This window comes from Mustela lutreola, chromosome 7 (genome assembly GCF_030435805.1).
Source record: "Mustela lutreola isolate mMusLut2 chromosome 7, mMusLut2.pri, whole genome shotgun sequence".
Taxonomy (NCBI): Eukaryota; Metazoa; Chordata; class Mammalia; order Carnivora; family Mustelidae; genus Mustela; species Mustela lutreola.
The window spans coordinates 71,210,995-71,355,173 of record NC_081296.1 but is presented as its reverse complement, the minus strand read 5'-3'; the positions used below and the strand labels follow the sequence as shown (position 1 = coordinate 71,355,173).

The following is a 144,179-nucleotide window of genomic DNA, read 5'->3' as shown; positions in this document are numbered from 1 at the left end:
TTGGGGGAAATTGGAAGCGGAGGTGAACCATGAGAGACTATGGACTCTGAAAAACAATCTGAGGGTTTTGAAGGGGTGGAGGATGGGAGGTTGGGGTGCCAGGTGGTGGGTATTATAGAGGGCACGGATTGCATGGAGCACTGGGTGTGGTGCAAAAATAATGAATACTGCTATGCTGAAAATAAATAAAAAATAAATTTAAAAGGAAAAGAAACTAGAATTCCCCCTCCCTTAGCATAGGCAATCTTGAAACCCTTTCTATTTCTCTAAATTCTGTACATCCTCTCTTTTCTTGTCACCAAACTCCCAGGTGCATATTTTATGTTTTCTCAGGCAACTGAATATAATTCCACTCAGCACTTGATAATTCAATTTTTCTCTTAATCTTTATAGGTAATACTTAGAATATATTTCCAAGTCTTCCACATTCCTTTTATTTTATAGCAAGGAACGTTCTGACAGTGAATGTATGAGCTGCGTGCATAGCCGAGCCCTGTACAACGTTTTCAATGAGTGTTGGCATCAGTGTGGCTGGACCAATAAGAGCTAGCTAATATTTATTGAGAACTAATTCTGTGCCAGCCACTGTCAGCCAAAGGCTTTTTTGTTGGGCCGGATTATCCAGGATCAATGTATTTACTAGGACATTCTTAAACCATTTAATTGGTATTCAAATTGACGGTCCAGATTTTTTTTCTTCCTCACAAAAACAAGTGCTGGATGGCACACGGATGAAGGGATGTTCCTGTGGAGGGATACTACAGCAAAGCTCTTGCAATCTCACTATTCCCAGCAGTCTCACACATAAAATTTTTGATAGCTGACCATTTAACACATCCAACCAGAAACAAACCATCATCATCAAGCATCACTGATAGGCCATCCACTAAGCAGATGTGTGAGAATTTGTGTTGTAATTACCTACGGAAGAGTTGCCAACAGCTATTGTCCCAGAAAATTTTTTCAAGCACGCAGGACTATTTTATATCTATTGTCTAAAAATGCCAGGAATCGAAGGTACTTTAGCAACAGTCTTAGCAATCCAACTATCTGTTATAAGCTCTTCGGAGCCCTGAGTCTCAAATCAGCACCTTTCCCGATTACTCTTAAGTCTTAAAGTTTCACTGTTCATCCCTGGTTGAAACCATATTCTGATCCATCAAAAGTTGGGAGTGGATACTAAGTAGCCCACCTCCCTGCCTCCACTGGTAGCCCACCCTCCCAAACAGAATCCTCCGTACTGAAACCTTGGAATGGGGTACACTACACTCCTTCATACGAAGGCAGATAAATAAATCCCTCTCAACATTTCCAACATTTCTGTTCCTCCCTGTAACCCTAGCAGGACCTTCCTCTTTTCCCCAGGGACCCACAATCCTATCCTAGGCTCAAATAACTACACATTTTTCTTTCACATTTCTTGGAGCCCCATGCAACTCCAGGCTCCCCCTCCTCAGTGAATCAAGGTTTCACTTCTTTCCCACCATGTTCAAATCAGAAGACAGGTTCTTTGAGTCCGTCTGCCACTCACCCTCTGCATCTTCTCCCTTTCCACTTCATCTCTTTAACTGAAACACACTTTCCTCCTTTGCCATGGTCTCCAAGGAAGACCACTACTTCCCCCACTCACTCTAACTCAAGCCCAGCAGGAAGGATCCACGTACTCCTCCTTCTGTGGTCTACTTCACCAGCTCCATTCCTATCCTCTCAAAACAGCTATTCTACCTTCTTCCTTTCCCTTCCCTGGCCTCAGGGACTTTCCAACCTTGTTTCCATCCTTGTAGCTAATTATCTCCTTCCATCGTCCTCCGAGAAGTGGACGGCATCCATGCTCTTTAAACACCCGGTAGTCTTCCCCACTTCCTTCAAACAAACACCTCCATGCATGACCTGTGAGCATGACCTGTTTTACCTTGACAAATTCAAAGTAAGTGCTGTTGCTCTGAAAGTTTCATCTGACTGCTCCCTCTCCCCTAGGACCCCAGTCCCCTTTCTCACTAAGCCTACTCTTCCCTCATGCAGATCATTTCAATCCCATTATCCACCCAGCCAGCACCCCCTAGTCTAGCTAGTCCCCAAGGTCAAGCGCTTCACTCTGGTTCTACTGATACCCCAGGATTTGACTGCTTTTGGCCTTCTACCCACCTGCCTATTCACACACCTGCAGGACCCATCAGTGTAAAAGAATCAGTATAGAAGTGTGATGTCACCAGGCTGTTAACATGATGCAAAGTCAGGCAGTCAGGCCATACCTGGGCACTGACTAGGGGTGAAGTGTTGAGTTGCTGAGCTAGTCTCCACCCTTCAGCTGCACTCAGTTGTTTTCACCCTACTCATTCTTGGTCCCACCCTCTCATGTTCAGAAGATGATCTCAATTCCTATTTCACTGAATAGAGCTACTCTTTTTTTTTTTTTAAGATTTTTTAATTTATTTATCTGACAGACAGAGATCACAAGTAGGCAGAGAGGCAGGCAGAGAGAGAGGGGGAAGCAGGCTCCCCACTGAGCAGGGAGCCCAATGTGGGGCTCGATCCCAGAACCCCAGGATCATGACCTGAGCTGAAGGCAGAGGCTTAACCCACTGAGCCACCCAGGCACCCCAACAGAGCTACTTAAAAAAAATAATAATAATTGTTTCCAGGAAGTCCTGGGTGGCTCAATCGGTTAAGCATCTGCCTTTGGCTGAGGTCAGGATCCTAGAGTCCTGGGATTGAGCCCTACACTGGGCTCCCTGCTCAGCAGGAAGTCTGTTTCTCTCTCTGTCCCTCACCCTGTTCATGCTCTCTCTCTTTCTCTCAGATAAACAAATAAAATCTTTTTTTTTAAAGGCCTTTTTTAAAAAAATTAAAATAAAAATAAAAAAATTATTTCCCATGAGATGTAATTGACAGTTAACATAGTATTAGTTTTACATGCATGACGTGATGATTTGATATGTACATGTATTACAAAAGGATCACCACAATAAGTTTAGTAAATATACATCAACTCACATAGTTACAAATTTTCTCCTTGTGATTAGAACTTTTAAGATCTATTCTCTTAACAACTTTCAAATGTACAATACAATGTTATTAACTATAATCACCATGTTGTACATGACATCCCCAGAATATATTTACCTCATAACTGGAAGTTTGTACTTTTTGACCACCTTCACTCATTTCACCCACCAATCTGCTCCCTGTTTCTCTGAGTTTCGTATTTTAGATTTGACGTAAAAGTGAGCTCATGCAGTATTTGTCTTTCTCTGTCTGACTTGTTTCACTTAGCCTAATGCCCTCAAGGTCCACCCATGTTCTCCCAAATGGCAAGATTTCATTCTTTTTTATGGTATGAAAGAACTCATATATTTATATATATGTATATATAATGGATATAGATATAGATATATAGATAGATAGATTCTTTATCCATTAATCCATCAATGGAGAGTTAGGTTGTTTCCATATCTTGGGAAATATAAATAATACTATGATAAATATTGGGGTACATATATCCTTTCCAGATAGTAATTTTGCTTCCTTCAGACATATACTCAAAAGTAGAATTGATGTATAATATGGTATATCCATTTTTAATTATTTGAGGATTCTTTTCCTGGCTGCACTAATTCCCACCAAAGTACACAATAGTTCCCTTCTCTACACGTCTTCAACAACACTTGTTGTTTTTTTATCTTTTTAATAATAGCCATTCTAACAGGTGTGAGATGGTATCTCACTGTGGGTTTTTTTCCTCACTGTGGTTTTGATTTGCATTTCCCTGATGATGAGTAATGTTGAGCACCTTTTGATGTACCTGATGGCCATCTGTCTGAGCTAACATAATTCCTCCTCCCACCCACCCTCATCTCTCTCCAACCCCACCCACCTGTGGAATTACTTTCCCATATGGTTTTGGCCCAAGATGTTTGCACAGTTTGGACAGCTACTTGTTCCCAACCACACCCTCGGATGGTTGAGTTACAGAGCACCTGCCCTATCATTACTTCAAAGAAAGTGTTAAAGGCAGAGAGTGCAACCTGCTGGGCAAAGAGTCAAGGGCATCTCATACCTACTTGCCTTTTTCATCTTGCCAAAAACGTCCCTGCTACGACAACAGGAGATAGATACTCCAGCACAGAGACCCAGCCCTACCATGGGAACTTGTAATGGGTAGATACTATTTTTGTGGTGGTTAGATATTTCTCTATCAGGCAAACAATCTGGGTCTATTACAAGGTTTTTTTTTACCTTTTTCTTTGTTATTATTGCTAAGAATTTTGTTGTTGTCCTGATTTGTGCTAATTTAAATTTTCCTTTCCTTTACTCTTTATTATCTATCCATTTTAGGTCAAGCTTCTTTTATTTTTTTTTTAAGATATTTTCTCTTGGGCGCCTGCGTGGCTCAGTCAGTTAAGGGTCTGTCTGTCTGTCTTTGGCTCAGGTCATGATCCCAGGGTCCTGGAATCGAGCCCCACGTCAGGCTCTCTGCTCAGCGGGGAGCCTGCTTCCCCACCCCTCTGTCAAATAAATAAATAAAAATCTTTTTTAAAAAAAATAAGGAGACTTGAGAAACCCTCCCTATAACTCTATCCAAGACTAACATTCTCTGAATGGTGGGGGTTGTGGCCAAGGGCATGATTTTACTCAAGGGCATTGCTTCCTGACATCAAATGCTCCCCTGCATATATATTTTTTTGAATCTGTGTTGAGGCATTTTGAAAGAAAATGCCCCATGAAAACAGACAATGGGGGTTGCTGTGTTGGGGGCCCATGAGAGTATCATTTTCCAAGTATTCATTTTCTTGGCTTCAAGAATAGGAATAGTGACACCAGCCCCCCGCACTCATATGAAATGCTCACCTTTCTCTCATTGTGTTGTCTACTACAAGTCTTAATACCAAATGTGTAGCCTATGCCAGGCAAGTTCCCAGAACCTGAGGGTAGGTCCTGTGCACACTAACCTCCCACCCATTTCATCCTCCCTTTCTCTCAGCTACGATTTTCTAACCTACTTAACTCTATTTTGTGGCATTATATGTATTTGAAAGCATCATACATAAAGCCTTTCTAAAACCAACCCAGTTTGAGTTACTACCTGAGGGACCTGAAGTAAGATGACTGTTCTCCCCGGGCTTCATCTTCCTCCTCTGGGAAATGGAAATAACTCATGGCTGATTGTGAGACTTAAATGGAGATTTTGTATAGGAGTAATTAGCACAGTGTCCAGCATACATTCATGTGGTTAACAAAATTGTAGCTAAAATCAAGAAGGTGGCCTAAGAAAGAACTGGAATAACAAGCTGAATAGAGAGCTGTATGAATGAGTTACAATAGACTGTATCTTCTAAAATTGGCAACATTTTCCATTTTCCATTCCACCTGCTCTTCTGCAGTGTGAACTTGCTACTCCCCCATCATGATGTGGAGCCTCTGTCCCCAGCACCTTGAATCTGGGCTGGCCCTGTGGCCACCAGTAAAAAAGTGCTACTCCCCTGAGATCAACATACTCTGAGAATCCCAAGACATGTGGAGGAGCCCTGTAGGGTGAAGCCACGTGGATAAAGAGAGGCCAAGGAACCCCCAAGACCCCAGATAGGAGCTGAAGAGGCCATCTCAGGAATGGATCCTCCCAGCCCCCAGCCAACCAGCTAACACTCAGCTGAGTCTTTCTGGAATTCCTGACACCAAAAACTGTAAGCAAAATGGAATAATTGCTTTAAGTCACAAAGTTTCCAGGTGATTTGTTATACAGTAATACGTAAGTGAAATGGAAGTGGAAGTTCTTTGTGAAATGTATATAACCTCTTTGGATCATCCAACCAACTCTTTATAGGTGAGCAGAAACAAATTAAGCATATTGTTTTAATCATATGCTAAAAGTCAACTTCCCAGTGGATAAAGGCCATGTCTGACACTTCCATAGAATGCCTCGATAATTCCTAAATTCTGAGATGGGCATTTTGGTATAAAGGCCACATGTCTGGTATGCAGGATATCTATTCATTCATTCAACAGATGCATGTTGAGTACTTACTATGTGTCCAGCACCCATGTTGGAGATATGGCAATGAACATGTCAGATCAAGTCCCTCTTCCCCAAGCTGATTACTCTTCATCCCACCCGCCAGATCTCTCCTCCACTCTCTGTACCCTGGAAGCTGACCTCTATGGTCTGCATCACCTGAGCTCCTTAACCTCTGGCTTTCTCATTAAACTGCGAAGAATTCAGTGAAAGGTCTGTTCAGTAAATAGGGCTCAGACACTAAAAGCACTGAGAGATTAACTGGCAGAAGGAAAGAAGGATCAGGATGTTGCTCCCCCAGTCCCTCTATGCTCCATCTCCCCTAGCTATGTCCCTCAGCCTAAGGCCCAGTTCCTATAGAAGATCCCTCTTCCTGGTCTCCCGTTCTCCCCAGTATCCTCAAACACTGTTCCTCTGTTTGCATTCAAGCCAGAAGATGAGAATTTTCACTTGTACCTGTACCTGGATGCTTCACCATCCCTTTTAGGGTTCCTTGATCCTGCCCTGAACCCTGTCATAGTCCCTTCAGTAAATTCTCTACAGTAAATCACTTTGGGTGTGCTATTTGTTATCAGCCAGAATCCTGACCCATTCTCTTTTCAAATACTCAGATTCAACAGGACCTTTACATAGAACACACTTCGAATTTAAATTTAAATCAGCACGGCCACTGTGGGCTTCCAGATGTACTAACCACCAAGGTACCAACTTTACTACAGCTCTAAATCCCAGCATTCAAAGACACAGATAACGAATCCCAATCATTATTGATTATGCATAAAGATTCTAAAAGAGGTCTCATTGAATGTGCTAACATCAGTTAGCTGGAAGAGGTTGCCCAGAGCACTGTGTTGAGAAGAATGGCAGGACCATATCTGAACTCTGTGGCAATTAGTTCTGTGATCAATTAGCAATATCTGCTGTCAGTGCAGGATGGGGAGTGACAGCATATGAAAGCCAGAGTTCAGGCCTTGGTTCTAGTATCACTACTGAACCACTATATGCCATTGGTGTCTTCCATAAATACTTTTTTAAACATAAAATAATACGAAGACCCACAATAAGTAAATCTTCTACTTTGCACAGATCTATTTCCATGAGTCAGAGATTTTTTTTTTGGTCAAGGAACTGAGCAGAACTGAGCCCCCATGACCTTGAACTCATCCATATAGTGCTCTCCCTGAATTGAATAAAACTTCAACCTGCAAAGACTGTACATACTCACAAAATCTGTATGTATTTGACTGTTTGGAACTACTGCAGTGATTTTCTAAAAACTTTTTTTAGCAATAGAACCCTTCATTTAAATGAAAACACAGAACTCTGAACAGATAAAAGTAGAGCTGCTCTAATTAAAGAGAGAAAAGCCAGAGGATCACCTTGTCTGTGTCACCCACCAGAAGCATCTTAGCAAATCTCTGCGACCTGTGGGGCACAGCTTGAACACTAAGAGGAACCTTCTTAGATCCACTGAGAGCCTGTGTAATTGTTGCAGTAGAATATTTTGATGTATTAACCAATTCTTTTCACCTCCAATTCCCAGTTACTCTGTGAGCCAGCCCTATTCATGCATTCAAACGTGACGCATCCCTTGCCTCAAGGAGGATTCCTCCCATGCAACTGTAGATCTAAAAGGTCATATGCTTAGCTTTTTGTTTTCAAAAGGCAAAGTCCAGGTTGAATCAGTCCACCGGACTCATATCAGGCTATCCTACAGCAAAATCCAAACCAGAAACATCAGCGGCTTTAGCACAAGACAACTTGGTTGAGTTGGGCCTTCCTCCTCACTCTCTAGCAACATCATCTAGAACACACAAAGGTCAGTACAGCAAAAGAAGAGAGAAAATGGGGAGCTCAGTTTAAAATTTAAAATTCAAAATTCAATTTAAAATTCTTCAGCCTGTGTATTAGTCTACTTAGGCTGCCATAACAAAATACTGCAGACTGGGCGGCTAAAACAACAGAAATTTATTTTTCACAGTTCTGATGGCTGGAAGTCCATAGCCAAGTTGTCCACCAGTTTGGCTTCTCCTGAGGCCTCTCTGCTTGGCTTGCAAACAGCCACCTTCTTGTTGCATTCTCCTTGTGGTCTTCCCTCTCTACATGCACTTCCCTGACCTCGTCCTCTTCTTATAGGAAGCAGTCACACTGAATTAGATGATCTCATTTTACCAAAATTACCTTTTTAAAGGCCCCATCTCCAAAAACAGTCACATTCTAAAATCCTGAGTGTTAAGACTTCAACATATGCATGGGGGGGGGGGCAGTGAGTACAGAGTTCGATCCATACTACATGGAACCATTTAAGAATCATTTCCATTCATATTTTTTTGGCTAGAACAAGTCACACGGTCCTACCTGATGATAAGAGACGGGAAAGCTTCGTCTTCGCATGTGCCCAAGAAGGAAAGAGAAGCCAGATGTGAGTGAGCACTAGCAATCTCTACCTCAAAAAGTAAGACACAAAGATTTAGAAAAACATGTGATTGGGCACAAACAACCCTAGGGTGAGTGATGGGGAAGGAGGAGGGAAGGGTGATAAAAGGGGAGAGATGTGAGGAATTGACAGAGGGCCTTCATTTGGACAGATATGTGGACAGAAGGACAGGCAACATCCAGAGATGTGTCCCCACGTTCCCCTGCCTTCAGGCAACAACCGCCAGCACCAGAAAACCAAATGGAAACTGACTTCATGCTCACAATGACCCAGACTCCATTCTATTCAAGAAGGCACTCTATGCCTAAAATCAGAGCAGCCGTGCTAATCAGCCTTTCCTCTGCCATCTGGAGATGATCTGTTATTGACAGTAGCCAGCACACTGTCCCCTGACCATCCAGAAGGACTGCCAGCCACATGGCCCAGACTCAGTATCTGACGGCTTCATCCTCTGACTACTCCATGGGACAACCCCTCTCCACACACACACACACAAACAGAGGCCCTCAAAAAATCCAGATACCAAGGGCAGAGATGCTGATGGGGGCAAGGGGCAAGGAAGCCTTCAACCGCCCTTCTCGTCACCTGTGGGGCTGAATCACACAGCCCAATATTTCCCCACTGGCCAGGGCAGAAGTGAATTAACCTCATATATTTAGCTGCACCAAACAAACGTGTGTCAATCCGAGAACACCACAGAGCCATCTACTGGTCACAAGTAAGAAGAGAGGTCATCAGAAAACAATAAACAGGAAAAAAAAAATCAAATTCAACTTCAATAACTTCATTACAGAAATGTGACGGAAAGTGACATCTCATTCCTTTGATGCAAGAAAATATAAGGGACACTCCAAGTTAGACATGCCTTTAGTCAATGTGTTTAGGGAATCAGAATTGTAATATAATAGAAGGTCGTGTAGCACACTGTTCTAAGGTGCTTTCCAATTCTCTCAGTTCTACATGTTCGTATTCTATAAAAGTAAGACATGGATTCATTTTCTGAAACCTGAAACCTGCAAACTTAATTAAGGAATTTGAGGTCCCGCAGCTTCGCTGACAAATGATCTGCTCGGCACCCTGTTCTTAGTGCTGAGCGGCACACAATCACAGAGCACAAACGAAGTCTGAGACGGGAGTTTCCCGAATATTCGGTCGCGAAGGTTTTTAACAACAACAACAAGCTCCAAGACTTGGGAGCAGGGTAGGAGCAACAAAGGCCTCATTCAAGTAGGTGCCCACTTTCAAGGGCAATATTGGATTCAGAAATTGAGCTCTGCCTCCTCCATCACCAAGCAGCCTTGCTGCTCCAAAAGAAGCTGATGAGTTAGGTCCAACCCAACTCCTCTGTCCTCGTAGGATTAGAATGTGACTCTGCTGTAGTCTCTGCTTCCACGCACAAAGCCCAGAAAAGGCTGCTAGGCAGAGGCTCCGAAGAAACACCTCAGGGTCATTTTCATAGCCTGGGGGCGTAATTCCAAAACCCAGCGCGGGACTTGATCCAGGCTGGGGTGAACGCTGCATTTGAGCACATAACGGCTGACCTTCCGTTTAGGGTCAGAAATCGGCTAATCTGTTTCTCAGACTTGCTCGACAGAAGCTGAGCGGATAGATCAAGTTTAACTAAAAAGATGCCAGACGCCATCTCCAAACGAACCTCTTGGAGACGCGAGGACCACCATGCACTGAGTACACAGCGCCACCTACAGCACTATCCGTGCAATTCATCATAGCCCTCTTGAAAAGCCACGTTGGAAAAGCAGAAACAACCTGGGAAACACTTCAGGGATTCAGAGCAGAAAGTATCTAGCCTAAACTTTAAATTTGGCAGATACTGTTTATTTAAGGGTAAGAAAAAATAGAAAACTCCAATAACGTGGAGGAGTTTGGCCTAATTGATTACAGACTTGTATTTTGCTTACTTGCTTGCTTTAGGCTAACAACAGTTCTGACATTGTGATTTTTTTTTCCTGAGGTCTGTTGCAAGAATTTACTAGGAAGTAAAATCAATCAGAAATAACCACCAAGAGCAGCTGACATTGAAATCTGATGTGAAACATTCAGTCAATCATCTGCCATCTCTGAAATTTAGAAAATAAAACCCTAGTAGAAGAGACTCCGAGTCTTCAAACCAACAAAAGCTAGAACTGGATGTGATCACAGCTCAGCATTCTGGAAAGGGCTGCTACAGTCACCTACCCATTAACTCCTGAAAGTCTCACCATCCTTCCTCTCTTTTAAGTCCATTTTCGCTGATTATTTTATTTATATTTAATTTAAACTGATTAAGCATCTCCTAATGGTACAGAGAGAGAGAGGATAGAAGAGGGAAAAACAAATATACAGACAAGATTAGCTCTTAACCTCAAAAACGTGTGCCATTTATACTGCCGAGCCTAATTTTATCAATTTAATATAACATCCTGTAATATACAGATTCATGTTTTCTACCAAGTTTTATTTGCTCAGAAGAGGAAAGGTCACTGTGTTTGGGAAAACTTCATGCAGACGGGAAAAAGAATCTCACTTCTTCAGATTCAAGCTCAAATGTCAACAGGAGATAGCATGTGAAACAGAAGAAACGACACAAGCAAAGTCAGTACTAGATGAGCTCTACATAAAATTGCACTCAGGCTGCACACACACAGGCAGAGAGAAACACACCTTCCCTCACACAAAATCCACTCTATCTCAGTATCCTGCTTTGTTCTCACAACACTTATTATCACCTGATGTATATGTATTCCCATGATTACTTTCTGTCTCCATGATAAGCTACACAACGACAAGAACTTTGTTTCATTCACTCCATATTCTCAGTACCACACCTGGCACGTTGTAGCTTCTAGATAAATATGGAGGGTAGGAAGGGAGGGGGGAAGGAGTGGGAGAAAGAATAGGAGGAGGGGAGGTGCTTAGGACACCCACTGAGAAGCAAATGAGGAAGATCATGGGAAATTAGATACCAGGGATGATGAGGATGGAGTATGGGGTGTCTTGAATGCCAGGTGGGAAACTTCGATTTTTTTTCTGCTTCTTCAAAGCTGCCAGTTGTTCAAAAGATAATGACAGTAGGCTAAGGTAAGATTTTAGAAGATTGATCTGGTGAAAGTATAGGATGACTCTGAAGGGAGACAGATTAGAGGTGAAAGGAGCAGTTACTATGAAATAAATAATGGGGTAGTGATGGGTTACAACCATTGAATAAAGTAAGAATCTATAAGACCTTAAAGATATCAATAAATAAATGAGTACAAGTCCAAGACGAATCTGGAATATTCTGCTGTGTCAGAAAGTAAGGAAGTGCATGTAGGTTAATGAAGATATGTCAAAAGGACTAAGGAGTCAGCTGGAAGGGGTCCCATTAGCCAAACTTGGATATTTGAAACATCAAAATAAGTGATAGTGATGGTTTACAGCCTACTGAATAAAATGAGAGTTCATGAAAACTTAAAGATAAAAATGGGTAAATAAATAAGTGGGGAAGAAGAAAAAATTATTTCTTACAGTAAAATGCCAACTAATAAGTGGAAATGGAATGATGGAAATGGATAATCACCATTTGGCAACCATGGCGTAAGTTATTAGTAGTTGCTAAGGCGGATGAGTAGAGATTTTTTTTTTTAAGATTTTATTTATTTATTTATTTGACAGACAGAGATCACAAGCAGACAGAGAGGCAGGCAGAGAGAGAGAAGGAAGCAGGCTCCCCGCTGAGCAGAGAGCCCGATGTGGGGCTCAATCCCAGGACCCTGGGATCATGATCTGAGCCAAAGGCAGTGGCTTAACCCACTGAGCCACCCAGGCGCCCCCAGATGAGTAGAGATTTAATGAGTAACAGGATACTGATGTAATTTCAGAATATCTTCCCACAAAATATTTACTAATCACAATGGGGGGGAAACGGTGGCTTTATCGGTGGAGAAATCTGGCAGAAACCAACTTGACAAGGTGGTCGGGATAAATCCCATCAGATATTAACAGGAAGAGTGACCATCAGCTGCTCACTGGGCTGATGCCCCAAGAGCACAGCATCCTGTCCGTGTAATTCCTGCTGAGAACATATGGCACGAGTCTGCTCATGGGAACACAGCAGCCAGACCCACACTGAAGGTCATCCTTTGGAATGGAAAGGTCACTACTCTGTAAATCTTTCTAGGTCATGCAACTCAAGGAAATACTGAGGAACCATTCCAGGCTGAAGGAGACTAAAGAGCCATGACAACTAAATACGTGTGAGCCTGGGCTCGATCCTAGACCAGAAAGGGAAAAAATAACATCGTTGGGACAGCTGGGAAAACTTGGATGGAAATGTATTGGTGTTGACTTTTCTTTTCTTTTTTTTTTTTTCTTTTAAGATTTATTTATTTGACAGAGAGAGAGATCACAAGTAGGCAGAAAGGCAGGCAGAGAGAGAGAGGAAGGGAAGCAGGCTCCCCTTGAACAGAGAGCCCGATGTGGGACTCAATCCCAGGACCCTGAGATCATGACCTGAGCTGAAGGCAGCGGCTTAACCCACTGAGCCACCCAGGCGCCTCTTGACTTTTCTTTTTTTTTTTCACTTGGAGTACTGGACTGTAGGGTAGTTACTAAGGAAATTACTATTTGGGGGAAAGACTCAGTGGAGTATTTAGAGGTGCTGAGGTTTCATATCTGCAGCTTGCTCTTAAATACTTCAGATAAAAAAGAGCAAGAACAATGATTCTATGTAATAACAAAGTTTATTTTTAATTATAGTAAGATGGTATATAGAAAGCACCTGGCCTATGGCAGATTCTCATTACAAGTTAGTTGTGTTCCCCCCCCAAAAAAAAGAGGGGGGAAATGTTAAGTCTGTGTCTACAAACTCTGTCCAAAATAAAAATATCACATAAACTCTCTCTTCAACTTACAAGGGGGTGGCCCACCCAAAGACACATTGCTAATGATAGGTATTGAGCCACACACAGTATAATGATGGTTCTTTTTGGATTACAAAGCATTTTTTAGTTCATGATCTCATTTTATCTTCACAGTACCCCAGGGAGACAGGCAATTATCATTATTGTTGCTGGTTTTTTATACTATTATTATAGTTATTATTAGGAAGAAATAGCAGTTCAGAGACCTCAGAGTTGGGCTAAATAAATAATAATTAAAATGATGGTTTACCTTCCCAGAGAGAAGCAAGATTATACTCATAATTTACATGCTCTTGTATATACAACCACAACCTAATACTCTGCGGACAACAGAGGTGTCTCTTAGGACCCAAAGGAAAATGATGTGACTGTATACTCACTCTGGAACTGGTCCAGCCTGACCTTAACATGCCTGCCCATGGGCTTGACGACCCTCAATATATGCTTTCCACCTCTGCACCGGTTAGAAGATGAGTAAGTTCTGGGAATCTACTGCACAGCGTAGTGATTATAGTTAATAATATTGTTTCATATATTCAAAAGTGGTGAAGAGATTAGGTCATAAATGTTCTCTCCCCAAAATGAAATGGTGATTATAGACATAATGCAGGTATTAGCCAACGCTAGGGTGGTCATCATTTCACAATCTATAGGTGTAACAGATCGGCACTTTGTACCTCTAAGACTTACACCATGTTCCATGCCAATTATATCTCAATAAAACTGGGGGGGAAAGGTCGATGTTATAAAAGACAAACAAAGGCTAGGGACATGTTCCAGGTTAAAGAAAGCTAAGGGGACATGACAACTACATGTAATCCCTGGCATGACACTGGAGCCTATACTAGAGGGGACAGTGCTCTGGAGGACATCATTATATCAACTAATAAAACTGGAATATGAGCAGAAGATTAGGTAAAATACTGTATCAGTGAAACTTTGTGAGGTTGATAACTGTACTGTGAGACAAGAGACTACCCCTATTGCAGTATTTGGTAGATTTAGTATTGTAGTTTAGTATTGAGTATAATGCAGTATTTAGGGCTAAAGGCCATAATGCATGTAACTTCCATAAACTATTCAGAAAAATGCACACATGCATGCATATATGATACCTATACATACACGTATATATGTATGTGCATATGTATATACACGTGTGTATACACATGTATATACATATATAAATGTGTGTACATGTATATAAATGTGTCCATACAAATACTCCACATATTTACAGAGAGAAGAACGATCAAGAACACAAATGACAAACAGGAGCAAAGTGTCCTGAGAGGTGAATCTGAGTAAAGGGGATATGGGTGCTACTTGCACTATTTTATGTTGGCATGTAAGTTTGAAATTATTTCCAAATAAAAAGTAGGGGGAAGAGAAAGAAAGGAAGGGGAGCCCTGGCCCCCACTGCTGGATTCTGGAAGCACTGATAGGGAAAATTCAGGTCTGTCTTTGGCCCTCTTCAGTCCTTCTTCTGTGCACATTAAAAATAGCTGATTTTTTTAAAAGAGCTGATTTTTTTTTATTTAAGAGAGAAAGCACACAGGGAGAGGAAGAAGCAGACTCCCCACTGAGCAGAGAGCCCAACATGGGGCTTGATCCCAAGACCCTGAGGATCATAACCTGAGCCAAAGGCAGACACTTAAGTAACTGAGCCCCCCAGGCACTCCAGTAGCTGATGTTTTCATAGTACTCTGGTGCTTCTCAGACAACGCTTTATGTGCCTTATATATATTAATTCACTTAATAATGGTTCACACACTGCTATCCCATCTGATATCAAAAGCCCAATTTTACAAATGAGAAAAGAGTATATATGAGTAAGCCGGAACCTCTTTATGAAGGGAGGTCACCGTGGGCAAGCAGTAAAGCCAGGACTTACATCAGCCTCTTTCTGCTCCGTGTTTGAGCCTCTCTCCACCTTTACATGGTTCCCAAGCCTGCACGAGTACCCAGCTCACCTCTAGGGGTTTTTAAAGTACAGACTCCCACATCTTCCCTCAGAGGCATTGGTCAGAACCACAGACAGCTGATGTAGAGACCTATCTGTGGGTTTTGTTTGGTTGTCTGCCACCATCTTCTGCAGCTCTTCCCTTGCCCCTGCTCCTAGATAGCTAGTGTCCCACAAACATACCCTCCCAAAACTGTGTTCCTACTCATCTGGCCTCTAGCCTCTATGAAAACATAAGCATCCAGAGTCCCCGGGTGCCTTTGAGGCCCTATCTCAATGTCAGAGTTGACATCTGCGGCCAGCTGATTCCAGCTGAGAGGTAAAAGGCATCAGAGGCCATTCCAACCTTCTGTTTGGCTCCTATGCAATACGGCATATGGTAGGCCCAGGTGATTCTGGCTCAAACGCTGACTATCACACCTCCTTCACTGTAAAAAAAGAGGCCCCTAGTATGAAAAGCTGTTACATGGGATCCCTTGTCAGAAGCAGACATCTGTAAACCTTTGATGAAACCAACAGAGCACAGAAAGGAAAACAGATATCTGAAGGGATCTCTTCCGTAAAGGATGGACCCTGTAGCGTAAAAAAGGCCTGCCTGATAGCCTCAACTTGCCAGCAAATCTAGCCGGATTCCTTAAGAAGTGGTACCATATTAAGAGTTCATTTTTGGGCTCTGCCACCAACACACTGGATATTCAGCAGTGACAGTAACTGGACCAGCTTCAGTCAGAGGCAATCCCTACAGAGCCTCTGTCCCTGCTATTACAGCTCCACCACCCATGGACCCGCTGTGTGAGCACTGGGGTGACCAAGGGCATAAGCTGACAGACATCTACCAGATGAGTCATTTCGTGTACATGGTTGCAGGGTGACTCTTCCACTGGGTACTGACGGTCAACATAAAGATCTACATGTTTTGTGCTCACTCTTGTGGTTCAATAATATGCTTCTCCAGAATCCTGGGTCTTGGAGCTGCCACACCTGTTCCATCCAGTCTCCTAACCAGATTATTCACTGCTGCCTAGGAGTCCACATAAACTACCTCAGGCCACCATACAGAAGGGACAAACAAGGGTACTGCTCACAAATCTGCCCACTGGAAGGATTTCCCTCTAGACCTAGAGGGTATTATGCTAAGTGAAATAACTCCAACAGAGACAAGAAAATACCATATGACTCCACTTACATGTGGATCCTAAAAAACAAAACAAATGAACAAACAAGGCAGAAATAGACCCATAAATTCAGAGAACAAACTGGTGGTTGCCAGAGAAAAGAATGCGGGGGAGGGATAGGCAAAGGGGGGGAAGGGAGGGTGTGAGGTACAGGTTTCCACTTATATAATGACTAAGTCACAGGGATAAAAGGTATCATAAAGAATATAATCAATGGTATTTTGATAATGTCTAATAATTTTAATAATGGTACTTTAATAATGGTAATTTAATGAAACAGATGGTAGCTACACTTGCATAAGTGTACAGAGTTGTCAGATCACTATGTTGAATACCTGACACTAATGTAACATTGTGTGTCAACTATATTTCAATAAAAAAATGAATTAAGAAATATTTTTATGGGCAGGGACACCTGGGTGGCTCAGTTGGTTGAGCGGCTGCCTTCAGCTCAGGTCATGATCCCAGCGTTCCTGGGATCGAGTCCCACATTGGGCTCCTTGCTCAGCAGGGAGCCTGCTTCTCCCTCTGCCTCTCTGTCTGCCTGTGCTTACTCTCTCTCTCTCTCTGACAAAAAAATAAATAAAATCTTTAAAAACAAAAAGAAATATTTTTAAGGGCATATTGTATACATCTATATATTCCTTTGTGTTATCATTGATCAAAGTGGAAGGTGTGCAAAACAGATATTTACATATAAATTTTTTTTTTTAAAGAGCAAGTGCAGGACGCCTGGGTGGCTCAGTTGGTTGGATGACTGCCTTCGGCTCAGGTCATGATCCTGGAGTCCCGGGATCGAGTCCCGCATCGGGCTCCCAGCTCCATGGGGAGTCTGCTTCTCCCTCTGACCTTCTCCTCGCTCATGCTCTCTCTCACTGTCTCTCTCTCAAATAAATAAATAAAATCTTTTTTAAAAAATTAAAAAAAAAATAAAAAGAGTAAGTGCTACTTAGACATGGCGAACCATCAGTCAGACCAAGACTTGAGAGTAAGAGGAAATTGTGGAGTTGGGGGTTGGCGGCAAGGAAGGCTGGTGTCATTAGACTACCTTAGGCAGAGGAAAGCAGCTGCTCCAGACTTTAACCCTGAATGTTACCAACGCAAGAGAACCCAGGACTAACCTGACAGGAAGATCTAGAAAAGTGTGTAAGCTTGCAGGCATGCACACATGATGTGGCTTGGCAGCCAAAACTCACAAAGGCCTCTGGTAGCTTTACAGTATCACCCCATATGGTACTGATGACCAACTTCCCAAATCGTACACAATGCCTAATTCAAAAATTCTGCCTCCTGTCACAACAGATGTAACATAATTTCCAGTTCCAGAAATGTGCTCATAATACCTGCAGCCCGCTTCCTGATGCTTCCCAGTCCCTCCAGTACATACATGCATACATATAAACATATAATAGTGTTATATGATACATATGTACATATAAACACACAACACACACATGCACACATACACATACATCCATGCGTGCACGTGCATGCACACCCAATACACACATACATACACATGCATACACGTGCACACATAAACATGCATGCACACACTCACATACAAATATACATGCACATAAACACACATACACACAAACATGCACACCCATACATATACATGCATGCATGCATGCACACATGCGTGCGTATACATGAATACATACATACAGACAGACAGACAGACGGTGTTTACATGGGTTTCTACAGGAGTCAAAATACAATGTGGGTTCCCCCGGGAAAAGCGAGGCCCCCTAGAACATAGAAAATGAGGAGCGCCCTCTTGTGGCTCTAGCCTGACCCTGTCGCTGCCTAACCACGAGAGCCGCTTGCTTCTCTGTAAGCCTCAGTCGTCGGTAACACACGGCTGAAACGCCCTCCCGAAGGGCGACTGAGAAGATGAAAAGAAATTGGATGCACAGTGCCTAGCCGAGTGTCTACCTCAAAGCACTCAAAACAGCAGCAGTCGATGTGATTTCGATGAGGACTGGGGCGGTGATTGCGGCTGAGCAAACTCACCGGAGCAGGAAACGGTGAGGCGAGGGAGCGCGACGCCGACCCTGAGGCGGGCCGGGGGCTGGCCCGGGGGGCTGGGGAGGCGCGCGGGGCCTTCCCGTGACGCGGGGCTTGGGCTCCTTTACTCAGCGCTCACGGGGCGGCCAGTTAGTCAGGTGCAGGTGGTAAACAGACGCAGCTTGGCCTCGCTTCAAACCAAGCGTTCCCAGGCCCACTTTGTTACGGGATCCGGAAGGAACGACGCGGGCGGAGACCAGCAGGTGTCCGCGGCGCAGGTGCTCCAGGCGTCCTGCAGGGGGCGCCACAGCCGGGTCCCGAGGAGAGAGCGACGCGCGCTCTCCCCTCTGCCACGCGCTTTCCTCTTTCCCGCGCGCTCTCCACCTGCTGTTCCTTCGCGGTTCTCACAGAGCCCACTGAGGAGCCCCACGAAGCTGAAAAGGGCCATGGTCGGCAGGTGCCAGCAGGATCGCCTGGTGTCAGCGGACTTCCTGGAGGAGGTGCAGTTGCCCCTTCCTAGTCTGGAGGGTGTTTTGCAAGTGACCAAGAGAACCCTTGCGGAGAACTCACTCTCCCTTAGAGGCCGAACCCATCTCCCTCACCTGAAGACCCTCGCAGCCGGCCAGGCCTCGTACATCCGTATTTGCAGAATGAATGCATAGATTCATATTGGTGGTGGAGTAGAAAACAGGATGTATCCGCCTTGTTATCCTTGTAATAAAGCTAGGTTTTCACCTCTAGCATCTCACGGGAGAATCACTCCCTTCCCGCACGCATTCTCAGTCCCTGTGGCTCACATAGACCTGACACAATCCTCTTCCCCAAGAGTGGGCACATGATTGGTTCCCAAAAAAGTCACAAGCCCAGCTGGAATCATCAAATCTCTTCTTAGATTTTTCCCATTTCCACAGTCAGAAAAGAGGCACTCCTCCTCCAAAGGGTCCTCCAAAGATGGTGCACTTGAGGAAGAAACCAGCACAAAGAAAAGCACACTGAAAACAAGAGAGGGGGACTTTGAGCCTCTGGATCTGGCCATGCCTGATCTCCTTCTCAGACTTCTAGATATACAAGCCAATAAATTGCTTTTTTTGCTACTTGGAAAATGAGAGGATTTGTACGGAGGCATTTCTTCTTTTTCTTTGAGTCCTGAGCAGAAATATGATAAGGCTGAACCCTAAGAAGCCTTCCAGTGTAATCCTGATATCAATTTTTCCAAGATACCGAAAACAGACTGAGTAGATCCCTGTTCTGCTTCTCATTTGTTACATGATCTTGAAAATCTTTCAGGTCTTTTGACAATGAACACATAGTTCCTAGTCACAGATGACAGCCCATTTCTAGACTTAAAAATTGGATTCAAAGCTTTCATCTTAACCATAACCATTCGAATTACTAGGTTTTTACAATTACTGATGTTTAAGCAGTAAACCTACAGTATTGTATTTGCACATAAAAACCATTAAAAGGCATTCCTCATTTAGAAGACAGCCACTAATTAGTCAAACCTAAGGTGAATTAGTAGGATGTAAGGATGTATTTACAAGCTGGACTGGTACCAATTTGGAGAAAGTAAGCTAATAAAATCAGCTTTGCTGGAGCGAAATGGCACACAATGAGGTCCTTGAGTCTCATTGCTTCCATTTGCTCAGCTAAGGAAGGAAGAGGGTAAGGAGAATTTCTACCACAATCCTGTTAAATTTCAAAGCATGGTCCCCAATCAACAGTAAGGCATTGATTCTGGGAGGAAGGGCCCTAGCTGACCACTGAGATTGTAAACAAGGTGGGTGCAGAGGGGTAAGGCTGGTCAGCATTTGTCCCAACACCTTCTCCACACATCCTCCCATCATCCCATATGGGGATTGATGATCTCGCCCCTGCCTTTTTTTTTTTTTTAAGAGACTTGAGAGAGAAAGAGAACATGAGAGGGGAGAAGGTCAGAGGGAGAAGCAGACGCCCCGAAAAGCTGGGAGCCCTTTGTGGGACTTGATCCCAAGATTCCGGGATCATGACCTGAGCCAGAGGCAGTGGTTTAACCAACTGAGCCACCCAGGCGCCCTGATCTCTCCCCTTTATAATGAGACCTATTCCCAATTGCACCACTCTCTCTCCTCTCCATCCTTGGCCTCACGACTTCTTTATCCAGTCTGTTCTTCTCACTCCTTTGCTTTGCTTCAGGCCTCCCTCTGCCATTCGCTGTATTTTGCAGGCCAACAGGGTCATTGGGCCAAAGAGATTGCCAACATTTTCCAAGTCCTAGAAGGTCCCCATAAATCTACCAAAAGGAAGATTTATAACTGCTTTTGCCTGAAAGCTGGATATTCATCAGCTGTGGGAAGATCCATTAATCCCAGGTTTGCAATATCAATTTTTTTAATATCAAAAGTATTCCAGGAAAATCACTGAGTGAAGCGATCTGAGTAAAATCCCACTAGGGCAGATGGCAGCAACTCCACAGTTGGCAGGGGTTTGGGAATCTATCCTCCTGGCAGTGCCTCCCTTCCCGTCCAGAATCTTCTCTTCAGCTCTTCTCCCTCTCCATGGTGGCAAACCATCCATCACAGTCACCCAAGCCTGGGAGTCATCCCGAGCTCCATATCCCTTGCCCTTTGGTAGTCATCCCAAAGTCCTGGGCTTGTGTGCCCTCTCCCTTTTATATTACCCCTGTATTGAGGAGGAAACCTGGGGAAAGACAACCAGTTTCACTAAGAGTCTGCCAGCAAGAGAGGGCCACTTGCACCAGACTGAAAAGCAGAAGAGAAGAACCCTCCCCGCTCTGACAGTAGTGGCTTGTGTGTTTGTAGATGTGAGGCTTGCATAGATCTGCAGGCAACCACCAACTTCAATGTGTCGGACAACTGAGAGCCATGGAACCAGCATTCGCTGCCATGTCTCAGCCTCCTGGCCTCCTGAAAATGTACAGCAGTTTTCCATGATGTTTGTTTCCCAATGTTCCAGGAGTCAGCAAACTTTCTGTGAAGAGCGAGATAGTAAATATTCTAGGCTTTGAGGGCCACATTCAATCTCTGTCACAACTGCTCCGCTCTTCCATTGTAGGGCAAAAGCAGCCCTAAGCAATACAGAAACAGCGATGCCTATGTTCCAATAAAACTTTATTTATAAAAACAAACAGTGGGCTGGATTTGGCTCACATATCCAAGTTTGCTGACCTCTGTAATCTTCAGTTTCTTTCTGCCTGAACTATTTATACAGTGGTCTCTCTTTGCCTGATACAATTTCCTAAATATCCATGAATTTTCCCCTACCCTCCTTCCTTAGTGCCTTAATTCAAGCCATTATCATCTCTTACTGAAGCTTGCTGGCCCTGGATTTGGTCACTCCATCTCTAGCCTTCTCAATCCATACATCACTCATGCTGCTACAATTCCCAGTCATTTCTGTGTAAACTCCAATGTCTCTGCATCCTTTGTCGGGGGCACACCTAAGTGGCTCAGTCTGTTAAATGTCTGCCTTTGGCTTAGGTCATAATCCTGGGATCCTGGGATCAAGACCCATGTCTGGCTCGCTGCTCATCAGGAGTGTGCTTCTCCCACTCTCTCCACCTTTTCCTTTCTCATGCTCTCTCTCCCCCATCTCTCTCTCAAATAAAATCTTTTTTTAAAAAAAGTTAACTTTGTGTCAGTCAGGGTCCCCATAAGGAGCAGATGACAAGCCAAGTTAGGATCATTCATGATAGGCTTATTTATTTACACAGGGGGCTTGGATTAGGGGAGCCACAGGCACAGTACGGTCATTTGGGGTTTGTATCTTAGAGCTGTTTCCACCATTAGGCCCATAGGGACGGTACAGGAGTAGTCACTGGAACCCAAAAAAGAGTCGTGCAGAAAGACCAGGTTTGGAGTTTTTGTTTTCATGTCATTTGATTTTTTTAAATCTAACTCTTCTCAGACTAGTACTTTCATAAAATACAATCAAAATTTATTAGAAGAAAAAGTGATATTTGAAAACACATAAAATACAAGCTCAATTTTTTATTATTAGATTCAACAGATATAAAATATATCTGCCAAATTGCTATAAAAGTTTATAAACTCTTACTCTCAATTTCTGTTATTACCTCATCATGGGCCCAAGACATCCCACAGAGAAGGGGCCAGCCCCACCTGGAGCTCTCGTCCCTCTCTTTCATCTACCAACAACCTCCACTGTTGTTGCCAACAACCAGACACTAGACAGTAGGAGACAATCTCCACACTGCCCATGCCATCAGTCTCCCAGGGCAGAGGACAGGGCACAGAAGGTAAGGATGGAACTGGAGGAACAGAAAGCAACATAAATCCCAGCCCTTTCACCGAAGTACAACAAGTAATCCTAAAGTTTGTATGTATGAAAACACAAAAAACACCCTGAATAACTAAAGCAATCTTGAGAAGAAAGAACAAAGCTGGGGGCATTGTGGTCACTGATTTCACACAATATTACCAAAAAAGCTAATGTAATCCAAACAAGATGCCATTGGCATAAAAGGAGACACCAGTGGAACAAAATAGCCCAGAAATAAACCCATACATATATGGTTAGTTAAATTACAACAAAGGAGCCAAGAATATACAATGGGGGAAAGGACAGTCTCTTCACTAACTGGTATTGGGAAAACTGTACAGCCATAAGGCAAAAGAATACAAAAATGAACTCAAAAATGGATGAAAGACTTCAGTGTTAGACCTGAAACCATAAAACTAGAAGAAAACACAGGCAGTAAGCTCCTTGACATCAGTGTTGGTGTGATTTTTTTGGATTTGACGTGAAAAGCAAAGGCAACAGAAGCAAAAATAACAAGTGGGACAACAGACTAAAAAGCTTCTGTACAGCAAAGGAAAACATCCACAAAATGAAGAGGCATCCTACTGAATGGGAGAAGATATTTGCAAATCATACATATGATAAGGAGTTATATCCAAGATACATAAAGAACTCACACAACTCAATAGCAATAAAAAGAGAAAAAAAAATTTTAAATGGCAGGGGGAGGGGGACACTGCACGCTGCACCTGGCTGGCTCTGTCGGGGAGGGGGGGGGGCGTGCAGCTCTTGATCTCAGGGTTGTGAGTTTGAGTCCCACATGGGGTGTAGAGATTACTTAAATAAATAAAAGACTTGGGGCGCCTGGGTGGCTCAGTGGGTTAAGCCGCTGCCTTCGGCTCAGGTCATGATCTCAGCGTCCTGGGATCGAGTCCCGCATCGGGCTCTCTGCTCCGCGGAGAGCCTGCTTTCCTCTCTCTCTCTCTGCCTGCCTCTCAGTCTACTTGTGATTTCTCTCTGTCAAATAAATACTTAAAAAAAAAAAAAAAATTAATAAAAAAATAAATAAATAAATAAATAAATAAAAGACTTAAATAAGTAACAAATAAATGTTACAATGTAACAAATGTTACGATTTGTTGCAAAACAAGTAAGTGAAAATGGACAGAGGATCTGAATAAACATTCTTTTAAAGAAGACATACAAATATCCCGCAGACACATGAAAAGATGCTCAACCTGGCTAATCATCATTAGGGAAATGCAGATTAAAACCATGATGCAGTATTATCTCACACTGGCCAGAACGTCTAGTATCAAAAGACAGTAGCAAGTGTCGGTGAGGATGTAGAGCAAAGGGAAGCCTTGTGCATTGTTCGTGGGAATGTAAATTGGTGCAGCCACTGTGGAAAACAGTATGGTGGCTCCTCAAAAAATTGAAAATAGAAATACCACATGATCCAGCAATTCCACTATGGGATTTCTAGCTCCAAGAAAACAAAAACACTAATTCAAAAAATATATATGCACCTTTATGTTTATTGCAACATCATTTACAATCACCAAGCTATGGAAGCCCCCCAATTGTCCATTGATAGATGAATTGATAAAGATCATGCACACACGCACATACACACACACAATGGAATATTATCAAACCACCAAAAAGAATAAAATCTTGCCATTTGTGACAACACAGATAGACCTTGAGGGCATTATGTGAGGTGAGAACAGACAGAGAAAGACAAATACCATATGATTTCACTTATGTGTGGAATCTAAAATGAAAACAAACCAAAAACCAATAAACAAGCTCATAGATACAAAGAAAAGGTGGATGGTCACCAGAGGTTGAGAGTGGGAAGTGGGTGAAATGGGTAGAGGGGGTCCAAAGGTACAAACTTCCAGTTATGAAGTAAATAAATCGTGGGGATATAATGTACAGCATAGTGACTGTAGTTAATACTACCCGATTATATATGTGAAAGTTACTAAGAAAGTAAATCTTTAAAGTTCTCATCACACACACAAAAATTTCTGTAACTATAGATGTTAACTACATTTATTGTGGTGATCATTCTGCAATATATACAAATATCAAATCATTATATTATACACCTGAACTAATATGGTATTATATGTCAATCATACCTCAATTTCAAAAAATAGCCCAAAAAAAGAAAAAGAAAAAAAATCCCAACCCAAGATCCTCTATAAGCCCATTTTCTACACTGTCTTCCTATGGTCCAATGTTCTATCCATACCAAATTATCTATAGTTCCCTCATTTTCCCACCTCCATCCCTTTACACATTTGTTCCCTATGCCTGGGAAGCTTCCACTCTTCTCCTGGGAAAGTCTCGCCCATGTTTCAGGATCATAGAGGTACTAATGGTTTGGGGTGCTCAAAATATTTTTCTACCAATTTCCTGTTGGTAGCAACCCTGCTCCCCTAGACGTGGAGTGCACACATGGCCAAAATATAGCTGGTTAGTTCAGTTACTTAGCAAATATTTACTAAGAACTTACTTTGTTATATATCATACTGTTATATATCATACTGTTGTATGTGCTATTCTAGATCATACTCTTCTATGTACTATTAATACAACACAGAACAAGATAAATCCCCTATCTGAATGATGGAGGAAACACATTTGTTTATTATGTGAAAGTCATAATCCTTCCCCCAAAATGGTTCATGGATATTTAAAAAGCAAAGTTCCTCTTTTCCCTCTAGGAAAGTGAGGCTGGGAGGACATGCATATAGTTCTCATTCCTAGCCGCACTGAGAAAGCTTGTCTGCCACAGAAGATTGACTCGGGGAAAAAGAATTGGGAGATGGAAAGAGAAGTATCTTGACTATATTATTTGACTCCTAGATCTAGCCAAGCCTGAAGTCTACCCTTGGATTTCCTAGTTACATGAGCCATTAAGTTCTCCTTTTTTGCTTAGGCCTATTTGGGTTAGATTTCTGTCACTTGCAAACAGATGAGTCTTAACTATACAGGGACTTTATCTTTTTCTGGACATTTTCCCTGAATGACTAGTATAAGTCAGTGGTATGTTCTGAATTCTATGAGCACATACAAATGGGACATCTATCTTGGCACTTGACCTAAGTAACTAAACAGAGCTCACTTAGGACAAAGACTTTCATCTTTGAATCCCCAGGGTCTTGTATATATTAGACACTTCCAAACTGTTTGTGGGTATGATTAATAATGAATTCTCACAGTTATTAAATCCCTGGAGAGAGAGGTTGATTGAGATCAAGAGAGAATGAATACAAAGGGCCTTCTAAGATCTAAACTAGCTGGACTCAACACAACTTAGGTCAGAGCAGCTGCCCACAGGACCCCTCCTGTAAAGGCACCCATCTGTTTCTATGAGATATCTCATTACAAATCACTAGGAAGCAGCCAGTCCACTTTTTTATTGACTTGAGGCAATTAACAGCTTACACCTAGAGCAGTGCTTACTATTTGCTGAGCACTAAGTAAGAGTCCTCACAGTAACCCAGGAAGGTAAATACTACTACAGTCCCAAACTTTATAGGCAAGAGAACAGGGCCTGGAGAATTTCCCCTAGATCACACAGCTCAGTGAGACTCCAGCTCAAGCCCAATCTGTGCTCTTAGCTACAACTGTGCACTGGCTCATCTGTATCACCAGGAAATTCCCAACTCTGAAAGTCTGTTGAAATGAGGCAGAGAGATATACTATTGAGTCACACAATCCACCTGGCTTCCAGTTAGGACAAAGATGTTGAAGTCCCCTGTCTTATGACCCCCTTTCTCCCAGGCAGGCAAGCATTCCTAGTCTAAGGGGACGTTGTATTTGAGTGCTTTGTTCAGCGACAACAGTTAACATCATAATCTTCAGTGTCTGTGCTGAACTGCTGAAAGCTACACCTTGATTCATTTGCTTACCTCAATTCTGTGAAGTAGGTGTTACCATCCACTCTTCAGGCCCCAAGGTGATGGTTAAAAAGCCTGAGCTGGGGGTGCCTGGGTGGCTCAGTGGGTTAAAGCCTCTGCCTTCGGCTCAGGTCATGATCTCAGGGTCCTGGGATCGAGCCCCGCATGGGGTCTGCTCAGCAGGGAGCCTGCTTCCTCCTCTCTCTCTGCCTATTTCTCTGTCTACTTGTGATTTCTCTGTCAAATAAATAAAATCTTTAAAAAAAAAAAAAAAAAAAAAAAACCTGAGCTGAATGCTGAGATGCTAGTGAATGGGTCAGGACCCATGAGTCAGGACCGGAATCCAGGTCTACAGTTCCAAGTCCTGTGTTCCGTTGGGCTGCCCTTCAAGATCTGAAGCCAGTGGTACCAGCACAGCAACTGCAGGTCCTGCCTGTCTGCAGCTTCTGCCCCCTGTTGGCCTAGACAGGGCCCCAAATTGTACTGAGGGATGCAGTCGCCGTTCTACTACGGGCAAATATGGGAAGCTATCACTTAATTTAGGGTTTTTGACATGTGCTCTACTCCAAGGAAGTTAATTTAAAAATCAATATTGAGGGAGAAAACTATCCAGTATTTCACCATCCATCTTTCTCAACTGTCTCTTCTACCTCTCTGTTGCAAAGTATTAACCTTGACTTTATCCTGCTTATTACTGACAAGCATTCTCCTTAGCTACTCGGCAGTTAACCTAACTAGAGAGATCTGGTTTTCATTAATCCACTCAAAGAGCTTCAGCTTGGGGGACACCTGGGTGACTCAGTCGGTTAAGCATCTGCCTTCAGCTCAGGTCATGATCCCAGGGTCCTGGGATCAAGTCCCACATCGGGCTCTCTGCTCAGTGGGGAGCCTGCTTCCTCGTCTGCTCCTTCACCCCCTGCTCTTGCTCTCTCTCAGATAAGTAAAATCTTTTTTTTTTTTTTTAAGATTTTATTTATTTATTTGACAGAGAACACAAGTAGGCAGAGAGGCAGGCAGAGAGAGAGAAGCAGGCTCTGCACTGAGCAGAGAGCCCGATGCGAGGCTCGATCCCAGGGTCCTGGGATCATGACCTGGGCTGAAGGCAGAGGCTTTAACCCGCTGAGCCACCCAGGCAACCCAGATAAGTAAAATCTTTAATTAAAAAAAAAAGCTTCAGCTTGGGGTGCCTGATAGCTCAGTCCATTTAGCATCTGCCTTCAGCTTCTGTCATGATCTCAGGGTCCTCAGATGGAGTCCTACATCATCTGCTGCTCCCTCTGCCCCTCCACACCCCCACTGCTCACTCTCTCTCCCTGTCTGTCTTTCTCTCTCAAATAAATAAAATCTTTAAATAAATAAATAACAAAAACTTCAGGTTATCCAAAGCATTCCTCTTGTTCCTTCCTTGCCTGAGATGATCACAATGAGTTCATCCTGACTGAAAGCTCCAAGTGGTATCTTAGGGCGTGAACAGGGAACTTTGCTTCAAAATCAGACTGGAGTTATCCAGTGCATTAAAACAATCAGAGAAGCTACTCTTAAATGTTGGATTACAAAAGCTACCTTCCTCAAAAAGAAAAAATTCCACGTCTTTGATAATTTTGTTTGTAGGATTGTTGCAGGATTATGTGAGGAAAGTATCTAGTACTGACTATACCCCAATTCTCTACTAGGTATGAGACATACATGTGTTACATTAATTAATTAGTAATTCTCTTAGCCAACACAAAGGATCTGTGCTCCTCATATAACTAATTACTCGCCAGTCTACTCTCTACAACCAACCTCTGGGTCTTCAACACATAGGAAGTATAAAATACAAATAGTACTTGCAGTGTGATTTGTTTGTTTGTTTGTTTTCAGAAAGTTGACATGTGATAGTTAGGTCAACAGAGAAAAAGACACCAAGACTTATTAGTTGCTATAACTGGGGGATGGATTTGGAGTCATTTTTATTTTTTGTTTATCTCTGTTCTCTACATTTTCTACAAGAGTCAGACATAGAGGGTGCCTGAGTGGCTCAGTCAGTTAAGCCTCTGCCTTCAGCTCAGGTCATGATCTTAGGGTCCTGGGATCGAGCCCCACATTGTCGGGCTCCCTGCTCAGTGGAGAATCTGCTTCTCCCTCTCCCTTTGTGTTCTCTCCCTCAAGCTTGCTCTTACTCTCTCTCAAATAAATAAATCAACCCCTTTTTTTTTAAAGTTTGACATAAGAAAAAAACACTAAAAGTGTTTTTAACAGAAAAAAAATCTACTAAATCTGAAACCATGTCCCCCTTGATGACAAGTGCTACTTCCCTCCCTGGACCCCAGTGGTCCCTTAGCTGCCATCCCAGCTCTGTTATTACACCCATAGCTTGCCCACGGCTAATGCCAAGGCAGGAATTTCAACTCCCGGGAAGAAGCTCCTGGGACAAGGTGTGGGGACCAAGGAAAGATTGTTCAAATCAATAGTTCCAGACTGGTGTCCCTTCGGTATTCTGAAGGTATCAGCCTCTGAGTGAGACAGATCTCCTCACAGGGCAGGACCTGTAACCTCACTCCGACAGGGACCCCACCACTAGAGAAACAACCCACCCTCACCTCGATTGTGGTCTTACGTCCTCTTCCACTACCTGATCCAGTAACTGGAGGCAGTCCCAAGGGAAGGTCTCTCCCTTGGCCAACCCTACATTTGTGGTTAAGGAGATAAGGTTTCAAAGACCAAGCTTTTCTGGAATTCTGGCCAATAGTGGTTACCGCCCCCTCCAGCGTTGGCAATAAATTCTGCCCAGCATGATGCGAATCCAGAAGCAATTCCCTGATGCTTGGAGCTTTATTTAGAATACATGATCGTAAGTGGACCCAGGAGGCTCTCTGGTTCACCCTGCAAAGGGTTTCAAATTGACTTGACCTCAAGCCAATGGCGTCCTCAGCCATTCCAAGAATCCCAGCCCATCCCTAACAATGCAGAAACCGTCTTCACCAGCACTTTTGTCCACATCCAGGGAGAAAGTAACGGCTGGCTCTTTCCAGGCCCTCTTGGATCTTGCAGAGGAAGGTCATGGGAGGTAAACGGCATCCAGCTCTCCCTGATTTCACATGCCTGAGGGAATGAGCAGCCCACCAGGAGCCAGCCTGCAGCCACCTCAGGAAGGAGTCAGAGTAAAGGGCAGAATAATCCTGCCCCCGCCTGCTTCACAGGCACTGGGTGAATGTGCAGGAGGTGATGAGCTCCTTTGCTCTCCCTTTCCAGGCCTGAGGTGGGGTGGGAGGCAGTGAGCGCACCTGTGAGAATGATCAATATATTGTCCAAACAGGACATTTTTGAATAAAAGGGGGCACTGTTAATAGCTCTGCTAGGATAGCAGATGTTAGAGAGGAATACTGCAGACAAGCCAGAGATGCGGCTACCACAGAAAACATCTTCCTTCCACGCCTATAACCGGGGGTCCTCTGCTGGAGTGGTGCCTTGTACCCTCCTGGAACGGGAGCCACTGAAGAAAGTCTGCTTTCCGAACCAACCAAGGTCTCATCCTGCAAACCCTCCCACATTCCAGGAAAAGAGGAGGAAACTATCCCATAAACCTCAGAAGTCTGGGCAGAGCACCCTCTGTTCACTGCTGCGTCTCCCAGGCCAACATCATGCGTGGCAGGTAGAGCTTGCTTTGTAAATATTTGTTGAATGAATGACTGAGTGCCTGAGCAGTTTCTCCAGTCATCAGCAGAACTCCAGGAAATCAGAAAGACTTAGCAGTCCTGGGTAAGTAACATTGTTACCTAAACTAGGTAACCGTTCAGGTTTGAACTCTGAATGGTTGTAACAGGCAGCGGCCACCAGGCCCCTGAAGAGGAAGTCTATGCATCATGTGCTCAGGGCTATCTCACACACACCGTTTGAAATAGTATTTTCCCTGGAGTGACTTTTCTGTGAATCCAAACAGGCTCTGGGGAAATGGCGCCAGCTGTCCGTGGGACACTTATAAGTAGGCAACAGGTAAGCTTCCATCACCAACTCTGACTCCCAACAGCTATAACTTTTCATCCCACCAGTCAAGATAAAACTGTCTCATGGAATCTCAATCAATGGCAAGCTTTTATTTAAAAAATAGAAATCTATCCTCTCATTTGAATATTTCCAAAGAATCAAACTCATCTGGGGCAGACCACATGGTGGCTATCCAGAGGCACTGAAAAGGGAGGCATTTGGTCACCATGATCCAGCAATTAAGTCTTTGCACAGGGTTAGGTTTTAAGTTCTTCTTGCTGCTCTTGGTCAGTCAGCGACTGTGATTTGGGTTCAGAAGCCATCCAAGGAGAGCGAGGGTTGAGCCCTCCTTAACTCATACCCAGATGGAACACCTTCCTCAGAAAAGCTGGTCCTCCCCAGTAGCCCCTGGAAGAAATGACAAAGAAGATTATTTGCATCAGAAAAGATGAGGGAGACTTCAGCAGCAGGAAGTTGAAAGGGAGGCGAGGTTGCTCTGGAAGCACGCTTCTCAGCACGGAAAGCAATGTCTGTCTAGTGAAGTAGAAAGATCCCATGACCACAAGGGGACAACCTACTTTGGATCCTGGCTTTAACACAGACTTGCTGTGTGAGCCTGGACACGCAGACTCAGTTCAACAAATTGTTATGAAGTCTTTGCTGCAGGCGAACTGCAATCCTCTCTACGTTCGTTTGCTCGTATATTAAGTATAGGTCAGGGTTTCTCAACCTTGGCCCTGCTGACATTTTGGACCAGATATTTCTTTGCTATGGGTCTGTCTTGTGCATTTTAGGATGTTTAGCAACATCTCTGGCCTCTGCTCACTAGATGCTCCTAAGCATCTCCTCCATTGTGACAATCAAATATATCTCCCAATATTGCCAAATGCCCCCTCAGGGGCAAAATCACCCCTGGTTGGAAACTACAGGTATACATATCCTGATTTAACCATCTCTTAAGGGTTTGGACAAGTGAAATGAGATTGTCACTTTTGGGACAAAGAAGAACTATTAATTTTTATTCTATTTACTGAATGCCTACTATGTAGCTGTCTCTGCGTCATCTCATTAATCCTCATCCTGTGAGGGAGGCAATGTTCCTTTCATTTTGTAGATAAGAAACTTAAACATAAAAAAGAAAACATAAAGAAACTTAAACAGAGTGTTTAAGCAACTTGCCCTAGGACACTCAGTTAGTGAATGGAAGAAGCAGGACTCAGACACAAGTCTGACTCCAAAGCTATGCTCTTAATCACTAGGTTTTCTTTTTCCTGGCATACAATAAAAACCAAAAGTGGCAGATGAAAAAGTATTTGACACGTGGAAGTGATTTACTACTACTACTACTACTACTACTCTACTACTACTATTATTACTATTACCATTAATCTAGCACCAAGAGAGAGAAAGGGCATGGAAAACAGAAGATTTGATCACTGCCACTAATGAAGAAGGGAAGAGGCTGCCTCCCCCTGTGGCTGGCAGATGTGGAATGATTCCTTTCTTTCACCCAGAGCGGCCTCTTTCCCACCAAGTATGTCTGAGGTGAGAAGACCCTAGGCCGCCATCACTCATCCAGGAGAAAACACAACAAAGCAGATGCCATCTTCCAGTTCTGCTCTGGGTCCTGATGGCTCCTACAGCTTGAAGTCCTCCTTGAAACAACCATCCTGCACAAGTCGGTGAGGTGTGTCTCTACCCTAGACGATGACCTTACCTCAGCATCATATTCCAATACAGGAAAGGCATCAGGTCGGCCTTCATGAGGTACATGGTAAGTCGCTCTCTGCTCTGGTCAAAGGGGAAGGTTTCCAACGGCTGAGCATTGTAGTCGAACTCCGCAAGAATCACACGGTTGTAGCCAGTCACCAGTGGACACGAGGTGTAGCCATCGTACTAAATTTGCATGTGAGACCAAGTGAGAAAGTGACTTTTTTCATGGTATGACAGAAATACTTGAGAATTTATGATTTACTCTAGAGAGTGGCAATTTTCTTCCTTTTTTGTATATTTTCATTTTTTATACAGTGAAAAATGTAAATTATCTAACAAAAATACATACTAAAGAGGCAAAAATTAAAGTGCCCGTATGAAAGAAACCAATTAACAAAGTGGCAGATTGTGGGAAAACACTGCTTTCACACAGAAGAGATGTTAATTGAGCTAGGGCTTCTTATAAGGCATACAAACCTTTTTCATTGGTTTTTGATTCTTCATAATCAGAGAAATTGTTCTGTCAAGTATTCCTGACTGGGCAGCTAGGAGAGAAATGGAAAAGTCAGAAAAATATACGCATCTAGGTTTTCTAAGAAAACTAAGTTGTAGGGCGCCTGGGTGGCTCAGTGGGTTAAGGCCTCTGCCTTCAGCTCAGGACATGATCCCAGGGTCCTGGGATTGAGCCCCACATCAGGCTCTCTGCTCAGCAGGGAGCCTGCTTCCCTTCCTCTCTCTCTGCCTGCCTCTCTGCCTACTTGTGATCTCTGTCTGTCAAATAAATATATAAAAATCTTAAAAAAAAAAAAAAGAAGAAGAAAGAAAACGAAATTGTAGATAAATACCAACAAGTTAAGAAGCCTTTATTCCCTATCCCTCCAGATTTTTACCTGGAACATGGCTCACCTTACCACTCTGGCTACCAGAAGGGGTTCTTTAATTCACCAAAGTCCCACACAGATGCCTCTGTACATTTGAAACTCAAGAGCCAGTCCTATCTGAACAAGAGAACTGTAACAGTGGCCCTACCCCAAACCCAGTTCCCCTTCTCCTAGGGGTCAATGGTTGTCAACTTGGCCTCTGTGTCCAGAATCCCCTAGCCTATTCGGATGTCCCTCTGTCCTTGTTCAGACGGCCTCAGATATATTCAACTGGGCCAAACAGTGAGTTTTTCTTTGTCCTAGAATGCCCTGGCAGAGGCTGGACCAGATGTAGACAGTCAGACAGGTAGACGGATGTTCTTGGTTTTTGACAGCAAGAGTGGAAGGCTGCCTTTTCTATTATGAAAATATTCAAACTCTACCATTCTTGCTCCTTCTATCCTATCAGATGCTACTGGTTTTTTTCTGGAGTATTTTCAGAGCAAACAATCACATCAATTCATCCATAAATATTTCTGTGTATATCTCTGAAAAATGAGGAAATTTTATTATTTTTTTTTAAAAGATTTTATTTATTGGGGCACCTGGGTGGCTCAGTGGGTTAAGCCTCTGCCTTCAGCTCAGGTCATGATCTCAGAGTCCTGGGATGGAGCCCCACATCGGGCTCTCTGCTCAGCAGGGAGCTTGCTTCCCCCCTCCCCTCTCTGCCTGCCTCTCTGCCTACTTGTGATCTCTACCTGTCAAATAAATAAATAAATAAAATCTAAAAAAATAAAAAATAAAAATTTTATTTATTTGACAGTGAGACACGAGGTGTAAAAGTCAGGAGTCAATAAACTTTTTCCATAAAGGAGAATTATATAGGGGTGCCTGTGTGGCTCAGTCAGTTAGTGTCCAACTCTTGATTTTGGCTCAGCTCATGATCTCAGGGTGTGAGATGGAGCCCCCTCATCGGGCTCCATGCTGGGCATGGAGCCTGCTAAGGATTTTCTTGCCCCCAAATCCTTCTCTAAAAAAATACAATAAAGAAAAACTTTACACCTTGTGGGCCCAGAGGACAAGAGGCAAATATCAAAGATATTATATAACAAGAGAGAAAACAAGACAAAAAATTATTTAAAAAATCCAAAATAAAAAAATAATTTTTTGTAATACAGGTCTACTAGAAGAATGGAATTCTTTTTCTGACCCTCAGTGCTCCCTCTCATCAAACTGATTATAAATGTTAAACGAAAGAAATCATTCCTACAAAAACAGGCAGAACATTGCACCTGTCCAGCAGAGTATAATTTCCTGATGCCCAAATCAAAAGAGAAATAAATGTTTTTCCAAAATGTGGAAGTTCAAAAAAATGAGGAGTAAATAATTCTGCTTAAAAATATAAACTGGCTGGGGTGTCTGGGTGGATCAATCGGTTAAGCATCTGAATCTTTTTTTTTTAAGTTTTTATTTATTTATTTGAGAGAGATAGCGAGCATGGTGGGGGGTGGGCAGGCAGAGGAAGAGGGATAAACAGGCTCTCCACGGAGCAGGGAGCCCAATGTGGGGTTTGATCCCAGGACCCTGCGATCATGACCTAAGCCAAAGGCAGATGCTTAGCAACTGAGCCACCCATGTGCCCCAAGCATCTGACTCTTGATTTCAGATTAGGTGATGATCTCAAAGTCGTGAGATGTAGCCCCGTGTCACGCTCTGTGCTCAGTGAGGAGTTTGCTTGATGTTCTGTCTCTCCCTCTGTCCCTCCCCCTGCTTGCGCTCGCTCTCTCTCTAATATATAAACTGGCTGTCCTCATTGTTTTAACATAACTAAAGATCCTATTTCCATTTTGGAAAACTTTGTTCCCTTTTGAAGGCCACAAAGAGTTTGGAATCTTTACTGAAAGACCCAAGGAGGCCTCTGCACCAGGACATCCAGGCCACCAGATGAGGAGAAACAGGGCCCAGCAGGTACCACCTGCAGAGAGGCCGGGACCCAGGAAGCAGTCACACTGTGAAGTGTCGGGTATCCAGGTTTAAGGTGTGTGTGCATGAAAGTGTATCGGAGTTGTAGGTTTTCCCTGTATTATAATCCCCTTCTGTTATTCCCAAACCTTCTCTTAACTTTTGTTAAATATCACATCCCGGTCTTGACTGTGGTGTGGGTAATGAAGGGACAATCTTCAGAGAAAGAGGTCTGAGCGACGGGGAAGCTAGATTCAATGTGGCAACATGGGGTCTCACTCAGAGTAGCACAGTGGTCTGGAATGAGGTTCGACACCTGGCTGGGTGGCAAGTAAGCCAAGGATGGGTTATGGATCAAGTGAAAGCCTTGCTAGGGCTACTCAGGACACCCAGGAAAGGGAATCTACTGAGCAATGTGGATCCACTTAGGGAACACTGGGACTGCAGTCATTTCGTCGCTAAAATGTGAAGTGACATATATATATGCATTTAACATGAATGAATGAAAACATTCACGCTGTTTGAAATGCAAATGGACTGGAAACAACATAAATATAAATTAAAGAGTAGACTCATTAAATGAATTCAGGAGCAACCATACAAAAGCATACAGACTGGAAAAAAAAAACAGATGTAGGGCGCCTGGGTGGCTCAGTGGGTTAAGCCGCTGCCTTCGCTCAGGTCATGATCTCAGGGTCCTGGGATTGAGTCCCGCATCGGGCTCTTTGCTCAGCGGGGAGCCTGCTTCCCTTCCTCTCTCTCTGCCTGCCTCTCTGCCTACTTGTGATCTCTCTCTGTCAAATAAATAAATAAAATCTTAAAAAAAAAAAAAAAAAGATGTAAAAACAATGGGGACACTCTCTAAATGGTTAGGGGGAACACAGAAGCAGCAAATTTTCCACTTAAAACTTTTTGTGTAGGGGCGCCTGGGTGGCTCAGTGGGTTGAAGCCTCTGCTTTTGGCTCAGGTCATGATCCCAGGGTCCTGGGATCGAGCCCTGTGTCTCTCTGCTCAGCAGTGAGATTGCTTCCTCCTCTCTCCTCTCTCTCTGCCTGCCTCTCTGCCTACTTGTAACCTCTGTCTGTCAAATAAATAAATAAAATCTTAAAAAAAAAAGACAACTTTTTGTGTAATCGTACTTAATATTATCTCTTCAGAACAGTGAATGTAATGTGTCTGAAGTAGGCCACACTCTGGGTAATCTGTGCCCCACGTGTACCCACAGGCATTTTCCACACATAAATTCAGCAGGTTACATTAAGAGAAATGTAAATTGAGAGTATCGTCACACAGTCTGCCTGTAAATCACAAAGAGAAAAGATATCTTTATAGTAGAGAGAACTGACAGGCACCCCTTTACCCACTGATAAAATCTAGCTTCACCAAGGATAAGACAAGCTAACATGGTGGGCCCCTAAGGGGAGGCAGCGGGAGGAACACAGTCTCATGTGTGGAGGGTCTTGCCAAAATGAATCACCTGAATCTAATATTAAGACCACCACCAAACAATTCTAAATTATGGGATGTTCTACAAGACAACCAATCTCAACTCTTCAAAAAGCCAGTGTCATAAAAGTGGGAAAAAAAAAAAAAAGGGTCAGAAGGTCTATTCTAGATTAAAGGAAACCAAAAAGACAGCCCTTAACTGGCTTATGGATTTAAGGGGGGTGACGTGGGGGTCATAAAGGCCATTTTTATGAAAACTGGAGAAATCTGAACTGGATATGAGATGATTATATATGAGACAATACAGTGTTCGATTCCTTCGACATGATCATGGTCTTATGGATATAGAAGAGAAAGTCCTTGTTTTGTTTTGTTTTTAAAGCAAAGGTCAAGCAAAGCTTTATTTCGCACCAAGCATCAAGAATCTAACCAAATGTTCGGGATGCACCTCTTATAAGAGAGGGCGACCCTTCTCTGTTTCACAGACTAGCTTTTAAAGGCAAAGGCCATGCGGTCGGGCCTGGCCACGCACAGGTGGCCAACTGAGTTATAATTTACCCTAGTAGACATTTGACCCAGCCTATCACCTTGGTTGGGATTGGCGCCCAAAAGGCTCCCAAAGGGCAGGGTCCATTCTCCTTGGTAACCAGGGAGACAGTATGCATCCCCCCACTGATCAGATGTCTCCACCTGGCCTGACCCACCCTTATATCTGGGCTTTATTACCTGGAGCTGGTTATCCGGACTTGTTTTTAAGTGAATCCCCTGGGGGAACGGGAGCAGGGACAGTTGAACTTTAATGAAAGCCTCTTGCTAAGTAGGTCCTTACATTCCCCCCTTTTCTTTGGAGACTAGTCAAATCTTTGACTTTTTAGCCAGTTCTATACCCCACCCCCTTTTAACGCTGATAGACTGTTTTAATGACTCCAGTGTGATTTACCCAGAAACAGTATTTCTCTCCTAAGGTTATGCAGAGCCCCCCCTTCCTTTTATTAGAAGCAGTAAGTTAAGTACCCCCCTTTTTATTTTGCAATTGCTTATACCTCCCACTGTATCTTAACAACAGGGGCAACAATGAATTTAATGAAATCATTGTTTTTTGAGTCTTAGTTTTAGTCCACGATCGGTGGGGTCCATTGGCAGCAGATGGTCTTATGGATATAGAAGAGAAAGTCCTTGTTCTTAAAGAGATATAGGTTGATGTACTTGAGGGTGAGATATTACTATGTCAAAACCCACTTTCAGATGACTCGCCAAAAAAAATATAGAGAGAGAGTAATCAAGCCAATGTTACAAAAGATGACTGTTGGTTAATATTTAAAGGCTATCAGAATATTCATTGTACTTCCCAATTTTTCACGGTTTGAGATTTTTGAAATCAAGAGTTGGGGGGGGCAATGATTATTAATAATGATAAAGACATTGAGTGGGTTTCCCAGAAAGCCCTTCGTGGGTTGCAGTAGTGAAAGTAACAGCCAACCTGTTCTATGGGTGTGCAATTCACACAAAATACTCTCATCCCAGCCACGGGAATGTCTGTATTTTATAGCACCCGGAGAAGACAGTTCTTGTCTAGAGAGGACAGCATCTAAAAGCCAATTCTCCTCATCACTGCTAGTGCAGAACATGGAGGGAAAGAATTTAGTTTTCCAGGCTGAGGCCTTAATCGTGCACCAATGATGGCACGCTCCACTGTATTTGTCCTACGAGAACAATTTTCTGGTCTGCAAGCTTTCATTGACTTGCATGTGTTTTCTGTGGAAACAAACACTTCCCCAGCTTTACAGTGTTTCAAGCTAAAGAAAAATAGCCAACCTGCCTTGTGTCACAGGCAAAAAAGAGGCCGGGCAGAGGAGTGTGGCAGGATGAGAAGTAATGGAATTTTAGAGATCTGGAAAAATGGTACCCTCTCCCAAATGCCCCCTGCCTGGCAAACCACTTCTCGGACCCAAAGAAAGGCAGATGAGGTCAGGAGGCTCTTTTTTCCTCATAGGATGCTAAAACTTAGTTCACAGACAACCTGCTTCTGTGTCAGGGTGTTGGGGTAGCTGTGTTAGGGTGGCTGAAGTCATTTCTAGGCCACAGAAGGTTTATTATTAATGAAATGCCATTTGTGCCAAGCTTTGGTTTTTGTGATGACAGTGACTTCAGGGTGACATCATTCTGAAAGAGTAAGAAACCTAGCTCATTCTCTTACCCACTGCGGCTGCGGTCTTTGACGTGGGAAGGTTGGTGCAGTCCCCGATGCCGAAGACATTGGGGTATTTCTTGTGTTGAAGAGTTTCTTTATCAACGTCCACCCAGCCAGCAGCATCAGCCACAGGACTTGTCTTGAGGACATCTGGCGAACTCATGGGTGGTGTTACATGAAGCATTTCATACTACAAAGAAGGAAAACATCCACATGGGTGTTTTTTCCAGTTATTTGTCCAGCCTCAAAAGTTGTCCCCCAACCTCCCTTATCCAGACACTGAACCGTGCACTACCTACTTCACGTTTGCACTAATCCACACCTTCTCCAAGGTCTTAAATGCTCCCAGGCAGCGTCCTGATAAAACAACTAACCATTCTCTTGCCTGATGTGGTCTCCCCGTAGACAGCTGACGTGATCCTTCTGGGCAGAAGGGATTAGGAATCAGAAACACCGGAATGAACCTCACTAACCCCAATGTGTCTGTTACTCCTAAAAAAAAGGACGTGGTGGTTCTCAGTTGCTCTCCCTGATCCTTGGCTGTCTACTTGCAAAGTCTGGTACTTCGGTTTTATTTTGCAAAAAAGGTGCTCAGAGTCCCCAAAACCTGTAAAAACTGTGTGCAGAGCTGGTAAGGGAACACCCTTCCCAAATACCGGTGGACTTCCAAAGTCTATGAAGAAAACCAACAGAATGCCAATTTAAGGTGAAATAAAGGGTGGTGAGAATATTCACTAGCATTTTGGAGGAGAGAGGAATCTGATTCAGTGAAGGGTTTACTGAACAGTGTAGGGGACAGGGTGGATTTTTCCCCCCCTAAAAAAAATCCTATGTCAACCACACCCTTGGCAGCACTGCTCTAACCCACCATGATCAATTCGGATGGCTCATTTAATTTTTTAAATTTATGTAATACCTTTTTGTTTATATAACATTTCTGTAGTTTATCCTTTTCAGTCTTTTTATTATTATTATGTATAAACTCTAGCGATTTCAACCTGATTTAAGAGTCCCAAAACATTTCATTAAGGTGCAAACTTTAGCCTCTTAAGACAATCCCAGCTTTGTGACAGTCCATAGGTCCTGGCTTCCGTAAGGAGGTCCATGCCCTCGTTGGTGGGACAATCATGGCAATCATGGACAGCAATCACGGACAGCAGAAGGAGTTAAGGAGGTGGCTTGTCTTTATTCCCACTCTCAGCCGGTTAGAAGTGTAATTAGCCCTAAGGCAGAACAGTGCTGTAAATGGCCAGTACTCCTTTCCAAGGGGATCTTGGGTAGTTCTTTATTGGCACAGGCCCCTGAGCCTGCGTCTCCTAATGACCATGGAAACCGAGCACATGACTGCAGGATAATGTATGAAATGGGCCACAGCCATCATCCACCAAATTACTAAGGCTGGGTCTGTTTTTCTATAGTTAACCAGAACTACTTTTTCTTTCTTTCTTTTTTTTTTTTTTTTAGCTGAGGGAGAAATCTTACCAGAGTCATCTCAATCCACTGGCATCAATGTGCTTAAATTTCACAAGTACACATGAATTCCATACATCTTTGCTAGAAGGAAAGTTAAATGTTTCCATATAATCATCATAAAGGCATGAAGTTTTAATTGAACTAAAATCCTACAAAAGATATACTAAGGTCTGCTTTACAGATGTATTGAAAATTAACATAGGCATTTAGTTGTAGCTTGTCCTTCATACGTTATTTCCACAAACCGTGTATAATGAAGAACTTGGTTCTCCTTCATCACCAGAAAATTATCTATTCCAAATAGCGGTTTTGAAACTTTCATGTTGAGAAGCAGCATTTGGGAGGCTTGTGGGAAATGCAGGTTCCTGGGGCCCACCACCCCCAGAGCCCAGTGCAGCGGGTCTGGGTGAGGCCCAGGACTCCACACTCTAACAAAATCTCAAACAAAAATAGAGATTCTGACACACAAAACCTGTAGGTCTTAGAAGCTCTGGCCTGAAGGAACAGGTTTGTTTACAATGAAAAACAGGGGGCGCCTGGGTGGCTCAGTCCTTAAACGTCTGCCTTCACTCCACAGAGCCCCACGTGGAGCCCTGCACTGGACTCCCTGCTCAGCAGGAAGCCTGCTTCTCCTTTTGCCTGCTTGTGCTCATTCTCTCTCTCTGACAAATAATAAAATCTTAAAAAAAAAAAAATGAAAAACAGAATGTCATTATATGGACAAGCCATTTCACCTTCCATTTGCTTATCTATAAAGAAATACATTATCACTGACCATTGAACAATTTAGGCTATAGGCTTTCTTTTTCTTTTTTTTTCTTTTTTTTTTTTTTTAATTCTTTACAGTGGTGATTCTCAATCCTGCCTGTACACGAGAATTATCAGAGGAAATTTTGAAACTCCCAATCATCATTTCACACCCCCCAAACTAATTAATTAAAATCTGTGGGGGTTAGACTTAGCCATCAGAACATTTTAAAAGCTCCCCAAGTAATTTCCATGTGCAGTCAGGGCTGGGAGCACTACTTCAACACCTTTTAGCAAATTTTTTGAAATCCCTTGGGTTTGGAAAGAAAATCTGACCTGAAATCCTATCACTCAAAGGGGACCAAATATCCTTCTTCTTTATAAACCCTTTAGAAGAATAACCATTTAGGGGTGCCTGGGTGGCTCAGTGGGCTAAAGCCTCTGCCTTCGGCTCAGGTTATGATCCCAGGGTCCTGGGACTAAGCCCAGCATTGGGCTCTCTGCTCAGCACGGAGCCAGCAGAGCCTCTCTCTTCCTGCTGCTCTGCCTACTTGTGATCTCTGTCTGTCAAATAAGTAAATAAAATCTTAAAAAGAAAAAAAAAAAAGAAGAAGAAGAAGAAGAACCATTTATTTATCCAAGTTCTCATCCACAACTTCAACTATCAAGAGCACAGCTGAGAACTGGAGTAAAAACCACCGAATAACAAAATTAAGTTCATGCACTCAAAGGCATACACTTTGCTCATATAACTATGCTGGGGGCCCTGACTTGTAGCCCATTCACTTTACTTTACAAAGAATTGAACAAGTTTGGCTATCTCATTTGCCAGTCAATAAAGAATAAGCAGCAGCAGCTTAGATGAGCTGAAGCTGGAGGGACCTTCTGAAGTCACTTAAAACTGCCTGACAGCCAGGAAAAAAGAAAACTGAAAAGCTAAAAAAAGGACACATACAAAATCAAATAACAGAGTTGTCTGAGACCCTTTTGGAGGTGATAACTAGCCCCAGTAGGCCCTAGGAGCATAACTATATAAAAAGCTATTCAAAGGGGCGCCTGGGTGGCCAAGTTGGTTAAGCGACTGCCTTTGGCTCAGCTCATGATCCTGGAGTCCCGGGATCAGTCCCACATCGGGCTCCCTGCTCAGCAAGGAGTCTGCTTCTCCTGCTGACCTCTCTCTTCTCATGCTCTGTCTCTCTCATTCTCTCTCTCTTCCTCTCAAATAAATAAATAAAATCTTTAAAAAAAAAAAAAAAAAAAAAAGCTACTCAAAATTAGGACCCTGAGCTGTAGCAAGCAGGTATCAGATGAGCCTGGGACATCCTGTGACACCAGAAAGCAAGAAAATGCTCAAAAATATGGCAGCAACAAGTCACAAGGCCATCGCCATCTTGAAAGGGCTCCTACTGACCAAATCTGAACAATGTGAGCACCAAAATAATTATGGACAGTAAGGAATTATAAACCATTGGGGGTTAAAACAAAATTCATGAGTTCATACCAGTAACTAATGAATTAAGAGAGAAGGGAGGGCTTTTGCAGACAGAATGCTAACAGCCTACTGTTAAAGGTAGAGAAAATGCTTAATTGGAAAAAAACACCATTTTCCAACTGCCATAGTAAAGACTGGATTAGGCAAAAATGATCAGTGGATGGTAAATCCAGTGGGAAACTTAATGAGGAGGGAGTACAATGTTTGCTTGACCTTAAGGTGTTTCCTCACAACCTTTTTTTTAAGATTTTATTTATTTTTTTTGACAGAGATCAAAAGCAGGCAGAGAGGCAGGCAGAGAGTGAGGAGGAAGCAGGCTCCCCGCTGAGCAGGGAGCCCGATGCAGGGCTCGATCCCAGGACCCCAAGACCATGACCTGAGCTGAAGGCAGAGGCTTATTAACCCACTGAGCCACCCTCCCCACAAACTTCTTATTAGTAGCAAGAGGGGAAAATGAATAATAGTTAAACAGTAGAGAAATTGGGCCATCTCTTGACTGTTGATCCAAATGAATATCATCAATGAGGGGCATTTGACCACTGTGTGCTCTCAAACGTGATACCCTAAAAAGACAGGACATCACTTATACAGTACACTTCAGTCTAAAATGCACAGCCAGAAACTGATCACAAGAAAACATAAGCAAACCCAAAATGAGGAGCACTCTATTAAAAAATGAAGCAGTGTGAGGTGGTCTGTATTATTCCAAAATATCAACCAAGGAAGGCCATAGAAATGTTCCAGATCAAAGGATGCTCAAGAGACATCCCAATTATAGACAATACCTGCCTGTGGACTGGGTTCTGCCCTGGAGGGAGAAAAACACTATAAATGCTACTAGGCCAATCAACAAAACCGAATATAAACAACAGACTAAAATATTGTGCCCATGCTAAGTTACCTGAATTGGTAACTGTACTGTGGTTATGTAAAAGAATAGGGCTCTCTTAAAAGATTTACAGTAAAGTATTTAGGTAAAGGGCCATGCTATATGAAGTATATAATTCACCTTTAGAGGCTTTGAAAATATATTATATTATATTATATTATATTATATTATATTATATTATATATTATATTATATTAGGAGAGAGAGAGAGGTCAAATGATAAAGCCAATAGGGCAAAACCCAATAATAAATGAATCTAGGTAAAGGCTATGCAGCACACAGTTTTCTTTGTCCTGGTTTTATGTTTGCAGCTTCTCTGAGTTTAAGATTACTTGCAAATAAAAGTTTAAAATTGGGCGCCTGGGTGGCTCAGTGGGTTAAGCCACTGCCTTCGGCTCAGGTCATGATCTCAGGGTCCTGGGATCGAGTCCCGCATCGGGCTCTCTGCTCAGCAGGGAGCCTGTTTCCTCCTCTCTCTCTCTGCCTGCCTCTCTGCCTACTTGTGATCTCTCTCTGTCAAATAAATAAATAAAATCTTTAAAAAAAAAAAAGTTTAAAATTATGACCTTGAGTCATCAGTAACATTTTAAATGAGAGTCAATACACACCACTTAAGAAAGGAAAGATATGTGCAATACATTTTAGAACAAGCCTGCACTAAAAAGCTTAAAATGTGAAGTTTTGATGTTTAGAAGATTCGTCGTTGACTCACTTCAAAATTCCTTTTTTTAATGGAACCCTTCATTCCTCTAAAGCTGCAGAATGAATAAAATGTCACTGTGAGCCGTTTTCTCATTGCTAATGGCTCTTGCCAGCGTGCTGTAAACAAGTGATTCTCCCACGGATGCTTCTCCAGATGCCTTTACATCCTGCTCTTCAGCCTCATACACGTCTGCAGAAGGACCATTCCCTCTACACGGAAGAAGGAACACGCACACGGAATCCAAGCCCATACACAGAGGCTCCATCTTCCCACATCAGGGCATGGCTCTGCAAGATCCTGCAAGGATTCTGAAGCTCCTCCTCTTGTGCACAGGTGAAAGATGTTTAAAGACACCCCCATCCGTCGTGAACAACCCACAGGCAGGGCTGTTTCTCCGTAAAACAAGACAATCACCAAATCCTCCATTGAAGGAAGCCCTTCCTGAACTCTAGGCAAGACCTGAAGTCATCAAATATTTTTGGCTACTTCAAGTGACTCAGGGGAAGAAGAATGGAGATACAAAACAGGATCAAAAGGCACCTGATACCAGTAGGTAAATGCTCCTCAGCTCCCAGGGACACCACCTCTTGCCCCTTTCTCCTTCCGGTCTATTCTGGTCCACCTCCTCCCCTCCCGCTGCCCTGGTGCGCTCATTATAACCAGCCTCCCCCAGCACAAGGATGGCAACTGGGAGGTGGGAGGCATGATGTTGCCAGCATCCAGAGGTGCGTGGGGCTGACAAGCTTCACTCCCCCACTCACTGAGATCACTTGGGTCTCTCCAGGTTTGTCCAGATTCTCAAAAACAGCCTCCTGTCTATCAGCTCGGACTTCGATGAGGTTTTGCTTATAGTTAACGGTGAGGTTCCTCTCCTGGATGATCTCCTGCAGGGCAGCTGCATACTTCTTAACCCCAAAAATGGTTCCAAGAGAAGTGTTGAAAATGATATTGGCCTTGGATCGCTTCCCTGTCTGGAAAAAATGGAAAGAACAGAAACAACCAACATCAAAGCATTACTCCAGCCACCTTTTTTTTTTTTTTTTTTTTTTTTTTAAGCCTAGACAAGAGGGGTGCCTGGGTGGCTCAGTTGGTTAAAGCCTCTGCCTTCAGCTCAGGTCATGATCTCAAGGTCCTGGGATCGAGCCCCGCAATGGGTTCTCTGCTCAGCGGGGAGCTTGCTTCCCCTTCCCTCTCTGCCTACTGGTGATCTCTGTCGAATAAATAAGTAAAAAATCTTAAAAAACAAAACAAACAAAAAAACACCTAGACAAGAATTAAAAGAATTAAAACCCTCAGAAGAGAGCTCACCAGCTTGCTCCATCACTATACACTATACACTATACACCAATTCACTATCTCCTTATTTTCTGTCAGTGACATAGGAACTAAGTGCATATTTGAGTCAAGGGTGCCATCCATGTGAAGGCCAGAGATGAAGTCAAGTCCAGGGAAAGACAAGCTGAATTGTTTATTGATATACTCATTTGTTCATCCACTCAGTCAGTATTTAATGAGGTCCTAGAGGTGGCTGGTACTGTTCTAGGTGCTGCGGGAACAGCAGTGACCAAAGTTCCCATCCCATTGGCTCATATATGCTTGTATTGTTCATATGTTTCAGAGGCTGGTATTTTCCCAAATGCCTAAGATCTCACAGGGCCTGAAAGAGAAACTTCCTCTTGGCCATCTAAGCCTCTATAGAAAAGAGTTTGCAAAGAGAAGTCCAGGTGGGAAGAAGCAGCTAGTCTCTCTTTTTCTTTGTTCAGCTCCTTTTGGGATTTGTTCATCTGGAGCACACTATTTGCTTGTCTGTTCATCTGGAGAGAAAGAAAGAGGTTGGGGAGGCGCAGGGGAGAGAGAGAGAGAGAATCTCAACCAGACTCCACGCCAAACACAGAGTCCGATGTGAAGCTCAACACTGGGCTTGATCTCATGACCCTGAGATTATGACCCTGCAATCATGACCTGAGCCAAAAATCAAGAGTCAGATGCCTAATGGACTAAGCCACCCAGGTGCCCCTGGATCACACTATTGGAAAGAAGTTAGGTGGGTAGAAACCTCAAAAGCCTGTGCCATCCAGTAATTCTCATGACCCAGAATGACATTTCTTAGAAACAGAAACAATGACTCGAACTGTTCCTTAATTCCCCGGGGTGGCTGGCACGGGTTTGCATAACTCAGGTGAAGGCTTCCCAGGGTGGGTTCCAAGCATTGCATTCAGAGGGCTCTTCTGTCCCAGCTACCTCTCCCCTTCTCTCACCTGCCCCTTTACAGAACCACAGGCTGCTCTGAATCCTGCCATTGCCTCAGGTCAAACTACACTGCAATAAACCAAATGTGACAACCCACACCTCGGTAGGAGGCCGAGAGCCGCTTCCTGCTGCTTCGGGCCAGATGGACTCAAGCTGCCGACATGCTGGAGGCATGTGGAGTGTCCCCACCCAAAGAACTCTTTCCACCCAAGTCTGAAGTTCTAGGTCAACATTTTTTTTTTTTTTTGCCTTTAGAATTGGCATTTTGCCTACTGTGTTTTCTAAGATGTTTATCAAGAGCCAAAAAATATTCATAACTTTGAACTTGAGTGAGAGCAATGGAGGATACTTTTTTTTTTTTTTAAGATTTATTTATTTATGGGGCGCCTGGGTGGCTCAGTGGATTAAGCCGCTGCCTTCGGCTCAGGTCATGATCTCAGTGTCCTGGGATCGAGCCCCGCATCGGGCTCTTTGCTCAGCGGGAGCCTGCTTCCTCCTCTCTCTCTGCCTGACTCTCCGCCTACTTGTGATCTTTCTCTCTGTCAAATAAATTAATAAAATCTTTAAAAAAAAAAAAAAATTATTTATTTATTTATTTGACAGAGAGACAGAGAGAGAGCACAAGTAGGCAGAGCAGCGGGCAGAGGGAGAGGGAGAAGCAGGCTCTCCACTAAGCAGGGAGCCCAATGCAGGGCTCGATCCCAGGGTCCTGGGATCATGACCTGAGCCGAAAGGCAGCCACTTAACCAACTGAGCTACCCAGGCGCCCTGAGGATATTGTTATGTGAACAACCAATTATTCAGCTACATGGAAAACTTTAAACAATCTCTAATGTATCTCCCCAGTAGATGTCTATATAGACATTAAAATTATGTTACAAAGATTATTTAATAACAAGTAGCACATCAAAATTTGTATGGCATGATTAAAAGCATGTTAAAAAAAAAAATTGGGGGCACCTGGGTAGCTCAGTCACTTAAGGCTCCAACTCTTGATCTCAGAGTCCTGAGATCAAGCCCTTCATTGGGCTCAACTCTGGGCATGTATCCTGCTTAAGATTCTCTCTCTTTCCCTCTCCATCTTCACCCCCCATGCTTGCGTGCATGCTCTCTCTCTCTCTCTCTCTTAAAAAAGGAATGTATAGGGAAAAAATAGAAGGACATGTCAAATTGATAACAGCAGCTATATTAAAGTAATTGGATTATAGTGACTCCCTTTTTTCTACTTTATAAACTCCCAATTATATAATTTGGTGGATACATAATAAAAATTTATAAATAAAAAAGATATTTTGACATGGATAAAATGGAATTCTGGCATTACTGGATCAGCACCGCCTGCCCTCCCTGTCTCTATCCCTGGGCAGGAAGCGTACCTTCTGGAAATAGGCTTCTGACAAATACATGATCTTCTGGGGCGCTCCAGCACATTTTACAGGGGTATTTGGGAAGGTAAAGATGGCATTGCCTTCCTTGAAGTCCTGCAGAGCTTTCCACGTCTTCTCCACCGTCTTCACTGAATAATTGGACCCTATTTTGGGATGGTCAAAACCTTCAGGTAAGCCTTTGATCTGCAAAATGCACACAAAACAATTATTTCTTAACAAAACTGCAAATTCACAGGTATAAATTTTCTAAGTGCAAAACTCTTTTTTAGTGCCTTCGTTCTCTGCCATTTCAATAACCAATATTTCAGTGCAATTGTGAGGCCCCAGGATTCACACACACTGGAGTAGGCAAGAGGGCAAGGGACCTGCTAAGATCAGGACTGTGGTGCCTGGAGTCAGGAGCCAAACCACAGAATGGACTCGGCCCATGGGAAGGCCTTTGCCTTGCTGGCCTTGGGAGTGTGGTTTGAACGTATCTCTTCCCACCATCAAGGTGAGGACAGGAAGCCAGCCACGCTTCCTTTTTGGAGAATCAGTTGCCTTTCTGGGAAGAAGGACAGGCAGAATCAAGGGCCATATTGTCAATAATCACAAACCTAAACTACCCTTTATCAGTTGTACCAACTCTTGGTAAAGGCAGTAAAGGCTGGCCATTAAAAACATGGACTTGGGAACCACACCGATCTGGCTTGAGTCCCAGCTTTTCCACTTACAAGTGTTATGACCCTGGGTAAATATCAAATATCCCTAAGCCAGTGGGTCTCAAGGGCAGTTCCTGGGAACTTGCTAGGAATGCAAATGATCAGTCCCCACCCAGACCTACTAATTCAGAAACTCAGAGGCAAGCCCAGAACTCTGTCTGGCTCTCTGGTTGGTTCTAATGTACACCGAGTTTATGTTCATCATCTGTAAAATGGGTGTAAAAGTAACTGCTCCAGAGGGCTGTTGGCAGAAGGATATGAGACCACAAACAGAAAGTGCTTAGAAAAATGGCACCCACGCGGTAAGTGCCCCACAAAGTGTCTGTGTTCCTGCCAGTGAGATTAACTGGACACTTGACTTGGCTGCTAGAAGGTTCATAGAGTGCTGTGAAGATGGCTGAATATCGAGCACCAGTACTTCCAGCAAGAGCACAGAGAACCATCAAAAATCAGTGATGAGGATGGGTTGGTCCTTCAGAACCTCCCAGGCTGTTCTCCAGACTGTAGGGCAACCACGCGACACGCACCCCTCAGCTGTCAAGGAAACAGTGCTAGGATCTCCTCCACGAGGCTCAGTGTGAAAAGCGGCTATTCCTCCGATTATTGACCATTATTATCTCCTGCTACAGTTTAAGTAGTTGTAATAGCAGCAGTTTCAATAGCAATAATTCTCACTATTATTATTTTTATAGAATCTCCTCATATTTTAATGCTTCTGAAGTCTCAGCCCATGCTAACAGTGGATAGTTGTTCACTGCAGGCCTCTGGGGCAGATGGGGAAATCATCCTGGATCCTAGACACAGATGAGGGAACTGAAGAAGAGCGAGGTTGAGAGACCCACACAGAACCAGACGCCGAGACTCTGGACCACTGCCTCAGGGTCCCCTCTTGTGCCCTCCATCTCTCCCGGTTCCTAAAGCAAAATGCACTATCCAAGGGATAAACAAACAGCTGATCTCGTATCTCCTTCATTACTTGTCTCTAGTTTGAAGAGGTTGTTGTTAGGAAAAAGGTGCCAGAAAGCGGTAACCAAGTTCGTTTTAGAAGACTGGTCACAAAGGGCACTTTATGACCCCTCATCCAAGTCAAGTTGCTTCCCCAGGAACTCTGGAGCAGAGGAGATAGGGACAGTCAGAGAAAGAGAGGCAATCTGATCCCCCCTTTGGCTGACCAGGCCAGGGAGCAGGACATCATGGTGCAGACACCCCATGGAACTGAAGGGAGAAAGAGGCAACTCAGTTCTACACAGCAAGGGGGTTTTCTTGTGAGTCTGGAAAAGCCTGCTGTTTTACAAGAATTGCCATTAGGGTATGATGCTAAGCTTGGATTAAAGCTTAAGGCTAAAACATATATCATCATGGTTGACATTGTTGACAAAATCTTAAAGATTTTTTTAAAAAACCATAAAAAGACTGCTGCAAAAAGAAAAGCTAAAAGAGGATCCCTTAGCACCCTTTCCTGCCAAAATGAATACAAAGCAACTAAATGCAGCATTTGAACTTGGCATAAGGAGGCCAGTGCAACAGAAGTAGTTTAAAATCGTACCTTCTCATAGTCCAGCTGAATCCCAAGAGCAATAATAAGGTATTTGTAGGAAATCTGCAACACAAAACAATGGCATTTTAGACCAGGATCCCAGAAGTGGCAGCCGGAGGGGTAACTCAGCCCCAGCCCCATGCCTCCATTTTCTACTGAGGACGCCTTGGGGCTGTGGGTGATGGGCAGGGCACAGGCAGGGAGTCACGCTCCTATCTGCCATCATGTCTGCCAGTCTGTTTCTCACACCTCAGTGCTTCTTTCTCACACCTCAGTGCTTCACAAGCATTGAATAGCCTGCCTGGCCCCCAGAGGGCTTGAGACTCCTTGTTTTTACACAGTGAAGAGGGATACAAAGAAGCAGACTGTTTGTGTGGTGCTTCTGTTAACACCTCCTCCCGCTGAGGCTGAGGCGCTGAGGAGTGAGAGAAGCACTTCCTAATCTTAAAAGACAATCAGTTTTAAAATGTGTGGAGTCAACTGTGAATCCCCGGCAAATCTGACCTGCCATATGGATCGGATCGATTTTGTAAGTGAGAAACTGCTATTTTGAGGGTCATGGAAAAGGATGTGATTTAAAATCCCCTCTTTAAATATGGGTATTGTGGGGCATCTGGGTGGCTCAGTCGGTTAAGCACCTGCCTTCAGCTCAGGTCATGATCCTGGGGCCCTGGGATCGAGTCCCACGTTGAGCTCCCTGCTCAGCGGAGAGTCTCCTTCTCCCTCTCCCACTTCCTGCCACCCCCCACCATGCTTGCGCACAAGCTCTCTCCCTGTCAGATAAATAAATAAAATCCTTTAAATAAATAAATAAAACATTTAATTAATTAATTAATATATTGTGATCACCCATGCCAAAGGCAAAAGTTTCCATAAGTATCATGACGGGAGATGTGGGTTTAAGATCAAAGGGAAGAAAGTTGAGGCCAGAAAGTATAAGCAAGAGAGATGTAAAGAAACAGGACTTGCCTAGAAAACTGGAGGTGGAGAAGGATCGTGATGCAAGTCAGGAGCCCAGCAAAGCTGTTGTAATGAATTGGGTTGGTAATGAATTGGTAACGAAATGGGTTGTAATGAATTCCTGTACTCAAAAGGAAAAGCAGAGCAGACCTTCAACTGTAGGTCACAGTTGAAGAGAGAGGACTCTAAGACCTGAGAGTGCTCAGCTCAGGCTGAGAAACCAAGGGCAGCAAGTTTCTGCAGAGGTCCTTCCCTGGGATCCAGGAGGCTCAGCTCCAAGGTCACCTCCACAGTGAGGCCTCCCAACGATTCAATTGCCCTCCCCGCTGGCCCCTTCTGGGAGCTTCCTTAGTGTATATGATGCTTTATAGAACTGGTTGCATTATATAGGAATAATATCTTCCCTCACTACACTGAGTACCCCAGACAATAAAGGTTATGTCTTATTCAATATTCCTGAAATTAAAGTGAGGAACTCAGTCATGTTTCTTGGATGGACGGATGATTTCAGTTGTTTGTGAAATATGTAATTTATCAAAGCACACAATAATATACACATCTTCCTCTGTGTGATGTGCCTATCCATAGAGCGCTGTACCCTGAAAATTCCTTGTTCCATAGCAGTGTACCAGGCCCATTAACTACCTGACTGAGCTATGCTGAGTTTTCAAGGTCAGTGAGGCCAGATGGGACATGGGATCTAGTGGGTGATGATCTATAGGCAAAACATGAACACGGTCAACAAGAAAAACCTTTGGTTTGTATGCGCCCTGATTGTTTAATTACAGTATAATATTGATTATTTTTAAGGACTGGTAACAGACAAGCTTAATATTATGGAAAGAAAATCATTAAGGGAGAATAAACCCTAAGAGAGCAAAGAACAAAAAGAAAGCCTTAAGCCTTCTAAGTTTCCAGGCCAGATGATTTAAATTTTAAGGAACTGCAAAAACTTGTAGACAAGACTTTTGAGCAATTATAGGCAACAGTGCAGACATTGCCAGAAGGCTCAATACGGGCACCTATTCTCATCTTCTACAGGAGGTGGGGGCAGTAAACTCTGATACTAACAATCTCATAAACGGGATTTTCTCCATGGTGAAATTCCAGACTCATCTACCAAATAAATGTCTCCTGGTGATTTGGAAAAAGAACACCAAATAGGTTCACAGACTGCAAACTGCTTTCAGTCAGTCAGGGGTTAAGAACTAGGTCAGCACACAGTGGATACCTAATAAGTATTTCCTTTTTCTTTTTTTTCTCCTGTGTTCTTTAAAAAATAGTAAGAGTAACATCTCTTGAGCATTCACTCTGCAGGAGACTGTTCTGAGTCTTTCGCATGTTTTAATTTGTTTAGTCTTCAAAACAACTCAATGAGGTAGGTGGTATTATAACCATTTTTTTTTTTTTTAGATTTTATTTATTCATTTTAGAGAGAGAGAGCGAGGAGGAGCAGAAGGAGAGGGACAAGCAGGCTCTGCACTTAGCGCAGAGCCCAGTGCAGGGCTCGATCTCACGACCCTGAGATCATGATCTGAGTCGAAATCAAGAGTCAGATGCTTAAGCAACTGAGCCACCCAGGCACTCCTTATTAGTCCCATTTTATACAGGTAAAGAAACTGAGACACAGTTTGCTCACATATATTTACTGAGCATCTCCTATGTGACATACTGTGCTAGGTCCTGGACATACAACATTGAACCAGAAAGATACTGTTCCCACCCCTCCAAGAACTCAGTCTAGTGGGTGAGATAGGGATTATCAGATAATCATAGAAATAACTACTACATCACAGAATGCTGTGATAGCAGGTCAAGGGGGAATCTGACCTAGTCAAGTAGGTCAGGAAAAGCTTTCCTGAAGGGGTATATCTAAGGTAGAGATGAGTAGGAGTTAGCTAGGAAAAGAGATTAAACTCAGCATGTGCAAATGGCCTAGGGAAGAAGGAACCTGAGGCTTCTGAGGAAATGAGAGGGAAATGTGCTGGAGCAGAAACTATGAGAGAGAGAAAGGAACCAGAACCAGGTTAGGTCTGGAGAAGGACAAGGGCCAGTCCACACAGCCTACAGGACACATTCCGGACAAGCAGACCCCTGCATCAGGGAAGAGTCAGAGACATACTGCGTCTGAATGTCAGCAAAGACTTCAACTCAGTCTTGAAGAAATACTAATGTATAAACTAATAATGGAATATTTTGGTAAAATGTTAGCAAAACATATTTATTAAACAATGTTGATTAATTTTTGCAAGCTAGAAAAAGCTCTCTAGGGACATGTTATCAAATTAAAACTTTGAACTTAAAGAGCTTGAGAACCTTGAGAATCAAGAGCCAAGCCATCATGGATAATGGCTAGGAAAAAAAAATACTAACTAGATGACAGAATTGTAAATCCACAAGATCCAGGCAAGTTGGGAAGATCAATAAAACCAACAAGATGACATCCCCCATGAGTTGTTATATGCAGATTTCTGAGATCTGGCAATAGGAGACTTTTGCTTAATAAAACCTTGGAATAAAGTCCTGCCAGTTTACACCAACTTCTTCTCTAACCCTAAAACAAGACATTGCAACTTTCCTAACAGTCTGAGCATAAGTAAAGTCTAAGTAAGGTCAGAAGTGAGAACACCTACCAGTGCCTCTCTTTCTCAAGAGATGATATAATTTTATGATTCTTGAGATGCGCATGAATCCAACCACAGAGGGCTCTAAGCTCTATGTGGAATGTGAAGGGGTCTAATCAAGGAGGCAAGCACTGCTATACCAGGTGATGTACGTGGTCAGAGACAGGTATCCTGGACCCAAAGGAAAGGAGCCCTGAACCTCAGCCTTCTGTTTAATACTGTCTGATCTCCTGGAGATTCTGGAGAAAATAAGTCCATCAACAGGGAGACATCATTTGTAAGTTTTATGTATATATATATATATATATATATATATATATATATTTATATAAAACATTTATATATATCAATCTTATATATATCCTCATCTATTATATAGATTCTAATCCATTACATATATCCATATATTAGATACAGATGGAGAAAGCGTGACCTGACACTGGGTCATGTGGGAAAAAAAAAAACAGAAGTCTGAAGTGACCTTAAGCCAAGCATGAATCAGCACTGTGCTAATGGTTGGTAAAAAGGCAAATGCTAATTTAGGCTATATCCAGTTGTGAGAAAGAAGAGTGTCACTCTGTTCTGGGCTGTTCTGTAAACCTGCCTCCTCTTCTGGGCGACCTCTTTCATGGGGCACTGATATCCACAGATGATGTCCACAGCAGGGCAGAGACAATGGCGAGGGCCGTGGAGACGCGGCTGGAGGACAGGAGAAAGTGCTGAGCAAAGTAGCGTCAGGGCACAAATCTACCTGAAGACTAGATGTACCCAGACAAGAAGAGCCACCCTCAAACAGTTGAAGAATTCCTCCACAGAAACTGAATGATACTCTTGGCCACCCTACATACAGGACAAAGCAAGGAACAAGAAAGGCATTAAGCCCCAAAACGCCCTGGGGGCCCAAGAGAATATGAAAGAGGCTACAGAAAGGGTGGGTTCTGGCTCTGCTGAGGCAGAACTTTCATGTGACCCGTCTGTTAAAAAATGGAGACTGATCGCTTGTTGTCAGAGAACTCCTGGACATGTCAATACCAACCCATTTTAAATCCAATCCCTCCCCACAAATGGCCCACTTCCAAATACTGTGCTCTACTTCTTTTCATTAATACTCATTACCTTCTAACACACTGTATCATTTACTTATTATGTCTACTGGTTATTGTATGCCTTCCCCTGCTTAAAATTAAAACCAGGAAAGTGGGGTGCCTAGGTGACTCAGTGGGTTAAAGCCTCTGCCTTGGGCTCGGGCCCTGATCCCAAGGTCCTGGGATCGAGCCCCGCATCGGGCTCTCTGCTCAGTGGGGAGCCTGTTTCCTCCTCTCTCTCTGCCTGCTTCTCTGCCTACTTGTGATCTCTGTCTGTCAAATAAATAAATAAAATCTTTTAAAAAATAAATAAATAAAACCAGGAAAGTAAGGATGTTTGTTCTTGTTCACTCATGTATGTCTAAAACTGTATTGTTTATAGAAGACACTTAATAGGGCACTGGGCCGGCTCTATCAGACCAGAGCATGCAACTCTTGATTTCTGAGTCATGAGTTTGACCCACACTGGGCATAGAGCTTACTTTAAAAAAAAAAAAAATTTTTTTTTTTTTTTTTTTTTTTTGAGAGAGAGGGAGCATGCATTGTTGGGGGTGGCCAGCAGAGGGAGAGAGAATCTCAAGCAGGCTCCACACTCAGCTCAGAGCCCAACCTGGGGCTTGATCTCACAACCCTAAGATCATAACCTGAGCTGAGATCAAGACTAGGAAGCATCCAGGCACCCCTAGAGCTTACTTTAGAAAAGAAAGAAGGAGGGACACCTGGGTGGCTCAATTGGTTAAAGCCTCTGCCTTTGGCTCAGGTCATGATCTCAGGGTCCTGGGATAGAGCCCTGTATCAGGTTCCCTACTCAGCTGGGAGCTTCTTTCTCTCTCCAGTGTTCCCCTGTTTGTTGTGTGCTCTTTCTGTTTCAAATAAATAAATAAAATCTTTCTTTTAAGATTTTATTTTATTTAAGAGAGAGACAGTGAGAAGAGAGCACGAGCAGGGAGATGAAGGAGAGGTAGGTTCCAGCTGAGCAGGGAGCCTGATGCGGGGTTCAATCCCAGGACCCTGGCATCATGACCTGAGCCAAAGGCAGATGCTTAACTGACTGAGCCACCCAGGTGTCCCAATACATAAAATCTAGAAAAAGACAGAGAGAGAGAGAGAGAGAGAGAGAGAGAAAGACACACAGACAGATGGGCTGGAGGGGATAAGGAAACCCCAACTCTGCGCACTCTCTCTCTCTCTCAAATAAATAAAATATTTTTTTTAAAAAAAGACTCTCTAAACTCAATGAAATTTAATGCAAAATTTAATCATCTCAGGATCCTGAGATGGAGTCCCAAGTGGACTCCACACTCAGTAGGGAGTCTGCTCAGAACTCTGTCCCTCTTCCTCTGCTGCTCCCCCAGTGTGTGTACGCACATGCGCACATTCTTTCTCTCTCTCTCTCTCAATCTTTTTTTTTTTAAACTGGTATGTATATGCACTTTCTAGATAAGGCTTTTTATCGGGTGCTCAGAAAGATCCATGACCCCAGGAAGGGTTACAACTCCCTGCAGCCAATGAGTCCCTGTTTAGAGGAAGGGATTGGACTTGGAAACCTTTCAGATCCCCAACAACTCTCAGATTCTACAGTTCTGTGACAACGCCTACCAGGGTGCTTGGCTCAGGGGCAGACCAGAGGACAGAACCCTGCAGAGGACTTCTGAGTCTGTCACCTCACCATCCTGCTCTCGTCCCTATAGTGGCTTTGATCTCTGGGTTTTAGGAGCAGACTTCTAAGTGGTACTGACACTTCAGAGTCTCAAACTCCAGGAGCAGAAATCTTCCTTAGCCCTTCCTTAGCCCCACACCGTGGGGACTGCCATGGTCCCTTACGACTCCAGCATAGCACCCCTGGCATAACAGGAAAGGTTATTTTCCAAATGTCTTCCTCCTGAGGTCAACTGACAGTGAGAAGCGACTGTTTCAAAAGTAAAAGGAAGGAGGTGCTGCTATTTGAACATATGGTGATAGTATCTGTTGAATAAACACTCAGATGCAAGATACTGTACCAAGCAACCGAGCAACAGTTCCACAAATCCGTGTCTTAGTTGTTCATTTATTCGTCACTCGCTCCTTCCATCTAGCCCACCCTTCACCCACCACACCCCTTCCCACCTCGTGTACTATCAACACACACACACCCATGCACACACATGCATATATGTTGCCCTCCATGTGGCGGTCCTGTTTGCTAATGGCTGTCCATGAACACAAGCCCTGACTAACAAAAGCCAAAGGACCCCAATGCTTACCTCCTTGCCACTGTCTGTGTGGACACAGTTCTTGTCGGGGTTCAGCTCAACCACTCGAGCTTTGATCCATTCTACGCCAGAGGGTATCACACTTGCAGTGGGACGGCCCGATGCGGATAGCTGCTTGGCTCCAGCGCCCACCAGTGTCCAGATTGGCTGGTAGAAATGCCTCTGAGAAAGTATTTGAAGATCAGTTTCGATTTGAGACGAAAAGGGTCATAGAGAAAGGTACATAAGCTAGACTCTCAATTATCCCTCCTACCCCTTGCAGCATCCCATAAAAAAGCCTTAGAAGGTTAGTCTCCCCCGAGCCACCTACTGGCATCTCCCATTATGTTAAACTCTGAAGGGAGTTTAACCTAACACAAGAATTCTGCCAAGATCATCCCAAAAAAGCCATCAACTATCTTTTGTGACCATTTTATTATTTGTTGCTCAAAGCTGATTTGATGCTTAACATATACATGTTATATTATACACATACACACACACACATATACATGTTATATTATACACACACACACATATTATGGATACATTTATATGCACAGACATTAAGAAAAATTAAGCATGGCCGCCTAAATGTGGTTCCTTAGAATCATCTGGAGACATTGGGAAGTCTGGGAAGTTTACAACCACTTTTGAAGAGTCTCAAAACTTCCTGAACTTCCAATGGCGCTTCCCAAGCCCATGGAGGACTGTAGACACTATTGGCCCTAGGATGTCCTCTCCTTTCTCAGGGTTTTTTTTTTTTTTTTTTTTTAAGATTTTATTTATTAAAAAAAAAAGATTTTATTTATTTATTTGACACAGAGAGAGAGATCACAGGTAGGCAGAACAACAGGCAGAGATAGAGGGGGAAGCAGGCTCTCTGCTCAAGCAGAGAGTCCAATGCAGGGCTCAATCCCAGGACCCTGAGATCATGACCTGAGCCAAAGGCAGACGTTTAACCCACTGAGCCATCTGAGACTGGCACCGTCTCAGGAGTTTTATGCCCGAAGATAGTAGGCACCAGATCTTACCCCCGATGCCAAATTTCCACTATTTTTCAAGAGTTATCTAGAGTTATCCACTGTTTTTCTAGATGGTCCTCACTTGAATTAAGCTAGTTTTTTTTGGCTCATGGGCCAAGGGCAGATTGATCTAACCGTTTCTGAGAATCCTGGTGCACTCATGCAGTGGCCGGAGGGATCAGGAACTCTCAACACAGCAAAATGCCTCAAACTGGCTGGACAGAATTGCCAGCCACAGAGATGCTAAAGAGGATACAAAAAATGCCTTTGCAATCTCCATACAGCCAGTAATAGAGGTGCTCAAAGAGAGGAAGGCAGAGGTCTCCAGTAGTGAGAACTCACTAATTTCGTATCCATCTTGAACAGGAAAAGGAATAAAAACACAACCTCAGATTCTGTTTTAGACTACAAACAAGCACTGGCTCCACCAATCGCTAAACCAGACACAGGAGAGAAACTATCAAAGACCCGAACCCCTCATAGCACCCCTGAATGACTTCTATCCTTCACCTCCTCACGGGGGAGGACAGCCATGACTCCGGCCTCCTGAATTGTGCCCAGTGCCTCAGAGAGCCGTTGTTACCAAGACTAGCCCCAGTGGGACACGTGCCCATGGGTGAGCTACAACACACCACAGGCCCGATGGAGCTCTCAGTCCAGTGTAATTTAAAACACTGGGGCACCTTGGTGGCTCAGTGGGTTAAGCAGCTGCCTTTCGCTCAGGTCATAATCCCAGGGTCCTGGGATCGAGCCCCATGTCTGGCTCCTTGCTCAGCGGGGAGCCTGCTTCTCCCTCTCCCTCTATCCTTCCCTACTGCTCATGCTCTCTATTTCCCTCTCTCTGACAAATAAATAAAAACTTTTTAAAAATTTAATTTTGGGCACCTGAGTGGCTCAGTTGGTTAAAATTTTAATTTAAAAAAATTAAAAATTAAAAATATAGGGGTGCCTGGGTGGATCAGTGGGTTAAGCCTCTGCCTTCGGCTCAGGTCATGATCCCAGGGTTCTAGGATCGAGCCCTGCATCTGGTTCTCTACTCAGCGGGGAGCCTGCTCCCTCCTCTTTCTCTGCTTGCCTCTCAGCCTACTTGTGACCTCTGTCAAATTCAAAAAAAAAAACAATTTTAAATAAAATAAAATAAAAATTAAAAAAATAAAATGCTGACCCTGAATTAGTCACTTTAAACAGGAAATGGTTGAGAACACACCCTCTCAGATCACAGCCTATCCATCTGAGACTACAGGCACGCCCCGGGACACCTCACAGTGGCTCTGCAGACTTCTTGAAAAGGAATGAGCTTTTCTTGACCTGCCTTCCCCATCAAACAGGCACTGGATCCATTTTGCTTTCCTCCCAAGGACACTGCTCCCAACTCGTGTACACCCAGCTCCTCACAAAACATTAGTCAAACCACCAAATATCTGGAATATTTTTTATGAAGCTACTGGATCATCTTAAAATGTTTTGCATGAAATAGAGCCTTACACACACTTCCCAGCTTCCTGGCACCTCTACCCTTTTCTGCTTTATAATCTGTTTATAATCCCTGGTTCTTCAATTTCTCAATCCCACTAACATCTTTCCCAGAGGCCTCCCTGACTCTCAACTCATCACCTGTTCTCCATACTAGAACAGAGAAAGAAAGTGTAATGGCCACTGATCTCCCTCTGGATACTAGCTTGGAACTGGGAGACCTTTTTGGGTTGAACTGTCTCTCCCCAAAAGATACCAGTACCTGTGAATATGATCTTATTTGGAAATAGGGTTTTCACCGATGCAATCAAGTTAAGATGAGGTCATGCTGCATTACAGTTGGCCCTAAATCCAAGGACTGGTGTCCTTATAAGAAGGTCACTGAAGACATTAGAGACACACAGAAAGAAGGCCATGTGAAGAGAGAGGCAGAGATTGGAGTGATGCCAGCTATAAGTCAAGGAACACCAAAGACTGTCCACAACCACCAAAGCTAGGAGAAAAGTATGGGACAGATTCCCTCTCCTCTCCACAGCCTTCAGAGGGAGCATGACCTTGCTAATACCTTCGCATTAGACTTCTAGCCTCCAGAACTGTGAAAGAATAAATCTACTGGGGCACCTAGGGGGTTCAGTCGTTAGGCATCTGCCTTCGGCACAGGCCATGATCCCAGGGTCCTGGGATCGAGTCCCACATCGGGCTCCCTGCTTGGCAGGAGGCCTGCTTCTCCCTCTCCCACTTCCCCTGCTTGTGTTCCCTCTCTCACTGTGTTTCTCTCAAATAAATAAATAAAATCTTTAAAAAAAAAAAAAAAGAAAGAATAAATCTACTGTTTTAAGCCACACAGTTTATGATCATTTGTTATGGCAGCCCTAAGAAACTAATACAGAGAACATGAAAGCCTAGAGATCTGTCCTCTCCCATTCTCCCTCTCCCCACCTTCTCCCAATCCTTTGTACACAGAAGGAGAAGCACTAACATGGGAACAGGACAGCAACAGGGCCTACAGCCATCCACACCCTAGCCTCTAACACGCACGCACACCTACACACAGGCACAGGGATTCAAAAAGGGGAGACTTACCTCACTGGGCTCAACAATGGCGACGTTCTCCGCACCCACTCTCCTCTTCATGCGGGCGGCCATACTGATCCCACCGCTGCCCCCACCCAGCACCAGCACTTCATAGTGGTTCTTGGCGGCAAGGCTGGACCTTGTGTGCAGCTGAAGGAGGCTAATCTGCTGAGTGCCCAGCCTGAGGGAGCAGGCAAAGAGCTGGGCTCGAGGGCCAGACGCCATCGCGGCCAGTGGGGTCATCTTCAGGCTGGATCGGGCTAGAAAGGAACAGATAAGGCTAGGAGTAAGGAAGGACCACTATGGGACCAAAGCATTTTCTTTCAGGGAGGAAGGGGAAGCTGGCAACTGACCAGCTCTAGTTGGTTCCCACCATCTGCTCTCAAGACCATTTCCCATCTGGCTGTAGAAAAGTCTCCTGGGAACATCACTGAGGCTAACGTTGGGCTAAGCTTTCCATTTCTCTCATCCTCCTTTCAGGACACCTCGGACTCTGAACTAGGTAGGCCTCACCTTTTAAGTTCTAATAATTTGCCTATACTTATCCTTATCCATCCATAACCCTAGGGCGTCCTGTGGTTTACCTGCCTGCCCCCCCATTTTTCCTCAGATATACTCTATTTATTTAACTTTTTAGTTCCTCAAAGATGTGGGAGTCCACAGAGAGATACCTGTATAATTCCTTACCATAAAGCACACCTAAGACCTTGGGGAATTCCTAAGACACCCACCTTCTGCAACTCAGAGTTCAGACCAAGGTAACTGGGGCATTGGCCGCCCTCAGAAGCCTCCTGGCTCTGCTTCCCCGCAGACATGCAATGTAATCACATCACTGACCACAGGTCAGCAAAAGCCCTCCACACCCTTGGTAACTTCAACCAGAAGATAAAAAAGCCATAAAAGGAGCCCTGCCTGGTATTGTAAAGTTATGTTTTATATACAGAATCTGCACGTGCTGCTGACCAGTCTTTTATTATGTCCAATTCAATAAACAATCTTCCCTTCACGGTTCCTCCCAGAGACCCACTTCACCGGTTTCTGTGCTGAGCAGTTAGTGCTTTGCCAGAGAGGAAGTAAGGGCCTCTCGGGACCTGGGCCTGGCTTCACCCCATCCACGCAACGGGTCTCACACTTTGCACACCCTCCATTTGCGTAACTTGAAGGGCCCAGACTCAAAATATCACCCTCTTTGTGTATTCCACTGCCCCAGATTTTACCATCAAGTTCCGTCCTTCAGGTTCAACAATGCTCCAGGAACCCTTTACTAAAATGAGGGTACCCGGCTGGGGGATAACACTTCTAGTTGCTAAGGTCATGAACGTCATCATGGGAACACTTCAATTCCATGATTTTTTTCCCTCCAACTAAAGAAGAGGAAGGCTACACGAGGGGATCACACAAAGCCAGGATGGGAAAAGGGTGGGAAAGGGATTAAGAAAGGCCCTGAAGGAGGGAGGAATGAACTAGTGGGAAGGACCAGGAGGTGAGAGCTGATTTTGATTAGAATTAACTATTGCAGAGTTTTGGCAAACCCAACAACTTCCTCAGTGTCTCTGCTCTGAGGTCCAAAGTGGAGGTGGGGAAGGGGGCGTGGAGGATTTGGGAGCCTACAGTAAGTGGGGCAAGCTCGTACATTGTAGCTCTAAGTTTAAAATCAGTGCAACCCTTCTAGAAAACAACATTTCTCATCTGGTGACGCTGTGTTTCCATTTCTGGGATTCCAAGCTAAGGAAATAACCTCTAACGCTGAAGGAAAAAATCCTTTACGAAGATACTTCTCACCTACTCATTCCTAATATGGTGAACCTTCAGTTAACTGGTTGTGGACTGGCTCTGATTTCATCTTGGTTACAGAAAACCCACAGGCTCCACTCTGGCTGGGGAAAGCTCAGGTCCCAGACTGTTTTAACCATCACTAATTCATGACTGATTCAATTTAATATGGTATGAAGGGGCAGGAATAGCGGTCTGAATGTCAGAACATTGGGGGAAAGGTTAAGTACCGTTGTACATGATAATGGGTGATTTTGAGTTCTTCTGCTTTTCTGTTTTATAAAATCTCACCTATATACATAAATTAATGTTACAATAAAATCTTTATTTTGACAAGAAACATGTATGAAGTCTTTTACATTAGCCTTCAATCTCTGAGTTAGATGCCATTATCATCCCCATTTTACAGATGATAAACTTGAGCCAGGGAGCAGTTCAGTGACTTCAAGGTCATACAGCCCATCAGTGGTGGGCTGTGAACTGAATCCAGGCACTTTGGTGCCAGAGCCTCTACTCTAAACCACTGTCCTCTACTATCTGTGTGATCTTTATCAACAACAGCAAAACGCTGCCTATGTGATAATGTTAAATGAAAAAAAAAATCCAGATATATTTTCCACCCTTCACCATTCCTTTTTATGGTACTGACACCTAACTATTAATGTTGGGGTATTAACTATAATTCATTTTTCTTCTTCTTTGTACATGCTTTTCTCAAGTTTTTGTTAATGAACTCTAGATTTTACATTTTGAAAATCAATTCTTTTTTAAATGATTTGAGGAAAATCGCCATGTAGGATTTTGCTGTCTCATGGGGAGAGAATTTTTTTTTTAAGATTTATTTATTTATTTATTTGAGAGAGAGAGAGAAAGAGAGTGCGCGAGCATACCAGTGGTGAGAGGGAGAGGGAGAATCTCAAGCAGACTCCCCACTGAGCATGGAGACTGATGTGGGGCTTGATCCCAAGACCATGAGATCATGACCTGAGCTGAAATCAAGAGTCGGAAGCTTTGGGCGCTTTCGTGGCTCAGCTGGTTAGGCGTCTGCCTCCAGCTCAGGTCACAATCCCCGGGTCCTGGGAGAGAGCCCCACATCTGGCTCCTGCTCCCTGGGGAGTCCACTTCTCCTCCCTCTGCTCCTCCCCTGACTCGTGTACACTCTCTCTCTCTATTAAATAAACAAAATCATTAAAGAAAAAAAATAGATTTGAGGGACGCCTGGGTGGCTCAGTTGGTTGGACGACTGCCTTCGGCTCAGGTCATGATCCCGGAGTCCCGGGATCGAGTCCCACATCGGTCTCCCAGCTCCACGGGGAGTCTGCTTCTCTCTCTGACCTTCTCCTCGCTCATGTTCTCTCTCACTGTCTCTCTCTCAAATAAATAAATAAAATCTTAAAAAAAAAAAAATAGATTTGAAAGCTTAACCAACTGAGCTACCCAGGTGCCCTGGGAAAGAAGTTATTTTATGGTGAACAGATACCTATCACTTCCTGCTTTTTTCCTATTTTTCACAAAATGACAGAATCACCACAAAACTCTTCACTTCCCAGAAAAGGGAAACCATTTTTTCACGATCTTGAGGCTACATCTTAAACCCCACTGGAGAGGGTTAAACAATAATGATCTAGGAGGAGGCCTGGCTAAGTTTCTGGTTTCTAGCTGCTCCATCTATGGTTATTTAACCTCCTAGTCCCCCTTCCAGCCTAACACACCAAGTTTTTCTCTTGGAAGAGGAAGAGTTTACACAAATATTTCCTTCATTCGGCCAAGATAGCTAGTTCTGTTCTATTTCAGCAGCTACCCATAGCCTGTTTCTGGATTCAGTATTTTTAAACACAAAGTCCTCTCAACTCCAATAGCAACAGTCATCAAACAGAATGTCCTGAGGATTGACTACAATAAAAACTCCTGAAGAAGATGCTGAGAGCTTCTGAGTTCATGACACATGCTAGGAGGGGGAAGCGCTCCCCGACCCCCATACATATGCTCTCGTCAATGTGGCTATTTCCGAGTTGTAATAAACTTTAAGTATGTTGTAATAAAATGGTAAGTTTATAACTGGCAAAATTTAAGTTGTAATACTGGTAAGCATGAGTAGTGTTTTCTGTGTGTCATTCTAGTGAATTGCCAAACCTAAAGGGGGATCATGGGAACCCCCAAATATGTAGTCAGCTAGGTAAAAGTGTGGGTAACCTGGGACCACATTTACAGATGATATCTGAAGTGGGGGCAGCCTTGTGGGACTGATCCCTTAACCTGATGTAATTCCAAGAGTTACCACCAGAATTTAATTGTTGGGACACCCACTTGGTGTCAGAGAACTGGCTAATGTTGGAAAAACCATACATTTGGTGTTAGAATATTAGAAGTGGTGTCAGAAAATATCATGCAGGAACCAATAAGAAGTTCTGACATTATCTAAACCAAGTCTATAGCAACAACCAAAAAAAGAAAAAAAAAAAAAAAACACAACAATGAAAGGAAGCAGCAGTCACACAACCTTAACCAGAAGGCAAACAGAAAAGAAAGACCAAACTTGACCCTGAAGCCAGCAGAAAAGAAACAGAATATTTCTGCCAACCAAATAACGAGGAAGCATAAATCTAATATGACTTCTTAGTCTCTCAAGAAGATTATCTAAAACATATTTACTTATTCAGTTAAGAAATAAGAACTACCCACACAAAACAGACAATCATATAAAAAAGTGGGCAGAAGATATGAACAGACACTTCTCCAATGAAGACATACAAATGGCTATCAAACACATGAAAAAATGTTCATCATCACTAGCCATAAGAGAGATTCAAATTAAAACCACATTGAGATACCACCTTATACCAGTTAGAATGGCCAAAATTAACAAGACAGGAAACAACATGTGCTGGAGAGGATGTAGAAAAAGGAGAATCCTCCTACACTGTTGGTGGGAATATAAATTGGTGCAGCCATTTTGGAGAACAGTGTGGAGATTCCACAAGAAGTTAAAAATAGAGCTTCCCTATGACCCTGCAATTGCACTACTGGGTATTTACCCCAAAGATACAGATGTAGTGAAAAGAAGGGCCATCTGTACCCCAATGTTTATAGCAGCAATGGCCACAGTCGCCAAACTGTGGGAAGAACCAAGATGCCCTTCAACGGACGAATGGGTAAGGAAGATGTGGTCCATATACACTATGGAGTATTACACCTCCAACAGAAAGGATGAATACCCAACTTTTGTAGCAACATGGACAGGACTGGAAGAGATTATGCTGAGTGAAATAAGTCAAGCAGAGAGAGTCAATTATCATATGGTTTCACTTATTTGTGGAGCATAACAAATAGCATGGAGGACAAGGGGAGATGGAGAGGAGACGGGAGTTGAGGGAAATTGGAAGGGGAGATGAACCATGAGAGACTATGGAGTCTGAAAAACAATCTAAGGGTTTTGAAGGGGGTGGTGGGAGGTTAGGGGAACCAGATGGTGGGTATTAGAGAGGGCACGTATGACATGGAGCACTGGGTGTGGTGCAAAAACAATGAATACTGTTAGACTGAAAAAAATAAATAAATTTTTTAAAAGATTAAAAAAAAAGAAGAAGAAATAAGAACTACCAACGAGGGATACCTGGGTGGCTCAGTCAGTTAAGCAAGGACTCTTGATTTCAGGCTCGGGTCATGACCTCCCGGTTGTGAGATGGAGCCCTGTGATCTCGGTGCTAGGTGTGGAAACTGCTTAGGATTCTCTCCATCTCTCACTCTCTCCCCCCTCCCCCTCTCCTTCTCTCTCTGCCCCTCCCACACCTAGGGGGGAAAAAAAGAATTAACTACCAATGATACAGAAGAATGCAGCCACTTTATGTCTACTTTCTTACAAGGTGAAACACACATTTTTTAAAAATAAATAAGGCAAATTTAACTTGCATTTAACAAGTGCATGTAATACATTTTATAATTAAATGATTTCATGACTCTAAGCTAAATAAAAATTCTTCAGTGAATCCTACATCCATTGAGAGCCTCCTGCAAGGTATCAAAATAAATGCTTTGCTAAAAAAAAAAAAAAAAAAAAAAAAAAATTTAAAAAGGGGCACCTGGGTGGCTCAGTGGGTTAAAGCCTCTCTGCCTTTGGTCTAGGTCATAATCTCAGGGTCCTGGGACTGAGCCTGCATCCGGCTCTCTGCTCTGCAGGGAGCCTGCTTCCTCCTCTCTCTCTCTCTGCCTGCCTCTCTGCCTACTTGTGATCTCTGTCAAATAAATAAAATCTTAATAAGTAAGTAAGCAAGTAAATAAATAAATAAAGGCTTTGCTCTGTCTGTAGTCTAACTGACAAATGAAATCCCTGCTGACTGAAAATAAGACCGTAACCTAGGCATCTCCTACTTACATCACTGGCAGCTGGCTCCCGCCTGGGGCCAGATAAGTCTTTGGGACCCCTCACCTTTCCACTGCTGGCCCTTCCTGCAAAGGCAAAACCCAGCACCTCTGTAGAAACATCCCCATGATCAGGGAGCCCCACAGCCCGGATGCGGGGCTCGACTCCAGGACCATGGGATCATGACCTGAGCTGAAGGCAGACGCTTAATGTCTGAGCCACCCAGGCGCTCCTACTCAGGGCCCTCTTACTGAAAGCTCCACCAGGCCAGTCAGACTTGCAGTTAACCTTTCAGCGACTTCTGCTCTTGCACAAACAGTGGGTCTCTGTACGGTTCACAGCTGTTTTACCTCAAGCCTACACTACACCGGGCAGAGCCCTCCTTGTAGAACACCTCCAAAATCAAAGCGGAAAAGAGATAAGGAATAGCCTCCAGCTCTGGCCATCCCCTCTGCTCCTCCCATCCTGCCTCTCTGCCCCCGGCTTCCCTGGGCCAGGCTTTCTCTGAGCTGCTCTATCCTGAAAGTCTGAATCCCTGCGGGTCCGGCACCAGTGAGCCTTGTCCGCTCAGCCTCTGTGATGAGACTCCAAAAAGGCTCCTCCTCCTCCACTAGCCCCTCCCCTTTGGGCTTTCTAGGCTTATTTACTTAAATCGGCCCTGTGGCTGTCATTAGTTACAGCTCAACCAAATTACTTCCAGAAGATAGTATTTGATAGGAAAAAGTAGGGAGAAACTGTCACAATGATAATAGCTACATTTACTGAGCATTTACTAGTTCTACTTTACTTTCTCTCAGGGACTCCTTAAAATAGCATTGTATAAGGGATGGTGACATCCCCATTTTACAGAAAAAAAATGACGTTTAGTGTAAGGTTGGAGGACTTTCCTGAGGTTACATCACTAATTTAAGCAGGAGAGTTTAATTCAAACTGACTCCTCAACTGCGTTCTCACAGTGTTGGGTCTAAGAGATAATTGGAGGAAAATGACTACTGGCTAAATTGTACTGATACTCAAATTTAAAGTAACTTCTGCCACCACCCCCCCCCCCCAGAGGGGTGGGAGGGAATCTACAAATTGAAAGAAAAAAAATTACATTTCTTGGGGAGGGGTGAGATATAATAACAGCACTAATATAATTTTTGAAGAGCCCTTATCTTTTAGAAATACATACTAAGATTCTTAAAAATGAAATGATTTAGAACTTGCTTGAAAATACTACAAGTGGAGTAGGTAGAAGCTTAGAAAACACAAGACTGACCATGAGTTGATAATAATTTGAAGCCAACTATGGATATATAAGGGCATTCTCCATGGTAGGAAAGTGTCCAGAATTTAAAAAAAAAAAAATGAAATAACAAAAAACAATGTGTTAGAATGGGCAGCTCTTTAGTTACTGAAATGATCAGTTGTGGGCATATTTCAAGTAATAGCAAGATAACAGACATGCAAGGAATAGCAACACAATTACAATCATACTTCCCTCCTGTGTGACTTCCCTCCTGTGTGCACAGAGCTGTGCAACTCACCCGGCCCATACCTGAGCCCCCCTGGAGGTACTGATACCACTTTACAGATGGGCAAACCAAGGCTCAGAGAGGAAGGTGATCTTCCAAAGGTCACACAATGTGTCAGCAGCAAGACTGGAGCCACAGTGAGTCCTTTATGTGAACAGCAACTTTTACTGAATGGCCCCTGGAGCACCAATGCAGACATTCACAGGAGCTAGTAAGTCAGAGAACCATTACCCAGCTCGAGATCTCTTCTGGGCTGGGCTGGACCTGGAAGGGCAGAAGAGTCCTACAACCCCTAGAGGCCCCACACACCATCTCCCAGAGAGGCGGGACTCTAGGCAAGGATAGATCCAGGTTTAAGGGTCATCAAAGCCTATACATGTAGGGACTGAAATTACAAACACAAAATTAGATATCATAGTTATTATTAACTTTGAATGAGAAAAGAAATCACAATAACTGTCTGGATTCTTGGTGATTCATGACTCTTCTGATAGCTCCCTCAGGCAATTTATCGGAAATACAAGCACAGAAATATTTCCTGGTTGCAACTTGGCTGCCCCACCCCATCCCCTCACCCCCACAGCCACGTACCCCTGCTAGAACTCCCTGCCCCCACAAGGACCTGGACAAGAGACCGGGCCTGAAGCTTCAACTTCATGTGCTTCTGGAGAAATTCACCTCTAGTGCCCACAGCACGCTTTTAAAGCACTCTGCCCACCCACCCACATCTCTCTCCTTCTACCAGTCCTGAGTTTTGTCAATCCCCCCCACCCCCTCCCAACATAACATGGCTTGTTTGGACAATCGGAACCTAGATCCTGTGAAACTGGTTCCTCACTGTCCTACGGCAGATTTTTATGTGCTGGGCACTGTGCTGGGCACTGGAGGGAGACATATTATCTTCACTTTACAACCAAAAAAAGTAAGGCTACAGAAAGACTGGCTATATTCTCAAGGGACACAAAGACAATAGAAAGAGAGAAAGAAAAAAAGAAAGAAAGAAAGAAAGAAAGAAAGAAAGAAAGAATTAAACAAATAATAAAATAAATAATAATTAAAAAAATAAAAACAGGGGCGCCTGGGTGGCTCAGTGGTTTAGCCTCTGCCTTCGGCTCAGGTCATGATCCCAGCATCCTGGGATCGAGTCCCGCATCGGGCTCTCTGCTCAGCGGGGAGCCTGCTTGCTCCTCTCTCTGCCTGCCTCTCTGCCTACTTGTGATCTCTATTTGTCAAATAAATAAATAAAATCTTTTAAAAAAATAAATAAATAAAAATTAAATAAAAACAGGATTCAACCAGAAGAGACGGTAAAGAGGGAGGTAGAGAAGGAAAGCAAACATCGTCACTTTCCCTGGCGCACGGAGAATACTCCTGGGAATTTGCTCGCACAGCTAGAGAGGCTGACACGTCCGGAGAGCAGCAGTCAGCAAGAGGGAGACCTAGGAGAGCCAATGGTGCTGTTTTCGTCCAAAAGTCAGCAGGCTCGGGACCCAGGAAGAGCTCATGTTGCAGTTTGAGTGTGTAGGCAGAAGAAAACTACTGTCCCAGATCAAGGCAGTCAGGCAAGAAGGATTCTCTCTTGGCAGGATTTTTTTTTTGTTCTCTTCAGACCCTCAACTGATTGGATGAGGCCACCCACACTGGAAGGGGCATCTGCCTTACAGATTCCTCCAGAGACATCTTCATAGACCGCCCCAGGATACTGTCTGACCAAATGTCTGGGCACGAATTAACTGTCGACTGTCTGACATAACCTATAAAATGGCAAGTCCAACTCCGGAAAAACCTCAGGAAGTGGAAATCATTACTATTACTGGATTAGTATCATTTTGGGATCTCAAGAAAATGCTAAACATTGTCTCATAAATCCTATGGCTCCTTAATACGATCTCATCTTAATCTACATGCAAATGAAGGATGCAGTCATTTCTGTGGGAATTATCAATGGCACTGGACTAGACAGACACTTCATGAAGCCTTCCTGGAGATGTTCTGAGTCCTACTATATTCATAATGTTTTTAATTGTATTTAATGATTGTTTGACATATGGGAGCCTTGCTAATCATAGTGAGACTGTCCCTCCAGGGCTAGCTAACCCCTAGAGAGAGTAAATAACTTGTCTGGGAGCACACTTCTGTTATGTAAACCAAACCGTCCACCATACTTCCAACCACTTCCTCCATCTGGCTTTCACATTCCAAGAGGCAATATTCCAATGACCTAATTATCCCCGGGCCAGACATCAGACAAATGGGGTAGGCCCTATACTCCAAAGCCCACTAAAATTATTCAAATTAGGGGCGCCTGGGTGGCTCAGTGGGTTAAGCCACTGCCTTCAGCTCAGGTCATGATCTCAGGGTCCTGGGATCGAGTCCCGCATCGGGCTCTCTGCTCAGCAGGGGGCCTGCTTCCCTCTCTCTCTCTCTCTGCCTGCCTCTCCGTCTACTTGTGATCTCTCTCTGTCAAATAAATAAATAAAATCTTAAAAATAAATAAATAAATAAATAAAATTATTCAAATTAGTCAACCCCAAACCTGGTCAGCCCCTTCCCCTTGCCTCACAGTAACTCCAGTATAGGCTTTGCCCATGTCTTCCCCTCCGTTTTCCCCCAGGTGCTTCCCCATGTGGCCAGATGTGGTAAAACATGCTCCCGTCCCTGAAGAAAAGCTGCCTCATAGTCCTCTTGGGACATGATGGAAGATTCTGTATGTTTAGCCAATTTTTTTCCTCTGCTCCTTCTCCTTACATCTCCACTCAACAGTCAGGTGGCATGCATTTAAAAAGTAATCTAGGGGTACCTGGGTGGCTCAGTGGGTTAAAGCCTCTGCCTTCGGCTCGGGTCATGATTTCAGGGTCTTGGGATCGAGTCCCGCATCCGGCTCTCTGCTCACTGGGGAGCCTGCTTCCTCCTCTCTCTCTGCCTGCCTCTCTGCCTACCTGGGATCTCTGTATGTCAAATAAATAAATAAAATCTTTAAAAAAATATTTTTAAAGTAATCTAATTATATAAGACTGTGGAACACTAGAATTACGTGGGTGACTGGACCAAAGTTTTACAACTAAATAACAGATACAATGTGATTTTCCTAATCTAATAATTACTCTGATAAACTAGAGTGCTGGACCTTCCTTTCCTTTGTCATACTCTTATTACCTGCTCTACCTAAATGAGCTATCTTCTCCACCAAGGAAAGTGTTTTCACCTCCTTTTTATCCACTTAACCTTGGTAAATGGGAAGTGTCATCAGTCAGAGGTACTCAGAAAGGCGTTTCAGGAACGAGTTTCCTGCAGGATATAAATACATGTGCATATTTATACCTATGCTAAACGTGTCGCAATCATACTGTGCCTAATGTGCACAACCTAAAATCTGCACAAAAGATCTGCAAATTAAATTATATTTAGCTGTGCTAAATGTGTAAGTGTATCTTTATGGAAAGAACAGAGTTATGTTAAGTCCACATGGTGCTAAGACTATTTCTACCAGTATTCACTGAGTCTCTGCTACACACAAGGACCTGTGCGGATGGACAGAAATTTCCCCAACCCATTCCTGCTCCCATTCTCTATTAGCTTTAGGTGCTAAGGGAAGAAGAGCAGATTTGCCAACAAATGCTAATGTAGGCCAAGAATAAGGTGAGGCAAATTTCAGGGGAAATTCTTTTTTAAATATTATAAGGTCCAGTTTGATTTGAATATTAGAATGTTTAAAATAAGCCATAAAAAAGCTAGGAGAAAATTTAAATGGACATTTACATCATCGGTGAGTAAGATTTAAAAAAAAAAAAAAAAAGTTCTTAGCACAACACCTTAGCATAACAAAAATCAGGTCAATGGTTTGAATATTTAAACATTTTTCAAAACTTCCTTTTCAAAGATTTTTTATTTATTTGAAAGAGAGAGCAGGCCAGGAGAGGGGAAGAGGGAAGCAGGGGGAAGGGAAGGGGAGGGGTAAAGGGGAGAGAGGGAGGGGAGAGGAGGGGAACAGCAGCAGCTGCGGCCGCGCTTATACATAATTTAGGTTATCCAGAAGATGAAACAGAGACTTGGGAGCTGATGAGACTCAGATTTGATTTTGTGCCTTAGTCAATACTCTGATAGGAGACCTCTTCAGGGACCTTGGAGTGAAGATCTTTTGGATACGGGATAAGAAGGAATCTTGGGGAGCCAGAGTATGAACGGTGTGGAGGGCAGAATAATGCCCCTGCCCGAAGACGTCCTCCTCTCAGGAACCTATGAGTCTGTTACATTGCAAGCTAAGGGGACTTTGCTGGCGTGATTAAGTTAGGGACCTTGAGATGGGGAAAGTAGCCTGCATGATTCAGGTGGGCCCATGTATGAATGGGATGGATCCTCGAAAGTGAAGAACCTTTCCCAGCTGTGGCCAGAGGGCAGGCGTGACTCTGGAAGAAAAGTGAGAGAGATACCAAGCTGCTGGCTGTGAAGATGGAGGAAGGGGTCCATGAGCCAAAGATGTGGGCAGCATCTAGAAGTGGGAAAAGAAAAAGGGAAAAACAAAAACAAGACTAGATTTTTTCCTTGGAGGTTCTGAAAAGAACGTGGCTCTGCTGGTGCTCTGATTTTCTAGTGAGACACATGCTGGACTTCTGAACTACTGTACTGTAGGAACGGAAATCTGTATCCCTTAAGTCACTAAGTCCATGGTAATCTGTTAGAGCAGCAGTCGGAAACCGATGCACCACCTTACTCAAGCTTCACAACAATCCCATTAGTTAGGTATTGTTATTCCAATCTACTGTTGCTGAAACTGAAACAGGGATGTTAAGTACATTCTAGTTAAATCTAATAGCTTGGATATAAACCCCAATTTTTTTTTAAAGATTTTATTTATTTACTTGACATAGAGACAAAGATCACAAGCAGGCAGAAGAGCAGGCAGAGTGGTGGGGGAGGGGGCGGTGAAGCAGGCTCTCTGCTGAGCAGAGAGCTCCATCCCAGGACCTTGAGATCATGACCTGAGCAGAAGGCAGTGGCTTAACCCACTGAGCCACCCAGCCACCCCTAAACCCAGATTTTTGAAAGTTAACCCTAACACTCCTTCCACTAACCCAGAGACGGTGGAGGTGTAGAAAATAAAGGTAGCCCATTTTTTGGCAGCTGTTCCTACAGAGACAGCCAGAGAGTTTGGTGCTATGCTCTTGGCAGACTACAAAGGTTTTCTGCCTGCTACTACTCGCTATCCTGACCATCCTAGGGGATGACCAGAACAGTCCAGTGGGGATAAACATGACCAGAGTCTAGAACCAGAGTCCAAAAGCACCAAGAGGTTTCAATCTCTCTGGGAAAAGAGATGCATCAAAATGCCAGCAAATAAATGAGTGGCCACAAGAAAGTTCGAAGAAAGGCAAGGAAGGTAAACACAATGTATAGAATTGGCTTGAACTGGCAGGACTAGAGCAGTGTAAGCCGGACTGGATGTTGGGCCATGGCTGAGATCAGGGTATTTCAGGGGAGGTATAATCATGGGAGGGGGACAAGGGAGCACCATGTACTCCATTCCCCCTGGAAAGTAAGTTCTGTGTGTGCAAGGACCCATGTGCCATGCTCACTGTGTTAGTCTCAGCACCTAGCACAGTGCCTGCCACAATGAGGGATCTCGGTAATCGTTGAAGCCCATCTAGCCTACTAGAAAATACCACAGACACGGTAGCCTATAAACAGGAATTTATTCCTCACAGTTTTGGAGGCTGGGAAGTCCAGGATCAAGGCACCAGCATAGTCATGTTGATGAAGTTCTAGAACATAGGTGAGGTTCGGTGGGATGAGATCCAGAGCCAATGACCAAGAGAGAATTCTTGAGACATCTTTGGTCCAATATGGTGGCTTATTAAAGCACGGGGACAGGACCCATGGGCAGGAATTGCTGCTGCCCTGGGTTGTGAAGGATGGCAGGTTCTGTACCATGCCGTTCTGTACCATGCCTTGGGAGAAGGTAAGGGATACCAGTACTACAAGGTACTGGATACCAGAGATCTTGCAGCGTTGATCAAGGTTGTCTTTCTCTTTTAAGCAAGCCATTAACATCAAGATAGTTGGGGGATTCCTAAAGAATGTAACATGTGTCCCATCCAGGAGTGGTGGGGACGAGAGGGAGATTGCGAGGTGTCAGCCTTTTGCTTTGTCCTCAGCCAGCCTTCTGCTCCCTCATCAATGTGAGGGCCTTTTTTCCCTGTGTCCTCACCTGCTGGAATTGGCTCTGGATCTCCCTGGACCCTCTTTCGGATAGGCAATAATCCCATTCATGAAGGCCGGTGACTTCATCACCACCCAAAGGTCCCACCAACTAATACCATCACCTTTGGGGCATAGGAGTTCAAAGATGAATTTTGGAGGGAGCACAAACACTCAGACCACAGCAGTCATATTTGCTTTGAAACATGAATTAAAAAGATGAACAGATTTATGGGAGTTAATTCATACCAAAAAAATCTACCGAGTATGGAGGAAAACACGTTCTAGGATGTGTCCCTTCTTGAGCTAGTAAGAGAATGCTGTGCACAATTCCCACCTCGCCCTTTAGGGACAGAACAAAGTGCAGTGTAGTCAAAAGGGGCTGAACACCTTAAGAGTTTTGATGAAAAAGTAATCTATGAAAACATGGTGAAACAGACAGAATCTGAGCAGGAGCAGGCAGGAGTTGACAAGTGGACATGCTAGGGAAGGGAAGAGCACAAATCAATGAATCAAAGAGCGCATCTCACTCCAGCCTTCTCCGCCCTGCGCTGAGCCCTGAGAGCTGACCTGGGTGGTTGGTATCAACGGGCCTGCTCCACCAAAAGCCTTAATTCTTATGGGGAGGCCCTCAGCTACAGCTCAGCTCTTTCCTCAGGGTTTTTTGTTGCTTTTTTTTTTTTTTTTTTTTTTTAAGATCCTATGACCCTACTATTGCACTACTGGGTATTTACCCCAAAGATACAGATGTAGTGAAAAGAAGGGCCATGTGTACCCCAATGTTTATAGCAGCAATGGCCACGGTCGCCAAACTGTGGAAAGAACCAAGATGCCCTTCAACAGACGAATGGATAAGGAAGATGTGGTCCATATACACTATGGAGTATTATGCCTCCATCAGAAAGGACGAATACCCAACTTTTGTATCAACATGGACGGGACTGGAAGAGATTATGCTGAGTGAAGTAAGTCAAGCAGAAAGAGTCAATTATCATACAGTTTCACTTATTTGTGGAGCATAACAAATAGCATGGGGGAAATGGGGAGATGGAGAGGAGAAAGGAGTTGAGGGAAATTGGAAGGGGAGATGAGCCATGAGAGACTATGGAGTTCGAAAAACAACCTGAGTGTTTTGAAGGGGCGGGGGGTGGGAAGTTCGGGGAGCCAGGTGGTGGGTATTATGGAGGGCACGGATTGCATGGAACACTGGGTGTGGTACATAAACAATGAATTCTGTTATGCTGAAAAGAAATTAACTTAAAAAAAAGATTTTATGTATTTGAGAAAGAGACAGGGAAAGAGCGAGCATGAGCAGGGGGAGAGGGAGAAGCAGATGCCCCACTGAGCAGGAACCCCCCCTACGCGTGACCCAATCCCTGGACCCTAAGATCATGGCCTGAGAACCAACTGAGCCACCCAGGTGCCCCTCTCAGGGTTCTGGTAATCACACCCTCTGCTTTTTCAGGCCTTGAATCAATACAATCACTTCACCACTCCCACTGGTTTTTCTTAACCTTGCCCATACCTTTGTAAACAGTTATTGTATTAAACCCTGCTTAATAACATGTTTGAATGTGCTGTTTCCCAGAGACTCTGGCTGATAAGGCGGAAAGGCCCAGAACCTGTCTGGGCAATGGAAGACCAACCAGCTTTGGCTGCTGTTCAGAGGAGTAGAAGAGTAGACAAGAAAGAAATATTATAGCCCGATTCTGAAGGGTCACACTAGGGAACTGAGACTTTCCACCAAAAAATCACCTTTGAGAAGTCACAGAATCAAGGGAATAGTTTTGAGAAAATGAACCTGGTATCAGGGGACAATTTTTTTTTTTAAGATTTGATTTTATTTATTTATTTATTTATTTATTTATTTGAGAGAGTGCAAGCAGGGGGAGGAGCAGAGGGATGGAGGGAGGGAGGGACAAGCAGACTCTGCTCAGCGCAGAATCTGCCGCAGGGCTCAGTCCCACAACCCTGGGATAACGACCTGAGCCTAAATCAAGAGTTGGATGCCCAACTGACAAACCACCCAGGTGCCCCTCAGGGAGCAATTTAAATAGGGGGAGAATCAAACCAGTCCCGGAAATCGGTTTTAGAGACGAGTGCAGTGGTGTAGGCGTGAGTGATAAGGGCTTGATCAGGTACTCGCATTAGAAATGCAAATAAAGATTCAGATAAGAATGAGGCGGAGGAAAGGGAATGAATTGCATGAGAGGTGGGGAGGGCACCCTGGGGGGAAAAGTCAAAGTTGACACCCAAGAAGCGGAAGAGAGGAAGTATATGAAACAGGAAACAGGGCAATCGAGCAGGCGAGGGAAAACCACCTAGAAGAGCATTATATAACTGTGGACAGGAGGAGGGCAGCCTGCGGCTGATAGGTGTCCCCTGGGAAGAAATAAGATTGGAGAAGCATATGGCACTGAAGCTCAGGCTGGGAGCTTAACCCCAGATGACTGCAATCCCATCTAGGGGTCACAGGTCACCGAGCAGCAGTCTGCAGGCCAAACGCAGACCGGAGCTAACCCCCCCAAAACTCCAGAGTCTTGGCCTGATAGCACCAGGCCCACATTCTCACGTGCCGACCCTCACCTGGAGCTGAGCAGTCCCAGGTTCCAGTTCACCCCAGCTTCCCCCCAGTCTTGGTTGCTCCTCTGCGTCACCCGCCCCGCCCTGGCCAGCATTTGAACTCATGGCCCCCCACAAACGGCAGTGAGAGCCCTTGGAAGTTCTCAACACTGGAGATCCCCTGTGGGAAGCACAGAGGATGAACCGGAGCAATTCAGTTGCGTTCAGCATTTCCAAGTGTCTGCTCTGTGCCGAGCGTCACACTAGATGCTATGGGGACCGCCACGAGATAGTACGATCTGTCTGTCTTACTAGAAGAGACTGGGAATACAAGCCTTCACTAAGTGGCTGCTTCAGAAACTCAGGCACCAGCGAAGGCCCGGAACAGACAATGCGAACAGAGCTGAAGGCAGCAGATATGAAAACACAGGCTGAGCGGGCTTAGTGTGACACACAGACTACAGGGAACCGAGGAGGAAGAATGTGAGCGATGACCTTGCTCCACTGGCTCTAATGAAGAGAGGCTGTAAGTAACAGTGCTGGGTTACTCAAAGCAGAGTCAAGGTCCAAAGTAGGGTGGAAGAGAAGGAAACCACACCTCGAAAAGGGCAGGGAGCAGTGCTCTGTGAAGACCAATGTCAGCCGCGCCCTTCCTCTTGGCACACGTCCCCTTGAGTAATGGCAGCGCTGTCACCACCTGTGTGTTGGGGAACTGGATTACTATATTGCTAGCAAATAAACAAAATGGAGCAATCTTCGTTTAGACCTACAGGGCCACAACGGAATTCTCCAGAGTTGCTATAAAAATCAAATATTTTATTATCTTAACATTAAGTATTAAGCCGTGCAGCAAATGCTCTGGTTGTGGACCAAGAGAAAATCATCCAGGAAACAAATATCATGTACTGCTCCCTCATGACTCAGGGGTCAGAGCCACACTGGGGCTCATTAGTTCCCTAATTCTTTAAGAACAAACCATAAAAAAATGTCTTTGAAGAATGACTGACACAGTTATCAGTGAGGAGCTGGCCAAGAAACAGCAGTCCCCTTGGCTGCTAAGGAATTTCCTACCAGTTTCCCTTGCCTGTACCCATTTTATAATCAAGAAAGTCTTATAATGTGGGATTGACAATTTCACCAAGCCATGTATTTGCAGAAAATAAAAATTACACTTACACAAGGAAAATGCTTGCACTCTGACTTCAGACAAGGAAGAAATAAGTCAGCTGGATTATTTCAATGGAAAGTTAGAGGGTTTGACTGAGCTGTTGGCAGGTGGGGGAATGCCTTGCTTCCCTGCTTGAGTTAGCCAATGGGAGTGTGGCCGCATGTGTTCCGGTATATGAATAATCACCCTTTAGCTCTCCTTCAAGTCCATCATTCACAGTTGGCCTCTAGTCAAGTATACTGCAGGGTTCCTTTCAACGTCTGCATATGCCTATGTGGTGGGCCCATCCCCAGACTGCAGAACAGGACACACTGGAGAAGGAGGCCTGATGTGGGATTAATTTGCTCCCAGTTACACAGCAGGGGCAGCTTAGGCTGAATCTGATAAATGGTCACAATAAAATTACTCATCAGGCTTGAGAGTGCTGGGCCTCCTGCTCAGTCTCCCATACAAGAAGGCTCTGAAGGGTAGAATTTCATTATAAACAAGGACTGGCCAATTAATCAGGCGTATTAGTCCCTGGAATCCAGTGTGTGAGGTCTTAATACAATGAGAAAAGACTCTTTAATTACAAGTTATATATCTGCTGTTTGAACATGACTGAAGAGACGCCAAACTCAATCCTTTAATGGTTAGGACAGAACGAGGGGTAGGCTAGGTAACAGGTGTGCCAAGTCGCCTAAGCTGATGTCTGTCCTATGTCTAACCCAATGACGCAGTTCCCCATCCTGGCGAAGCTCTGTTTGAGGGTGTGTCAGGAGTCAGGGAGTCAGAAGACTGGGTCCATATTCCAGGCAGTGCCAGGCAGGGCTCCTCCTGAACCATTCTGGGCCATGCTTTCTTCAGCAATGGATATAGGATTGAACTGGGAGTCTCCCAAAGTCCCTTCCTTTTCAAAACACTGTGATCTTCCAAATGAAGGGGGAAAAGGGAGGCTCACAAGCAGGACTCAAATGGTAATACTTGTTCTCCTAACTCCTGAGATTGATCCCAGCTGTGTATTGCAGCACAGAATCCCACAGGTATAACCAGGCTAGCCCCTGGTATCTCTTCCTTTTATAAAAACATCAGTCATATTGGATTAGGTCCCATCCTATGATCTTATTTAATCTTAATTTCTTTTTTAAGGGCTCTATCTCCAAATACAGTCATATGCCAAGGCCTTGGGGGTTAGGGCTTCAACATAGGAATTTTGAGCAGGCACAATTCAGTCCATAACACACCAGAGTTAGCCCCGGTGTGTTCTAAATTTCCTATTCCTTTCAAAGTTCTCTCCCCATCTTCCAGCCCCCAATTTAGCACTTTTACAAAGTAAACCTCAAGGCTGGCTAGCTAGACTGACTTTTCTTTCTCCTGTTACCATTCACATTTGCTGGATTACAGACTTTAAAGGCTGGGAATTAAGAAGCAACTAGTTAGGAAGCAGCGGGGTGGCTGAGTCGATTAAGCTTTGAGACTTTGGCTCAGGTCATGATCTTGGGGTCCTGGGATGGAGCCCCCCCCCGACCTCGGGCTCCCCACTGCATTAGAAATCTGCTTATCTTTCTCCCTCTACCCTTGCCCTGCTTGTGGGCTCTCTCTCTCTCTAAGTAAATAAATAAGATCTTTTTAAAAAAAGAAAAAAGAAAAAGAAGCAATTAGTTGGCTTCAGACCTAGTCTGGGCAGCTTCTAGCAAATTCTTCCCACCACTACTGTTATTTACCAAGTCTTCAGGGTCAGACTTATGTAGTGGGTGGTAGGGCAGGGAAAGGTAAGAAGAAAAGATGAACAAGAAATGTGCATCTATGCCCAGAAGTGCCTCATCATGGGTCTATCTCCATTCCCTATTAGACATTTCCTGTGTTACAACATACGGGATTAACAAGCTTAGACACAGTAAAGATGCAAAAGAACTGTTCTGCAGAAGAATGCGGGTTTCCCAACAACATTCAAAATCATTTTCTCAGGCAGAACACCAGCTGCACAGACCCACTCACACGATCCATCACCCCTGACTGACATCCCGAGCACTCAGCTCCAGATGTGTTTATATATTTGTTTAGCCTGTTAAAAAAAAAAAAAAAAGCCGCCCAAATTTTAAATAGTCATATCTCAAACCACCAGCTGTCTCCTCAATGAATTTTCAGTTTTTTAGATGTAATCATAAGCAACCCTCTCCAACCTGCTTATTCATTCAATAAATGTTTACTGGGTACCTTCCATATACCAGGGCTGGGCATACCAACCATGATGGCCATAAGCGTGAGGGAGACAGGTTCTAATAAATGGTATTTATTTCACATCTCTGTGCCAGGTGCGGTGCTAAGTACTTAAACAGATGGGAAGACACAATTGTATCTCCACCATGCAATGAAAAAGCTAAGGCGGAAGGATGCCAGGGTGGCTCAGTTGGTTAAGCCGCTGCCTTCAGCTCAGGTCATGATCCCGGGGTCCTGGGATCAAGTCCCACATCGGGCTCCCTGCTCAGCAGGGAGCCTGCTTCTCTCCCTGCCTCTGCCTGCCTCTCTGCCTGCTTGTGTGTACTCTCTCTCTCTGGCAAATAAATAATAAAAAAAAAAATCTTAAAAAAAAAAAAAAAAAAAAGCTAGGGCGGAAAGAAGTTCAAAAGCCAAGGTCAAGCTGCCAGTCAAAGCAAGTGTCAAGACACAGCCATGACACCTGACCTCCAGGACTGCTCTTTGCACTCTGCAGGGATCTTAACGGGAGGCCTGTGAACTTGAGTGGGAAAAAAAAAAATCATATCTTTAATTTCACTAATCTCTAGCTAAAATTTAACATTTTCTTCAGTTATACATGTAGGCAAAAAACCACAGCAATATCAGCAGTACCTATGATTGCCAACAGAAATCACAGGTGGTAGGGCACCTAGGTGGTGCCCTCAGGTAAGCATCAGCCTCTGGCTCAGGTCATGATCCCCAGATGGATCCCTGCCTCTGGCTCCATGCTCAGTGGGAAGTCTGCTTCTCCCTCTAGCCCTCCACCTGGCTTGTGCACTCTCTTTCTCTCTTGTGTTCTCTCCCTCTCTCTCTCAAAAATAAATAAATAAAATCTTAAAAAAAAAAAAAAAACAAAACAAAACCGGGGCACCTGGGTGGCTCAATGGGTTAAAGCCTCTGCCTTCAGCTCAGGTCATGACCCTAGGGTGCTGGAATCAAGCCCCGCATCCGCCTCTCTGCTCAGCAGGGAGCCTGCTTCCTCCTCTCTCCCCACCTACCTCTCTGCCTACTTGTGATCTGTCAAATAAATAAATAAAATCTAAAAAAAAAAAAAAAACCAAAACCACAGGTGTTTTCTTATATCACAGGTGTTGCCTATATCTTGAAATATCATTTATGCTCATTACTATTCCAAAATTATGGTAGCTAGATCTGCTGCTAGATCTTTAACACATTAGGTTTTCTTTAAAGCACATATATTACGACATTATAAATTCTTTTAATATTTTGATAAGTGCTTTGGAAATAGTTCCCTTTACTTTTATTTTATAGCTTTAAAAGTATTGTTCTGAGAAGGCATCCTTACTCTCCCCAGAAGGGCCTGCCAGAGGGGCTACACCGTACAGAAACGGATCAGAGGCTCTCCTCACTGCGTCTTTGAGCAAGAAGCGAGGCTGGGATTTTCATATTTAACAGAGAGATGAAGAGCAAACGGTAAGAGCCCCAATTCCGCCAGAGGATTCTCTCCTTTCCACCAATTCCCGTTCAGCACGTGACCTAAATGCTATCTTGTTCCAGCCGAAGCTGATTCCTTGAGTGTCCGCCTCAGTCCGACGCTCGGCGTCGGTGGATAAATGTGCCTCCGGGGCGGGCTGGGGTCAACCTCGGATCCCTGAGACTGGGCACTGTGTGCCGCGACGGCGCTAAGGGACATTTCAACAAGTGGAGGGCGTCACCAATTCCCGCATACCAAGCCGCCAAGAAATTCCCACGCACCAAGACCACGGATCCTTGGGTTTCCAACCGCCGCTCGCAGGTTGGCGTCTCCGCGCCCCCGAAACCCGACACTCCGCGAAGGAAGCACGAGTCCCCACTGCCAAGTTCCAGACAAGGGCAGCTAGAGCTGCGGGCGTTGCGGGTGGGGAAGGAGCGTGAAGCGACGGTCCGCGCACAGTCCCGGCTGCGTGGGCAGAGCGGGGCCACCAACCAGCCTCCGGGGTGATCTGTCCCCGCCTGGCCCCCTCCCCTGGCCCACGGCCCGAGATGGCCTCTTACCCAGGGGCGAGCGGAGCTTCCGGCCACAGCGTTGGCGCAGCAAGAGGGGCTGCTCCCTGCCCGGGCTCACCGCCTCCGCTGGGGCTCCGCCCGCCCGCCCGCCCGGCCCCCGGGCGGATGCTAGGGGCGGGGAGAGCGGGGTTTCCCCCAGGAAAGGTCCGGAAAGGTCCTGCCGCTGCCCCGCCTGGCGCCCCAGCCCGAGACCAAGGCCAAGTGCAAACGGTACCGAGGCTTTGAGTGCGCCCGGAGGACAGAGCCAGGGACGCGGGTCCAGCCGGCCCGGGACGCTGCGGGCACGCTGCCCCCTAGCCCTCGCGCACTCCGGAGGGCGGCCGGCGTCCCCACGCGAGTCAGCGAAGGGCACAGAGGCCACCTGTTACTCCCGCCTCCCCTTCCCCCCGCGCCCTCCTGCCCCACCCCCTCTCCCGGCCGGCGCCGCGTAACTGGGAGGGGCGAAGGGGAGGCCGGGCTCTGGATAAAGGTCCGGCAGTTTGGGTTAGGTCCTCCTGGGCGTGCTTCTGCCTAGTTCCCAGCGCGTCCCAGGAAAACAGCGACCCCTGCGCACACTTAAGAGATAAGGCCACCTTGGCCCAGAGCAGCCCAAGGACTCGCTTTGGTAAAGACTGGAGCCTCCTCTCTCTTAGCTCGGGGAGCAGGCTGGGGCCAGCTGGCTTCAGCACTGGCCTTCACACCATCTTCCATCCTTTCATGACTGGACATTTTCAATTGGCTGCTTTTTTCAAGGGGGGGGCTGCAAAGTGTGGATAAGCGGGTCTCCACCAAAACAGATCAAGCAGCACCTCTTTATAATAAATAGAGGGTGTCGCAGGGGCACATGGGTGGCTCAGTGGGTTAAAGCCTCTGCCTTGGGCTCAGGTCATGATCTCAGGGTCCTGGGATCAAGCCCCGCATCAGGCTCTCTGCTCACAGGAGCCTGCTTCCCCCCCGCCCCTCTCTCCTGCCTCTCTGCCCACTTCTGGTCTCTATCTGTAAAATAAATAAATAAAATCTTTTAAAAATAAATAAATAAAGGATGTCCCAAAAGTCTTACTACAATTTAAACTGCCTGAGACCTTGAAAACTGTTATGAAACTGATGAAAGAAGTTGAAGAACACACAAACGGAAAGACAGTCCGTGCTTGTGGATTGAAAGAATTAATATTAAAATGTCCACACTACCCGAAGCGATGTGTAGGTTCAATGTAAATCTTTCCAAACATTTCAGTGACATTTTTCCCCACAGAACTAAAACAAACCCTCCTAAAATGTGTATGGAACTACAAGACCCAGAATATCTAAAGCAATCTTGAGTAAAAAGAACAAAGCTGGAGGCGTCATGCCTCACCTAAGACCCCTCCTCCTTCTTCCAAGACCAGTGTCTGTAACATCACACAGCCAGGAAGGGGGCTAAGAGTTTGTGCACTCGCTCCTGCAATCATTCTTTCATATGATGTATATACTCCCCAGTCCCCCTGCCTGCTAGGTGTCCAGTAAGCGCTGTGCCTGCTCCCTGGTTGTACAGTGAACAAAGCAGACTTGGTTCCTACCCATGTGGGGCTTGCAAAGTAGTAAAGTGTGCTTGCCCTGATGGGGGTCTAGCACAAACATCACTTGAAGTGAAGCTGTTTTTCAGAGCAGAAGAACTAATGTAAATGGAGGGACTTCACCAACTACAGAGGGCTCTATCTCAATCAGCATTCTTGGTTGTGAGCAGGAAACAAGCTCTGGATACCATATGTAGAAAACGGTTATTAAAGACTCTCAGGGGTTCACGGAACCACCAAAATGATGCGGTAATGGTGGCAGGAGAAGTGGACAGTGTAAGGGCCTACTTAGCCAGAGCGAGCCATTTTGTTGTTTATGCCGTAAACTTGGATTGAACCTGCCCCTTCCCCTAAAGAGGAAAGTGCTTAGAAACAGAACTGGTGAAATACGGCCAAATAGCCCCCAATAATGGAGCACAGATACCAGGACATGTCAGGCTGGGCAGAGATAATGGAGCCCAGATACAAGGACATATGGGGCCAGGTGGAAATGTCCAATCAGTAAAAGCGCACGTATTACCTCCCTCCCGCCAAGGATGAGCCAAGCCAGGTGGAGACATCCAATCAGGAAAGCACCTCCCTAACCATCCAAGAATGTGGGCCCTGCCTTTTGGGCACCAATTCTGACCAGAGTGATAGGCTAGTTCAAATAACTACTATAGGGTGAATTGTAATTCAATTGGCCACCTGTGTGTGGCCAGGCTCAACCACATGGCCTTTGCTCTATAAAAGTTGCTTGACCTTCGCTTTGTATCAGTCTCGTCCTTTTGTCCACGGACCCTTTCAGACAGGAATCAAGACAGCTCTGCAGAATCAAAACCCAGAAAGCACAATACCATCTGGTGGCACCAAGAATGTTCCACTGCACTCTCAAATGACCCAGATATAAAGGAAATGAGAATTCAAGTCCTCTGTGGGAGTGTCCACTGGCCAACTCTATGTCAAAACCCAGCCCATTGCTATTGAAGCAGAGTGAGAGCACATTCCGTCCCTCTTCCACTAGTGTTCTTATGACGGGTGTGGCCCCAAGTGGGGAAAGGGCTGGGATACTGGGCAGGAAAACAGGGGAAAAAAAAAAAAGAAAGAAAGAAAGACGCTGTCTACCATACACTCCACAAATATAAGACCTTATTAGTATAGATCGTTTTCTACACACATAAGCAAGGTGGTATGAAAGTGAAAACTCTCAGTCCTAAAGCAACTGGGGGTTCCGCCAAACCTTTCACTGTTAGAATGCTGTAGAGTGGGGGTGTGGCTCAGGGTGGCTCAGACTCTCCATCCACAGCAATCTCCTGGAATATAAGAAAAATACTGGGTCTGCAATCAAGTGTTTCTCAGAAACATAGTTCCAAACTCGATTTGAGGTAATTTTTTTTTTTTTTTTTGCCCAGATTTCCTGGTCTATAAACTCTCTCCTCTGATCTCAAGGATATACTAGAAGAATAAACATTGTGTCTCTTGGGCCATGGATACTTCAGAGTGTATGGAACTAGGAAGACCCATATACTCTGGGTTTATGCACCACCAATTTCAAAGACTGTTATCTGTATCAGTAAAATGGGTATTTTTTTAAAGTGCCTACCTCATAGTTATGCCTATGAAAATTTAAATGAGTTAATACATATTAAAGGAAGGGCACTTGGGCGGCTCAGTTGGTTAGGCAACTGCCTTCAGCTCAGGTCATGATCCTGGAGTCTCGGGATCGAGTCCCACTTTGGGCTTGCCCATCAGCAGGGAGTCTGCTTCTCCCTCTGACCGCCCCCCCCCCAATGATCTGTCTCTCCCTCTCTCATTCTCTCAAATAAGTAAAAATCTTTAAAATAAAAAAAATCATATTAAAGTGATTGGGGCCATATGGGGCACCCAAATGCCCTTTAGACACAAAATTGAACTTGAGAGTGGGAGTGATAATCCCAAGAGATGAAGCAAAATGGGAGGGGAGGGCCCCAGTCCATCCTCCGGGGCAGATACCTGCTGTGTGTGTTCCTTCTACCCCAAGGGCAAGAGCTGGGGAGTAGGAGGGGTTTCTTTGGAGTTGATGCTTGGCTCCTCATCAGCATTGGCTCTTTGCCTAAGATACATTTCTTCCCAAACCTGCCCTAGTGGCCACAGTGAGTCCCATCATTCACGGTCTCTGTTCTTGTGATACTTTATGTCACAGTTACTTACCACTCCCTCTAATAAAGTTATGTACAAGGTGACAAACTGTATCTCTCCCAGAAAAATATAAACCCACTGAAGACAGGAACTGTCTTCATCTTCTTGTCCCCAGGGCTTAGCACTATGTCTTTTATCCAATAAAAGTGTGTTGGGTTCAACAATGGTTTCTAGGTAAGAGTATAAGTATCAAAAGGGGATTCAAAAACAGGCTGCCTCAAAGGAATGTTAAAAATCCAGTAAACTTCTAATTCACATGTGATAGGCACCATGAGGGCTAGTAATTCAAGGAAAAACTCAGAATTTGAGGCAAGTATGGTGATCTAAGGCCTTTGGGACCCCCAGAGCAGGTAGCAATTCTCGAACTTGGCCATTTACCACTGTTCTACATGTTTGAACAACACAGGAAAAGCCCACCTAGAAGGGAGCTCTAGGGGGCTATAAAGTTGCAACAAGCATTGCTCTGGGGGCCTAGAGACTCCCATGGTTCCAGATGCAGCATGAAGAATGGAGGGAATTCGGGCCTGGTTTGTGGTAACTCTATTCAGTTTAGTTGGGCAGTTGACACAACCCTGACAAAGTTACTGGGTGCCTGAACACAGCAGTGAGAGCAGGAAAGCAAGCAGCCTTTTTTCCAACAGCCGAAAGCATTGGCCCTGGGGCCACCAACATCCAAGATCCAAAGGGAGCCCTACCCAGGGTCTTTCTCCAGAAAATGCCACTTTAAGGATTCCTTGTTTTCTCTCTCAGCTATGCTCTACTTTTGTCCTTTCTTAAGTACATTGTCTCTCCTGTTACTGATTTCTCACTTTTTTATCTGGTGTCTCTTTCCCCCCACCCAGGAGTTTTAACCTCTACTACCACCGCATGCCCAAAATACAGCTTTGCCAAAGAGAAGTCATGATGAAAATGGAATAAAAAGGCTTAGCCTTTATATAACCTGGGCCACCCACTTGAAATCAGGTCATTTTGTGAGTAAGCAGTATGATCCAGCTTGGACCCAGGAGACAGGGGGCTAAATTGTTTTTATTGTTGGGAAGAAAGCCCTGGAAGTCATGTGGAAGGATTTGTAACATACATATGTGATAACGGCAGCAGGATTAATGGGCTGTGATAGTCTAGGCATTGTGAGAAGCAGATACCAATACAGAATTAAACATGCAAGGATTTTATTGGGAAGCTCTTGGGAGAGAAAGTGAGGGAGATGGAGAAGACTGGGATAACCATCAGAGCAGGATCCAAGTCTGACCCTAAAAGAAGAGGAAAGGGAAGAAAGGCTGAATGGAAGCTTTCTAGACAGCTGCGTAGGTTCAGCAAAGCTCTCAGGGGGAAGTCAGCTATTAGAGGAGACCAGTACTCTCCCAGGCAGAGCCACCTGTAGTCTCACAGGGCCCACACCTGGTTCAATGTTCTGTGGCTGCCATCTTGAAATTCTCAATAGAATTGAACAAGGGGACCTGGGCTTGCCTTAATATCCCCGCTGAGCTCAGTCATTGGCTCGGAGCAGCCCACTGGAAGCATAGGTTAGCAAAAATGTGGCAGTGGAATCCAGAGTGAAGTAGCTGAGGCCTTTGTTCCGTTATCTTCCTGTAGCTGGAGAGCTGTGAGCCATAGTCTCTTGGCTTCCAAAGTCCCCCTCCTGTGCCACATAGATCTCCTTCTCCACAAAGGTGCAGAAAGCAGCTCCTCCATGGGCCTCCTGGCCTCCCTCTTGAGGAGCCACTGAGAAGAGGAAATTTACTGGATGAACTATAGTCCCCCAAGATCATCGCAGCTGATCCCAAAGCCACAATGAATACTCACTTTCTCCCTTCTCCAACATCCATTCTAAACCCCTTTCAGCCTCTGCTCTCACTTTGGTGGGTCTTGAGACAAACCTTGATTCCTGAAGGGTTTGAACACTTGATAGTCATAGCCTCTCTTCTCAGGCTGGGTGGCTGCATGTGTCCTAGTCACAGTTACAGTGAGACAAGGGAGTAGAGAAGGTGCCTGCATGACTCACCGGAGTCCCACCCGCATTCCTCCTGGCCCCCGCGGTGTACAATCAGGTTCAGTTACTCCTGCTAGGGTGACAACTCCCCTCTCGCCTGCTTGTCCCAGACAGGAAACTTCAAAGTGCCCTGTCAGCAGCCATAACTTCTCATTCAATGGAGCCTCCATTGTGCCTCTGGTGAGGGCGTTCCCTTTGGGGACCAGGCCCCTCAACCATGCAGAGCCCAGGGTTGCAAAGAAAGAAAGCACAGATTCCCTGGGGATCATCAAGAATGATGGTAAATTAGGCCACTTCTGCTCCCACCCCTTGGTTTTCAGAGCCTTGTGTCCTTCCTACTGAGAACTCAGCACCACACAGAGGGCTCTGATTTAAGAAATGCACCATGTCCTAAAGGACCGCACTCCACCATTTCAGTGTGACTTTAGAAGGCCGTTTCAGCAGTCTAAGTCTCAGACTAGTTAAGTCTCCACTTGAAGTAGATCCCGTGGTTGGACACTTTGCTAAATGGAATTTCACACCTGTGGATGCGACACTTAAGCCTCCAGCGAGAAGCTTTGGCAGAGATTGTGGGCAGGGAAAACAGACAACATTCAGTTGACAGTTTGCTTCAGGTTATGTTCCCGTCCCCACGTCCTGTCGTAATACGGTCTGACAGATCTGGGCCTGATATCTAAGAGAGTATCACACTGATCCATTTCACTGATGACATCCAGTGACTGGACAGGACCAGCCAGAGGGGCTAGAATGCTAGCAGGCCGCGATCAGATGCATGCACTCGACAATGGGAGAAAACTCTACGGGGAGTCAGGAATAGGCCATTTCCATGACATTTTTAGAATTCTAGTCATCAGGGGGTATTCTGGGATATCCCCTCCCCAAATAACAGGCAGACTGCTGCATTGTGCCATCTCGTCACATAAAGGAAGCACAGCGCCTTGCAAACATCTTTGTGTTCTCGAGACAACACATCCCACTCCGCGGGGGGGGGGGGGGGGGGTTGCTGGCCCGTATACTGGGTGACACAGAAGGCTGCCAGCGTCAAGCAGAGCTGAAGCGCGAAAGGGTGTTCCCGAAGGTTCCACCCAGTGCCTTTAGCCCTGCCTCCCTGCCACCACAGGCCGGGAGAAGAGGGGGTCAGGGGAGGGGGTTAGACAGGTCAGTTGTGGGAAAAGATGCAGTATGGCCATTGGGTGGAGCTGTGGCTCCCGCAGGGCCATCATAAACTGGACTTGATGCTTGACCTCATTTTTCACCTGGTCCTCACAGGCCCCCATTCGAACAGGAGGACCATGCCGCTCCTTTGTGTCTCTATGAATCAGGGTCAACTCAGAACCTTTTGTCCAACAGTCCTAGTACACAGTCACCCCAATCAATGGCCATGGGTTCCTAAAAGGAAGAACTGGAGGGACTGTCACAGTCTGTACATGTTAGTGTTGCAGGTTCCTTCCTCCAACCACCTCTTTAGTCAGTGGGTTCCAGACCTCAAAACTGACTCAAGTTTGGGAACTGAGCAAGAGAACATGACTTGTATTTTTTTTTTTAATATTTTTTATTTATTTAACAGAGACAGAGAGACCACAATGAGGCAGAGAGGCAGGCAGAGAGAGGAGGAAGCAGGCTCCCCGCTGAGCAGAGAGCCCGATGCCGGGCTCGATCCCAGGACCCTGAGATCATGACCCAAGCTGAAGGCAGAGGTTTAACCCACTGAGCCACCCAGGCGCCCCAAGATCATGACTTGTATTGAAATGACTGCCCTTAGTTTCTTGCTCTTCCAATTCTGCTTAAAAAAAAAGATAGATAAGGGATCAGTAAAAAATGGTCCATGGACCAAATCAAAACAACCACCACTTTTTGTAAACTGAAACACAGCTACACTCATTTGCTGACATAGTGTCTATGGCTGCTTTTGTACTAGAACAGCTGATGGGACCTATAAAACCTAAAATATTTACTATCTAGTCCTTTACCAAAAACGTTTGCTGACTCCTGTTACAGATACTAAGCTGCACCCTTTCTATCTCCCAATTTGGCCCCCAGATGCAAAACCAACACCATGCCCTGTTACCTATCACCATGACACCCTGCTGGCAAAGCCCACTAACTGCCCTCCAACCTTGCCTTCTGGTGAGGAAGGTAATTCTGGCCTTGGGACTTTTGACAGTTGAATGCCACTCCTGACCTCCACCAGTCTTAACATATGCTAACATGCTCAGTTTATAATCACTTCTCAGAACTTCCACCATCCCTGGCCTGCAGAACTTCCTAGGGATGTTGGTGCCCCTCCTGGTGGTGTGCTCTGTGCTCTTTCATAGGACATATTCCTTGTGGGTCTTCTGGTCTTAAGTAACACACCCTTCCCACATGCCCACTTCCATCCACCTCTTTTCTCCTTCTTATGCTGCCTGCCGGGATGAAGAAGAAAAGGAAGGAAGTTTGGGGGTGGGGGTGGGGGAAGCATCCTACACTGCTGAACAGAGCTTTGGTAATGCCAAGGGGGAGACCTTAGCCAAAGCTGAGCATCAGAGGAAGGCCCATCTCTCCTAGGAGCAGGCTGTGCTAATGCAGAGAGGCCTCAGAGCACTGCAGCTGGGGCCCCAGATCAGATATGGTTCCCACAGGTAGAGGTGTGCGAGACATAGTCTCCTGGCCACAATGGGAACAGAAAGATTAGGGTGGAGGTGACATAGCCTGCTTAAGTGCCAGTCTGCATCCTTCACGTTAGGTGGGACTCATAAGGTGGCACAAGCAGCAGCTTGTCACCTTACAAGTTTGTCCCCTCTCTTGGGGAGCAGAGGGTGGGTCCCCCAGAGAGGCTGCAGAGATAGAGGGTGACTCATGTGTGCTTTACCTCCTCTCCTTACCATTATGCTTTCAACCCAGAAGGGAAAGGGGCCTCTGCCCTCATTTAGAAGCAATCTCTTCTCTACTCCCCTCTTCTGAGAGGGTCCATTTGTGGACTTCAAGGTTTGTCCGAGGCCCAGACTGTGAGGCAGTCAACAGCCAGGAACATCTCATTCAAGATGAAGTCATTGCCTGGATGTGGCCACCGCAATGAACAAAGAGACTGGTGCATCATTAAGTGAAAACAGCAGACCAGAAGCCAAGGCTCGATAGCCACGGAATTCAAGCTGTCTTGTGTTAAGTAGCACTGGGAAAGTGTTAGGGCTCACCTCAGGTGTGCGCACTTACCCCCAGGGGAAACTGAATGACGCCTGGTCCTCCAGTGAGAAAAGCTGGCTTCCAACCTTACCTGTGCTCTTCCCCCAGAGTTAATAAGGTACAGAAGAGCTGGAGCTGAGTGGTACAGGCCAAAGATCCAGAAATGCAGGCTCAGCGAGGCAACATCAAAGGTAGCTTTTTTGACGTGGTGGTGGTGGAGAAACGACTCAGAACAGCCTTAATGGGACTGTCCTTGTCCTTATTCCTCCTAGAGGCTTGGCTTGGCTTCTGTCAACTCCAGCATCATTACCATTTCAAGGCAAGGCTCCTGCACTACGTCTCACCCAGTTCCAGTCTCTGCATCGCTTGTTTCTATCAGAGAGGTGTGGGGCTTTGCAGTCAGCCTTGCAGTTAAATCAAAGAGTTCTGTGCTGTCTTCCCACTCACCTCTCTACTAACAGAGATGCTCAGGCCTCCTCCACTTCCGTTCTTGCGATATTATCAGAATGCATTAAGAGGATTAGCAGATGAAATGGTGTAGCCATGTAACTCCCTATCCTTGGTACAGTTTTACCGCAAGAGTTAAGGTAAAACTCTTACATTCTATTGTTACAATCTCTGTGTCTAGGGTCTCCAGCCCAGGGAAATTCCCCTGCAATGCAATAGCTTTGGGTTTTTCCCTAAACCAAATCCCAGCTCCACCCCTTGTCCTCATCTGGAAAATGGTGACAAGAGCAGTGTTATGGGGATGACCTCCTACTACCGCTGGTACAAGGTAACACATGTGTAAAGCGGCACCTGGGATGTGACAGATGCTACACAGAGCTGGGGCTCTGAGTGCTGGGCTTGAGAATAAGTTGCAAGTATAGTGGGATCGGAAAGATGAAAATACTCTAAGAAACTGAACAAGAGAAAAAAACCCAAAAAGCAATGAGAACAGATGAGTGGCTGACAGCAGGACTGCACCTGGGCGCTGGTCATTGTCCTCTTCTTCCTTGAATTCCCGGGTGAGCAGGCACGGACATACCTATGCTCCTAAGTAGCATCTTCATTATTAAATTAGTTCATGCATATTAAAACACTTTGAAAATTATAACATTCTAGAGTCACCTGAAAGACAATGACAATGTTAGGTGATTTTAGTTGTAATAAGTGGAGATTTGTTCAGGTGACTTCAGAAATGGGAAAGGTAGGAAGGAGATGGGAGGGAGGCATTATAAAATACTTGTGGAAAATAGTCAACTTAGCTCTGCACTCAAATCCCATAGGAACCTAAGAAAAGAGCCTTCTACAGGAAAATGGCTCAGGATCCATGGCATTTTGAGGGATCTGGTCACCTTGTCGCCTTTTTTAGAAGTGGAAGCTCATGGTTCATTACTCCTCACTTAGCTATTCTCTATCTGCTTTCTATGTCTTATTTCTCCTTCAATGACTAAAGGACTGATTCTGAGTGAGTATTCTAATACATATTGCCAAGATAGTAATCAACAAAGCCAGTGAGATTCTCTGTAGTTCCCATTTAGGCAGTTTTTACTGCGAGGCTATCTTTTCACCAACTGGCCTCTGCATTTGCTGCCATTGGGTTAGGTGCCCATCACAGATCCTATCAGCTGAGGCCCAATGTGTAAGTTCGGGGGAATAAAAACACAGGACTTGCCCACAGTGAGATCTCTGGCCTGTAATGTTTTTCTCAGAACAGGACACTGAGTGTGGCTGATGATAAATTACACAACAGGTAAAGAAAGAGAGAGGAAAAAAAAATAAAAGCCCTCAAGCCCACCATCAGACTAAGACTCAGGGTCCCTTGCTGGCTCAGTTGGTAGAACATATGACTCTTGATCTTAAGGTAGTGAGTTTGAGCCCCATGTCAGGAGGTAGACTGACTAAATATTAAAATAATATTTTTTTAAATCTCTAAAAAAAAAAAAAAACCCTCAAAGACTCAAAAAGTTAGAAAAGTGTACTTGTAAACTTTATCAGACATTTCACACAGATTACTTTCAAACACCTCACTGTGTAAGCAAAAGTTCAGACCATACAGAAAAGCATGACTTACCTAAAACTATAGTTGAAAACCCTAAGCCAGGGGCGCCTGGGTGGCTCAGAGGGTTAAAGCCTCTGCCTTCGGCTCAGTTCTCCATCCTGGGATCGAGCGTCACATCGGGCTCTCTGCTCAGGGTGCCTGCTCCCCCCACCTTCTCTGCCTGCCTCGCTGCCTACTTGTGATCTCCGTCTGTCAGATAAATAAAATCTTTTAAAAAAAGAAAGAAAGAAAGAAAACCCTCAGCCAAATTTCATCAGAGACAACACTAGAACCTGTAGAACGAGGGGAGGAAAGAGAACCACAAGATGGCAGCATTATCCCATCCATGCTCTATCGGGTTCTAAATCTAAGACTGTGTTTGGCTGTTGAACCTGCTCTAGACCAGCCCACCTTCTTCCTTGAAGCTGTTTTTAAGAGACTGGAACAGCCCGTAGTTGACAGAGAATGTATAAATCTAAAAAGCACATTCATTATCTCTGGCTATCATGTTTTTAGTCTAACTGAATTAATGGAAGCAGTAACTTGGATTACCCAAGGATTACAGGCTCCTGAGGCTAGTCTACATTGTAGAATTTAATCTTTTTATTGTAATATTCCTTATTTGACACAGAATCCAGTTTTTTAATTACAGCTATTTTTAATATCTGTATCTCTCTCTCCTACCAGATTCATTTCAGGCTCTTAACCGAGGTTAATTTCCTATGGCAGCTTGGCTAGACCATAGTATTTAGGTATTTGGTCAAATGTCAGTCAGGATGTTGCTGTGAAGGTTTTTCTTTGACTTAAAGAGTACTCTCCCTAATGTGGGTGTACCTTAATCAGGTGAAAGCCTCTATACAAAAAGACTTATTAGGTCCCCTGAGCAAGAGAGAATTCCCTCCAGAATGCCTTTGAACTCAAGCTGCAACATCAGCTCTTCCCTGGGTCTCTGGCCTGCAGGCCTGCCCTGCAGATTTTGGAATTACCAAGCCCCAGAGTCATGGGAGCCAACTCCTGAAAATAAATCTTTCTCCTCTCTCTCTAAACACACACACACACACACACACACACACACCCTATTGCTTCTGTTTCTCTGGAGAACCTTGACTAGAACACCAACTACAGACCAAGCACTAACAGCACTATGGAATAATAAAAAAAAAAAGACTACAAATTATCTTTGATCCTGAGATACATGTGAGCATAGAATTAATACTGCAAATGTGAAGGCATGTGCATTATTAAGTACTACAGAACGCAAGAAAAAAATTCTTTAGGAAGTGGTTTAGAAAGGACTGCAAAGAACAAATAGGTGTCTCAATGGGCAGACATTACAGGATGAAGGATCCCTGCCAGTGGAAACCCAGGCAGCCAAAATCAACATGTATAAAGGGGCAAAAGAAACACCGCTGCCCTGTGGCTATGTGTGACCTCGAGCTACTCTAACATCCACCATTTCCTGAGCTCTACTTTGTTTTTATGTGGATATCATAAAGCCTTATAAATTAGAAAGCCAGAAACACTCATCCCACCTTACAGTTTAGAAAACTGAGGTACAGGGACGCCTGGGTGGCTCAGTTGGTTGAGCAGCTGCCTTCGGCTCAGGTCATGATCCCAGCGTCCTGGGATCGAGTCCCACATTGGGCTCCTTCCTCGGCAGGGAGTCTGCTTCTCCCTCTGCGTCTGCCTGTGTTCACTCTTCCTCTCTCTCTCTGACAAATAAATAAAATATTTAAAAAAAAAAAAAGAAAAAGAAAAGAAAACTGAGGTACAGGAGGATCAAACAAGTCCAAGGCCCGAAGATAATCAGGAGTATAAATCACACGAGCCTGACTTCAGAGGCTGCAGTCCCAACCACTATACTCCGAAAACCCCACACACTGTAGTTTTATGGCCAAAGCAGAGGCCAGAACGTTCTGGTCTGTATACGCATTTTTGTTGCTTAGGATTCCCACATTCCCTTGCACAGTGTTCAATACACTTTTTGACTACCTTTTCCAACCAACTGAGCCACCCAGGCGCCCCCTTGACTACCTTTTCCAAAGTTCTAATAAAAGTCAAGCCTAGAATAGGAGTAAGCAGCACCTACACATGCTCAGAGATTTTCAGCCCCATCCTTTTCCAGTCTGAAGCATTGCAGGCCTCCTGAAGCATATTAAGAATATATTTATGATCTAAACCAGAATGAACAGCCAGCTACAACTTTCTTTCCAATTTCGGATGTAGTGATGACAGTAGGAGGGCGACCTTGTGCTAAATAGGTGGATTTTACTAATTTATTATTCTGTATATGCCTATCAGCTTCCCTTCTTTTCAGGCTACACAGGTCTGCAAAACATCATTACCTTTCCTTCTACTTCAGTCTTGGCCTTCCCTTGTCTCTTTCTTGATTACCATTTCCACACTGCCCCAAATTTTACTTCTCTTTGACCTTCTCTTTTTTTTTTTTTTTTTTTTAAAGATTATTTATTTATTTTTTTGACAGAGAGAGATCACAAGCAGGTAGAGAGGCAGGCAGAGAGAGGAGGAAGCAGGCTCCCGGCTGAGCAGAGAGCCCGATGCGGGACTCGATCCCAGGACCCTGAGATCATGACCTGAGCCGAAGGCAGCGGCTTAACCCACTGAGCCACCCAGGCGCCCCTTGACCTTCTCTTTTACTTCTCTTTGATCACACTGTGTTTCTTCAGAATTTTTGCTCTAAGTGCTTTTCAAACTAGTTATTAGAATGTCTCCCTTGACTATTCTCTTTGCTCTCTTAATGGCTTTGAAATAAACCTAGTCTCATCCAAATGCAAACCCGAAGATTGGATGGCCTCTGGCCTCATACATTCAAACAGAACTAAAAGAGTATGAAAATGCAAGAGAACAAATCTTAAATACCTGATTAATCTGTATAAACATAGTCTTTGAACAAATACGCAACACAGGAACTATCTGGGTGCCTGACTGGCTAAGTGGGTAGAGAATGCAACTCTCTTTTTTTTCTTTTCTTTTTTAAAATTTGTTTGAGAGAGAAGGAATAAGCAGGGGAAGGGGTAGAAGGAGAAGTAGGTTTCCCACTGAGCATGGAACCTGATATGGGGCTCAAACCCAGAACCCTGGGATCATGACCCAAGCTGAAGGCAGATGGTTATTAGCTGAGCCATCCAGGCACTCCTCTATTGTCTTTCCGAAAAGGATTTCATAAGTAGACCAGTCATTTTGTAAAACAATCTACAGAGAACATTAAGAGGTAGATAATAGGAGAGGAAAGCAAAGGAATGAAATGTTTGAAATAATATGCATAAAGGGAAATACACATTGCTATGTACAAAACAGAGCTTCATAAATGACCTGGGATAATTCAAGACCTTTTTTTATTAAATGTGTAAAAAGTAGTCCACATTGTACAAGCTCAAAATCAGACAAATGTACAAGGGTGTATAACTGGCATATTTATGAACTATATCCACCCAAACACTCACTGCAGACACAATCCATATTACATTCAATGTCTGCATATTTACATAATACCACAAAGTAAATACAAAATTAATTGTCATCATTTCGGTTCAGAATGTATGTGATATACTTCAAAACAAAGGCAATTTCTTCTACCAAAAAACTAAAAGTAATTATTTTCAAACCAAATACCAATTCATTATATTATGCAAAAATATTTCAAGACTAATATAAGGGTTCCATTTAGGTTTAGTCAGTAAAGTATGTTTCTATGCTACTGAAATACAGCTAAAGTTTTAGATTGTAATTACCAATATAACAGTACTTCTGATTTACAACTGACCTAAAAATAGTGACTGCTAATATATTATTCTTGACATTTTAAAAAATCTTCAAACCTTAAATGCAATTCAAAAAGTGTATGTGCCTTGCCACTCACACAATAAACATGATTTACTTTAATACAGGTCACAGAAATTCAACTAATTAACTAAAATTCTGTATCTATTTCCTGCCTGCTATCTACTTCAGTCTTAAATCTGATTTTGTATCAGAAGCAGCAGTTCAGAATTCACTTCATAAGATTAATCCCAAGAGTTACCGGGTAGCTTTTTAAACTATTTCATTCCTATAAATATAAATCACTAGACAGTCCAGATGGGTAGTTCCCTGTATTGGACTTGTGTGGGGAGCTCTTAAAATTTGCACGGGCCCACCTCAGAACTAATGAGTAAGAATCTTCCAGAATGTCTGTTTTGTTTTGTTTTATTTTTAAGTTCCCAGGTGATAATGGCATGCAGCCTAGAGTGAACCTCTGACCTAGACCACTAGACCAGTGGGTCTCAACTTTTAAGGTACATCAGGAATCACCAGCGGGGTTTAAAAAAAAAAGACAAAACAAACAAACAGATCTGCTTCCGTTAGATTCAGAGCTTGGTGTCCAGGAACCAGCATTTTAAATAATCACTGCAGCTGGCCCATAAACCACTCTGAAAAACAATGCACCGCCTTTCTTTTCTTTTTTTTTTTTTTTTAAAGATTTTATTTATTTATTTGACAGAGAGAAATTACAAGTACATTGAGAGGCAGGCAGAGAGAGAGAGAAGGAAGCAGGCTCCCTGCTGAGCAGAGAGCCCGATGCGGGACTCGATCCCAGGACCCTGAGATCAGGTCCCCAGGACCCTGAGATCATGACCTGAGCCGAAGGCAGCGGCTTAACCCACTGAGCCACCCAGGCGCCCCAATGCACCGCCTTTCTAAATGAGGACATTCAGCAATTCAGGTGTTAATGACTCCTGCCCTGGGCAAGTTTTAGCTAGTGCCTGAGGGCAAATGCGGCCTTTTAAGATAAGATCTATTTGTATTTTTAAATATCCAGTAAAGTCAAGTAAATTGAGAGATCATAATTCATTCATTAAAGGGACTGGCTTTCCAATAAACTGTTTAAAACCTGTAAACAGACCAGTTTTGAGCAGTCAGCTTAAATCTAAAGCCCTCTCCCTGATTAATTGGCCTGATATGAGATCAGAGGTAGTGATTCCAGCTTACCAAAATGTAATGTAGACTACAAAAGATACACAGTTCTAAGCATACACCTTTATAGGTTCTGTACAGTCTCTATGTAATAGAGATTGAAGACCAGTTGCATATTAAATAACTCTAAAACAATGAATAATATACTCTCAATCTTAAATGAAACTTCATGTGATATTTCCCTCACATAGGTTCTACTGAAAATATGGAGGGGAACAATCTAGAAAATACTAAAGGTATCATTCATGCTGCCTCTGTGTGAAGAAGCTATTTGCTAATTTTCCACCATTCTTCTTATTATTTATAAAACGATAGTTGCTAGAGGTATCATTCTACTTTACGAATTTTTTTTAAAAGCACAAGAAAAAATAACCACATGTAAGGCCACAGAGCAAATCAGAGGACAGACAGACCTAGCGACAGACGTTCCAATGGAAAGTTGGACTCGTATCTTACCAATTTGACAACTGGATCTCAGTGTGTGACAACTCTAAGTATTATAAATATTGTAGCCTACTTGAGCACGTGACAGCTCTATCACCCTTGTCAGACATCAGAAGTAGGGATCATCTACTTTCAGCATGGAGAACATACGAACAAAAGAGCAACATTAGGGAGCAGAGGAGATGGTTAGCAGGATCTGTCTGGAATCTTGCCCACCTGTCCCACATCTAAGATGCTATTTCCTGTGTACACATGTCTCCATCATCTTCTTCACAAAGGCTTATACCAACTCTTTTCCAATGGCATATGTGATTAAACAGTTAGCATTTCTTCTTAACCAAACAACAAAAAGGCAATTACCAAAAACTAGCACTGGGTTGCCAGAAAGGCAAGTTATTCCATAAATAAGAAACTGAATCTTTTAAATCCACACTTACCAAGATGCTACAAGACTCATCCTAGTTTTTAACAACTTTCCATGTCCCAGTTTATATATCATTCAAGGCCAAAATAATAAATTTGAAAATTATGCACAACAGAAGTTGGAAAATTACACATAAATACTCAAACCGAGTGATATTATTTCTTCTGCTCAGGGGGGAAGCTTCTTGAGTGTGGAAATGAAGATACAGAGATAGCAGTCTTGGGGAAAGAACTGCAAGACGTGAGACGGTGGTGTAAGGCACTACCTTCACTCCAGTCTACACTGAGGCCACCCTGGATGCCAGCCACACGGGCAGGGAAGCGGGGACACACACACATTCTCTCAGCTTCTCACGTCCTCTTAGCTGGTTTGGCAGTTAACTGCTTTTCTCTTTCAAACTCCTTCTCACGTTGCTGCTCCCTTTCCAACTCTTCTTTCTGCCTCTTCTGCTGCAGTTTAAGGGCTCTTTTCTGTGTCAAAAAATTTAAAACCGAGAGAACAATCAAGGCTTATCAGCTGTGGCCTCATTTCAAAGTAGCAGCGCTCTGACTTGAGGTAATCCACATGTGTTAATAAATTTCATGTTTAACTTTTAAAATTGCTCTGGGTAATTTAACATAAAAATTTAATATAAAAATATTAAATACTTTAATATAAGATATACTTTAATTAATATAAAAAATTAATTTCTTACTCCAAACTTACTGAATGAGAACAGCAGGGAAAATGAAAACACAAGTATCTTAGTCCAGCTATTAGTAGAAAAGCCCAGAGTAGAATGTGTTTTAAACAGTGAACCATGAATTAAGTATGTTATTGAATATGGGTATCTAAGAAATCAGAAAATGAATACTGAAAAAAACAGACAATTAAACCTCTACTTCTATAAAGAATGTGAAAGAATTTTCGACTCACTTTTAACTTGGACGTCTTTTCATGAAGCATCAGCATCTCTTTTCTTATATTCACCAACTTAGCATGATAGTGTTTAGCTTCAGTGAACTAACCATGGAAAAGGAAATGAAAAGTCAAGTTAAAATAGGCTGAAATTTTAAAAAAGGGGGCGGGGGAACAGATTGAAATAGTAAAATGGATGAGTTATCAATTACATTTCATTCCACCTCAACTGGTCACATCTTTTAAAGCCTTAATTATCCCCACATTTTAATGCCAAAATTCAAATTTCCATTTAAACCATTAATAGGTATTTGAAAACACTGGATTTAGTTCAAATTGAAAACAGTTACTGAACATAAAATAGACATTTATATTGTGTACAGGTAATGTTTTGCTTTAAAAACACACATCAGAATCCCAAAATTTTATTAAAACTATCCAGTAATGCTATCGGTTTCATGTAAGAAAAAGTAGAACATTCTACTGTCTTGACAATGGAGAGCCTGAGCCAGGGTACACGGAACAATTTCAGTGAAGTGTCCATCCATCAGAAAAAACCAAGCTATGGCCAGAGAATCCTGAGAGGGCTGTGGACAAACCTGGTCATGTTCCTTGGGCTTCTAAAGTCAGACCAAGCAGAACCACTTCTGTAAGGACACTTTTCTTCCCAAGTCATGCTATATGTAGACATTCCATCTCAACCAGAAATGGGAGCAAAGGAAAAAAGCACCTCATTCTCAGGAGCCAAGGTTAACAGAAAGAGAAGACCAAGTAACAATAACGAGAGAAGCACCAGTAAAGAAATTAGCAACCTACATATATCCACAAGTAAAGTCTTAAGTCTGATGAGCTCTAGAACTCACAGACTCTCTTCCTTCTCTCTTTCTCTGGGCCTTACAGTTTTCAGATTCTGAATGATAACCGAACCACTCTTGGGCTGAGAGAGTTAAAAACAGGAAGACCCCTGCAGACTGAAGCAATACTATTACACCTTCTTGGTTCATTCATTTAGCATTCATTCACTCAGCAAATGTTTCTTCTGCTGCAATATGAATTCAGTGGGGAAGACAAAAGTAGGTCAGCATAGCCTTGTCCACGTCCTTTACAAGTTAGAAAACCATTAAGTGGAAGACTTTGTATTTACAAAGGCCTCTGCCTAATGCTAGAGAAGATGAACTCTTGTTTTTGATCATTACAAAGGGAAAACATTAATGACCCACATTTGTTCAACAAAAAGTCCATTTTTTTGACATACATATGAAAGTCCATAAAATCACGCAAACCAAGCTATTGCTTAAGGTGAACAGAAAGCTAGCCACAAATTCCTAATTTTTGTTAGCTCCCTGTTTCTTAAAATAGAGTATCAGTTCCTCTCATCAAAAAGCTATAGAGCTTCTGATGAAATTCACTACTATCACATATACTGAAAGATAAAAGGATCTATAAGAGGACCCCCGAAGGGTCCGTTTCAGTATTATTAGGTTATGGTATTATGAATGGACCATACAATTAAATAAAGTACTGATTTTTTTTTTAAAAGATTTTATTTATTTGCCAGAGAGAGAGAGAGAGAGTAAGCGAGTACACACAAGTAGGAAGAGAGGCAGGCAGAGGCAGCGAGAGAAGCAGGTTCCCTGCCGAGCAAGGGGCCCAATGTAGGACTCGATCCCATGACCCCAAGATCATGACCTGAGCCGAAGGCGGCGGCTTAACCCACTGAGCCACCCAAGCATCCCTAAAGTACTGATTTTTAAAAAGTCATGTAACTGATTAGGAAGAGAGATGCACTTTCCTTAAGGGAAAACAGTACCATTAAAGTTCCTTACTTTCGGTTCTTTTAGTTCTCTTTTAGAAGTCTTTCATTATTATGAGCAAATCTATTCCAGACATTCACAAATAATTTCCATTTTCTACTATAAATTCAACATTTGAAAGATAACAATTCAAGACAATGGAAGTTCTAGTAAAGTAAATCAAGGTTTCCTGTTAAAAGACAAATTCTAACCATTAAAAATCAGAGGAAAAGATCCTAAATATACCTAAGTACAAAGTTGCAAAGGATAAACCCAGCTTTTTCTAAGCCAGTTCTCATTACGCTGTGTCAACTAATCATACTTACCAAAGCATTAATATCCAACATAGAATGACATTCTTTAAATTTCGAAATCTCTTGTTCCAGTGTGTCTAGTAATACAACTTGGTTCTGTCTGAAACAAAAGCACATAGCCAAAATAAATTGTACATACTATAAGTGCTGGAATCACATTTCATCTTGGTTAATGTCAAAAGTAAAAATTAAGTTGAATATGTATTGCCTTTCTGAGACTTATTTGGCTTAACAAAATATTTTCCAAAATAATATTCCAGAGGACTAGGTGGCTCAGTTGGTTAAGTGTCTGATTCTTGATCTCAACTCTGGTATTGATCTCACGGTCATGAAATCAAACCCCACACTGGGCTCTACATTTGGCATGGAGCCCACTTGAAAAAAAAAAAAAAAAGATAAAATATCAGTAATAATGTTGTTATTATTACTTCAAAGCCTCATTCTGGTAACTGTAAATCTTTTATTCTTGCCTAAATAAATAATACTTCTATTAACTGAATCTAACTGTGGATAACTCAAATCACCAAATCATTTAAATCATTTTATTATTTGCTATTTCTAGCAACTCTATTATCCAAAATGACATAGAATCCAAAAAAGTTTTTTTATACTATCTTGCCCCAAAAACTTGATTTTATGTATTTTAAAACTGCAAAATTACCATAAAGGAAATGAGGAGCAATGACTTTTTAGGTTAGAGTTGGGTAAAATGCAGTTAGTTATCAATGCATTTAGTGAATACTAAATTAAAAGAGGTAAGTAAGATGAAAAAAAAAAGGACTAGGAAACACAAGGTTCCCCATCAAGAACCAGTTGTGTGGGGACGCCTGGGTAGCTCAGTGGTTTAAGCGGCTGCCTTTGGCTCAGGTCATGATCCCCGCGGCCTGGGATCCAGTCCCACACTGGGCTCCTTGCTCAGCAGGGAGCCTGCTTCTCCCTCTGCCTCTGCTGCCACTCTGCCTGCCTGTGCTCTCGCTCTCTCTCTCTCTGACAAATAAATAAATAAAATCTTAAAAAAAAAAAAAAAAAAAAGAACCAGTTGTGAGACCTTGGATATTTAGTTTATTTCTTTGGTCCTAAATTTCTTTATATTTATAAAGTGAGAAGGTCCAACCAGGTAACTTCTAAGGGTCCTCATTAAAATTCTGATTCAAAACCTTCCATTGAAGAACAGAAGCCAACTTCCCTGATACTCCACTCCAGATCAACCAGCGCTAGTAGCACAGGAATAAGTAACACTGTATATAGTTAAACACTTACTGTTTAAGTAAACATTAAAATGTTTAATAAATTAAACATTTTTTTAAAGATTGTATTTATTTATTTGACAGACAGAGATCACAAGTAGGCAGAGAGGCAGGCAGAGAGAGAGGAGGAAGCAGGCTCCCCGTGGAGCAGACAGCCCCATGTGGGGCTCGATCCCAGGACCCCGGGATCATGATCTGAGCCAAGGCAGAGGCTTTAACCCACAGAGCCACCCAGGCACCCCTGAATTAAACATTTTAAAGAATACTACAGGCAAATCAAAATTGGACATGATTTCCTTGCAAAACTATGCTAAACAGAGAATGAAGAAAAAAAGAAATAGCAATGAGGAGAATGAAGAGCAGTTACACCTTCACCATCCAGCAAGGAGCTTGGCATTCCCCTCAAGTAACAAGTTTGTCTGTTCAGCTCTGAGTGGAGACCACAGAAAGTGAAAAACACAACAAATAAGAGAACCCAGCAAGTCAATGGCCTGACATAAGCAGAACAGCAATGACAGACTGTTACAACTAGAAAACAGTAAAGAGAAATCAATGAAGCCAAAAGTTGTTCTTCAAAAGATCAATAAAATTAATAAACCTCTGGCCAGACACACAAGGGCTTAAGACACGTTATAGGAGATATCATCATTAATTCCATGCATATTAAAAGGATCAGAAGAGAATATTTTCAACAATTCTGTCCACAAAATTGATTACTTAGATGGAAACGACTAATTCCTTGAAAAACACAAACTTCCAAAACTCATACAAGGAGACACATAATCTACATAGGCCTCTAGTTGTTAAAGGAATTCAATCAATAAGTGAAAATACCAGAACCAGAAGGCTTTACATGTAATTGCTACCAAACATTTAAGGAAGGAATTATACCACTTCTCCACAACAGCATCCAAAAAACAGAAGCAGAAGCAGCACCTCCTAATTCATTCTATGAGGCTAACATTACACTAAAACCCAAACCAGATAAAGATATTACAAGAAAGGAAAACTATAGACCAGTATCTATCATGAACAGAAATACAAAAAATTCTCCACAAAATATTAACAAAATGAATCCAACAACATATAAAAAGAATTACATACCACAACAAGTGAGATTTATTGAAAGTATGCAAAGCTGGTTCCACATTTGAAAATCAATCTGTGAAATCCAGGATATCAATTGAGTAAAGAAGAAAAATCATTTGGTCCTATTACAAGATGCAGAAAGGTTATTTGATAAAATCCAACATCCATTTGTGATTAAAAACTCTCAACAAAATAGAAAGAGAGAGGAATCTGATCAACTTGATAAAAAAAAAAATATTTTTTTAAAGCCTATAGCTAACACCACACTTGTGAGAAACTAGATGCTTTCCCCTTATAAGGAGTAAGGAGGATTGCCTGCTTTCACTTCCTATTCAACATCATACTGGAAATTCCAGCTAATGTAATGAGAAGAAAAAGAAATAAAAGGTATACAGATTGGAAAGGGAGACATAAAACTCTTTGTCAGATGATATGACTGCCTATGTGGAAAATCCCAAAAAATCTGTAACGAAGTATATGAGTATAGCAACTTTTCAGCACACCAGGTTAATGTATAAAAGTCAGGAGTGATAATTAGAAAAATCAATGTTATCATTTATAATAACCCCCTTCACATAAATACTTTGATATAAATCCAACAAAATATACACAGGAATTATATGCAAAAACTATAAAACTCTAATGAAAGAAATTTAAAAAGATCTAAGTAATGGATATTCCAAATACATAGAATAAAAAACTCAATATTGTTAAGAAACCAGTGCTTCCCAAGTTGATCTAAGGATTCTATGCAATCTCAATTTAAAAAACACACGAAGTTATTTCATAGGTATCAACAAACTGACTCTAAAATTCATACAGAAAGGCAAAAACTTAGAATAGCCAACATACAATGGAGAACAAAATTGGAAGAATTAAACTACCCAATTTCAAGATTTACTGTAAAATTACACAAATCAAAACAGCATGATAATGGTGAAAGAACACATTGATCAATGAAACAGTATAGAATATAGAAAGCTCTTAAATAGACCCACAAAAATTGAGTCAATGGTTTTCTGACAAAAGAACAAAGGCAATGCAGTGGAGCAAGGATAGTCTTCAACGAAGGTGAGGGAACAATTGGACAGTGATGTGCAAAGAAATTAACCTAAACACAGACCTTCTAATTTCATAAGAATTAACTCAAAATGGACAACAGATCTAAAAATGTAAAACTCTAAAAAATCTAGAAGGAAACACAAGAGAAAATCTAGGGGACCCTGGTTTGGAGATGAACCTTTACACAAAATATCAAAAGTATGATCCATAAAAAAAAATGTTGGTATAAGTCAGACCTTTAAAATAAAAAACTTATAAAATTAATTAATTGATTGATTAAATTAAAAACTTCTGCTCAGGAGCGTGGATGGCATAGCTGGTTAAGCATCTGCCTTTCGGCCCAGGTCGTGATTTCAGGGTCCTGGGGTCAAGCCCCACACTGGGCTCTTCCCCACTCATTCATATGCGCACTCATTCTCTGCTGGAAATCAATAAATAAAATCTTTTTAAAAAATAAATAACTTCTGCTAAAAAACAAAAAAATAAAAAAAAAACAAAAAACAAAGACAAAACAAAATAAAACAAAACAAAAAAACTTCTGCCCTGTAAAAGACATTATTTTTTTTTTAAAGATTTCATTTATTTATTTGATAGACAGAGATCACAAGTAGGCAGAGAAGCAGGCAGAGAGAGAAGAGGAAGCAGGCTCCCTGCTGAGCCCGATGTGGGACTCGATCCCAAGACCCTGAGATCATGACATGAGCTGAAGGCAGAGGCTTAACCCTCTGAGCCACCCAGGCGCCCCTGTAAAAGACACTATTAAGAGAACAAAAAGGCAAACCAAGCGCTTGGAGAAAATATTTGCAAGACACATAAAGGATTTGTATCAAAAGTATACAAGGAACACTTAAAACTCAACAATAAGAAAATAACAAAACCAATTTAAAAATAGGCCAAAGATCTGAATAGACACTTAGTGTATAATCATGGATTTGTTTGATCTTTGTCCCAGGTTCCTGACATGCCTATTTTAAGACACTTGTAAGTCCCCAAATGATAGGAGTATCTTCATTATTCACAAATCCCTCTTGGAGCATCCCAGAGTTTATACTAATGAGGTGATAAGGGCTGGTCATGCAGGAAAGATCAATCATGTGGTTAAAGAGTTGGGGCTTTGAACCTTGTAATATCAGTCCTCATGATACCATGACTGTTAGTAGTCTTCTCTCCACAGAAGGGAGGTGAGGGGAGAGTGCTGGAGAGTGAGTTCAATTACAAGGCCAATGATCCAATCAATTATGCTTACAGAGCGAAGCCCCAATAAAAACTTAAAACACTGAAGCTCATGGGGAACCTGGACGGCTCAGTGGGGTAAGCATCTGCATTCCGCTCAGGTCATGGTCTCAGGGTCCTGGGATAGAGCCCCACGTCAGGCTCTCTGCTCAGCAGGGAGCCTGCTTCCCCCTTTTCTCTCTGCCTGCCTCTCTGCCTACTTGTGATCTCTCGCTCTGTCAAATAAATAAACAGGCTCTTAAAAAAAAAAAAAAAAAACACACACCAAAAAAAACACTGAAGCTCAGTAGCACTTTCTGGTTGGTAAACACATTTTTGTGCCAGGAAGATCACGTGCCCTAATTTCACTAGGAGAAGGGCGCCTGGGTGGCTCAGTTGTTCGGGCATCAGCTCAGGTCATGATCCCAGGGTCCTGGAATCCAGCCCCGAATGGGGCTTTCTGCTCAGCAGGGAGTTCTGCTTCTCCCTCTCCCTCTGCCTGCTGCTCCTCATGCTTGTGTTCTCTCTCTCACTCTATATCTCTCTGTCAAATAAATAAAATCTTAAAAAAAATAATAATAATTTCAATAGGAGAAAACACTGAAGCTCTGTGGTGAAGATAACTCCCAAACCCCACCCCTATGTGTCCCTTCATGCGGCTGGTCCTGATGTGTATCCTTTATAATAAAACAGTAATTCTAAGTAGTGTTTTCATGATCCTTAAGTCTAGACACTCTAGAAGAAGATTCCACAGAATATCTAGCTACCTTATCAGGCAGAAATGACTGGCTTTCCTTTCCCTTAAAGTTTTGTATAATCTATGGCACATATGCTGGGAGTGACTGGGAGGCCTTGATGCAGTATCTGGGGAATGATCCTGCAAGAAAAAAACTATTTCCTTGGAAGGTCGAAGCATGAATTATCTCAAAGTGAATCCCGCTAAGGATACTTACAAGTACTTTGCTAGAGACTTTTAGGACCTAGGTCCCAGAACCTCTTTTTTCTTTCTTTCCAATGTTCTTAAATTGAACACATGTATAAGAATATTCATAACCTTTCTTATATATAAAGTCATGTTTTGTTCTTGGTCTTCCCTACCCACTGTTGGCTACAAAGTGAACTTGATTTGTGTCTACTACAACCTTCTCCTTCACCTCTGTAGGCCTATAAGCCTACATGTAAACCACATGTAAATGGCTTAATGAAAATTAAACTGTTTGATAACACAGCCAGTACAGGATCCCAGCTGCCTCTCAGTTCAGTACTCCTCCCCCTAAAACTTTAACAGCAGTGGGATTTGTGGAGAGAACGATGGAAGAGGCAACTACTAGAAAACAGCTCTCTTTTTTCTTTCTCTGAAGTTTGCATATCTTTCCTTAATGCTACAGAGGTGTAACTGCTTACTCATCATATTTAGTTATTAATTCTACCACTAACCACTGCCTGTGTAATCTTTTTCAATTTACTGACCTTTCTGGACCTCGGTTTCCTCAACTATAAACAGCAATAATATTAATACTACATAAGGTGTTGGGATTGAGATATAGTATACAATGTCCTGGGCAAGTAGTCTATATAGTAATAGCAGCTGAGTTTACCATCATCATCATCGTCGTCACCATCATCATTTAGGGGCCTTGGAAGGTGAGATTACTTAAAACACTGAATTGTAGCCAATGTCATCAATTAAACTCTACAATTAAACTGTGCTTCCCAGCTCCCTGTATGCAAACTGCTATTCAGACATGTTTTGCTTGCAGAGTTTATCTTTCTTCAGTCTGACATACTTCATCCAAACTCCCCTACAAAATTTTTATGATTTTTTGCCACAAAAATGGACTGGCTTTCAAATATAAGGAATACGGGGCCTTGAGAAGATCACATTTAAAACAAAGACTGATCACTGGAACATCGATGAAAAGGGGCAGGTCTGTCTGCCAGTAATTAGTGCTGAAAACTGGAAGCAAGAAACCAAAACCGACCAAGTAATCCTGTCCCTCATAGCACTGGTGAATGACCACCAGATGGAGCACCCACTTAGAGCTGATCTAGCTGAACAATACTCTAAGGGCCATAAAAAATTCTGTCAGAATGCTGAAGAGTTTTCAAAGAAATACAGGGAGAATTGACCTGTGGACCAAACTCTGCCAGGACTGATTCTAGTAAGTGTGACCGGAGACCCCAAGCAGTGCATTCAGACACCCCTGCAAAGCAGGACTCTGTGGAAAACTGACACGTGCCGCCACCTGGCATATGCTTGTGGCAGTTACTTTCTACAGTTTTCTTAATCAAAAGTGGTCTAGGGAGCCTGTAAAGGAAAGATTAAAAATTTAAGATGTTCTAGTTCTGCTTTCTTTGTTTTAAAAATCACTGCTTCAATCTACTTAACAAAAAAAGAAATACAAGGACTACCACACACTAGGGATTAAAAAAAATGCCACTGGAACTAGCAGAAAACCAGGAGTGCTGCCAACTCCCTAACTCCAGGAGGATCCCACATAGAGGAGAACACAGCACCACTTTCACACTCATTTATCACCTTCAAATCCAAGGACTGTAACATTCCTTACTAATATGTAGAAAATGGACAGTGGTTGATTGATCCTCTCCTTTTGCCCTACTACAGGCTTTTAAGGTAAGTTTTCAAAGCGTAGGTCTTAGAGCAGCAGCAGCTCATAGCTGGTTCATAGCTAACGACCACGAAAAGAAATGATAGGCCAGTTTGGGCAACCAAGCAAGGTCCTACCCAAGAGGAAGTACAAGTTCAGTCTGCTCTTCTGGGAGCTGATAAAGTTAGTATTTATTTTGCATATTGATCCTACTTCATGAAATCCCTTTTTTCTCTTGGTACATCCTCCAATCCTTTAGTTAAGTAGACTTATCTGCTAGAATTAAATGGATCCTCTCAAAAAAAGACACTTACAAACTTTTATCAACTCACGCAAACCAGTGACTGAAAACAAATGTGGCTCTGACGGAGGCAATTTTGCAACACTACTCAAAAACTGGCGTCTGCCCATCCCACAACACTCCCAGTAGGCAATGTTTTCATAAAATAATGGTAAAACACCAAAACTAATCAAACAGTCCAGATCAGATTTAGGGGTACCTCTTATAAAAGACCAAACACTCTAAAAGTAATATTCATATCACTTTTTACATTTTAAAGTTTTATTCATTTAAGTAATCTCTATGCCCAATGTGGAGTTTGAACTCTGGACCCCAAGATGCAGAGTCACATGCTCCTGCTTCTGGGACTGAGCCAGCCAGGCACGTCTCACTTTTTAACATTTAGATTACTAAGTACTCCTTCACTCCCAACTGCCACCACTAAAGACAGAACTACTCAATGTTACAAAATGTTATACCTTAATACAGTTTATATACACATATACAATAAGTTATAACTATGCCAAAGGGGAAATGAGTGCATCTAAGGTTTCTGTTAGCTCACGTGAGTTCCTGAAGAGCTTGTTTTGATCTCTGCAAATCTGGCAGGTAGTGAGAAAGCAATCCTTCTGCCAGCTGCTCCACAGCTTTGTCCTCTACAGTCAAGTCCTCTAGTAACCCTTCATCTGGCGAAGTGTCACTTAAACCTGTCCCCAGAAAAAAATTAGATGTAGGAGTTGTGTAAATGGACATGGGGGTAAGAGAGTAGAGGGGAGGGAGGGGGTTGGCAGTGGGGTTCAAAGCACACACAGGATACTATAGGCATCCTTCCTTTGTTTTTTTTTTAGTTTTACCTTCTGAGAGTCCTCTAAAAAACAGGATATGAGCACTCAAAAAATGTTTTTAAACTACTAGTATAAAGAAAAATCTGGATTAAAAGAACATTAACACCTGCAAAACATATTCTGTGTGTTTACGTATTTTCAAGGGCAGAGGATTTACAGTTTTCAATGGATTATTAAGAGTCCCCCTAAAAGTGGGAAACAGTCACTGAATGAAAACAATATATTCGGGGCACCTGGGTAGCTCAGTGGGTTAAAGCCTCTGCCTTCGGCTCAGGTCATGCATGATCCCAGGGTCCTGGGATCAAGCCCCGCATTGGGCTCTCTGCTCCGCAGGGAGCCTGCTTCCTCCTCTCTCTCTGCCTGCCTCTCTGCCTGCTTGTGATCTCTGTCAGTCAAATAAATAAATAATATCTTTAAAAAAAAAAAAGAAAAGAAAACAATACATTCTTTTCAAAAGCATGCAGAAACGCAATGCCTAAAATAATTTTTTCTTCAATTGAATATAAGTAAAAATGTGAGTCAACATTTACTTTGCATATAGCTTGATATATTATTTACATGTAAAAGGAAGGTTGTTTATCATTTGTTAGAAGACTTTCAAAGGATTTCTCTTGAGACTTAGCACCTTAATTTACCATAGAAAATAGTGTATAATAATTGCATGCAAATTTCAACGTAATGCCAGGAACTATGCTTCATACTTCTCTGAATAACAGTGTAAGCACTTGTATCAGCCATTCAAAAACATCTAAAATCAAGAGCCATCATTTACTACTCCTACCAAGTAACAGTAACATGGCAAACAACAGCAACTTTCTTTAAGGAAATATAGAAAACAAGTATTACAGACAAACAACAGAAACGTCAACCTTAAGGAATAACAACTAATACACTTCCCTTATATTATATAAACATTTTAACTCACAGACCTCCCCCTACTCTACCCCAATCTTCTGGTTTATTATGGAAGAATCTAACTTACCTTTCTAAGTACATCAAGTCACTAAATTCAAGGTACTTTATCTTGAGAGGTAAAGTAAGGAGGTAAAGGGAGAGATTAAGGAAAAAGAAAGGGGTCCTTACCCTACTCATACAAGAAACAATAGATAAACACTAGTATTAATACGAGGTACTAGTGTACCAATTTCCAAAGTTTTAAGAATAAACTAAGCAACTCCCCTTCTCTGAAAGGGCAGGGGATCATAATATATAATAAGTGCCATTAGAGAAAAAGAAACTGTTATGGGAATTCAAAGGACAGAAAGATCACGTTCATCTGCGAAGTCTGGGAACAACTTCTAAAAGGAAGTGTGGGAACTGGAGCTTAAGCTTGCAGAATGGATATAATTTTCTTTTTAAGTATCACTCATTGTAAGAACTTGAAATACAAAAGAGAGAAGTATAAAGTGAAAAGTAAAAATACTATTTCTTGCGGCACCTGGCTGGCTCAGTTGGTAAAGTATGTGACTCTTGGTCTTGGGGTTATGAGTTCAAGCCCCACGCTGGGTGTAGAGATTTCTTTAAAAATAAAATCTTAAGGGTGCCTGGGTGGCTCAGTAAGTTGGGCATCCGCCTTAGGCTCAAGTCACGATCCCACTCTGGGATTGAGCCCCACATCAGGCTCTCTGCTCAGAGGGAAGCTTGCCTCTCTGTCCTCCTTCCTCTGCCTGCCACTCCCACTGCTTGTGTGCTCATGTGTGCTTTTTCTCTCTCTCTGTCAAATAAATAATATATTTAAGCAAATAAATAAAATCTTTAAAAAAAAAAAAAACTTTCACTCCCTTACACTAATCACACTGTGGTTTCATACACAGGCTTCAAAAAAATTATCTCTGCATATCCATGCATAAACCCTGTTTTTAGGGGCACCTAGTGGTTCAGTTGGTTGGGCAACTGCCTTCAGCTCTACTCATGATCCCAGGGTCTTGGGATCAAGCCCCACGTCAGGGAGCCTGCTTCTCCCTCTCCCTCTGCCGTTCCCCCTGCCTATGCTCTCCTGCTCTCTCTCTGTCAAATAAATAAATAAATCTTTTTTTAAAAAATTTTTTTATTTGACAGAGAGAGAGAGATCACAAGCATGCAGAGAGGCAGGCAGAGGGAGAGGAGGAAGCAGGCTCCCCGCTAAGCAAGAAGCCCGATGCAGGGCTCAATCCCAGGACCGTGAGATTATGACCTGAGCCGAAGGCAGAGGCTTCAACCCACTGAGCCACCCATGCGCCCCAATAAATAAAATCTTAAAAAAAAACAAAACCCTTTTTTAATCATAAATGAAATACAACACATATTGTTCTTCTCTTAAATATACATTTTAGATGACCTTCAATATACATATATATGCATTCACTACATTATTTCTAACATAATAGAATTCTACCATATTTTGTTTACTAGTTCTCTATTATGGACTATTCTCTGTTACCCGTTTGTATCCCTCCCCCACTCAAAAATCCTTTTGTTTAAGTCCCAACCTCCAACATAAAAGTATTTGGAGGTAGAGCCTTTGGAAAATAATGAGGTTTAGATGAAGACATGAAGGTGGGGCCCCATGATGGGATTATTATTCTTAAAAGATAAAAAGAATCCAAAAGTCTCTCCCTCCACTGTGTGAGGAAACAGTGAGAAGGCAGTTGTCTGCAACATCAGAAGAGGGATCTCACCAGGACCTGACTGGCCAGCACATAGATCCTGGACTTTGTAGAACTCCAGAACTTCAAAGAGTAAGTGTCTGTTGTTTAAGCCACCCAGCCTACGGTATTTTGTTGTGGCAGCCCATGTAGACTAAGATACCTAAGAATTGGTATTTAGGTTATTTTCACTTTTTGCTATTTCAAACAATGTTACCATTAGTTTCCTTGCTTGTCTTTGCATATCCATGTCAATGTTTCTGTAGGATAAATTCTTAGAAATAGAATGATGGGATAAACGGTTTATGCATTTCTTAAACAGACATTGCAAAACTGCCTTCCTAAGATAGGGCACCAGTTCATACTCCTACTAACAATCTTTGAAGGTCACTATTTCCAAATGGGTAAGAGTTCTAAAGGAGAGGAAGGAATACCATATAGTTAAAAAAAAAAAAAAAGGCATTAAAAGGAAAGAGGATGTAGTTTGGAGTGTCTAGAACATAGGACATATGCAATAGTGACCTTATAAGACCATGTGGCCAGCCCATGAGGAACCCTGAGTGTCAAGGGATTTGGCTCTTTGGTAAGTAATAAGGAGCCATTTTAAGGTTTCCAAGCAAGAAAATTACATGACTGGAGCTGTATTTTTGGGAAGTGATATGACAACAGTGGGACAAGTGCAGTGGAAGAGTAAGACTGTAAGTGGATAGCCTTAGAACTGTCCTTGAGAGTGAAACTAGAGAGAGGAAATGGAAATTGCATAGCAGAATCCCCTAAATGGAGGTAGGAGGCAAGTGAGAGGAAAGTCAAGAGTAATGTCAAAGTCTGAACTGAGAGTGACTTGGCACCATTAATAGAATCAGACATTGACTTTTACTTATGCACACCCTATATGCGAGGTTAGATGTCAAAATATCCAGAAAGCAGAGAGGCAAGTGAACCCAAGCTGCACATATACACAAAGGAAGTTATATTAATAGAAGCAGCTTATGAAAGAGTAAAGAGGGGGCGATCACTGAGGAAGAGCATGACCAAGAAAAAGCTGAAAGCACTATATTTTTAAAAGATTTTATTTATTTATCTGACACAGAGAGAGAGAGAGAAATCACAAGTAGGCAGAGAGGCAGGCAGAGAGAGAGAGAGGGGGGAAGCGGACTCCCCACTCAGCAGAGAGCCCGATGCGGGGCTCGATCCCAGGACCCAGAGATCATGACCTGAGCTGAAGGCAGATAACACTGAGCCACCCAGGCGCCCCTGAAAGCACTATTTTTAAGCAGCCCCTCTATTCCTAGAACTGGAGGTAAAAGAAATACATAAAGCCCTGCAGCCTTCCTCATTTGGGGTTCCTCATCTGAACAGAAACTGTTTTGACGATTTTCTCAATTCTCCTAAGGATGGGACATAAATAGTACCACTCAGGATGCCTGGCAAGACAATTTATTACAGTCAATGAATGCCTTTGGGTATTCGGGCTTAAATCTCTCCAGGAACTCAGGCTGAGAAAGCTGCTGGAGGAATGTCAACAAGCAACTCATGGGTGTGCGGTCAGTAAAACGTGGATACCTCAATTCTCTGAACCACAGAACCGATCTTTCTGACAGACGACTCCTCAAAAGCTAACATAACCAACAGCCAACGACACACGAACGCAGAATGACCTCACCATCACCCGCCCCCCAAACACCGCCTTCCCCCCAGACTTCGTTTCCCACTCATGCAGCTCCGCACCGGGGCTGACGCGATGCCCCATTTCCTCGCTGGGGCCAGAGCCTCCGAGACCAGCAGCCCTGCCGCGCGAAGGAGCCGGGGAGACCCAGCCCCTCGGGTCCCGGCCGCCCGCCCCGCCCCATTGCACGTACCTGGCGTCAGCTTCCCGGCCCCGAGGCCGTGGGGTGGCCCTGCCAGGACCCCGTCCGGGGACGTCGGCCCAGGAACACTCATGTCCTTCCCGCTGGGAACAGGGAAGGGGCAGTTGCCCAGACGGCCAGATGCAATAAGAGAAGACCCAAGGCGTCCAGCGCTCAGCCGGACAGAAGCGGCGGTCGCACCCGGAAATGACGAAAGCGGAAGATGGTGTGACCGCGGGTCCGCCCCCCTTTTCTAGCCTCCACCTGCCCGACCACTACCCGCCGTGCTCCCGGGACTGCGCGCTGACATCGTAGTCGGGTAGAGGGCGCGCTATCATTAGACTCTGCGCAGCCGGGGTCGTGTTCCTGCGACCGGTGGTCGCGGAGCGGGTGGGTCGCGCGTAAGGGAAGAACTTCGTGTTGAACGTGATCGCGCAGTCAGGCTTTGTTCACCGAAGCAGGCACAGCTTTTCAGCTTGTCTGTGTTAAGGAAACGCTTTAAGAACAAGGACTGCATGGTTTTCCTGCGGTTCAGAACATTAAAAAAAAAAAGAGAGAGAGAGAGAAAGAAAGAAAAACAAAAAGTAAAAGAGTGTTTAGCTCTTTGAGCTTCGTACTTGCTAACTGGAGATTTGCTAGGATTCCCGTCTCCCCTTGTTGATTGTAGATGAATGATTTTAAGGCCTGGGTTGCAGTATCTACTGGACAAATTGATCCAAATTACCGGAAACTGCCCATATAGAGATCCTGCGGGATGATGTCATGATTTTATCAAAAAAACTTAGAAATGGGTAAAGGCAGCCTCAGGCCAAATGCAAATATAGTCCCTCCCTACCTTAGACCATCTCACCTTGAGTGTAATAATGGCTTTCTGATGTTGCACCCCCAAATTGCCGGTTCAGTGTTTTATGGGGCAGCCAAAAAAAAAATTTTTTTTAAATGTGGATTTATGTCAAGCCTCAGAAACATGCACCTGCTCCCTGTTGTTCTTACCAGTGCATTCACACTCTTTTGGTCTCCTTTCCTCTCAAGATCAGCTCCTTACTACCTGTGGTAAGCAGAATAATGCGCGCGCGCGCACACACACACACCGCAAAATGTACACAGTCTTAATCCCCAGAACCTGTAAATATGTTAAATTTCACCCACAAAGAATAGTTAAGGTTGCTAACCATTTGGCTCCCAAACAGATTATTTTGGATTATTAAAATGGCCAAATCAATCACAAAGGCCTTTGAAATGAAGAGGGAGGCAGAGAGAGATGGGACTACGAAGAATGATGGGAAAGGCTTTGCCCACCAGTTCTGTGGTAACCTCTAGAAGCTAGAAAGGCAAGGAAGTGAAATTCATCCCTAGAGCCTCTAGAATGGAACTCAGTCCTGCTTACACCTTAATTTTACCCCAGTGAGACCTGTATTAGACTTCTGACCACAGAACTATAAGAAAATAAATTTGTTGTTTTAAGTTTGTGGTAATTTGTTACCATGGCAATAAAATAATGCACTACTCTTCAAACATCCTTTGTTCCTTCCCAACATATGACTAAAACTATGCCCTTTGATGTCTTCAGTGTTCTTGGTCATGTTTCAGTCTGGAATATTCTATTTTCAAAGTCCTACTCATCTTTCAAGGCTTGATCTAAATAATACCTTTAAAATAATTCACAACTCCCCTCCCCTCTCAACTTCCAGAAATTATAGTAATAATCTTTTCTCAACTACAAAGCATCTTGCTATTTAGCTTTTAATCCATTCTTATATGAGTTATTTCCTTTGACTTCCTTTCATTAGATTTTATTTTTTTTTTAAGATTTATTTATTTATTTGACAGACAGAGATCACAAGTAGGCAGAGAGGCAGACAGAGAGAGAGGAGGAAGCAGGCTCCCTGCTGAGCAGAGAGCCTGATGTGGGGCTTGATCCCAGGACCCTGGGATCATGACCTGAGCCAAAAGCAGAGGCTTTAACCCACTGAGCCACCCAAACACCCCCTTTTATTAGATTTTAAACCCTAAGCAGAAAGTCTTACTCAGAGAAAACCATAATGAATTTTCAATAAATGTGTACTGAATAAATGAAGTATTGATTGTCCAGAGCCAAATTCCAAATACCTATCATCTCCAAAGTCTGAATCACACAAGATGGCAATAAACTGCCTGGTCACCCTAGTTGATTATTAGTATTATCCCAACTATCTATTAAGGTCCTTTAGAAGAGACCTGTGTCCTACGGGTTATCTATAACCTCTTTATCTCCTAGAACAGTGTTAACCCATATTACTTGGATTTTAAAAGACTGGTTGTTTGAATTTAATAGGATGAAATTAAACTGTCACACCCTGCTATTTTTATTATCTTGTCCTCTCTTCTCTTTTGCTTTCGGGTAAGATTCATGTTAGAGATTTTGATGAAGTTTCTTTTTCAACATTTTACTTAAATAAAAAAAGCATCAGCTAAAGAGACAAGGAGGACTTTCTGCCGGACCCATCTTTCTTTCCTCCTTCTCCTTTTCCATCTTTTCCCTGCAGATTTCAGCTCAATACATCAAGTGTTTGTTGAAGATCCACTGTGTTCCACCCTCCATTATGCAGGTACTGTGCATTTGACACTACATTTGAGAGAGAGCTCAAAGCACAAGATTAAAATTTGATGCTAAAGGGATGCCTGGGTGGCTCAGTTGGTTGGGCGACTGCCTTTGGCTCAGGTCATGATCCCGGAGTCCCGGGATCGAGTCCCGCATCAGGCTCCCAGCTCCATGGGGAGTCTGCTTCGCTCTCTGACCTTCTCCTCATGCTCTCTCTCACTGTCTCTCTCTCAAATAAAATCTTTAAAAATAAAAAATTTGATGCTGAAGACATAAGTTCATTGAGTCATATATGTCTTTCAAAATATCTTTCATCTCCCCATTGGTAGGGGCTGTCCTCTCTCTCTCTCTCTCTCTCCCTCTCTCTTTATTCGAGAACTCATGCAAAATATTCCAAATGAGTTTTAATCCTCGTCTTCCTCCTCTTTTCTCTCCTGGTTCAACTGGAAGTAACGCGATTCATAACTCTCTTTGCTGTTAGCAACTACACATAACCAATCACCTTGATTATTCTTCAAATATTTTTTGGTGAGATATTTCAAATGCCTTTTAGAAAAAGACACCTCAGAAGTTACAGAAATCTTGCTCTTTCTCCTTTTAATGGTTACAACCTCTCCACCGAGATTCCCAGCTCTTCCATTCACTTATTTTCTTTTCTAAGTCTAAGCCTGTTTATTTGGTCACCTTGATTCTCTCTTCCAGAAACTGCTCAAAATTGGCACCATCCATGATTCCATCTTCTAGAGGGTGAGTGCAGTCAAGGGTAAGCTTCAGAACTTGCTGCTTTTTTTTTTTTTTTTTTTTTGGCTCCCTTTCACTAAAAGCTTTTTCTTGGGCACCATGGCAGCAGTGGAGACAGAAAGGGGCCATTCTCTTTTATGCTTCAATCCATTCCAAATACCTTAGTTCCTAAGATTGGACTAGACATTGTATGTTGTTTTAAAAAAAAAAAAGGAGGTAGACATTCTGGTTCCTGTCCACCAATAATTTATATTCTACCATTTAATGTAGTAGACTTGGAGAACATGACAGTAAAGTGCTAAATTATGTGGAGCAGGCCTAGAGGATTGTCAAGGGTATAATGATGTCATGTTAGTTTCCTACTGTTGCTATAACAAATTACCACAAACTCAGTAACTTAAAACAATACAGATTTATTATCTGACAGTTCTGGAGGTCAAAAGTTCACAATCAGCCTCAGTGTGCTAAAATCAAGCTGTTGGTAAGGCTGGTTACTCTGGAGGGTCTGAAGAAGAATCTGCTTCCTTATCCTTTCCAGCTTTAGAGACTGCCTTCATTACTTGACTCCTGGCTCCACGTCTCATTGCCTTTTCTCCCTCTACTACCATTGTAGAATCAACCTCTTCTCCCTCTGATCCTCTGGCTTCCCTCTCAGAAGGACCCTTATGATGACATTAAGCCCCCCTGCATAACTTCTCCAATCTCAATGTCCTTAATTTAACCACATCTGCAGGGTACTTTTTGCCCTGTAAATCGTATCACAGATTCTAGAGAATTGAAAGTGGACACCTTTGGGGGCAGGGGCCATTATTCAGCCAACCACAAATGCACAGTTATATAGGACACAATTGGGAAGTAACTAGAGAAATCTTTAAAACTGAAAAGAGGAAATGAGCTTAAGCCAAACCTTGAAGGTCAGATAAAATGTAATATGCAGAGAAAAAACAGTAAATCCTTCCAACAGGAAGAAAACACCACAAGTGATGAAACAATACTTCGGACTCAAGGACCTCAATACCCTGGCTTTGGGGAAAACAAAACTTACACAGATCCAACAGTTAATAGAAGAACCTAAAGAACCTAACATGAAAAAGGTATTGTATAGTCTTTTAGAACAAAATAACTTAAGACAAAAGATAACATGAAGTGTAGTCATATAGCTCTGAAGAAGTTGGTCCAAAGAAATGATGTCCAGAAAGAGTTAAATACTGTATGTATTCATAGCAAAAGGAAAACATGCCCATTGGTCCCTGAAATCCAAAAGAGAAGGAGCAAATATAATGTAATCCATCAAAACCATTTATTTGGGGCACCTGGGTGGCTCAGTGGGTTAGGTCTCTGCCTTCGGCTCAGGTCATGATCTCAGGGTCCTGGGATCGAGCCCCGCGTTGGGCTCTCTGCTCAGCAGGGAGCCTGTTTCCCTTCCTTTCTCTCTTTGCCTGCCTCTCTGCCTACTTGTGATCTCTGTCTGTCAAATAAATAAATAAAATCTTTAAAAAAAAAAACATTTATTCATCTCAATTTTGTGGTTTTCCTTAAATTTTCTTACATCCTTTATTTTTGCTAACTGAAAAGGAATAAGGATGTGGGGGATTCAGGTAAAGAAAAAAAATGTTCATCATTAAGACCTTCTATTCCTTTTATTGATCAACAATGTCCTATATTTAGAATGTTCTAAGATTGATAAATCTACTCCCAATTTGACCTACTTCTCTCACAGGATTTGCTTCATCTTCCCCTTTATTTTTTCTCCATCCTTTTCCAAAAACGAAAGAAAAATGGAGGAGAGGGGACAAAAAGATTTGAGTGAGGAGGTGTTTGAGTGGCTCAGCTGTCTTGCCTTGTCTGCCTTTGACTCAGGTCATTGATCTCTTGGTTCTGGGATTGAGCCCCTTAATGGGCTTCCTGTTCAGTGGGGAGTCTGCTGCTCCCTCTGCTCTGCACCACCCACCATGCTCTCTCCATCTCTCTCTCTTTCAAATAAATCGATAAAATCTTGAAAAAAAAAAAAAAGAAAAGAAAAAGATTTGAGTAAAAAAGATGTAGGAACCAGGGCCTACAGAGAAAAGGGATGATAAAGGGAAAGATAAACGGGAGAAAGACATTACAGCCCATGACCTTTTGGTTCTGGTGGATTAAAGCATAGCAAATTTGAACACACTCACACAAGGTATATGCTCACAAAATAATGAAAAAGGAAAGAAGGAGGGAGGGGTGCCTGGCTGGTTCATTTGGTAGAGGATGCTATTCTTGATCTCAGGGTAGTGAGTTTGAGCCCCACCGTGGGCATAGAGATTACTTTGAAGTAAATAAAATCTTTTAACAAATAGAAAGGAAGGAAGGAAGGAAGGAACTGAAGATAGGAGACCAGAGAAGTCGGGGTACGAAGGAAAACTAGTTCACCAGCTCACCTACGGCTAACCAATCTAAAAGGTTGCTCAAGCAATCTTAACCACTTTTCTCATATATTTCCATGAGAAATATTCTTTTATAGTCACAAAGTGCTAAAATATTTCCACGCGGTGCAAGTCTGCTGCACTTTCCATCATCCTATGAAAATTAATAAAGGAAAACGTCACTAAAGTCGAGTCAGGAGACTAGAAGGGGAGAACATTACTACTCAGTTACAGGAAGAATGATCAATTATAGGTCCCAACAGAAGAATCTTCAACAGGAAGAATCATCAATTACATGCCCCAACAGAGAAAAATGTACACTGCCTCTCCTATAAGAAATCAACTACTGCTACAATTCAGCCAATGAGAAACTCCTCACACTGAACTTTTGCTTTCCTCCAAGGGACTTGTACTCAAAATGATCCAATTTCCTCCTCCTTCTCCATAAAATAACATTCTTCTTTGTTGGATTTGCCTTTGGTTTTTGATGTAGTGTGTATGCCTCCCATTGCAAGTCTTTGTTATTCCTGCATAAACTCATTTTTTGCTGGTAAAATAACTGACAAGTTTTCTTTTTAAGGTTAACAGTTGCTTCCTTGCAGTAGGTATGGATTATTTCACCAACACATTCTCTTAACCTTGCCACCAGATGTTTCTAAGATATATGCAGAGGTCAAAAGCAATGGATTTTGAAATGTTTTAAATAAACTGTATTTTATTTTTATTTATTTATTTTTTAAAGATTTTGTTTTTAAGTCATCTCCATACCCAACGTGGGGCTCGAACCCACAACCCTAAGATCAGGAGTCACACACTCCACTAACTAAGCCAGCCAGGTACCCCTAAACTATTTTGAGAGAGATTTTAGGTTCGCAGCAAAATTGAGAGTAAATTTTTTAAAAACCCACTCCCCATACAGTAGTTTTCATTAAGATTCACTGTTTGTGTTGTATATTCTGTAGGACTGCACAAATATATAATAACATGTATTCACTACTATTAGTATCATAGAGGGGAGTTGAACTGCCCTAAAAACTCTCTGTGCACTGCGCAGTCATCCATCCCTCCCCCAAACCCTGGCAATCACTGATCTTGTTACTCTACTGTTTGTCTTCATATATTTGGAATCATACAGTATGTAGCATTTTCAGATTGTCTTCTTTCATGCCGTCATATGCATTTAAGTTTCCTCCATGTCTTTTTGTGGCTCAGTGACTCATTTCTTTTTGGCAGAGAATACTATTCCATGGTCTAGATCTGTTGTAAAAACCAACCTCCACGCTTCAGAGCTAAAATAAAAGGCGAAGACAAAGTTTGGGATAAAGAGGCACAATAGCTTTATTGCTCTGACTGGCCAAGAAGGCTGCAGCAAGCCATGGCCTTCAAAACCTGCAAGGAAATACAGGGTCTAGCTGGTTGTGACAGGAAGTGCTTACATGCTACTGGCCTTCCGCTTGTCTTGAGGGTTGGCACCTTCTTGAAACGAAAGGCTAAGAAGGGAAGAGGGGAGGTTTGCAGAAGGGAGGAAAAAGACTACTTTAATATTGAGCTTTGCTGAAGCCTTAGTGCGGCCACTGTGATTTTTGTTCAACTTTAACCCGTTTCAGATGTATCACAGTTTATCCATTCACTTATGGAAAAACGTGTTGGTTACCTCCAAGTTTTGGCAATTATGCATAACGCTGGTATCCGTAGACAGATTTTTGTGTAGACCTAAGTCATTAAACTCCTTTGGGTAAATACCAAGGAGCAAGATTATTGGACTGTAGGGTAAGAGTGTGTTTCGTTTTCTAAGACCCTGCCAACTTGTCTTCCAAAGGGGCTGTTCCATTTTGTATTCCCACTGGCAATGAATGAGAGTTTTTATTCTGCACATCGTCACAAGGATTTGACAATGTTTGTGTTCTGGATTTTGGCCTTCTAATAGGTGTATAGAGGTATCTCATAGTTGTTTTAAATTGTATTTCCTAATAACATATGATGTGGATATTTTCATATGCTCATTTGCTTCTCTTTACCTTGTTTGGTGAAAGTTCTATTTAGATCTTTTGCCATTTATTTATTTATTTATTTTAAAGATTTTATTTATTTGACAGACAGAGATCACAAGTAGGCAGAGAGGCAAGGAGAGAGGCAGGGAAGCAAGCTCCCTGCTGAGCAGAGAGCCCGATGCAGGACTCGATCCCAGGACCCTGAGATCACGACCTGTTCTGAAGGTAGAGGCTTAACCCACTGAGCCCCCTAGGTGCCCCATTTGCCCATTTTTTAATCAGGTTGTTTGTTTTCTTGTTGAATTTTAAGAGTTCTCTGTATATTTTGAGTAACAGTCCTTTATCAGATATGTCTTGTGCAAATATCTTCTCCCCTTCAGTCTGTGGCTTGTATTCTCACCCTTTTGATATTATTTTAAAAATGAAAACTTGAGGGGCACCTAGGTGGCTTAGTCTGTTAAGTGTCTGACTTCGGCTCCGGTCATCATCTCTGGGTCCTGGCCAATCCCGAATTGTGTCAGCAGGGAGTCTGCTTGCCCTTCTCCTTCTGCCTCTTCCATGCATTTTCTCTCTCCCTCTCTCTCAGTAAAATTAATTAATTAATTAATTAATTAAAGTAATTAAAACTTGGGCACCTAGGTGTGGTTAAGCTTCTGCCTTTGGCTCTGGTCCTGGTCCCAGTGCCCTGGGATCAAGTCCTGCATCAGGTTCCCTGCTCCAAGGGGAGCCTGCTTTTCCCTCTGCCTGCTGCTCTCTCTCTCTCTCACTGTCTCTCCCCCGCTGCCCCTTCCCTCATCTCTCATGACTGAATAAGTAAAATCTGTTTTTAAAAAAATGAAAACTTGAACAGAACCTAGAACAGAGGGCAGGTTGTCTCCTCGAAAAGAGGGCAGTTTCTCAAGTCTCTCACAACAACACCTGATCCATTTTGACATTTATGCGTGGGCTACCTTTCTGAAATATGCAGCAGTGGAAATAGCAAAGGATGTGATGTCAAAAGATGTGTTTCAATCATAACTAAGACTTTTTAGCTGTATTAGGATTTTTTTAATTGCAAGTGAATTAGTCCAAACTTACCAAGCCAAACAAGGAATTTATGAACTCACTGAACTTGAAAATCCAGGTTAGGGGTGCCTGGGTGGTTCAATCATTAAGCATCTGCCTTTGGCTCAAGTTATGATTCCAGGATCCTGGGATCAAGCTCCACATAATGCTCCCTGCTCTGGAAGCCTCCTTCTCCCTCTCCCACTCCCCTTGCTTGTGTTCCCTCTCTCGCTGTGTCTCTGTCAAATAAAGAAAGAAAGAAAAAATCCAGGAATTGATCTGGCTTCAGGGATAGCTGTATTCATTTCCCCAATGAAATCAAGAAGATCTTTCTCCTTCTCTCTTTCATTCTCCACTGGACTTTCCTCCATACTGGCTTCACTCCAGCAGTTCTCTCTGGAAAACAGCTCCAGGTTTTCATAATTCTTACAGTTCTCAAGTGAAGCCAACTCACTCCTAGAACTCACTTATTTCACCCTGTTGAAAACAAAAAACACCTTGCATTACTTGGATCACAATACCTACCTGTATATCAGTATCTGCTTCCAGAGGCTGTAGAAGATCCTGATGTGCCAGTGTGGGTCACGTGTAGTGGAGAGAGGAGGAGCCCCTTGGTGACAGTCCTGTTAGGAGTTCCAGAAAGGCACAGGAGTAGTTCCTTAAAGGAAAATTACAGTTCTCTTACCAAAAGGAGGAAGGAAATTGGCCCAACCAAAGCAACAGATGTCAACTATATCAGTTATGAGATTTGAATTAAGGCACTTAACCTCTCAGTGCCTCTGGTTTGGTTTGGTTTTTTTGTTTGTTTGTTTGTTTGTTTTTGTTTTTTCATCAGGAAAAGAAGAGGGGCTCCTGGGTGGCTTAGCTGGTTAAGCCTCTGCCTTGGGCTCTGGTCATGATCCCAAGGTCCTGGGATGGAGTCCTGCACCAGGTTCCCTGCTCAGCAGGGAGCCTGCTTCTCCCTCCCCCTGCTTGTGTGAGCGCTCTCTCTCTCTCTCAGACAAATAAATAATATCTTAAAAAAAGAAAAAAATTCCAGTGAATCATGGCACCTGGGTGGCTCAGTCAATTAAGCATATCTGACTCTTGGTTTTGGCTCAGGTCATCATCTTAGGATGGTGGGATTGAGCCCCATGTCAAGACATGCTTAACACAGAGTTTGCTTGTCCCTCTCCCTCTGCCCCTCCCTGCCTTTGCATGCTCGCTCTCTCTCTCTCTCTCTCAATCTCTCAAATAAATAAATAAATAAAATCTTTTTTTTTTTAAATCCAATAAATCAAGTTATTTTAAAATTATTGTCCTAGTCTTTGGCCTTCCTATAAATTTCCTATCAACATGTTTTAAATTATCTTATGAAAGTGACATGTTTAAATTTATTCACTTACCTTCATCTTTTAAGTTGTTTTTCTAAACTGCTCATTCAATGTACTAGCTGAAAAAGCATGTTTAAAAGCATTAATTTTTATTAACAGCTGTTAAAAACAAGACAACAGTCACCAAACAAAGGCCCTGAAGCCCCAGGTCACCAAACCAGATGTAAATACATTTTTGGCTCTCCCAGAAATGGAAGTTTAAACCAGTACAATCAGAAACCACCTGGTGAGCACTAGTTAGGGCATGTGCCTGGGAGACCTCTACCATCTCCTAAAGGAAAGGAACTTTGCAATAAGCAATAAACAGTAAGCAATCTGCTTTCTCACCACTAAATTCCCAGTTCCTGCTCCTTTCTGCCTGTGAAAGTCTTTCATTTTGTACAGCTCCTTGATGCTCCTCTCTGTCTGCTAGACTGGATGCTGCCCGATTCAAATTGATTTCTGCTCAAATAAGCTCTGAAAATATTTCATATGCCTCAGTTTAACTTTTAACACAGCTAAAGAGTCATTTTCCTTTTTAAGGTTTTGGAAAAGTCTCTGTTATGTGTTCTCATGGGGAACAATGAACTCTAATTTAATTTACATAAAGAGATAAATATAATCTGTCTGTATTTCATCATAAACCTGGCAGAACTAATTCCTTAATGTCAGTAACTATTGCAGGATTTTGCCAGTTCTGGTTGCCCTCAGGCCTGTTCAGTAACAAAATTCAACCAAGTGAATTTGAAGACCTAATTGGCTTTGTTCAACAATTCATGGGTCAGACAGCACCCCATGTAGCCAGCAGAGAGGTGCTCCGAAGAGGTGTCCAAACTGAAAAGATTTTTACAGGCAGAGGGTGAGGTCAAGAAGGTTACTAGCAAAACAAAAGGACTGTTCCAGAGGAAGCTGTTTGCTAGGGGAAAACCAGGGGTCTTCTCATTTACGTTACCTCATCTTTCTTTGGGAAGATGGAGAGGACCCAAGAGACAGACTCCTGGGCACTGATGGAAGGAAACATTTCCTGACTGACTAGTGAAGGCCACATTTCTTTAGGAGGTTGAAACTGCCATTAGATTGGGTATTAAACTCTGGTTTGGGAACTCTAAGTGACACCATTTGGGGCCTTCAATTTTCCTTTTTTTTTTAACAATTTTTCCTTCTCAATCACATCCCACTTTGTGGAATTTGTGGAAGTTTGTGGAATTCCCAATACTTGGAATATGCTTTAGAGCCAAAGTCCCAAGGACCTATGCAATCAAAATCAGATAAGCCAGAGAAAGACCCCTTGGGAAGAGTTCCCTTTTTTAAGCCAAACAGTTTTAACTTCCCCAGGAGGGTAAATGCAGGCCTAGCACGTGGTGTTGGACCCTGCACAGAGACCTCCTTGATGAGCTAAATGATAATCAAGGGCTCTTCTGTTATTCTTTTTTAAGGGCTCTTCTATTATTCAGGACAATTTAACCAGAGTCTAAAGATTTGTGTGGGGCAGCTATTGCTTTAGCAGCAGATTTTGTAATAATTTTAAGGATTAAGGAGAAGTTTGTGTGTGGGGGGGGTTGTTGTTGTTGTTTTATTTTGTTTTTTTTTTTTTTAATTTAAGGATTTTACTTATTTATTTGACAGAGAGAGTCACAGTGAGAGAGGGAACACACCAGAGGGAGTGAGAGAAGAAGTAGGCTTCCCGTGGAGCAGGGAGCCCAATGCGGGGCTCAATCCCAGGACCCTGGGATCATGACCTGAGCCGAAGGCAGATGCTTAATGACTGAGCCATCCAGGCACCTTAAGAAGAAGTTTTTGATCAATGCTTCAATTTGCGTTTATGCCTAACCAGGGAAATAGGGACCTGTCAAAAGAAGTGTCTTTTTTAAATTAACAATGTCAGTTTAGAAGAGCAACCAACAAGACTGTCACCAGCTAGACCCCAAGACCTGACTTATACTGCCCACCTGCTTATAGCCACCAACTTTTGTCCCACATTTTTCCTTACGCTCTTCTTTCCAGCTTATCTCTTAACTTGGGCAAGAGACCTTAGGAGGTATGGCATCCCATGCTGGAAACTGAAACTGACCTTTAAGCCATAATGGCTGCCTTGACAAGACCTCCAGCTGGCCCAGACCACCCAGAACAGTTCAAGCTCAACCCTCAACTCACACCTGTGCAAATGGACCATGGAATGACACACAGAGTAATGACTCTTACCTTTACCTCATTATAATGCCAAAATCTCTGCACAAGGAACACATAAGCCTCAATGACCTAACATACAATGTACAGATAGGTGTGTTTCCTTCAGACACACACACAATTTTATGTCCACCTCTATGTACAAGGATCCTCATGATCTCTGTTATTTGCTGCAAATAAAGTTTATTATATGTGACATCTCCATCTGGTATAGTTTCTCTCTGTGACTCACCAAAGGAGCAAACTAATGTTTGTTCAGTTACAAGAGGTCTTATTTTGCTTGTGAAAATTAGAGGCGCAGTTAGATTCTTTTCCTACCCTGAAATAAAAGAGGTTACCGTCTCTCCTTAACAATGACCTGAGAGATACAGCTGAGGATGCCATCCTTTTGGGCCAGTACCAGAAAAGGACGGGAGAAGAAAGAGAAAGGGTTTTATGCTTAAAGTGTGATGTCTTGATCTGACGTCTTGGGAAGTAGTCTACACGTGGATGTCAGCTACTCTTCTTCCGGGTCAAATTGATTTAGAGCTCTCCCACATCTTTTCATTTTGGAGCAGCGTCGGTGGTCAGGAGCACTTGGGAGAATCCCTTTAATGGCCTGAGGGCTGTTTACCTCTGATGATGTTTTACAATACCAAATTATTAGGCTCTAGACTATAACAGGCAGGTTTCCTTTCATTAGGATCCAAGAAGGCTTCTTAACCTGTTGATAACAGGCTTGAGCATAAAACTTTAGAGATTTATAGCAACCGGTCATATTGACCCAAAACAGCAAGGATCCAAAGAAGGTTGTATACTGATAGAATTTCTAGAGTTTTGTAAGGTTTTGTTAAGGCTCCTATGATTTGTCCAGTGAATGGGTGCCTTGATCCCTAGAGATGATGGAAAGTATAACCCAAATAGGAAACATTGCTTTTAACAGTTGTTTTGTTTTGTTTTACTGTGAGGGCATCAGCCTGGTAGCAAGGAAAGGTTTTAGCCCATTCAGAAAGAACACAAATACAGTAACAAGTACACATTGATAACTCCTACTAAGTGGCAGCTTAATAAAGTCCAATTGTAGATGTTAAAATTCTACAGAAGTCTCTATACTTTTGTCTATTCATAATCTGAGTCATCTTAAATATACTATGGATGAGGAAGGAATGCAAAAACCGAAAAATGGGGTTTGTCAAGGAGCCAGAAAGAAGCAAGCAGCTGTCTTGGGCTTCTCATAGCCCTGACTGCTTATTGAATTTAAAACCACTCTGTGTCTATTTTAATACTAATTTTTTTCAGTTGCAGACTGCTGCCATAACAAAAGGACATTATGATGGCAAAAGTGTGGCAATAAGGGGCCGTGTGTACGGCAGAATGGACTTTGTGTACATGTGCCACAATCTTACAAATATAAAGAAGGCATAGTACTATTTATTTGACAATATTTTCTATGCAAATTTACATAGTAAATAAGCCTAATTAGTTTTACAACTCTTTTGGAATATTTCAGGTCAAAAATATTTTTTTTTTTTTTAAAGAATTTGATTGGAGGGGTGGTCTGAGTGGCTCAGTTGGTTAAGGACTGCCTTTAGCTCAGGTCATGAAGTGTCCCTGGATCAAGTCCCCTATCACATAGTGCTTCTCCCTCTGACCTTCCCCTCCTCTTGTGCACTCTCTCCCTCTTCCAAATAAATAAATAAAATCATTAAAAAAAAAAAAAAAGAATTTGACTTGGGGAAGTTTGCTAAAAATGTAAAAAAAAAAAAAAGTTTGCAAGCACTTATCTAAATAGGATCATGGATCATTATGAAATGATACTTAGAGGGTAAAGAAACTTACAAAACCTCATCAAAAGCAGACTAAAAGTCCAAGAAAACTTCATTCTTTTAACAGGGATAAGACCAAATTTTAACTTTGTACCGGTTTAATTTTGATATAAAAACATTATTTTTATTAAATTTATTTTAATCTTAGCCAGCTTAACCACACATTAAAATTTTTTTAGATTTCTTTTTTTTTAATAAGCCACTGATTTTTGTTTTCTATATTCTGATCTTGTCCCATTGTTACTAAAACCCAAGTTCAGCTGCTCAACCTTGAAAGCCAGTAGTTGAGAGACAAGTGTTGGTCAGAAAGGAGAGGTTGCTAGGGGCACCTGGGAGGCTCAGTCGGTTAAGCAACTGACTCAGTTCTGGCTCAGGTCATGATCTCAGGGCCCTAAAATGGAGCCCTTTGAGGGGCTCCACACTGAGTGCAGAGTCTGCCTGGGATTCTCTCTCCCCCGCCCCTTCCCCTGCTCATGTGGTCACTTGCTCTCTAAAAAAATAAATAAGGGGCTCCTGGGTGGCTCAGTGGATTGAAGCCTCTGCCTTTGACTCCGGTGGCGGTCCTGGGGTTCTGGGATGGGGCCCCATGTCAGGCTCTCTACTCAGCAGGGAGCCTGCTTCCTCCACTCTCTCTCTGCCTGCCTCTCTGCCTCCTTGTGATCTCTGTCTGTCAAATAAATAAATAAAATCTTTAAAAGAAAAAAAAAATAGATAAATCTTAAAAGAAAAAAAAGAAGGAAAGGTTGTTTTACTCATGAGGCCAGGCAACCTGGGAAGATGGTGGACTAATGTCCAAAGATGGTCTCCAAGTCTCCAACGAAGCACGGGGTTTTTAAGGGGAAGGCACTGAGAAGTGGTAGGATTGATGTGCTGGGGAAGCATTCTTAGTGTGAGCCCAAGTGGACTTGCCAGCATTAGGAAAGGCTGTTTACTAATGTGGTCCACCTTGATCTTCTAGGAATGCCTTGTTCCTTGTTTCCCCAGGGTCAGTATTGTGTTGCAATCTCAAAGAAGCTATGATTAGTCAGGCAATACGCTAGAGGACCCAGGTCAGTGGATTAAAAGTATGTGGCCTTTTTAAAGGGCTGGGAGCACAGTTACACTGTGTTTTCATTTCAAACCAACCTCATTTTAGGAGAAAATTGTTGTTGTTGTTGTTGTTGTTATTGTTATGACTACTATTACCATTATTTGTGGGGCATCCCAATTAGGTCGGGGCTAGTGGTGCAAGTGGTGAAAGGATTCACCCAAGGCAGAACAAAAGAGAGGGAAGTTTATTGAATACACGGCCTCAAGGCAGTGGTGGGCAGGACAGTAAAGGGGAAACTGTGACAAGGCAGTGGTGAAGGACCACAGTTACAGGGTAGAGTGAGTAGGTATGAGAACATACGGAATTTTCCCTTTTTTGGTAATCTTAAGAACTGTGTCTGGTCACTGAACAGTTAGGGCCAACGGCAACTTCGAGGAGGGTCATGTAACGAACCTGTTCGCATTGTTCCGACTTGTTGCCTAAAAGGGGCCTCTAAATTATCATCATCATTATTACTACTGAAAATATCTCTCATTTTCCTGGCATAGGGAGATGTTTCTCTTACTATTTTTAGTAGTTTTAATTACATATTAATTAGAATTTTTAACCCTTTGAAACCTTGGTTTCTAATTGTGGGCAGGTCCCCCTAAGACAGGCCACTTTGGCATGAACATTATTTTGAGTTAAAAGCAATTAAAACCCAGAAGACTCGGGGAAAACTCTTTAGGTCTCCCTTGACTGCCTGCTTGTACTAGGAAGAGAGCTTTTAACAAAGTCTCTTTACCTAAGTAACCTAGCTCCATCACAGGGGAGCTTTTGTTTTCCAGCATCTCCTCTCACCTTCCTGCTAATGGGGTCTTTCTCGCTTTTGTATCCTAGCCTCTACCCTTCTCCTTAGCTTATACAAACAGCATGCTGCCTCACTGTCTTTGGAATTTCCATGTCTGTATGGAAATGCCTGTACATATAGCATTAAACTAGATTTTCTCCTGTTCACGTGTCACATGTCAATTTGGTTCTTAGTCCAGCTAAAAGGACCTCAGAGGGTAAAGAAAATTCTTCCTCCTTGACACACTGAAAACTAAGTAAGGGATTGCTCTCAGTCTGTCATATAATTTTTTTACATTTGCAAATTAATGAGTATTTAAAATTTTTATAAGCATATGCCTTTAATTTATCTAAAAGTAACATACTCAAATAATTTTAATTTCTCTTTAATAGAAAGCCTAAAGTAGATAAACCTATATCTAGCACAAGCCATGCTTTACCACCAAGAGACCTAAAACCTTCATTTAGAGGCAGAACTCCTTGTCCCCAGGTCTGCCCAAATCAACTCCTTGAAAAACCAAAAAAATAATAATGGATAGATAGATAGATGGATAGACAGACCAATAGCTAGCTAGATTTGTGAAGAAGACCATTAAGATTTGTATTTGTCCTTGGCAAGTCAAGTTTTAAGTAGACTTTCCCTCTTGTTTTTACTTAGTATTACTTCCCTGGAATTTGCATTTTAAGGAGATGGACTAGATTAAGAATTCCTAGAAAAGACAAGGCAGGACACTGTATTTAGTATGAAGGTATGGGGTGGTGGGGGAAATGCAAACACTTTCTAGAAGGACTTTCCTTCTCTTCAGGCCAGAATTTTTCAATACTTACAAAGCCTTTTGAGATGAATAAGGGAGGTCTTGGGATTGGTAAAAGGATTGCTCTTCAAATTGTTTTCAGAACCACAATTCTGGTCCTGTACCAACTAGATTTGTAAAACACAGAGAGTCATTTTCATTTCTCAACGAAAGGAATGTTTTTCGTTTTTCTTCTTTTCCTCTGGGTACATTTAGCTTAAGGGAGAAGGTCTTAAAAATTTTTTCTTTTTAATCAGTGGGCACCCGGGTGGCTCAGTCCACTAAGTGTGTGTCTTTGGCCCAGGTCATGAATGCAGGGATCTTAGGATCGAGCCCCAGTTTGAGCTACCTGCTCAGCAGGGAGCCTGCTTCTCCCTTTCCTTCTAGCTTCTCCCTCCCTGGCTCGTGCTCTTTTTCTCAAATGAATAAATAAAATCTTAAAAAAAAAAAAATAGGCACAATTCGTGGCTCAGTCAGTTAAGTGTCTACTTTTGGCTCAGGTCATGGTTTCAGGATCCTGGGATCAAGCCCTGCTCCTTGCACGATGGGGAGCCTACTTCTCCCTCTCTTTATGACCCTCCTCCTCCCTTGTGCTCTCTGTCTCAAGTAAAACAAAAAATTTTTTAAATAAAAATAAAATAGGCATCCCATTCTGTTTAATTTGGGAAACTTTGCTTTCAAGCGCACTTCTTAAATGAACAAGTTTGTCTAATTGAACATTTCCCATAGTGGCCTCTGTAATTCTTGTTTTGTTGGTTTTTTGTTTGTTTGTTTGTTTTGTTTTTTGTTTTTTTTTTAAGATTTTACTTACTTATTTGACAGAGACACACAGAGAGAGGGAACACAAGCAGGGGGAGTGGGAGAAGGAGAAGCAGGTTTTCTGCTGAGCAGGGAGCCCAATGAGGGGCTCAATCCCAGGACCTGGGATCATGACCCCAGTCGCAGGGAGACAGTTAACTGACTGAGCCACCCAGGTACCCCTATTCTAGGTTATTTTTAATAAAACTGTTTTATCTTGCTAGATATCTACAACTTCCAGGACTATGGTTCTTAGACACAAAACAAGCAAGCACACCAGAAGGTAGCATGCTTGACTTTTCAGAATTTAAGGACTTCATTAACGAACCCTTTGGGTTTCTTGGAGTCAAACTAGTACCTAAAAGGGTTGTGCGGAAGGGTTGTGGATTGTGTGTGTTTTACAGTATACCTCGTGGCTCTGAAGTTTTCTTGAGGTTGGCAGGTGACCTAGTGTCAATCTAACCTATTCCGTGACCAACTTATCCTACCATAGGAATCTTTTTCAGGTGGCTCATTCTCTAACAGCCTTTAGATATGCAACTTGAGCCCACCAATTTTTGCAGCTTTAAAACCTCTGAGATTCTGCTAGCAATAGCCTTTGTTTACACAGAATAAGACAGACACACCTCCTCCTTAATATAGTAGTAGTACTGTGTCCTGGCCAAAAGAAGGCCCTGTGCATACCACTACCAGTTTCCATGGAATCTTGCTGGGTTTTCCCCCTGGGGAATTGCGGTCTAAAGGTTTGGAGGCTTGGCTTTGCCAGTTCAGTAGGACTCCAGCAAACATGTCAGCTCAGCTGGCTCTGGGAATAACTGTCTGTCAGCTCATGCCCACCCACTCTGGAAAGAAGAGCCAATTAGACGAAGAGCTCAAACACAAAACAGAGCAGACCTGAGACCAAGAAGAGCTTACCCTTGGAAGCCTCAAGAAAGGCAGTGACCTCAAAGGGATTTGTAGATACCACACCTGTGATTCTGTCTCCAAATGCTTGCTAGATAATTGTGCTGTGGATCCCTCCACTGCCACCAAATCTTGTCAAATAACAAAATTCAACCAAGTGAATTTGAAGACCTAATTGGTTTTGGTCAACAATTCATGGGTCAGACAGCACCCCATCTAGCCAGCAGAGAGGTGTTCTGAGGAGGTGTCCAAAATGGAAGGTTTTTTACAGAGGGTGGGGACAAGAAGGTTACTAGCAAAACAAAGGATTGTTCCAGAAGAAGCTGTTTGCTAGGGGAAAAGCCAGGGGTCTTCTCATGCACATTACCTCATCCTGGATGGGACCCAGGTGACAGATTCCTTGGCACTGATGGAAAGAAACATTTCCTGACTGACCAGTGAAGGCCACATTTCTTTAGGAGGTTGAAACTACCATTAGATTGGGTATTAAGCTTTGGTTTGGGAAATCTAAGTAACACCATTTGGGGTCTGCAATTTTCTTTCTTTTATTTTTTTAGAAGACCCATTCCTTACCTTTCCCTTCTCTGCTCTGTGTCACAGTAAGCTGTGTTCCCTAGTCCCTGTGTCATGTGGTTTCCAGCTCAGTTTGGCTAGTGAGGGACACTGGGAGGGATTGGAGGCTGGGATATTGGAAGGGGAGAGTAAAAGAGAAATCAGGGTCTTTGCCCCTCTTTCCTCACTGCCTCAGGAAGCAGCTCAGCTGGTGCAGTGTTCAGTTCCCTTGGCGGCCCATGGTTTCCAACCGGAGAGTTCTACCATGGATTCCAACTTTGTTAGGTATGTCAGTCAGAGTCCAATCACAGGAGACAGAACTCATCCAGTAGTGTGAATAGGGAAAGTTTGGTATGAAGAAGTATTCACTCTTGCAGACACTGGAGTACTGCAGGAGTGGCCAGTAAGAAATAAAGAGAACTCTAAACAATTTTAAAACAACAGATACAAAGAACAGTTACAACCTGGCACAAAGAGAATGAATCCAAGTACATCCTTCCCAACCTCACCAAACTAAGATTTAGATCTTACCGGAGACAGAATTGCCACGGCTCACTGGATGGTGGTGAAGATTGCTAAGGGGCCATGCCAGCAGAACTCACTGAAATACTGAGGACACCCAGCCCCAGGCTGGTGCTTTCCCTTGCTACTCACTTGCAGAGCCACTCCAGGGAATGCTGGGAGAAGCTGCCTGCAGGGAGGTGCCATGTGCCACTGGCGAGGCGATCCTGCAGAAGCTGGGCATTGGGAAGCAAAACAGACTATGGGAGCACTGGTAAGACAAGCACAGGTCATGAGGAAGAAGGAGGGAGAAAATAAACCCCCAAACTCCTCCTGAAATGTTTCTCCGGCGCCTCCTACTGACAAAGCGTAATATTATGCCAACTGACAAAGGAGAAGTCCTCGGAGTAGTGTTTACAGGACCTGTCTTAGTTTACTATTGCTGCATCATATATTACCACAAACTCAGTAACTTACACAGGACAGATTCATCACCTCCCTCTTTCTGTGGTTTAGGAGTCTGGCTCATTTTGTCTGGGTCCTCTGCTTAGGATCTCACATACCTGAAATCAAGGCGTCAGCTGCTTCAACCTCATCTAGAGGTTCAGTGAGGAAAGGATCCCCTTCCACATTCATTCAGGTCGCTAGGAGAATCCAGTTCCTGACAAGGAGGTAGGGCTAAAGCCTCTGTTTCCTTGTTGGCTGTTGCCTCAGGACCACTCAACAACTGGAGGCCTCTTGCCAGGTGGTCCCCTCTACAGGCCCTCTTAAACTTTGAATCTCTTACCTTAGGAAGAGTATAGTCTCTTTTTAGGGATCACCTGAGTGCCATGCCCACTCAGGAAAATCACCTTTTTTATTAACTCAGTCACCTGATTTAAGACATAAACTATATTTGCAAAAGTCCTTCATCTTTGCCATCTGATGTAACCCAATCATGCATGTGAAAACCCATCACGATCACATTCTCACCACATTTAAGAGGAAGGGATTACACAGCATGTATACCAGAGAGGTAGGGATCTTGGGGGCCATCTTAGAATTATGATGATGAAGTGTAGATTTGGGGTGGGATAACCCTGACTCCTGGGTTCCAGAAAGATTACCTCCTCTCCAGCCAAGAACAAAGCCACTGTCCACCATTGCTAATCTCTGAGTTGCCTCCCCATGTCCTCCTGATTTTTTGGTTGTTCCATCACTTATACATTATGACTTCCTGTGCAAAAGTCTTTGTATCAAGCACTCAGAATAGTTCTTTTTCTCTAGATAGACCCTTATTAAGACAAAATTTTGCTGCCTGTGTCTTTTCATTCAGGCAACACTGGGTAAAACCATAAAAGTGGCAAAGTTAAGATAAATGGAACTGGGGTCTGGATTATGTGCTTCTGCAGTTTGCTTGTGCCCTTGTGCCCTCTGACCCTGCTTGTACCTAATTCAGATGGACCACTTCCCAATTACAATGGCTTGCTGGTAGACCCATGTGGCTTTATGACGTGGTGGGTCATACAGAACCCAGCTCGCAACAGCTCTGGCCACATGGATACTTCCTGTTGCATAATCAGATGTTCCATTGCTATCAAGGCCCAATAGCACAATAGAAGCTGATTTTCAAAAGGGTTTTAGGTCTTGTGCAGATCATAGACCTTGTTCCAGAACCTAGAATCTACCACGGATGATTCTTCCATGGGAGTTTGTCATAAACCACACAAGGCATGTTTTCCCACCATTAATATTTCCAACATCAAAGGGTCTTCTAGATCTTAAGTTCCAAGCAACAGTGCTGCTTATTCCATTGGCTCCAGGAAGCCTTTCATGCTACTGAGTAAATGGGTTGGAAGGTGGAATATGCTGTTTTTGGAACACAAAGAAATCTATGAGGGGTTGTACTTCCTTCTTAGTGGTGGGAGGTACAACTGTCAGTGGTGAGTGTCTGCATTATGTAAGCGGGGCTCTCAGTCACCAGATTCCCCATGAGATGATTTACTGGGGATCATCCCCTCTCATAATAAAGACAGTCAGAAGGAAAGTAGCAAGCACAAGGCAATTTATTAAAGCTCAAGTAAACGCTCTAGGTGGGAGAGCTAGCAAGTTCCTTGCAGTAGAACCAGCCCCTAGGTTGTTTTGGAATTGAATAAATTTGGGTCTCTCTGGGCAGGGAAGAGCTGTGACTCACAGTGGGGTAGTCTCTAATAGAGGCTGTTTCCAATCATCTGGGAAACTTCTCCCACAGGTTGGGAGGGAGGAGTTTTTGATCCTTTAAGATTTGTACCAGATCTGTCAAGGCAGCTTTTCTCAAAGGAATGGGGGAGGGCAGGCTGGGCCCACAATGCAAATTCTTTATAACGAGTCTAGGGGTTACCCTGGGGCAAAGTAGAAGAGGAAAGGGACTGTTCTGCACCTGTGGCTCTTGATCTGTGAGGCCTAACATCTTGAAAGCCGCAGGTCAGGATGTTGAGCTCCTGGGCTTATAATGAGTAGTTTTGAGGGTTTTTTTTTTTTTTTTTAAGACTTATTTATTTATTTGAGAGAGGGAGAGAGTGCATGTGGAAGCAGAGGGTGCTAGGGAAGAGGCAGAGGGAGAGAATCTCAAGCCGACTCCCCACAGAGTGCAGAGTCAGGGCAGATGGGGCTTGATCCGAGGACCCATGAGATCATGACCCCAGGGGAAACCGAGACTCTGGGCTCAACTGACAGTCATCCAGGTGCCCCATGTGTAGTTTTGGTTTTGTTGTTGTTGCTGCTGTTTTTTGTTTTTAAATCACCATCCTTGCCTCCAGTTCCCATCTCAACCATCCCCCTTCAAGGACTTGGGGCTCTCCCTCGGGGCTTTCTTTTCACTACTCATGTCTAGCTTCTACCTAATGTAATCATGGTAATTTGTCCTTTGCTTTAGAAGGGAATGTCCCAACGTGCCTACACCACCCAATCTCTAAAACCTACGGGGCGCCTGGGTGGCTCAGTGGGTTGAGCCTCTCCCTTCAGCTCAGGTCATGATCTCGGTCCTGGGATCGAGTCCCACATCGGTCTCTCTGCTCAGCAGGGAGCCTGCTTCCTCCTCTCTCTCTCTCTGCCTGCCTCTCTGCCTACTTGTGATCTCTCTCTGTCCAATAAATAAAATCTTAAAAAAAAAAAAAAAGCAATCACAAGTAGGCAGAGAGGCAGGCAGAGAAGGGGGGTGGGGGTGGGAGAGAGGCAGGCTCCCGGCCGAGCAGACAGCCCGATGCAGGGCTTGATCCCAGGACCCTGGGACCACGACCTGAGGTGAATACAGAGACTTTAACCCACCGAGCCACCGAGGTGTCCCTAGACACACATCTCTTCACCATCTTCATAACTCACTATGTGTTAGACTCCTCTGAGGACCACTCTGCCCTTTCCTTTATGATAACTGTACACTTTGCTTCTGATAATTTTAGTCCTACCACTTGGCCTCTGTTACGTTCAGATCCCATCATCCCCATGGATATCAGATAGCAAAGTCTTATGATGCCAGAGCTTACAGCTGAAGCCCAGCCTGCAGAAGACAGTCACCACGGAGATTCTCAATGATTCTGGTGCCATTTTTACCAGCACATTCTTTATCATTTTAGAAAATGGATTCTTCTGCAGAACATAGTCAGCAAATGACTTTTTCAGACTTATATAATACATCCACTCTAGAATACACATATCTCTGAGACTTTTAATCCTTTACTATCTCCCAAAGCAGTCTGAATTTCACTTTTTATTTCACTTTTCCAAAGCTTCCTCAAAAAACATTCCTGCAGCAAATTAACACCGTTGCCCAGAGGGTTAAATCCTGTTAGAGAGAATGCTCTCGCAACCATAAATTCTTATTTATCCAACTTTTTATCTCACCCCCATTAACTAAATGTCCTTCGAATCCAGCCCCATGTATACTCTCCCAGCTCCTGCCAATACATGCTGGCTAGACGCTGCAGCTCCTTGGCATGTGGTCCATTTCCTCCCTGAGCAGCTATGGCATGTGCGAGGCTATGTTGTTACTTGACCCCAGCAATTAGTCTGATGGCTAGAAGGCAGGATGGGGGTTGATGTTCATGTTATCTAATAAGGTAAAGGCCTATACATCATCTTCAAGTAGAGGATGGTAAGTGGCCTTTCATAGGAAGGAAAGGGTCCCTTCCTCAGGCCCAAAGGGTCCAGGGGAATCCAAGCATTCCAGATTTTTAAGTTCATCAATCCAGATGAGATACCCCATCTCCAGTTTCACGGTCCCACTCCTTCCCATTCATGACCCTAACTTGGGGTAACAGACTTGGCATGGCTGGGAATTCACTCTTCTATGGAGTTTTGCTCCTATTTATAAAGTCCTGGGCTCAATCTTCAACTTTTGCTTCTATCTGGCTGCAGGATTTGAGAGTCTGCTTATATGCTGCCCAGAAGGTCCTCTGGCTTTTGCATTTCATCTTGAATTGGAGGTTAATTGCCCTCCATATTTCATTGTTTGTTTGTTCTTTTCCTCCAATGCTTTAATAGCAGACAGCAAACATCATTTAATTCCATAGTCCTTGTAAGTACTACTTTTCCCAAACATCTCAAAGAACTGAGTTATTATGCCTCATGTCCCTTCCACTGGAGCCCTATCCCAGTTGTCAGTGAATCTGGGTTATCAGTGAAATTTTTTGTCTAATAACTGCACAGCTGTGGCATGCCAGGCACTATCCAAACTCCACCTACCGCCACTGATATGATCCTTCTTGCTGGCCAGCCAGTGGGCCTCGTTGCTAGGACAGCTTGGGCACTGCTGTGGATGGGACTGTCTAGGAAATAGATTCTGAGGCACAAATTTGTATGCAGGAGGCTTATTGGAGTGCACTTTCAGAAACAATACCTGTCAGGAAGTGAAAGAATCCACTGCGGGCCATTCCTTCCATCTCACCTCAAACTCAACACATCCAACACAAAATTCCTTTTTTAAAAGTTTTTACTTGTTCACTTATTTAAGTAATCTTTACACCCAACATGGGGGCTTGAACGCACAAGCCCAAGATCAAGCATCACATGGTCCATCAGGAGCCAGCCAGGTAACCCATAACAAAATTCTTTAACATTCAAGCACCATCACAATCTGGTCCCTACCTAATTGGGTTCTTGCCCTTCTGCACTCACTGATATCCTGCCTTTTCCACTTGTTATTTTCTAGATACACATACTCTTCTTTCTGTCTGGGATGCTCTGTTTAGCTTTCTCTGTTTACCAGAATTCATCGTCCAAATCGCATATTGCGTGTCTCTCCATTTAAATCTTTCTTGGGGTGCCTGGGTGGCTCAGTGGGTTAAGCTGCTGCCTTCGGCTCATGTCATGATCTCAGGATCCTGGGATCAAGCCCCGCATCAGGCTCTCTGCTCAACAGGGAGCCTGCTTCCTCCTCTCTCTCTGCCTGCCTTTCTGCCTGATTGTGATCTCTATCAATCAATAAATAAAATCTTTTAAAAATAAATAAATAAATCTTTCTTAATGCTACTATCAGAATTAATCTCTTCCACCAGGCTTTGTTTATACCTCCAATGAAGCAATGACCATAGTCTGCCCTGTATTATGATTAGTGAATTTGTATCTTTCTTTCCCCCTAAGTTGTGAACTGTCTCAGGATTTGTCCGATCAAGTAGTTTCACTCATTTTTAGACATTCATTGCCTAGCTCCGTCTCTTGCCTGTGGTAGGATTTATATTAGCTAGGGTACATAGTCAATTGCTGTAACAAAGACCAAGGTAATATTGGCTCAGGCAAGATAGAAAAAAAGTCTATTTTCATCTCTCTCACACAGGGACATAGGGTTCCTTGTAGCTTATAACTCTGTCACCGCCTGAGTATTAGCCTCATTTCTATGTCCTAGAGAGCCCCACAAGATAGCTGCTGAGTGGGAAAGAGAAGGAAGAGATTGAGAAGGAAGATAGAGAACCAGAGACTCCTTTTCAGTTGGCATTATCACTAGATGCTGTCAGCTAACTGAGGTCCAGTTCTCTCTCAATATGATGGCCTCTCCTCCCTCGGTAAGAATTTCTTCAAAGTCACTTTGGCCATACAGTGAGATTCACATGTCTGATTTGTGGCAGAAATAAGAAACAACTCAGGACTGACACAGCCAATAATAATTCCAAGTAACTAGACACCTCATCTCTTAAGGCTTTTCTCTCTTTCAAATTATTATTTGTCCAAAACTTCTAGAGAAGCTGTGTTTCCCCTTCTATTTAAGGGGAAAAGACGACAGAGAATGGGAAGACAGACTCACAGAAAAGACTTAGGGGAAACTGTTGTCCCTCCTGCTTATACTATATTCTCTGTATTAACCAAATTTAATGGCTAAATTTATTAATGGGACTGGAGGATGTCAAATGTCCCCTCCATAATTCATTCATTTCCCTTTCCCCATCTCTCTTCTTCCTCCCCTACTCTTGTGCTAATTAATTAAAAAAAAAAACCTGGAGGCCCTAATTGTTATAAAAGTTATGCATATTTCTTATAATGAGGCATACCCCAAAGCTGGAACTAACCCAAATATCCACCAGAAAAGAACAAATAAACAAACTTGTCTATTCACACAGTGGAATCCTAGCAACAGAGAAAGGATAAAATTACTGGTACACACAAGAAAAAATCTTAAATTCATTATGCTGAACAAAAGCATATGGACACAGAAGAGTTCATTTTCTATGATCCCATTTACAATAAGCTGTAGAACTGGCAGAACTAACCCATAGTGATAGAAAGCAGAAAAGTGATTGCATGGCCCTGAGGGGAAGGGGGCTGGCTAATCAGAGGTATGAGGAAACTTCTGGCTTTTCTTTTTCTTTTTTCTTTTTTTTTTTTTTAAAGATTTTATTTATTTATTTGACAGAGAGAGATCACAAGTAGGTAGAGCAGCAGGCAGAGAGAGAGGGAGAAGCAGGGTCCCCGCCGAGGAGAGAGCCCGATGCAGGGCTCAATCCCAGGACCCTGAGATCATGACCTGAGCTGAGGACAGAGGCTTAACCCACTGAGCCACCCAGGTGCCTCTATTTTTCTTTTTTAATTACAGCAAAATACATATAACATAAAATTTACCCTTTGAACTATTTTCTTTTTTATTTTAAAGGTTTTATTTATTTATTTATTTGTTTGTTTGTTTGAGAGAAACAGCTGGGAGAAGGGGCAGAGGGTTCATCAGGTTCAAGCAGACTCCATGTTGAACATGGAATCCGATGCGGAGCCTGATCACACAGCCTTGAGATCATCACAGGAGCCGAAATAAAGAGCCAGACACTTAACCAACTGAGACACCCAGGTGCCATTTGTGAGTGTGCATTAAGTACATTCACATGGTTTTACAACCATCACCATCTTCATCTTCCCCAGCTGAAATTCCATACCCATTAAATACTAACTCTCAGGGCACCTGGGTGGCTCAGTAGGTTAAGCGTCTGCCTTTGGCTGCGGTCATGAGCCCAGAGTCCTGGGATGGAGCCCCACGTCGGGTTCTCTGCTCGGTGGGAAGCTTGCTTCTCCCTCTCCCTGCTGTTCCCCTGTTTGTACTCTCTCTCTGTCAAATAAGCAAATAAAACCTAAAAAAAAAAAGAAAAAGAAAAAGAAAAAAGCAACTAGCTCCCCCTCCCCCTCCCAGCCCCTGATAACTACCATTCTACTTTCTGTCTCTATGAATTTGACTACCCCATGTACCTCATACAAGTATAATCATACAATATTTGTCCACTTGTGATTGGCCTATTTCACTTAGCATAATGTCTTTAAAGTCTGTCATTGTTGTAGCACATATCAGAATTTCCTTCACTTTTAAGGCTAAATAATACCGCATTGCATGTGTATTCCACATTTTTTTTTTTTATCTACTCATCTGATGATGGGCACTCAGGTTGCTTCCACCTTTTTCTACATGAATAATGCCGCTATGAACATGAGTGTACAAATATTTGTTGAAGTTCCTGCTTTCACTTCTTTTGGGTATATACTCAGAATAGCTGGAGCATATGGTAATTTTAAGTTTAACATTTTGAGGAATTGCCATAACATTTTCCACAAGAGCTGCTCCATTTTACATTCTCACCACTAATATACAAGGGTTCCAATTTCTCCACATCCTTGCCAACACTTGCTTTCTGTTTTTGTTGTTGTTGTTTTTAAATATTTTATTTATTTATTTGACACAGAGAGAGAGATCAGAAGTAGTCAGAAAGGTAGGCAGAGAGAGAGGGGGAAGCAGGCTCCCTGCTGAGCAGAGAGCCCTATGAGGGCTCAATCCCAGGACCCTGAGATCATGACCTGAGCTGAAAGTGGAGGCTTAACCCACTGAGCCACCCAGGTGCCCCTGTTTCCTGGATGTTTGATAATAAGCCTTCCTAATGTATGTGAGGTGGTATTTCATTGTGTTTTTTATTTGAATTTACCTAATTATTAATGATGTTGAGCATCTTTTCATTTGCTTATAAGCTACTTGTAGATCTCCAAAGAAATGTTTATCCAAGTCCTTTGTCCAATTTTTAATCAGTTTTTTTTTTCTTGTTGTTCTTGAGCCATAAGAGTTCTTTATATATTCTGGATATCAAACCCTTATCAGATATAATTTGTAAATATTTTCTCCCATTCCATTGCTTTTTTCTTTTCTTTTTAAAAAATTTTTTATTTCTTTTTTATCTTTTCAGTGTTCCAGAATTCATTGTTTTTGCACCATGGGTTGCTTTTTCACTCTGTTGATAGTGTGCTCTGATGCACAAAAGTTTTAAATTTTGAGAAAGTAGAACTTATGTATTTTCTTTTGTTGCCTGTGCTGTTGGTGTCATATTCAAGAAATCACTGATAAATCCAATATCATGAAGTTTTCCCCCTATGTTTTTATTTACGAGTTTTATAGTTTTAGCTCTTACAGTTAAGTCTTTTTAAAAATATATTATTTATTCATATAAGAGAGAGAATGAGTGAGAAAGAGAGAGAGAGAGTATAAGCAGGGAGGGGCAGAGGGAGAGGGAGAAGCAGACTCTTTCCTAGGACTCCAGGATCATGACCTGAAATAAAGGCAGACACTTAACCAACTGAGTCACCCAGGCACCCCTACATTTAGATCTTTGATCCATATTGACTTGATTTCTGTATATGGTATAAAATAAAGGTCCAATTTTTATTTTTTTGCATTTGGATATCCAGTTTTCCCAGTACTGCTTGTTAAAAAGACCTCCTATTCTCCGTTGTATGATCTTGATGTCCTTGAAAGTTATTTGGCCATATATACAAGGGCTTATTTATGGGCTCCCTATTCTATCCTATTCCATTATTACATATGTCTGTCTTTATGCCAGAATCTAGTTTAGATTACTATAGCTTTGTAGTAAATTTTGAAATTGGGAATTGTGGGACCTCCAATTTTGTTTTTCTTCAGGATTGTTTTGCCTAATCAATGTCTTTGGGGTTCCGTATGAATTTTAGGATAGATTTTTCTGTATCTGCAAAAAATGTTGAAATGTTGGGCCACCTGGGTGGCTCAGTGAATTGAGCATCTGACTCTTGATTTTTTGGCTGAGATCATGATCTCAGAGTTGTGAGATCGAGCCCTCAAGTCAGTCTGCTTGGTGGGAAGTTTGCTGGAGATTCTCCCTCACCCTCTGCTCCTCCCCCTTCTGGCATGCATGTACACACACTCTCTCTCTCTCTCTCAAATAAGTAACTCTTTTTAAAGAATGTTGAAATTTTGATAGAGGTCACATTGAATCTATACATTATTTGGGTCATATTAACATATTAAACAAAAAAATTTGATGATGAAAAATTCTGTATCTTGTGATGATACATCAGTGTATCATTTTCCAAAATTCATAGAACTGTATGAAAATGAGTATATTATATTGCATGTCAATTATACCTCAATAGGGGCACCTGGTGG

General features: G+C 43.1%; 2 protein-coding genes and 1 pseudogene across 3 annotated transcripts; all 3 read right to left on the bottom strand.

Annotated features, from left to right (window-relative positions):
• Positions 1 to 30,728: 30,728 nt before the first annotated feature.
• SQOR (sulfide quinone oxidoreductase) lies at positions 30,729 to 82,374 on the bottom strand. 2 transcript variants are annotated; one of them, XM_059181452.1, is made up of 10 exons: positions 82,251 to 82,374; positions 60,473 to 60,723; positions 56,904 to 57,074; positions 50,001 to 50,054; positions 47,742 to 47,936; positions 44,877 to 45,086; positions 38,818 to 39,001; positions 32,830 to 32,897; positions 32,357 to 32,535; positions 30,729 to 31,047 (listed from the first exon to the last, which is right to left on the bottom strand). In XM_059181452.1, exons 2-10 carry the CDS (start codon positions 60,704 to 60,706, stop codon positions 30,990 to 30,992), a joined length of 1,353 nt encoding a protein of 450 aa, XP_059037435.1. In that variant the 5' UTR covers positions 60,707 to 60,723; positions 82,251 to 82,374; the 3' UTR covers positions 30,729 to 30,989. The 2 variants fall into 2 exon arrangements, with proteins under 2 accessions (XP_059037435.1, XP_059037436.1); XM_059181453.1 differs by lacking the exon at positions 82,251 to 82,374 and adding an exon at positions 81,972 to 82,233.
• A 16,477-nt stretch (positions 82,375 to 98,851) lies between these two features.
• Positions 98,852 to 115,292, bottom strand: BLOC1S6 (biogenesis of lysosomal organelles complex 1 subunit 6). Its single transcript, XM_059181451.1, has 5 exons — positions 114,800 to 115,292; positions 110,037 to 110,178; positions 101,985 to 102,072; positions 99,884 to 99,970; positions 98,852 to 99,438 (listed from the first exon to the last, which is right to left on the bottom strand). Exons 1-5 carry the CDS (start codon positions 114,879 to 114,881, stop codon positions 99,319 to 99,321), a joined length of 519 nt encoding a protein of 172 aa, XP_059037434.1. The 5' UTR covers positions 114,882 to 115,292; the 3' UTR covers positions 98,852 to 99,318.
• Positions 115,293 to 117,772: 2,480 nt separating this feature from the next.
• On the bottom strand, positions 117,773 to 118,210 carry LOC131835316 (large ribosomal subunit protein eL22-like; annotated as a pseudogene).
• Positions 118,211 to 144,179: the final 25,969 nt, after the last annotated feature.

Bases quoted from the DNA above. Each gene is read 5' to 3' on its own strand.
- BLOC1S6 (XM_059181451.1), bottom strand. From the start codon at position 114,881: ATGAGTGTTCCTGGGCCGACGTCCCCGGACGGGGTCCTGGCAGGGCCA. The intron at 102,073-110,036 runs GTGAGCTAACAG...CTTTTGTTTCAG, and splicing joins CAAGCTCTTCAGGAACTCAC to ACAGAACCAAGTTGTATTAC. The intron at 99,971-101,984 runs GTAAGTATGATT...TTCCATGGTTAG, and splicing joins TGTTGGATATTAATGCTTTG to TTCACTGAAGCTAAACACTA.
- SQOR (XM_059181452.1), bottom strand. From the start codon at position 60,706: ATGACCCCACTGGCCGCGATGGCGTCTGGCCCTCGAGCCCAGCTCTTT. The intron at 57,075-60,472 runs GTAAGTCTCCCC...ATACTTTCTCAG, and splicing joins CCATTGTTGAGCCCAGTGAG to AGGCATTTCTACCAGCCAAT. The intron at 31,048-32,356 runs GTAAGGTCATCG...CATTTCTTCCAG, and splicing joins TATTGGAATATGATGCTGAG to GGGCTACTGGGGAGGACCAG.